Genomic DNA, 144,179 nt, shown 5'->3' with positions numbered 1-144,179 from the left:
AAGGTTAGCATAATATTTTGATGTGATTTCTTGGGATTATATATTATACAGCATGAGTGGTTAATAAATAAAACCTTAAAAAGTTTTGTTTAAAAATTGGGAAGGAATAGCTCAAGAAACACAATTCAGGGGAAAAAAAGGAAGGTATATTTAAATACTTCTCTCTATACCATATGTGCTTTAATTTTTAAAAGTAAAATATATTTTAATTAAGTATAAATCAGTACAATAAGCATTTTCTGTATTATGCTTTTGGAGCAATGCATTTGACCGTCATTTGACTTTTCCTTTTGTGAAAGAAAGGAAAACATATTTGTCTCTCTGTCTATGGGAAATAAAAGGATAAAATATAAGTAATTGTTGATGGAAAAACAAAAAAAATTTAATGCCTTCAGCATCTCTTTTTCAGACAATTAAACTTAATGTGCTTAATGAATTCAGAATAAAAAGTGACATGAGAATGTCATAATTTAAGGGAAAACCTCTTAAATTTGATTGTTTTACAAATGTCATTAAAAAGTCACTAGCTCATATGTTAGAAATTACACTATCAATATAATTTCAACTATGACAGAAGTGCAAAATATAAATAATTTATTATAAAATACAGATATCGTTTATCATTTCTGATTAGTCACATTCTGGGTTTTTCCATTTTAGCCAAGTAATGCATATTATAGGATTTGTGATGTTTGTTAAAGATCATAATTAGTACAACTTTTAGGACATTCTTTGATATATATATTTATATATAGCCAGCCATCAAGTTACCAGTCAACATGAGCAATGTGGAATATTCTTTGGAGTATGACAGACAGGTCACAATTTTGGAAAGCAAATGATACTCTAAAACTTTGCTATTCAAAATGTCTTCTGTGAATCAGACCAGGAGCATCACCTGGAGGCATATTAGAAATGCAGAACCTTGGGCCCCTCCCCAGTCCTACTGAATCAGAATCAACATGTTAACAAGATCCTCAAATGATTCGTGTGCACGTTAAGGTTTGAGAAGCTATACTCTATGATAGTACAGGCTGAACCTCAGAATGATTTACATATGATTTAGCCCATTCTGTTTCCAATTGGTTTAAGTATGTAATTTGCAGTGGGAGGTGGTGTGGAAAGAATAAAGGGGAGTTTTCTAAGGATGGGCCAAGCGTGGTCTCTAAATACCTTCAAATGAGAATCTCAATCTCTCTTTTTCATTTTCAATTAGTTTTGGTATGCCCAATTGATATCCTAATAGGATTAGTATCAGTCTTGAAGAATTTACTCCACATATTTCTAGCCTTGTGGTTAAACTTTGTGTGCACTTGGCTGAATGGAAAAGAATTAGATTAGCAGAGGCCAAAAACAGGGAAGCTTTAGGGAATGATTTATGTTCTGATGATGCTGGCCTGTGGAGATCTTAGCACAGGGAGGTGTATATGAGGTTGGCAAACTGATCAAAGTTACATGAGATAAACAACTCTCATCTCGCCCTACTTCTCCTGTCCCGTGTTTTCTTTGGTTCCCCTGCAAAGCTTCTTAAAAGTCTCTTTAATTTACAAGCTTAGAAAAGGCAGTCTTGGAGGGCAGCTATAATTTAGTTTCAAGATATGACTTAGAGGGGAGGAGTCAAGATGGCGGTGTGGGAAGATGCGGAGTTAGCATCTCCCCACAACTAGGGTGCCTGCCGGCAGCTAGCGGGGAACTCTGACCCCCAAGGAGACAGGAGGAACCCCAGAGTGAATTGGTAGGATGTAGGGGGACAAAAGGGGGAGGAGCAGTGGAGGCCATACAAGATCCACACCCCTGAGGCCAGGGAGATCAGGAGAGACAGGTGGGAGGGACTCTCTAGGAACCGTGGGAGAGGAGTGGAGGGCAATCGCCTGGCCCACTCAGGCTGGGGAGTCTGCTGAGCTCCCAATCCACTTCCCACCCCTCCAAAGCCCCATCCAGGCTGTGTGGGTCATGGGGGCATAGGAGGGAGTCTGAGGGGAGAACAGGAGAGGCAGGCAGGAGGGGCCCTGTGGGAGGAGCAGGAGAAGAGGAGAGGGCGATTGCCCTGCCCACTCAGCCTGGGGAGACTGCTGAGCTCCCAGGCCAATCCCCTGCCCTCCAAAGCTGCCTTCAGGTCACATGGGTCCTTGGGGGCATAGGAGGGAGGCCCAGGGGAGAACGGGAGAGGCAGGCGGGAGGGGCCCTCCCAGACCCCAGACCGGAGGAGCAGAAGTGAGGATAGTGTTTGCCCCGCCCACTTGAGCTCAGGAAGCCTGCTGGGCTCCCAGGTGAGGTCCCCTGTCCTCTGAGACCAGGAGTGGGGCAAGCCTGGGCCCCTTCTGTTCCTTGAGCCTAAGCCCCACCCCCTATATCCCCTAGGGCATTTTCCAGCCCTGTGGGTCCTGAGCATTGGCTCTGCCCACTGCCCAAACCTCGCCCTTGTTTAGACCCCACTCTCCACAGCTGAGTCCTTCCCCCTCCCACTCCCTTACCCCCCAACCGTGCCCTTTTTTTTTCCTTCCTCCTCTTTTTTACTACTGTGGTACTGTTGTACATTCTGGCTATTGATTCATCTATATTTTTATTTTTACATTCTTTCTACCATATCTGTTAGTTCTTAGTCTAATTTAATTTTTTACTTTGCTATTCTCTTTTTTTTTTTTTTTGCTGCTCCACGTGGCTTGTGGGATCTTGATTCACGAGCCTGGGGTCGGGTGGAAGCTCCTGCAGTGGGAGCTCTGAGTCCAAAACACTGGATTAACAGAGAACCTCAGAATCTAGGGAATATTCATCAGAGTGTGGTCTCACAGAGTTCCTCATCTCAGCACCAAGACCTAGCTCTACCAATAGCCTACAAATTCCAGTGTTGGAAGCCTCAGGCCAAACAACCAGTAAAACAGGAACACAATCCCAAACATAAAAAAAAAAAAAGGGCTTCCCTGGTGGCGCAGTGGTTGAGAGTCCGCCTGCTGATGCAGAGGACATGGGTTCGTGCCCCGGTCTGGGAAGATCCCACATGCCGCGGAGCGGCTGGGTCCATGAGCCATGGCTGCTGAGCCTGTGCCTCCGGAGCCTGTGCTCCACAGCAGGAGAGACCACAACAGTGAGAGGCCTGCGTACCGCAAAAAAAAAAAAAAAAAGCAAAAAAATATGTCACAGATGAAGGAGCAAGTTAAAAACCTGCAAGATCAAATAAATGAAGAGGATATAGGTAATCTCCCTGAAAAAGAATTCAGAGTAATGATAGTAAAGATTATCCAGAATCTCAGAAATAGAATGGAAGCACAGATTGAGAAAATACAAGAAATGTTTAACAAGAATCTAGAAGAACTAAACAACAAACAAACAGAGATGAACAACACAATAACGGAAATGAAAAATACACTAGAAGGAATCAATAACAGAATTACAGAGGCAGAAGAACGAATAAGTGAGCTGGAAGATAAAATGGTGGAAATAACTGCCGAGGAGCAGAATAAAGAAAAAAGAATGAAAAGAATTGAAGACAATCTCAGAGACATCTGGGACAGCAGTAAATGCACCAACGTTCGAATTGTAGGGATCCGAGAAGAAGAAGAGAAAAAGAAAGGGTCTGAGAAAATACTTGAAGGGATTATAGTGGAAAACTTCCCTAACACGGGAAAGGAAATAGTCACCCAAGTCCAGGAAGCACAGAGAGTCCCATACAGGATAAACCCTAGGAAAAACACAACAAGACATGTATTAATCAAACTAACAAAAATTAAATTCAAAGAAAAAATATTAAAAGCAGCAAGGGAAAAACAAAAAATAACATACAAAGGAATCCCCATAAGGTTATCAGCTGATTTTTCAGCAGAAACTCTGCAGGTCAGAAGGGAGTGGTAGGATATACTTAAAGTGATGAAAGAGAAAAACCTACAACCAAGATTACTCTACCAAGCAACGATCTCATTCAGATTCTATGGAGAAGTCAAAAGCTTTTCAGACAAGCAAAAGCTAACAGGATTCAGCACCACCAAACCAGCTTTACAACAAATGCTAAAGAAACTTCTCTAAGCAGGAAACACAAGAGAAGAAAAAGACCCAAAAAAACAACCCAGAACAATTAAGAAAATGGTAATAGGATCATACATATCGATAATAACCCTGAATGTAAATGGATTAAATGCCCCAACCAAAAGACACAGACTGGTTGAATGGATACAAAAACAAGACCCATATATATGCTGTCTATAAGAGACCCACTTCAGATCCAGGGACACATACACACTGAAAGTGAAGGGATGGAAAAAGATATTCCATGCAAATTGAAATCAGAATAATGCTGGAGTAGCAATACCCGTATAAGATAAAATAGGCTTTAAAATAAAGATTATTACAAGAGATAAGGAGGGACAAGATATAATGATCAAAGGATCAATCCAAGGAGAAGATATAACAATTATAAATGTTTATGCACCCAACGTAGGAGCACATCAATACATAAGGAAAATGCTAACAACAATGAAAGGAGAAATCAACAGTAACACAATAATAGTAGGGGACTTTAACACCCCACTTACACCAATGGACAGATCATCCAAACAGAAAATAAATACGGAAACACAAGCTTTAAATGACACAATAGACCAGATGGATCTAATTGATATTTATAGAACAGTCCACCCAAAAGTGGCAGGATACACTTTCTTCTCAAGTGCACATAGATCATTCTCCAGGATACATCACATCTTGGGTCACAAGTCAAAACTTGGTAAATTTAAGAAAATTGAAATCGTATCATGCATCTTTTCTGACCAGAACACTATGAGATTGGAAATCAATTACAGCAAAAAAACAGTAAAAAAAACACAAATACATAGAGGCTAAACATATGCTACAAAATATCCAAGAGATCACTGAGAAATCAAAGAAGAAATTAAAAAATACATAGAAACAAATGACAGCAAAAACACAATTACCCAAAACCTATGGGATGCAGCTAAAGCAATTCTAAGAAGGAAGTTTATAGCAATTCAGTCTCATCTCAAGAAACAAGAAAAATCTCTAATAAACAATCTAACCCTACACTTAAAACAACTCGAGAAAGAAGAACAAAGAAAACCCAAAGTCAGTAGAAGGAAAGAAATCATAAAGATCAGAGCAGAAATAAATGAAATAGAAACGAAGAAAACAATAGCAAAGATCAATAAAACTAAAAGCTGGTTCTTTGAGAGGGTAAACAAAATTGATAAACTCTTAGCCAGACTCATCAAGAAACAAAGGGAGTGGACACAAATCAATAAAATTAGAAATGAAAAGGGAGAAATCACAACTGACACTGCAGAAATAAAAAGGATTATAAGAGACTACTACAAACAACTATATGCCAATAAAATGGATAACCATGAAGAAATGGACAAATTCTTGGAAAGGTACAATTTTCCAAGACTGAACCAGGAAGAATTAGAAAATATAATCAGACCTATCACAAGTAATGATATTGAAACCGTAATTAGAAATCTTCCAACAAACAAAACTCCAGGACCAGATGGCTTCACAGGTGAATTCTATCAAACATTTAGAGAAAAGATAACACCGATCCTTCTCAGACTCTTCCAAAAAATTGCAGAGGGAGAAACACTCCCAAATTCATTCTACAAAGCCACCACCACCCTGATACCAAAACCAGAAAAAGATATCACAAAAAAGAAAATTCTAGACCAATATCACTGATAAACATAGATGCTAAAATCCTGAACAAAATACTAGCAAACAAAATCCAACAGCACATTAAAAGAATCATACACCATGATCAAGTGAGATTTATCCCAGGGACACAAGGATTCACCAATATACGCAAATCAATCATTGTGATACACCACATTAATAAATTAAGGAATAAAAACCATATGATCATCTCAATAGATGTAGAAAAAGCTTTTGACAAAATTCCACACCAATTTATGATAAACACTCTCCAGAAAGTGGGCATAGAGGGAACCTACCTCAACATAATAAAGGCCATATATGACAAACCTGCAGCAAGCATTATACTCAATGGTGAAAAACTGAAAGCATTTCTACTAGGATCAGGAACAAGACAAGGATGTCCACTCTTGCCACTCTTATTCAACATAGTTTTGGAAGTCCTAGCCATGGAAATCAGAGAAGAAATATAAATAAAAGGAATACAAATTGGAAAAGAAGTAAAACTGTCACTTTTTGCAGATGACATGATACTTTACATAGAAAATCCTAAAGATTCCACCAGAAAACTACTAGAACTACTAGAAATCAATGAATTTGGTAAGATTGCAGAATACCAAATTAATGCACAGAAATCTCTGGCATTCCTATACACCCACAACGAAAAATCAGAAAGAAATTAAAGAAACACTCCCATTTACCATTGCAACAAAGGGATAAAATACCTAGGAATAAACCTGCCTAAGAAGGCAAAAAACTTGTACTCAGAAAACTATAGAACACTGATGAAAGAAATCAAAGATGACATAAACAGATGGAGAAATATTCCATGTTCCTGGATTGGAAGAATCAATATTGTGAATATGACTCTATTACCCAAAGCAATCTACAGATCCAATGCAATCCCTATCAAACTACCAATGGCATTCTTCACAGAATTAGAACAAAAAAATCTTACAATTCGTATGGAAACACAAAAGACCCTGAATAGCCAAAGTAATCTTGATAAAGAAAAACAGAGTTGGAGGAATCAGGCTCCCTGACTTCAAACTATACCACAAAGCTACAGTAATCAAAACAGTATGGTCCTGGCACAAAAAAAGAAATATAGATCAATGGTACAGGATAGAATGCCCAGTGGTAAACCCATACACATATGGACACCTAATTTACAACAAAGGTGGCAAGACCATACAATGGAGAAAAGACAGCCTCTTCAATAAATGGTGCTGGGAAAACTGGACAGCTACATGTAAAAGAATGAAATTAGAACACTACCTAACACCATACCCAAAAATAAACTCCAAATGGATTAAAGACTTAAATGTAAGACCAGACACTATAAAAGATCTTTTTTGACCCACCTCCTAGAGTAACAAAAATAAAAACAAAAATAACAAATGAGACCTAATGAAAATTAAAAGCTTCTGAACAACAAAGGGAACCATAAACAAGACAAAAAGACAACCCTCAGAATGGGAGATAATATTTGCAAATGAAACAACAGACAAAGGGTTAATCTCCAAAATATACAAACAGCTCATGGAGCTCAATATCAAATAAACAAACAATCCAGTTAAAAAATGGGTGGAAGACCTAAATAGACATTTCACCAAGGAAGACATACACATGGCCAAGAGGCACACGAAGAGATACTCAACATCACTAATTATTAGGGAAATGCTAATCAAAACTACAATGAGGTATCACCTCATACTGGTCAGAATGGCCATTATCAAAAAAGCTAGAAAAAATAAGTGCTGGAAAGGGTGTGGAGAAAAGGGAATCATCTTGCCCTGTTGGGAATGTAAATTGATACAAACACTATGGAGAACAGTATGGAGGTTCCTTAAAAAAATAAAAATAGAGCTACCATATGACCCAGCAATCCCACTCCTGGGCATATACCCTGAGAAAACCATAATTCAAAAAGAGACATGCACCACAATGTTCATTGAAGCATTATTTACAGTAGCCAGGACATGGAAGCAACTTAAATGTCCACTGACAGATGAATGGATAAAGAAAATGTGGCACACATATACAACGGAATATTACTGAGGCATTAAAAGAAATGGAATTGAGTTATTTGTAGTGAGGTGGATGGACCTAGAGTCTGTCATACAGAGTGAAGTAAGTCAGAAAGGGAAAAACCAATACTGTATGCTAACGCATATATATATGGAATTTAAAAAACAAAATTGAGGGCTTCCCTGGTGGCGCAGTGGTTGAGAGTCTGCCTGCCAATGCAGGTGACACGGGTTCGTGCCCCGGTCCGGGAAGATCCCACATGCCGCGGAGCGGCTGGGCCCGTGAGCCATGGCCGCTGAGCCTGCGCGTCCGGAGCCTGTGCTCCGCAACTGAAAAGGCCACAATAGTGAGAGGCCCGCGTACCGCAAAAAAAAAAAAAAAAAAAAAAAAAAAAATTGATACTGATGAACCTAGTTGCAGGACAGGAATAAAGAGGTAGACACAGAGAATGGACTTGATAGCACGGGGTGGGTCAGTGAAGCTGGGGCAAAGTGAGAGTAGCATCGGCGTATATACATTACCGAATGTAAAGTAGTTGGCTGGTGGGAAGCCGCAGAATAGCAAAGGGAGATCGGTGCTTTGCGATGACCTAGAGGGATGGGATAGGGAGGATGGGAGGGAGCCTCAAGAGGAAGGGGATATGGGGACATGTGTATGCATATGTCTGATTCTCTTTGTTGTGCAACAGAAACTAACACGGTATTGTGAAGCAATTATAATCCAATAAAGATGTATTTTTTAAAAGAGATATGACAAATTTAAGAGTGATCACAGATTTAAATTTCCAGGTATACTGAAAAAAAACATTATAGGGAAATTGCACTAAGGATGATGATAGCAACCAACTTCATTTTAATTTTATCTGCACATTGCCCAAGAACTTTAATCCCTATGCATCACTGGGTTTTGTTTTTGTTTGTTTGTTTGTTTTGCGGTACGCCGGTCTCTCACTGTTGTGGCCTCTCCCGTTGCGGAGAACAGGCTCTGGACGTGCAGGCTCAGCGGCCATGGCTCACGGGCCCAGCCGCTCCGCAGCATGTGGGATCTTCCCGGACCAGGGCACGAACCCGTGTCCCCTGCATCGGCAGGCGGACTCTCAACCACTGTGCCACCAGGGAAGTCCATCACTGCTTTTTAAAAGAGAAACTTCTTTTATTATAGGATACTTTTTTCTTTTTTATAAATGTATTTATTTTATTTATTTATTTTTGGCTGTGTTGGGTCTTTGTTGCTGCGTGCGGGCTTTCTCTAGTTTCAGCGAGCGGGGGCTACTCTTAGTTGCGGTGTGTGGGCTTCTCATTGCGGTGGCTTCTCTTGTTGCAGAGCACAGACTCTAGGCACGCAGTCTTCAGTAATTGTGACATGTGTGCTCTAGAGTGCAGGCTCAGTAGTTGTGGCACATGGGCTTAGTTGCTCTGAGGCATGTGGGATCTTCCCGGACCAGGGCTCAAACCCGTGTCCCCTGCATTGGCAGGCAGATTCTTAACCACTGTGCCACCAGGGAAGCCCCATTATGGGATCCTTTTACTTCTTCCATGGTGGCTAAAATTTTTCTCTCTGATGGAATGATCATAAGCCCTTTTAATACTTAGAGTTAATTTATAATCTTGACAAAACCTACACAACCAAAGAGTATATTGATGTTGTCATTCTGCTGCAGAGAATTTTTTCCAAGAAGATAAATACAAGTGACTAAATAAAATGTGGTAACTGAAAGATGTCAGAGTTTATACAATTATATGAGTGACTATAATGGCCTCGCATATTAGTTAAACCACTTAAGTAGCCTCAAGCATTTCATACTTGAAGGTATTATTTATTTATAGCTCTTTCATAAACAGTAGAATTTTTAAAATAAACTAACGATAGATCATTAAAATGTAGCTACCTAATGTCCTGCATTGTTAGAATTTAGTAAAATCAATGTAAATTGATAGTCCCATCTCAGGACTCAGGAAGAGAGATCCCTGATGGATTAGTTCAGGCCCCTTATCCTCAACTGCAGGTCCCAGGGAGCAGCACAGAAAGGCACTGGGATTTCCCCAGACTCCTTTCTATGTTTGATGAGCCATCTCAGGTTGTGTTTAATTGCTCTTACCACCCTTTTCTTAGGTTTGCTAAGATTTCCTCACTGATCTACGGGTGTCAAATAAAACACAGTACTGTGTGTACACATTAGTGCATTCCATTCACATTTTCTGTGGTATGTACTCTAGCAGTTAATTATTCCAAAGATTCTAGGAAGACATGGCTCATTTGAAATTAAATGTCAAGCGTGATAAATCCATAATTTGACAAATCTGGATGATGTGATAGTTATGAGAAAAAAATAAATTTATATAAATGGTTTTGATGGAAGTATCGTAGGGATATAAAAAATCTGATTTGTGGAATTTCCTTTAGAAATTTAAAAGCGGATAAGTTAGAAAGTGAATATTGAGAACCTTACGTACTGATTTACATGGTTTGATCTACTTAGGTTTGATCCACCTGTACATAGTGTAAAACATCTACTTTTTCTGCTGAAAAATTCTGGTCCAAGGGATGCTTCACATATCACAGGTGATTAGGTAATGTTTATCAAGTTTAAATTACTTGGGATTTTTTTATATGACAATTACCTGCTTTTCACTTTTATTCTCTAAACCATAATTTTAATATTAATTTTCTAAGTCATCAACATGTAAAATGCTAACAGATAAAGTATACATTCAAAGTCACTTTTTTTTTTTTTTTTTGCCGTATGCGGGCCTCTCACTGTTGTGGCCTCTCCCGTTGCGGAGCACAGGCTCCAGACGCGCAGGCTCAGCAGCCATGGCTCACGGGCCCAGCCGCTGCGCGGCATGTGGGATCTTCCCGGACCGGGGCACGAACCCGCGTCCCCTACATCGGCAGGCGGACACTCAACCACTGCACCACCAGGGAAGCCCCAAAGTCACTTTTTCAAGGCTTTTGTGATAAACCTTTACCTGCTGTATTTCTCTTTTTATTATGCTCCATTAAAGCTAAATTCATTCTTTATTCTTATAGTGGCCATTCATCTTCTCTGACAGATTTTACAAACAAACTGAGTGGTCTGTTTTTTCAAATTTTGTACTGCTCTTTAAGTGGTGGAATCCTTTCAATTATTAATGTTTCTACAATATTGATGTAGGTGCACTATATATATTTGTGTGTGAGTGATTATTATTTAAATATCTCATTTGTTGTTTAAAATTAGGCATTTTAGAGTAGTGATTTTTGTGATATAAAATTGATCCACATGTATGCTGTCCAATGTGATAACACTACTAGCCAATAACCACTAATGTCAATTAAGCACTTCAAAAGTAGCTGGTGAGACTGAGCAACTTATTGTGAATTTTATTGCACTTTAATTAACTTAAATACAAGTAGTCACTCTTTTGGACATTATAGTTTTAGTAGATGTCATTTCTCCAAGAAACTCATTGTCTACCTTTTGCACAGGAAGGGATCCCGATGATAGTTATTCATTTTGTTACCCTGTCTCCGCAAATTTATCCTTCTTAAAATATATGTGGATAAATGTAAAGAAAATTTGTGTCAGCAAAATAAGCAAGTAAGCAGCAATAATCCACATAGTAAAAAGATTGTCTTCGAGATCTAGTGACAGTCTCTTCTGTGCAGTATTTCCTGGTGAAAAAATTAAGAGAAACGTAGTTTCACCTGTGTTCCCTTCTCAATGCACTAAAAAACAATGGTTTTATAATAGAAACAGAAATATCTACTGTGAGGCTATGCGTTTTTCTATAACATTTCTAGACCTTAATTGTCTTGGGAATATGAATCCTCTCAGGTCAGGAAACAACCCATTCTCTAAATTCCTAAGGTCAACAAAGTTAAATGAAATGCCGTAACAGGATGCTTTAAAATTAACAGAACCATTCCTTTAATAAAAAAGGGCTTCATTTGGAAGCTTATAAATAAATCAGACATTTAGTCACAGAGCATCTCCTGTGACGGCTATCAGCACCATTTGTTCTGCTCTGACTGATGTGTTCTCTCTAATGAAACTCAGAGCACAGGTTTTCAGCTTAGTCTCTGGACACCCCATGGTGAACCCTAGACTCTCAACACCAACTTCTGCTTCCAGACTTGCTTCCTTCCCTGTTCGTACCTTCTTTCACGCCCCCAGACAATCTTCTGAAAAACAGCCATGTTATTTTGATTCACACAGGAGACATTTCATCAGTAAAAATATTGTTAGTGAATCACCATTTAAAATAATCCTGAGGTGGGTGACGTCCTTTCCAAAGTGAAGAATCCTTTTGTCACATCAAAAGGATTTGCTATGTTTGATCTGTTTACTCAGTTTGGAGTTGTTTTTTCTCTTTCTTAAAGTGGGTTTCATCTGCAGTTTTTCAATGACTCCCACATGGCCCTTTCAGTCCCTTTTATAGTCAGTGAGTCAAAACAAATTCCAGAGTTAAATCATGGGCTCTGCTGGATGGGGCAGCTGGGAGTTTGCTATTCTGAGGAAATTGTAATGAAAGGTCTATTCATTAAGTCTTTCACATGATAGCTATAAATCAGCACCTTGGAATGCTGGAAAATTTCCATTGATTAATAATCAAAATCCCAGGAAATCATTTTAAGCTGGGACATGGTCATACTTAATTTTAAAACATGATGCCATCAAAGAAAGAGAACAACAAATATAAATATCCCACTTGAAAACCATTCATTCATCTTACTCCCTTGCAATTGGAAAGAACTAAATATTATTTTTAAATATTCTGATTGTAGAATCAGAAAGGTATATCTGTTCCTAGAGAATATTTTTTATGCACTGTTTTCATTTGTCCATTCATTCATTCAGCAAATATTTTTTGAGTGTTTACTTGAGCCAGGTACTCGTCTAAGTGCTTGGGAACATCCATGAATAAAACAGACAAAGATGAGAAAAAAGAAAAAACTCTGCCTTTGTGCAGCTTGTATTCTAACAGGGAGAAACACACAATGCACAATAAAAAATAGTTAAAAAGTAGATTACATACCAGAAGGTAATAAGTACTATAGAAAATATAGACCAGGATAGAATGGATGGCTCTTGGTGAAGGACTGCAGTTTTAATTGGGGTGGTCAGGATCAGCACAACAAAAAGATGACATTTAAGCAAAGACTTGAATAAAATATTTTCTCTTTTTCTTCATCCCTAGGGGTATACAAAGTCATATTTTTAAATGTGTTTAAGACAAATATATCCATGAAGATTTGAGGCAGAATCCTCCCTGGGTGATGCCAAGCCCCATGATCTGAGTTGACTATATTGCTGGTTTCTATGCCGTTACTAGAAGCAGAGGAAAGATATATATGGCAGTAAAACCCTTACACCTTACCACTGTCACCAATGCAAAGTGTGTGACTATTCCTCCCTTTGTTCCTCAATACACATCTTATACATTTGGAGTATTTATTGCTCTCTTTTGATCTCCAGAGAACAGGCCCAGATAGGAGACAAAGAGTTCAGGCAGAATCACAGGGCTGGCTGAAGACTTGGAGCCCACACATGGGAGCCGAACTAGAAGTGGTTATTCTAGGGAAAGGGACATGAGAATTGTGTTACCTAATAGGTTTGAAATTAGAATGTCAGTACAAAAGTGAAACACAAGAACCCCACATCTTAACCTGAGTTCATGATTTCATGTGTCTCTCCAGGTTGGCATGGCTCAGATGACCGTCAGTGTTTCAAAATAAAGGCAACGTTAGAGGTTCATGAATGTGTTAGGTCCACATTGGAGAGGTTCGATGACCGGTGTTGAAGATGCAATCCTAGCTGTGTTTAAGCAAAAAACCTAGTCACTAAGGATTAGTGCATGACTAAGAAAACTCATTACTTTGAGCTGGTGATTTTGAGGGAAAGGGAAGAAGGAAAGAAGAAAGGAGGAGAGGGACAGAGGCAGAGAAAGGGACAGAGAGAAACACAAGTAAGAATGGAGGAAAAAAGGCAGGAAGATACAGAGAGGAAAAAGCAGTTCTAAAACACTTTTGAGAAGTAGCTAGAATCCAGTTATTAAAGAACTATTTTTGGTGTCAGAGACAAACACAGAGGGAGAGCAGTAGCAAAATCCATAAATTCAGCAGATGTTTACTGAACACGTACTATGGACCTGCTCCTGTGTTTGGTATTGGGGAGTATGTGAAGACCCACTCTGTCCCTGAGTGATTTTATTTTAAGAAAGGAAGCAGGTTCATAAACAAACATCATCTTTAAAGGATGAACAGTTCTGTCATGGAAGGACACAGAAGAAGCCATGTGTGCCTGAACCTGAGATGCTTTGTACAAGTGCTGATTTTCTTTTTCCTTTTCTCTTTTACTTTTTTTTTTTCCCGCTGATTGTGAAGTATGATTGGGATTTGATCAAGAAGAGAAAGAAGGGATGTTTGAGAGGGAGGAATAGGAGGAAGGGTGGAAATTCCAGGTAGATCTAGCAAAATCATGAAGGGTTATTGAAAGTAAGGAATTTGAGGGAAATAGGGACCCTCCGTATGTTTGATGCTTAGTAGGTCATTTCGATGAATGTCCTTATACCCCATGAGCTGGGGCCAGAGTGGGTTCTCAATTCTAAAATGAGGGTGAAACAATTCAGGTTGAGGTTAATTAGACTCAGTTGCCAGGTTAAGAGCTGGTTTGAATGAAAAAGGAAGACAATTTTTATGCTTTCAGAATTGATTAAAATGTTCATTGACATGTTTTAACAATGTTTACAAAAGTGAAGGAATGGAGTATTTGTCTATTTTTAACCGCAATAAAAAACTAGCATTCTAGGGGCAATGCTAAGCTCTAGACATCCTAGATATGGGGAGTGGGAAAAAAGCCACTAAGTATATTAGCTATTCTTTAAAATTCAATTTTCAAAGTATATAAAGTTTTTTATGTATTTGTAGTTTAAGGTTTTGAGCCACACACTTTTATTTAAAAATGTGTATTTTTTCCACACAATCTAATATTAGAAATACCTCATTTATTTAAAATCAAAATTAATTAGAAACATTTTACTTTTAAAGGTAATTTCTTATTATTTCTGCTTAATGCAGCTTCACATGGCCCTTTAAAATAAATAGTATCTATGATGAATTATAAGAATAATAACTTATTAATAATAAATATGAAAACATAGTAGCACATGAACTTTTCTCTTTCTGAAGTTACATTTACAAAGAGTTACACGTTTCTATATTTGGCTTTTTTTGAACATCTATAAATATGAGGATGGGGCTAAAATAATGTTCTATGAATAAGTTTTGCCTGTCACAGTTATGATTGCAGCTTCCAAAGTGATGAAATACTATATGAGGCCTCAATTAGAAGAGTACTCAAAGTCCCAGCCAGAGGGTCTCAGAATTCTTAAAGAATAACACATAACTTTGTATTGCCTAAGACAAAAAGCCAGTTGTTCAATTTTCTGAAGATCATCTATTTAAAAAAAGATAATCAATTCTTGCCAAACACAATTGGAAACTCATCCTGTTTCACAGTTTATTAGGTCTAATATTTCAGCATGTAACATTCTAGGTAATTCCAGATTTATTAGGAGTTATGTAATCATTCTCTAGTGATTGTTAAGACCATCGCTTTTCATAAACGTCAGGGAAGAATTTGATACACCACCTCCAAACCTATTTTACATCATCACGTCACAATACTTTTGACTCATTGCTTAAATATCTTCAGTCTCCATCCCTAGCAATGATGTACTGCTCTGCGGGAAGATAGTGTCAGAGCATGGAGCCCATTACTTTTAGTTATACTATAGATAGGAAACTATTAAGGAATTTTAATATTAATTTATAATGGACCCAGGTTGGTAAATAGCTGGTAGGACAAAATATAAATCCTCTCTGGAGGAACGTACTTTCAACTGGGGCCTCAATAAAGTCTAGGGATAGAGTTCCAGTGAACATGAGCTCACAATCAAAAATCACAACATAGGCAAGAAACGAAACTATATGAGTCAACATGTATAACAAAGCAGAACTATATCTACATAGACATCAGGTATGAATTAGAGATTTTAGAAAGGGAACTCTGTATACTATGGAATTTAGTTGTAAAACATCTAGCATTCAAGTTCATTGGAAATGGATAGACTAGTCTTAGATAACTGTCTGTCATTAAAAACAAACAAATAGGGTTTCCCTGGTGGTGCAGTGGTTGAGAGTCCACCTGCTGATGCAGGGGACGCGGGTTCGTGCCCCCGTCTGGGAAGATCCCACATGCCGCGGAGCATCTGGGCCCGTGAGCCATGGCCGCTGAGCCTGCGCATCTGGAGCCTGTGCTCCGCAACGGGAAAGGCCACAACAGTGAGAGGCCCACATACCGCAAAAAAAAAACAAATAAAAAGTAGTTCGTGTCTTTCATTATACACAAACTTTCTTCCAGATGGTTTAAAGAGTTACACATAAAACTCGAAACTCTAACAAGTTAGAAGAATTATAGAAGGATATATTTATGACTTCAGAGGGGAAAATAAACACTAAAAACAAGAACCAGAAAGAGAAAATATGAGACCCAACATCATAAAAGTATTTAAACTTATGTTGACTGAAAAACAATGCACAACCTAAAAGTTGAGAATTATGTTTTATTGGGGACATTACTGAGAAATTAAGCCCAGGACACAGCCTCTCAGATATCTCCAAGGGACTGTTCTAAGGAGGTAAGGGAAGAGCTGGGATATATAGGAGTTTTTGCAAAAAAACCCAAACAAACCCAGGAGGTAGTTGAACATCAAAAGATTACTGCTAATTAAGGAAAAAAGAGACATCTCAAGTTAATGAATTTAACACTGTTCTATGTAAGGGAAGATACAAGAGTATGGGCTTAATGAAATTATTCCTTTGATATGCACCTCAACTATCTAGGACCAGTGTCCTATTTTTATCCATCCTGAACCCCCTCAGGTCATACCATCAGGGTGGCTACAATAGCCAATGGCTTGGTGGCCCCAATGTCCTTTGTTTATTGATATGGAAGGTGACATTCTTTTCCCACAGTTCTATGAACAATATATTAACTAATTAAACGACTAGAAAAATTAAAAAATATTACTGCACATATAACCAACAAAACACTAATATCCAGGATATATATAGGAAACACCTACCAAAGAAGAGACAACCAGACTTAAAACTGGGCAGAGTATATGAACTAAAACAAAACTGTAATAGGTAATAATCATATGAAAATGTGAACAGCATTACTAATGATTGGGAAAAATAGAAATTAACATAATAATTAGGCATAATATTTTCCATCAGACCATTAGAATAAAAAAAAAAGTTGTGTAACAATTTGCATTTGTAGGATATATAAAGAAATAAACCCTCTCATACATTAGTGGTGGTAGTACAGAAATGGTATGATCTCTTGGAGAGACAATTTTAAAATGTTAATTAAAATTCAAAATCTCACCCCAAAATTTTTTATCAACTTTTATCTATTTATCTAAAAGAAACACTACAAATGAGTATAATCATCAATATTGGAGGATATATATTGCAGTATTGATTTTATTAGAGAATGATTGGAATACTTATATGCCTATCAATAGGGGGATGATTAAATAAATTATGGCTCACCAATACCAAGAAATACTATATAACTTTGATAAGAATAAGATAGTTCAGTTGGTATTGACATAGAAAGTTTTCTAAGATGTGTTGTTAGGTTTCTCTGCTGTTTTAATGTTCTACAGCAAGAAAGTATTTTCCATGTATTACTAGTATAATTTTGAAAATAGAAAAATCCCTAAATGTGTGGTAACTTTTTTGATTAAGTAAAATACTGAAATCTTCATAGTACTGTTGTCAAACCCAAGTTTGTGTGCCTGACTCACAGTGAGGCCAAACAAACAAAAATCTCGGCGTTTGGAGCAAAGGTTTATTGCAAGGGCCAATCAAGGAGAATGGGTGGCTCATGCTCAAAAAGCCCAGACTAGGGGCTTCCCTGGTGGCACAGTGGTTGAGAGTCTGCCTGCCGATGCAGGGGACATGGGTCCGAGCCCTGGTCTGGGAAGATCCCACATGCTGTGGAGCAGCTGGGCCCATGAGCCATGGCCGCTGAGCCTGCGCGTCTGGAGACTGTGCTCCACAATGGGAGACGCCACAACAGTGAGAGCCCCGCGTACTGCAAAAAAAAAAAAAAAAAGCCCAGACTCTTTGATGGTTTTCCTGGAAAAGTTTTTATAGGCAAAGTTTAGGGGGAGGTATGCAGGGCGTGTGGCCTTCATCTGATTGGTTGATGGTGAGGTAACAGGGTTTTGGTCCAGGAATCTCAATCATCAGTCTTCTGGTTTCAATCAGTCTGAAGTCTATGTCCTTGTGCTCAGCCTAAAGTTATCATTCTCCACCCGGGTGGGGACTTTAGTTCCTGTAGAAGAACTCAGAAATATATATCAGATTGTTATGTATATCCCTTGAAGAGGAACCAGGACCCTGCCCCATCACCGCACTATTGTTTCTTAACTGCCTTTCCTTTGTTTCTGCATTCCCTCACTCCTCTAATTAGTAACTGTTTGAATCTGCCCTTTGGAACTCAAGGAAGGTCTAGGAGGTTGAAACCTTTTCCTACAAACAAGAAATGGGGGACACGGAAAGGCTTTTGTATCTGGGAGGGCCCCACGGGGTCCTGCTTGGTTTCAGTACTGTGAGTGGCATATCTATGTGCTTAAGAATCATAAAAAGCTGTAAAAAGTTACATTTAAATTTTATAATAGAAATATAAGTGAAAAACTATTTTATTAAAATGTGGCTATTTGGACAGTGGAACTGGGCTTTTGTTGCTCATTTGATTCCACACTTTTTAAAAGACCACTGTTATTTCAATTTCTTTCCACCTTGGTGGAAGTTTTTTAGAGATTTTCAAGTTTAACAAATATTAGTGAATAAAGTATTTTAGAAGAGGTTAATATAAAATTTTATAACTTTAAGTAAAATCTATTTTAGGACATAGCTCAATCTATGATATTGCATCGTCTGAAGAACAAAGTCTAGATTCTTTTACAGGTTTACAAAGGAATAAATTCAATGTTTGTCATTTATCACCAAGCAATCTGGATTGGGTCCCAGTGACTATAAGACATCGCTTAAGTTATTTCCATTTCAACTGGCTCTTAATAAACAATTCAGTTATCTTAAGTGATATTGGAAATTGTTAATGGCATAAAGAAGGTTGTCATTAAATATAAACCAATAGGCTGAATTCCTATTGAGGCTAGGCCCTAACATAGGATAAGAAGTAATAGGAAATGAATTCGGGTACAGAGAAAAGGTTAACAAAAGAAGATAGATCATGAGAAAACCGATTCTCTAGGGAGCATAGGCATTTACATTTTAAGGGAGGACGTTAATACCAATTATGTGTCAGACATAGGCACTGACAATGCAAGGATACGTAAAGCATCCTCTCTGAATTCTCAGGTCTTATAATTTGAGTTTCTCAAATCACCCTGCTAGCATGATTATTAAAATGCAGATTTCTCAATGCAACCTATAGCTTAAAGTAAAATGTAGCTTATCTCTTTGATTTGGACTCTGACTATCAGTGCATTTTATAAACTTCCCAAGTGATTTCCTTGCATTCTGGTCTAGTTTGGTAAACTATATTATCTTGGATTTTTGTTTGCTAAGGGAAATACCACTGAATTCTAGCAGCTCATAAGTACTGAGATCCATCTTGTGTTTGCAGAGAGGCAGGAGTTAGGCTGGAGTGGGATCAAACTTTTGAGTTTTGGGTACAGGCCAGTCAACATGAAAATAGCTAACAAAGGCATAAGAACACAAATTTAAAGTACCATAAATTTTAGATCAGCAAAAATTCTCTTCAGACAGAGAGAAATAGGAAATATATTTTCAAATGGATCCTGGGATTCTCCCTCTCTCCCCATTAAAGTCATTCAAGGAAATTATATGTTGGAGTTGTTTGTGTGAGTGGAGCAGTCTTGCAATATCTGGGTTGAATCAATTCATTTAACAAATTATGGTTGAGCATCTCTTATAGACTAGGCTCAGAAGACACAAATATGAATTAAGACTATAATCTTGCTCTCACAGAGCTCACAGTTTAGAGAAGAAGATGGATATGGATACAAATATATTGAAATAAATGCTGATAGAGCTATAGAAATCACTATTCATTTATTCAAGCAACAAATTCATGGGGTGACTACTGGACACCAGGCGCTAGATATACCATGATGAACAAAAACGTGGTTCCTGCCCATATGGATCTTTCATTCTGGTGGAGAAGGTAGACAATAAGTACATAAACTAGTAACAAAATAGGTAATGACAAATTGTGAGAGTAAAGGAAGAAAACTGGGTGTATGGGATGGGGGTGGCTATGGAATTACTGGGGACAAAGGAACCATTTAAACATAATATTTAAAATTGAATTTCCAACTAGATTTCAAAAGAATTAGCTCTTAAGTCTGACAAGATATTTTCTGAGCTATTTATGTGTCAGTAGGCTGTCAAATGATTGTAGAGGTGATAGCAGCTCTTTTCCTGTTGTCGTATTTGTAAATCAGCTAACTCCTGAAGTAAGCATCTGTGGCTGACAGTTCTGTGAGAGGAATGTCCTGACCATGTACTTTCATTTCATTCAGGTTAAGCTTACTTTTTTTTTAGACCAGCTGGGTATTATTGCTTATGTTTTTTTAAAGTCTTCATTTATACATACATAATCATTTATGTCCTCACAGCAATGGACTTGATATGTCTTCATGCCCAACACAACCTGGGCTTGAAGAGCAAGAAGGTAAGTCAAATCTTAGTTAATTAGGGCTAGAAAAACAATATAACAGAAACCTCAGCTCTAGATATGTGAATAGATATTTCAATAAGAAAAAACGGCACAGATGTAGAGAACAAACATGGATACCCAGGGGGAAAGCGGGGGTGGGATGAATTGGGAGATTGGGATTGACATAAATGCACTACTGGTACTATGTGTAAAATAGATAACTAATGAGAACCTACTGTATAGCACAGGGACCTCTACTGCATGCTCTGTGATGACCTAAATGGGAAGGAAATCCAAAAAATAAGAGATATATGTATAGCTGATTCTCTTTGCTGTACAGTAGAAACTAACACAACATTGTAAAGCAACTATACTCCAATAAAAAATTTAAAAGAAGAAAAAATGGGCCCATGGAGAAATTGTTTACCATGTTGATGCCCCCGCTTCCATGAAATCACTTTGAGAAGTACAACATTCTACAAAATAGAAAATACCTAGATAGCTTAAAGGGAAGTTGGTGTTTTGAGCCACTGACATTAGAATAACAGATAAAATGATCCCAGGACATCTTCTTCAGATGCTCCCTCAAATGCAACCCCTCCCCCAATTGCACATGCAACCTCTACATATATCTATATGATGATTCTGTCATGTTCTACACTGTGTTATGATTTATTTGTCTATGTTATTCACAAGTACATAGCAATATGTGCCCGGTGTGAAGTGTATGTTCAAAATACTTGTTGAATGAATAAATTAATTTTGAAACACTAAGAATCATTGAACATAGTTATAATTTTGTGCATATGGGAATATGCTTTTTCATATACAGACTCGTGATAAAATAGTTGAAAATGCCCTTTGGTGGCAGGCAAGTCCAAGTTAAATCCTGTTTTGGGTGCTTATAAACAGTGCAACCTTGAGAAAGTTACCTAAATGATCTAAGCTTTAATTTCCTACTCTTTAAAATAGTGAAGTTAATAATAGCTATCTCTTAGGCCTGTTGTTGGTATTACCTTGAATATTACATAAAAATAACTTATTATACGGCATAGCACTCAAAATGGCACAGATTTTGTTTGTCAGCTAGGGAAAGTGCATTCTATAAAACATCTATAAGATATATTTATAGAGTGAATCATTTTAAAGCATATCTCTAAGATGTTTCCAAGTTCTTTGCATCAATAAACAAGTGTAAGTTCATCAATACAAGGCAAGTTGTACTTGCCTACTCAGTACCTAGTAGACATTCAAGGAATGTTTTTTATGTGAATACGTGATTTTCCAGGTCTTGACCAGGTGGTTGCCTATGGATTGCACTTCTGAGGCATAAATTTAAATGATAAGTTTTGAAAAAACGTTGTATCAGGTAAAGTCTGCTGTATTCATGTTTTTATGACCTGTCAACAGAAAAATATTTTTTTAAATAAGTAAGGCTTGAAGCGTAAGAAAAACTGACCTATCAATGTAAAATGACAATTGAAGCAAAACATAAATGGCCCTTTGGTTAGTCAATAAAAATAGATGAGGAAACAGACAAGTGTCTAAAACTTCAAAGATAATGAAACTGTTCCTGACTCCCCTTCCAAGCTCCACTGCATCATTTTTAGATTTTTATTTTCATCTTGCTTATGTTTTTTCAATTCACAGCCTAAAAATGCCCATATTAAATCATCCCTACATATTTTCCCAATTCCCAACATAAACAAATCAAATGTTGCTTAGAAACGTTTACTATGCTTTGTTATTTACAACAACGACAAGCGCATTGAGTGCAATAAAGGCATGGAAACAAGCCTCCTTAATGGACACATGAAGCAGTTTATGACATTCAAATGGCATTCTTGAAAAAGGTGATAAGTTCATGAGAAAGCCCAGTGAACCTAGTTTTGTACTGCTAAATCCTTCCCTCAAATCTTCTTGACTTTCATTGATTAATTTATTCATTTACTTATCTATCTATTTATTCTGTATTTCATAAAACAAACAGATGTTTTGGATGTGCTTTTGACTTAATTCATTATTTTTGCTTGGGATAACATTTGATCCTAGTATGTTCAACAGAATGTTCCTATGTCAAAAGTCAGTATCTACTTTGTATGGATATTGCTCTTCATTTATGTGAAGCAAAGGAAAGAAGCTTACACAGATACTAAATACATATACATGTATAACAGCTCAGAGGCTATCCTTCATCTCCAATTGTTTTTTGTGTGTGTGTTTTTTTAGAAACACCAGACGCAGACACAGAGAAGGAAGTCCACTAAAAAATAAGTGATTTTTCATTACTTTTAGAAAAAGTTTTGGGAACCCAGAACCCTTGCCTTTCTTCCCCCACCCACGCCCCACCCATGATCAGAGCAGCTTGTGAAATGTTACTAATTCCATACTCTTAGAAAAAAAAGTAATAAACTTCCTTGACAAGACTGCTGGAGATCATTATGAAAAATGTTGCAGAAGGAGGAACAAACAGTATGTGTACACAAGCCTGAGTATTGATGTAAGAAGAAAAAATTGTACAGCTTCATCTTGGTCATTGTGACATAGTTTAACTTGATATCTGTCAAGGCTTTTGGTTAAAATATTGTAGGAGAGACTACTAAGAGTGAAAAAAATCTATGAAAGCTGTTTCTTTTCTCCCTGAAAATAAAGGGCATCAAGTGTGAAGTTATTTATCGACATAATAAAATGCCTTAAAACGGTGCTGTAGTTATGCAGAAACATAAACAGTTTGCCATCAGAACCTATAATTTGCTTAAAGATAACAAAAGAAAAATCGTAGTCAATTATATGTCTTATCAGGTTACAAACAGTAAATATCCTTACAAAATGCACCTGAAAATCACTAATTAAACAGAGCATCACAGTTTTAGTCTCTGAGGCTACATCGTTTTCTCCATATTTTCTATCTCATTTATAACTACAAATGTATTGGAGGCAAGAATCTACAGTAGAAGATTGTGACATGCAGTTGAAGGATACAAAGTTTTTTTTAATTGTATAGTATTTACCTTTTGCAAAGTTAAAAACACTAGATTTATCTAACATTTTTGAAATTCAGTTCAAATGGACTTAAACATGAAATGGAGTAATAGAGATGTGTCCAAGTATCTGTTCACCAAACCAGCATTTATGGAGCACCCACAGTGTACCAAGCCTTGTGAAAGGCCCTGGGTATCCAGGAACAGCAGGACAGAAATAGACCTGCCCTCACAGAGTTTACCATGTGGTAATAATAGCTTACATTTCTATTGTGCTTCAACAATATATAAGGCATTTTTACAAACATTTGTCTTATCTACTTCTTATCCCTTGAGATAAGTGTTATTATTCCCAGCATATAAATGAGATTATTGAAACTTGGACATTTTAAGCCTGGGAGATTCAGAGAAAACTACAAATATGTGTAGAGGATATTCAATCACAAAAATAGCCATTTATATTTTATTTCACTTAATGGTTCTTTCAATAAGATTTCAATCAGGAGACAAGAAGCCTACAGTAATTTCAACAGGGAAAGTTTAAAATAAGGAATCGTCAGCTATAGCAGGAAATAGGAGCAAAAGGTGTTCAATATAAAGGATTAAAGAAAACTCTAAGGAATACAGAAATAGCAGATATAGAGAGCAGCCACGACCTCTAGGGATAACACAGAGCACCCAAGAAAGAAACAAATATGGAAAGGGGCCTCTGCCCTAATGAAGCTGGGATCCAGACCTCAGGGCACTACTGTGGCCCACTGGATGGCAGAAGAGTTCATCGAGGCTCTGCACTGGGAAAGTGGGAAATCACCTTCTGGGTTGCTGAGGGAGGTACCATGGAGAGATGCCATATGCTGCTGGCCACAGAGCATTACAGGAGCCTGCCAGGAGAGAGGATGCGCAGAAACCAAGAACTGTTTCTCTTCCAGATCCCTCCAGGGTTCTCTACTGATGAAGCTTACCATCTTGCGAACTGGCAAGGGAGAAACGTTCCAGTATCACAAACAGAGCCACAGAGGGTAGATTTGGAGCTTAGAGGAATAAAATGATAAGTGACACGTTGGTATATCAAGAACATTTAGATGAGTTATATCATATCATTTATTTGTCACAATTCACTAAGGGGAGACATATTTTATTCTTATGTCATGGATGAAGTCATTTAAAAATATCTTTCCTGTATTTGTTTTAAAAGATAAAGAACTATGAGATTAAATATTTTGCCCATTATTATAAGGAGTAAAACTTACAACCTGGTAATCGAAAGCATTGAATTTGGCACCAGCCTGGTCCAATTTCTGACTGTTAGACTTTGGGGAAAATATGTTGGGAAAAATATTTAACGTCTCTGTGTTTCTGTTTCTTCATTTAAAAAACAAACAAAACACAGAACTTACTTCATATATTTCTTATGAAGATTATGTTGGATGATGTTTGCAATGTGTTTGGAATGTAGCTGGCACATACATAATGCTCATTTGTAGACTACTGTTGTTATTATCATATATTATTGAGTTACTTCTTCCATTAAAAAATCTTAAATATGTAGGATAAAGAATAAAAATCTATAAGCATCCCGGGAAGAAAATCCATCATATACAAAGCAACATTGTCAAGCTGCACTGAATTTTTCTCCAACCTGTGCAATGCTAGAAAACAGTAGAATGGCATGTGCAGGTCTTGGGGAGAGGTGATTATTAATAAATAATTCTCTAAGCAATCTAGTTGTTTCTAACATATATAGGCAACAGAAAAATAAGATATTAAAAAATTAGATTTAAAAAATCTGGCTACAAAAGTTCTTCCACTTGTAAATGTATATTGTCCAATGGCAAATGACAGCACGTTTCTTATTTTTAAAAAAATTTAATGGGGTTTATTGTTTTGTTCTTGTTGTAAATATAATATGGATTTCCCATTACAAGATAGAGAAAGTTTAAAATAAAATAAAATAAATATAAAATAAAATAAAAATAAAAATTACTGATATTCCTACCCAGCGAGAAACAGGTGTATTTCCTCCTAGTTTTTTCCTCAATGGATTACATGTAAATAAGCATATATAAATATACATTTTTAGGAATTAGCATTCTACTAGCTGTGTAGTGGTATTCTATATTCTACAAGATGTGTGATGGTATTTGATTGTGTTTTTATTAGTTATAGTAATTTCTGAAGGTTTTTAAATATATAGTAATGCTATTTGAATAATGATAGTTGTACTTCTTCCTTTCTAATCATTTTGTCGCATATTTCTTTTTCTTGTCCTATTACACTGGCAAGACATTCCAGCATGATGCCAAGTGGAAGGGATGAGAGTAGACATCTTCATCTAATTTTTAATAAAAACAAAGCATTCACTTTTTATCATTAAGTGTGATGTTGGCTATAGCATTTTATATACATGCTGTTTTTGAAGTTTAAAAAAATTTCTTTTTGTTCTTAATTTGTTGAAAGTTTTTAATCATGAAAGGATATTGAATGTTGTCAAGTATGGTTCTTCAGTTACTGGAATGATAAATTACTTAAAAGTTTTTTAATCTACAATTATGGTGAATGACATTATCTACTTTGGAGATGGAAATGGATTTGCATCATTGCTCACGAAAAAATAAAGCAAATGCAGACCATTGGGTATATAATTCTCCTATTCATATAAAAAAGGAAAGTATGGAGATATATATATATATATATACACACACACACACACACACACACACACACACAGACATATTTTATGCATATATTATCACTCACATACGTGTCCTGTTATGTACAGAGAACATTTCAGGATAATGAAAAACTTAACAACAATCTGTTGCCCATATGCAAAAGGTCTGGGTATCTAGGCTAGGAGAAAGGTTTTATTTTATGCCTACTCTCTTGTGCTATGTGAAATGTTGACCATATATGACTTTGAAAAAAATACATGCCTCTATTTATTATGGTTATTTATTGCATTTAGGCTTAAGTATTTTATTAGCTTAGAATATATTTTGAAGTAAAGTATAAGGTGAGACTTTGAAATATTTTTTTTCCAATTATTTAGTTGAGTTTATTCTGGAGAATTAGTTCCATTTTGTTATGCTTGATTCAGAATAGTTATTTTTATTCCACTAAAAGGAATATTGATTTCAACAACAAATTCACTGTATTTGAATTAATGTAGCTTTGTAAATTGAAATTTGTTTTGGGGCTAGTGTGCCATATTGATTTATCATGTTTTTTACCTCTTTTATTAAATTTTTGTGTACATTTTTCTGATGAAATTTGAAATTTGGTCACCACCTTAAGGTGTGTACCTTGACCACTCAAATTAAAGTGTTTTCTTTTTCATACCACTGATTTCTTCTTTTTCATAAACTTATCCCTCTTTATGTAGTATATATATTTGTGTATTTACTAGGGCCCATGGATTTTTGTTCATCCTATAAACACTATATCTAGACAGCACTTGATACACACCTGCTCTATAAATATTTGATGACTGGCCTACTCAATGAATGAATGCATGTGTGAGTGATTGAATAAATTCATCAAACTCCAAAAAAAACACTCGATTTTATTTCCCCTGCTTTTCTCTACTCTTGACATTTAATGTGACATAATTTATTTTAATCTATGATTAGAGCTCTGAATTATTACATTATTAAGATAAGCTGTCATGAATACTAAAAATATATTATTTTCCACATACATTTTTCAAAGATTTTGGGGGAGTTTACATTCAATTTTGTAACTGCATTTACAATATTTGTTTACTTTTAATTCAAATAATAAGTCTTTTATACAATAAATTTCTCATTCTTTTATTCTTGATGTTGAATCACCTTTTGTAGGCTTGCAGATATATTTTAGTTGCTTCCCTACTGAGGATATAGTAACCATTTTCTTTGAGAAGTTTTTTATATATTGAAAAATATATCTCTATGTGCCTCATACGTGAATAACAGGCACTTGTCTATAATGAGAATTCTTCATTCAAATCTATGTCCATCATAAAAACAAACAAAGCAAAACACCTCATATACAACATTCCACTCTATCATAATACATAATGTCTCAGTGAAGAACTCTGAGAACAGCTTGTCTTTTTCCTTATTCATTATTTTTTATCTTTAAAATTCAAAAATTTATAAGGGCATATCCAGGTATCTTGATGAGCCTTTGGTTTTTTTCCTCTCAGATCTTCAGCTTGAAAACTTTTTCTTTTCTTTTAAATTTAATTATTTATGTACTTGCTATTTTTCTCTTTCTTCCCCTGAAACAGTTGTTTCTTTGATCATATCTCTACCATTCGTATCCATGATTATCTAGGCCATCATTTTCATCTCTTTGATTTTGCTCCTGCATTACAGAAAAATTTCTCAAATCTTTCCCCACTTCATTGATTCAATTAATTTTTTTCATATGTGCTCTTTACTATCTCAAATGCTACTTTAATTTTCTATTGAATTTTGCATTTTCTTACAAACAGTTTTAGTCTTCACTTTTTCCATTCTTTTCATTCCATCCCATTCTCTCCTTAATAGCACCTATTATGGTTTTGTAGAGGCTTCTCCTCCTGAATATTTTTGAGAACATCAAGAATATAAGTGTAAATTTTTCAGCTATTTCAAAAATCAACTAATTTTAAAAAACTATGTTATCAACTGGCCTCATCAAGTCAGTGCCCTTTGCCTTCTTCTAGCAGTGCCTCCTTATGACATCTTGACTTATTTACTTTACTTGCACTGTGTTGAGATTGATTCAGGCTTGCCATTTCCTTCAGGTAGGGTAGGTGAATTTTTTCCTTTTCTGCCATCACAGAACACTTGGCTCTTATAATTTCTCCCATAATTTTTCCTTTTTGTCTCTGAACCACATCTAAAATCTTTAATTTTGGGTCCTATCCAAATTTGCTGAATAGAGGTTGAAACTTTTACCCCATACCTTACAAAATTAACTTAGGTTATCAGATACAGTGTGTAAATTTGCTTTTGCATGGTGCAAAGCATGAAAAATTGTACAAAGTTCCATCATCTACTCTCTAAAGTGCTTCTTTAGGAGCCTAAAATCCACCCCATTTCTCCCTTCTGAGAGATGTAGTGCATGTATTGACATATATACAGAGAGGGGTAGGAGTGGAGATGAGTCAGGGCTATAGCTCAGGTTGGCCCAGAAGTATTTCACATGGTACTGAGGGAAGACCTCCTAGTTTTGGTCAGAGCAACATGAGGCTGTGGACTGAGTCAGTCTTTCCCTCTTACTTGAGAAAATTGTGTCCACTTCTGATTCAGAGAGTTTACTATGCAATGTGTCATCCAAAATTGTGATTCATGTTTGTCGCTCTCAATCATAACCATTATTGGAAATTCTGTACAAATGTCAGAGTATTTTCTCTTCTTCCTCCTTTTCTCTTACTTTTTTTTTTTTAATTTTTTTTTTTTTTTTTTTTTTTTTTTTTTTTTTTTTTTTTTTTTTTGCGGTACGCGGGCCTCTCACTGTTGTGGCCTCTCCCGTTGCGGAGCACAGGCTCCGGACGCGCAGGCTCAGCGGCCATGGCTCACGGGCCCCGCTGCTCAGCGGCATGTGGGATCTTCCCGGACCGGGGCACGAACCCGTGTCCCCTGCATCGGCAGGCGGACTCTCAACCACTGCGCCACCAGGGAAGCCCTTCTCTTATTTTTTTAATCTCCTTCATCTTCTCTCTTACACAAACATAAAATCACATTAATACTCTCTCTCTTTCATTACTGTATTAGCAATTCATGCTATTTTGTGCTGCTTTTTATTTTTTCTTTTTTACCATTTTACTTGACAGTTAATAAAAATCCTATTAGGAATGTCTAGTCCTCTGTCATTTTTTAACCAGGTAGCACCCTAATTTTAACTTACCCTTTTCTGGTTCAAATCTCATAGATTCCCTAGAGTTCTTTAATTCATCCCTGTCTTTGTTATAAGGAGCATGTTTTATACAAATTATATTTAAAGAGTAGGGATGATTCACATACTGAAGTACCTAGTAATGAACGTTTTTCTTTTTCTTTTTTATATTGGGAGCCAGGTCACTAGACATCCCCCTGTATGCAGACCCTGGTGGTGAGTCAAGAAGGTCCACATTTGGCCTATTAGGTGATTCCACATCCCTGTTTGCCCTGGACTGTTTCAGATTGTGCTGTTGTGTTAGCATAATTATTTATAGTGTTCCTTTCACTCTCTAAAGCATCCTGGTTTGCATCATCGTACATAAGACTATGAGATACAATTAAAATGTGAGTCATATATGCCTGAAAGACTTACTCATGCTTCCTTAATATTGTGATGTAATTTTTTAAATTTTATTTATTTTATTTATTTATTATTTTTGGCTGTGTTGGGTCTTTGTTGCTGCATGTGGGCTTTCTCTGGTTGCACAAGTGGGGGCTACTCTTTGTTGTGGTGCACGGGCTTCTCATTGTGGTGGCTTCTCTTCTTGCGGAGCACTGGCTCTAGGCTCACGGGCTTCAGTAGTTGTGGCGCATGGGCTCAGTAATTGTGGCACGTGGGCTCTATAGCGCAGGCTCAGTAGTTGTGGCACATGGGCTTAGTTGCTCTGCGGCACGTAGGATTTTCCTAGACCAGGGCTCAAACCCATGTCCCCTGCATTGGCAGGCAGACTCCTAAACCACTGCACCACCAGGGAAGCCCCTTGTGATGTAATTTTTTTTTTTTTTTTTTTTTTTGCGGTATGTGGGCCTCTCACTGTTGTGGCCTCTCCCATTGTGGAGCACAGGCTCCGGACGCGCAGGCTCAGCGGCCATGGCTCACGGGCCCAGCCGCTCCGCGGCATGTGGGATCCGCGGCATGTGGGATCTTCCCGGACCGGGGCACGAACCCGTGTCCCCTGCATCGGCAGGCGGACTCTCTTCCCTGTGCCACCAGGGAAGCCCCCTTGTGATGTAATTTTAATGGAATTGAGCAAGTGAAAATTACAGTCAATTAAATTCAGCCATAATTTAGTTACTAATACCCTAATCCTGCTTGCATGACAACTGAATGGGTCATGCCATCAACAATGTTCAAAGCAGATTGTTAAACTCTAATTGGTGGATTAGTACTTCATGTATGCTAGATAATAATGTAGAATTTGAGACTATATAATAATTCAAGTTCTTTAATTCTAAAAATTTTAGACTTTTTGTTCTTTAATTCTAGAAATCTTAGATTGGCCCCATTGGTCCAGGGACTATATAGCAGGTAACTGAAGTACAATTGTCCCAGCTTTAAAGTTCTCACTCATCCACTCTTTTTGTCTTTGGAATGTCCACTGATTGATCGTTCACTTTGCTTGCTGCCATGTACAAAAGGCCTTGCCAGAGCCTACGTAATTTGAAGGCCTACACTGTGCCTTAGCCACAGTATTTATCAATAGGTGAAAGAGGTGACCCCTCTCAAAGCATATCATTCAGGATATGTAATAGCGATTGGATAGAATTTTTAGATTAAGGTCAGGATAAATAATATATCCCAAATAATCCAAACATATGAAATCAACAGAATTGAGTCTAATTCCCAATAATGCTGATTAACTTTTGTCTTTGAAGAAGTTACTTAACTTTACTCACCCTCAGTTTCCTTCTATGAAATGGTGATAATACCAAAATCTTGGGGTTGTTGTAAGAATAAAAGAAAATAAATGTAAATCACCCTGGCACAATTCTCTTATAAAGTATAGATTTATTATTAAGGGAAAATTAAAGGAAGAAGAGAGATTCACTGCTTTTCTTGGAAATTTTTAATATTAATGAACAAGAAAAGAAAGTGAACCAAATGAATTCCTAGATGGTATCTTTCTTGTTAAGGAGAATAGGCTTCAACCTACAAATGGTACCAGCAAAAGTAGAAAAGGGAATAAATTCAAGATTACTGATGACCTAGTAAAGAAGCACAGAGAATTTTGAAATCCCCTAATCAGATACATTTTATTTCAAGTCATCAAGAATATCTACAAATGTAGATACACAAATGGATCTAAACTCATATATCAGTTTCCCTTCAGAGGGAGATCTTTAGCAGGAGTATGACTTTATATATGTTAGTGGCTCCATTCTGTTAAATATCCTTTATCATTGACTTAGATAACACATATATTGCCTTGTGAAGAGAACAACTATGCTTGATGGCACAAGCGAGCTGGAATAATGGAATGGAATCATTGCCATTCGCTTAGGCATAAACTAAACAATTATAGGAGAATGTGATGTGGCTTGTCAGTAATATATGCAAAAAAGACAGATTTTAATGGACGATAGTTATATGATTCAACAATGTCCTATTGCTGCAGAAAACCCTGTGAGCACTTTTTGATATTCAATATAAAATATCCAAACCAAAGCTTTCTATTTTCTATTCACCTGTCTTCCAGATTAGTAATCTTGTCTTTTGGTATCTCCCATTTGCTATTAAACTATCCCTTGAGTTCTTAATGTCTGATATTGTATTTTTCAATACTGGAATGTCCATTTCATTATTATTTTGTAAGTTTAATTTTATTGTGAAATTCTCCATCTTTTATATACTTTTTATGTTATTTCTTGTATTTTCTTAAATATATAAATCATGATTATTTTGAAGTCCTTATCTGCTAATTCAAACATCTATACCATCTGCTTTTTCTCCCTTTTTTTTTTTTTACTTGTAACTAGCAACAGTGTTCTGTCTCCTTGCGTGCCAGGTATTTTGTTTTAATTGAAAGTCAAGCATTGTGTTTCCAAAAAGCAAAGGTGGAAAAGCTCCAGATGATATACTTTCATCAGAGAGGTTCAGCCTGTCCTCTGCTAGGCAGATAGAGTAGAGGGGGTAGTGGGGCTGACCACTTTAAGTTTTCTTTGAGAATCTGTCAGATTGTATCTCTGCTCTACTTTTCAGAGGTCTTCAGCTTGGATATATAGCCTCACACCCCATGAAGCTGCCGAATTTGGCAAATGTCTTGAGGGGGAGACTGGCTATGGCTGAGTCTACTCAAGTCACCACTTTTATCACTCCAAGCCTGATCAGGTCCCCAACTTTGCTGTTTCACCTCTCTCCCACCTTCTAGGGGCTGAAACAGGATCCTCACTCAGCCTCCAGCTCAGCCCACACTATCAAGCACCACTAGGAACAAAGTTATCTCAGATTATTTTAGAGTCAATTTCCCTTTCCTTTGAGGACTTTCAGCTGTCACCTGTCCTCCCAGTAGACCTTTGTCTCCTAAGTATTATGAAAATGCAGGCTATTCCACTTTAATTCTCTGTGTTTGGGCTTATATGACTGTAGCCTGCTTTGCTGTGAAATTTTGAAACTTAGCAAATATCTTGGGGAGAAAAACGAATTTGAGGTCCTGCTACTCTCCAATTTTGTTACTCCAGTCCCATGTAACTGCCAAAACTGTCCCCCGGCAGCAGTTCTCTTCCTGAGTTGAGCCTGGATTCTCAGCCTCTATCTGCATCCGGAAATGAAAAATAACCTCCAGGGACAGCTTCAGATTCTTAGCTCTTAGTCTTGCATTTCCTGAATTGTGCTCTCTCTGGTGCTTATTGTTTGGCTGATCCTTGATACCTTACATATATTACTTTTGTAACTGATTCAGTTTTTCTAATTTTTCTCAGTGGGATCATTGGCCTGATGCTAATGACTCCATCTCACTAAAAGCAACAGTCTTATGTAGGTTCCAATTGAGTACAATACAGGCTTTAATAGGTAGAGGTATCTAGGCTCTGTGAAGATAAAGTATGTTTATGGATTGGATAGGGAACAAAATTTTCCACTTAAATTTTCTAAGATTTTTGATAGAAGGAATAACCTTCTGGATCTTTCTACCTATTTAGCTAGCTGTCATCCATCTACCCATTCATCCATCCATCTATCCACTCCTCCATCCATCTTTCTTTCAGAGTAATTTCATAGCAATTAGTTAGATTGTTACAAAATGAAGAATGAAAATCAGTGTCTGAAACAACTGAAATAACAAATGGTAAGAATCTAGGTGCTGACATTTTCATTGTCTTCATGACTAAAATGAATAAACCAAATTGTATGATAGCTAGCTAATTCTATAACTGAAAAACTTTGCTTGATCTTACGTTAGTTAATTTATGCATACTACCTCAGATCTAACATTTATTGCTCTTAATCCATTACCACCTATTTTATAATGTTTCAACAAGGATTCTTTTCCTATCCATTTTTTTTTTCTTTTAACAATGCATAGGGCTTCCCTGGTGGTGCAGTGGTTGAGAGTCCGCCTGCCGATGCAGGGGACACGGGTTCGTGCCCCGGTCCAGGAAGATCCCACATGCCGCGGAGCGGCTGAGCCCGTGAGCCATGGCCGCTGAGCCTCTGCGTCCAGAGCCTGTGCTCTGCAATGGGAAAGGCCACAACAGTGAGAGGCCCGCGTAACGCAAAAAATAACCAACAACAACAATGCATAATCATTGAGTTTTGGGATGATTATAAACATTAGAAAATATGAAAAAATAATTTTATTTATGTATGTATTTAAATCAAATATATTTCTTTCCTGAAAGGGCAGAAAACAGAAAGTTTGAAGAAAGGTTATCTTGAATGAAACTTAGAGAAGCAAGTGAAGAAACCTATCACTACAATGGAAGGAGAAGGCAGGCAGTTTTAAGTAAGAAGAGAAAATAAGAAAGCTACAAGTCATATTCTTGAGTAATTATCAATATTTTGAAAGACTAAAACCATGATAAGCATCATTAGCACCTATATGCAAATACCAGATTAAATTTAACTATATTTACATTGTGGGTCGATCTCCTCATGACTTAAATCGAACTATTGTGATCTTAGATCAGCCTAATGTCATTTTCTTATCCATATAGCAGGATAAAGTCATAATAATAATTATTATTATTTTAAAATAAATATTTTGTCCTAGATTTAGACTTTCATGAGTATTACCTATATATTATGACATTTAATCCTCACAACCACCATTTAAAGTAGGTAAACTTAGTCCTGTTTAGTTATAGAGAAGTAAAATGAAGCATAGACAACATATGAAATTTGCCAGGTCATAGGGTTTAGTTAGTGTCAAAGCTGTGTTAAAATCCTGTGATCTAAAACAACACCGTCCTATAGAATTTTCTGCAATAATGGAAATGTTCTATCACTGCACTGTCTAATACCTAGCCACCAGGCACATATAGAAATTGAGTACTTGAAATGTGCCTTGTACAACTGAAGAAATGAACTCTTAATTTTATTTAATTTAATCAAGTAAAATTTAAGTGGTCACATGTGTCTAGTAGCTACCACACTGGACAGCACAACTCTAAACTAATTAGATTATATTGGCTGCTGGCCCTGAAAAATCTTGTGAAGTGTACAAGAACACTATTTTAGGAGCTTTTTCTTAATCAGCTGGAACATCACTCCTTGACCTACTTTTAATAGAAATCAATATTGTATATGGAAAAAAATGTAATGTATATACTGGTCTTTATTAGTAAATAATATGGTAAATAGCTTACTTGTAAGCATTTGTATGAAATAAACAGTATGTAAGTCAGGTGCTCTCTTTAAGTCAAAGGGCAATTTTCTCTTTCTTTATTTGGGCTTGCTGTGAGGGCATTAGTATACATACTTAAGCCCACATGAGGAAAATAATAGAAGAGAGGAAAGATAGGGGAAGCTGGTTGTTTTATATTTACTTAGAATGTATTAGATGTTGGCATTATGGAGCTAAATGGCGAGCTCTCCTACTTCCTTCCGGGTCAGGTCTGCAGGGTGTGCTGAATAAGCAGGGTGGCAGCAAAGGACACTTAATATGATTCTTTCAGGAGCATGTGAGGTGACTCCCGTCCCTTGCCTGCTGTTCCTCCTGCCAAGTGATTTTAAGCTAATATTAATGGGCAGGAATCACACAGTAGGTATGCCCTTTATTCTCTCTAGAATGCCTTATCACTCCTTCCTCCTTCACTTTTTGTCCAAAAGAGCACTTTCTTTACTTATATAAACATCACAATAGTGTTTTGCTTTATATGTGAAGTCTCAAAAAGCAAACTAATATTTTCCATGCCTAAGAACATTCTGTAAATAAAAACAGCGTTTCCACTTCCTGAGAACCCAAATTCCACCAGAATAAATTGGAACATTCTCTCTGTGCTTTATTTTCAGATTCTTGACTCTTAAAGATTGAAATTATTAAAACAAATGCAAGTAATTAAAGAGCTTTCATTCCTCTTTTTCCTCATCAGTGCTGGTTATATTTTAGGCTTTGTTCAGAAGGTCAGAGTTGGCTCGATGGTCATAGCTGTGGAAGGGAGTTTGATTGACTGCACATGTGCTAATACTATGCATACATTATTGAGGGCACTACGAGGCAGAGTGCCCTCAGAGAACACTTCTGAAAAGAGTAGTTGACTCAGGCCCCACCTATACAGAGCTCAGTTCCTAAAAATAGGTGCTAAGTTGCATCCTTTAGATGCAGGGCTGAAATAAATTCAGCCGTCCCATCTACTCTCTTGATAGACCCTTCAGTGGAGCTGGCCTCCACTCCACCGACTGCTTTCAGGGGACTGGGAAATTTTCTGTACCAAGGAGGAAACTAGTCTGTGAAGAACTGTAAAGATATATGACATTTCCACGAACTTGGGGTTAAGTCTAAATATTACAAAAGGTATGTGTTATATAGTCATTGATACTCTACTTCCAGAGTTGTGATATGTTCTTGCTGATTGCTTAAGATCAATGAAGACCACAGGTCAAATTGTAATTGTCATCACAGCAAATATTCAATTGGATTTTGTAGAATTGTTAGCATTTTTTATTTTTAGTATTGAAGAGATATGAACCAAACTTGATAAACAGACATCAATGAAAATTATACTTCAATTTATAGCTAAAAGGGAAAACTGACAAAATTAGTTTATCTTTTATGAGCATAAATTGATAATGTACACAATGAATATGTTTGAAACTCTAATCTATATTTCCTTTTTTTTTTTTAACTATACTTCTTAAAATTTGCTGAGGGAAAGAAAAAGTTGAAAATATGCTCAACTGTTGCAGCTTGCTCAGAGAAATGTATAAAATGTATTCTTTCTCCAGCCTTAGTTTGATTTTGTGCTTCTTGCCCCAGCCAGTCTCATCTCCTCTGGGAGTATTACTGGAATAAGGATTAAAGAATCAGGTTCTTACATGTTTTGCAGAATTAAGAAAAGCACTGCCGGTTGGATCTGCCGGGCCTAATTATAGTAACTACAAACTTAAAGAGAGAAGCCTGAGATTTTACTTTTAAAATAACATGGCCTGTATACTGTTTCAAATGAATTTATTCTATCTTCAGTTGCCTATGAACACCTTAATTTGGTCCTGTTGTGCCTTAAATGTCTAGATGTTAGAGACTGAAGTGATTTGGAAGAGGCATTATAACAGAATCTCTTACGACACCAACTAAAAGCAAGGACACTTTAAGATTACATAATACAGGGTTTAAATTTAGCCAGCTGGTGCTGAACTGAAAGATGTTTTATTTTTACCAGAACTCTATTTGGTCACTGAGGAGCTGGAGTTTGTTTGAATTATTTAAAAATTTTATGTGCAGGGTGCCAAAGGACGAGTAAAATATTTACCTCAGCTACATTCAGAGCCCTGAATTTTAATATGAGCACCAGTTTTGAGTTTTAGAAGCTATTACCATTGAGTGGCAAAAATATTGGCTAAAAAAATGGGAAAGTGTTGAATTCTGTGCTTAAATATTTCTCTACCTCTCTGCCTAATCTTTGAATCTTTTACCTTTTTTACTGTTAACATGTAAATGAACAGCTAGATCCATTTTTTAAAGTCATTCAGCATTTCAGATGCCTACAATGTGGCAAAGTGCCAGCTGTTTGGGGAAAATGTAGTCTGGAGTTTGGAGTAAATATTTCTGCATGCAGTGTTGTGCATCTTTTAGATACAACTTCCCTCAACCACCTGAAAAATAAAAGTAGATATTCTAATGATCACAGAGAGCTTTACTTCAGAAAATGTCAGGCGGGCCTCAAGTCTTCAGTGATTACAAAGGAAGAGAGGGTTGGTTGTCTTTCCTCAAGTTTACTTTTGGGTAAAAAACTCCACAAAGTTCATAGATAGTTTACTATTGTTTACCATTGGTAGCTGTCTACTATTCAGCCACTTCCAGTATTTTGCCTCTCACTTACATTTACCACAATTGAAAAACTTCTGCATATCAGTATTCGTTTTATTCGTTTGGTAAAATATTACTTATGATGAGACAATTTGGGGTTGGGCCCCCATGGTAACCTTGGAACTGGAAACTGATACTTCCTCTCTTCTCTCTCTCTCATGCATACACATAAGTCTGGGCAGTAAGAGACCATTTTGTAACGCTTGTTTGTTAGCTTGGAGTCACCTCTAGATTCAGTAATTTACAGACTAGGCCAGAAACTTAATCAGTACTTGGCAGTGTAATTCCCAGATTTCTGATTGAACAATATGTGAGGGATAGAACTTAAATGACATTATGTTGTCCTTTTTATTTGCTTCCCACCCCCTCTTTTAAAAGCGTTCAAGTTACACTTTGAAATTTAATTAAATTGTAATTTTTTTTTCCCTGCTACTGAGACAAACCCTTGCTCATTCAAATTATAGGTTCATCCTTTGCAGAATGTGGGTAACATCAGACTTTTCTGATTCAGGAATAACTTTTTTTAGAACACTGATTGATTCAATATAAGTACATGGTTTTTATGTGACTGCATGATATGTTGTATTGTTGTTGTTTTTTCCCTGACACCAAATGCATGGTATTTTCTGACACCAACCAATTCTCCAATTCTCTGACACCAGCGGGGTGTACAACAATTCAGTTCCATTCTCACATTAACTTCCAGAGTTAGAGCAGAACCCACCGATTGCCCGCACTTCAGACACTAACTCAGGAACGGCCAAGTGGAAGAGATTCATAGAGTAATGGGCAGGGGGGGCACAGAGCTTCCATGCACTCTCTGGGCTCACCACTCGCCAACATGTTCACCAACCGGAAGCTCACTAAATCCTGTTGTTTAGAATTTTTATTGAGGTTTCATGATGTGGGATGATTGGCTGAATCATTGGCCATCGTTAAGTAGGTTCAATCTCTAACCCCTCTCCCCATTTCCAAGGTGGGAAGTGGGGCTGAATATTCAGACTCTAATCGCTTGGGTGTTTTTTCTGGCAACCAGGCCCCATCCTGAAGCTATCTCTATTTCTCCCCCCACCCCACATAAGGCCAGGAATTAGCTCATTCGCTAGCATACCAAAGACAACATCACTCAGGAGTTTTGAAGGGTTTTAGGAGCTCTGTGCCAGGAACCAGGGACAAAACCCAAATACTTATTGTATTATATCACATATATCCACAATGTTACTTCTCCGTCTATGAAACGCTACCTATAAACTCCAGAGTAAAAGTTTCATCCAATTTATTTTCCTAATCATTGGAATCCTTCTTTTGCAAATTTAACTAAGCTGAGTACTTCTCCATTTGTACAATATAATCAGGAAAAGCACAACGAACAATGATAATCAGCCAGTGTAAAGAATAAAGGTTTTTTTTTTCTTAAGAATTGAGAATCAGCAAATTCAATGAGTTATTTGTATCAGTTTGGAGACAAGAAATGAGAGTATTGCTATATTTAATGACTCTTGGGACTTTGTGGGCATACATGATGGCATAAAAATAATCTGGCAGTGAGCAGTGCAATAGGTAATCCAAATTCCTGGTAGAGTGGCTGTACTTCTTAAAATATCACAAAGGATAAAAGGAATTTATTACATAGATAACACAAAGAACCTCAGTGACTATTTGATTTAACACCTTTAAGTTCTAGATAAGAAGACTGAGCCACAGAACATTAACTAGTAACTTACAAGATTTAGACAGAGAGAACTAGAAACCAACTCTCTTGACTTATATTTCAGTGCTATATGTCATTCTGCAAAGCTTTGTGCCGTATCACCCCAACCTTGCTCCACCCCCATGACTTGGAACACATTTAGAGGTAAACCTTCATAAAGCCTTTTTTCTTCCAGGTTTTTATTGCTTTTTATTTTGCATTTCCTGTTTCTCTTTAATTTAGGATAAATTATGGAAAAGGAGAACTGATCCAGATATTCATTTAAAACTCAAAAAAATGGTGATTGGTTTATTTTTTAACTTGACTAAGCGTTTAAGTTTGCTCATCTTCTGTGCTAGATGAGCTGTTTCTGCCCCCACCCCCAGCGCAGACCCCCACCATCACCTTGTCATTGGAGACATCATTTTTCACTGCTCTTTTTGGCAGACCTTCAAGTAGGTTTTAGTCTTCTACCTTTTTCTAATTGTATGCGGGATATATCTCCTGTTGCCCGGCGAGGTGAATGCTTTAGGTATGTCTGACTGTTCAAAAGTAAATAATGGCCAAATTGCTCCAGGCACACATACGACTTAAAATAAATATAATACTGAAAGAATTTATTTTAGGAAATTTTTGTTGGTCAAAGATCCAATAACACATTCCCCCCAAATCTGAATATATCAGCATGTGTGTTTCTAAATGCATTAACTTGGTAGTTATCAACATAGAAAAGCTAAAAAGAAAAAATTGTACCACCATTAATTTTTCTAAATAAATTTATTTATTTATTATTTTTATTTATTTATTTTTGGCTGCGTTGGGTCTTCGTTGCTGCACACGGGCTTTCCCTAGTTGTGGCGAGCGGGGGCTACTCTTCGTTGCGGTGGCTTCTCTTGTCGCAGAGCATGAGCTCTAGGCACGCGGGCTCAGTAGTTGTGGCTCGTGGGCTCTGAGCGCAGGCTCAATAGTTGTGACGCACGGGCCTAGTTGCTCCACGGCATGTGGGATCTTCCCGGACCAGGGCTCGAACCGTGTCCCCTGCATTGGCAGGCGGATTCTTAACCACTGCACCACCAAGGAAGCCTTCACCATTAATTTTAAAAGCAAAGTCCAGCATTATAAATGATTTCAAAACATGTCAATGGTTTTCATGTTAAGTTTCATAAATATGAACTGAATAGAAAATAATGTTCAAATAATAATTTTATTTTATTTTTTAATTCATAGGAAGTTAATTGCATTGAAATAAGATGTAGGCAGAACTCACATTATAAAGTGGCTAGGTTTGTTTAAACTATGTATATTAAATTTTGATGAGTACAGTCATAGTTCCCCATTGAATTGCTTTAAAATTGAAGGGTGCTTTATCACTATCTCTGTTGTTGTTGATTATTTTATTTTTAGTCAGTACCATCATAATAAGAATTCAGTTTTATCTTATCTAACCACTAAGCCTTTTTGTCAAGTAATTAGACTCCATAAGTAACTATAGTAAATAAGTGCTCCAGGGAAACAGTGAAAAATCTTTTTTTAAAGCCAAGGATCACCTTTTAATTTATCTGTCTTATAAGTTAGAAGTTTTTCTTGTTGACACAAGGGTCCTATTGTCAAGTTGGAATATTCTGGGAAAGAGATAGAATAAAGTGAGTTTGGTCACATTATTTAAGGGTGGTCAATTCCAGCTACAAGCTTTGTTTAAAGTTCACTGTCTCTGCTTCTGTTGGATTTCGACCGATTCTCCTGAGTATTATATAGGGTAAAAGTCTGCTATTTGGCTACTAAGGTGAAGCCCAGCCCAGTTTCCAGTTGGAACACAGGGGCCAGAGCTAGAGGTGCCAAAGAAAGAGCGACGGGCAGCAGTCAGACGCTTGGTCAGCTCTTTCTGTCCTCTGTGCCATTCGAGGATGCTCAGAGTGGGAATAGAACCTCGTTACAGCCCTGACTTCTTTAGTAGAAACTATGCTAGCCCTCTGGGTCCCCGAGGACTCAAAAACATTTATTTTTAGGAATGTAACTGTATTACTGCATGTGTGCTTCAGTCACTGACTCATTCTGGAATGGGAATAATTTCAGCATTCATCATCCATTCATTCATCCAGAGCTGAACAATAACCTCAAGTTTAACTCTGTAAAATATCAGAGAAATGAAATTTGAAAGGAAGGCATATGTTTGTATTAAAGTTGCAATATTTTTTTCCCTACAAAGATCTAGTCCAGCTATTGCAATTGTCAGCTCAAAACTACGATTTATAGTTTCTAAGAGTCCACCCTTTAAATAGAAGCAACAAATTACTGCAAACTTCAATTTTCACTGCTTTTCATTTAATTCACCATTTCAGCCCCACTGGCCCCAGCTTCTCGACTATGTCATTATGTTATACTATAACCATCTCTTTCAATTTGTGCTCCATTATGCTCATATATACATATATGTGTGTATGTATGTGTCTGTGTTATGTGTATGTTATTTTCTATAAAGCACAGTGTTACCTATGCCTCCATATTGTTCTCCATTTCTTTCATATTTTAAAAGTCCATTTAGATGTTCAAAGAAAGATGAGTCTTCAAACAACATTCGATAACCATAATATCATCCATAATGACACCTCTTTTTACCTTTTGTGTAACATTGCGTTAAGAGCCTGACAGAGTTTTGTAAACATTTGTATTGAGAAAGTGCGAAGCTACATCTTTATAATAACGATGACAATAATGAACATTTTCTACAGGATTATTCTCCCATAGATAGCTATGTAAAAGGAGTTCCAGGAGGTGACATATAAAATTTCATTATTGATATCATTTTTGCATTTTGAAATTAGAAAGTTTTTTGAATACTTTTTGAAATTAGAAAGATTTCACAAATGATGTGCTATGTTCTCTCTCTCTCTCCCTTTCTCCTTCCTTCTTTTTTATTTCATTTCTAGTAAAGACCTCTGGAATATATTACTTAACTCTAGAGCTATCACTATCCTTAAGACGTATGAAGCGTCCTCAGTTTATCAGAATCACAGAAACATCATCTCCCAGGGCCAGAAGAAATTCCAAAGGAAACCCACATAACACTTTACTAGGAAACCAGAAAATGCTGTCAGGTAAACCCTTATTAGTTGAACACAGACTTTGCAGCCAGACTACCTGGGTTTGAATTCTAGCTCTGACACTTAACCAGCTGGTTGAATCTGGGCAAATTATTTAATCCATCTCTGTGCCTATTTCCTCATCTGAAAATCGAGATAATAATAAAATCTATCCCACAGGGTTGTTTTGAGGATTAAATAAATTCATATTTGTAAAATGACAAAAACAATAGGGCCTGGTACATAGTAAGTTCTACATAAGCTTTTGCTGTATTATCATTATTATTATTGTTCAATATATGAGACTAATACAATAACCTTTACATCTTCCCCAGAGAGCAAGATAAGAATATAAAGTACCAAGTTATCCTAGATGCTGAACATTCAAAATAACAGCACACTAAATGAGAACCGTTTGAGAGAAAATTATCTACCTGATTTAATAGGTTGTTCTCTTGTTAAAGGCATCCTTCCCTTTCAGAGGTTCACTCTTGAGCTCAAATTAAATTTCTGTCCTCTCTGGAGTTGTAGAAAGCTATTAAATACCCTTTTTCTATTATAATCTTTCCAACACTTGAAACTAAGAACTTTTCGGTTATCCTTACTGATGTCAGCATCACATTACTTCAAGAAAGTGAACTCTTCAACCACTTCAACCATAATGACTCTGTCTCCTTTCTGATGGAGCTGCTCAGAGCCATACAATGGACCTTGTCATTACTTTGAGTTAGTTCTTGGACTCTCAGAATACTCTTTTAGATCACAGTTTTCTTTCTTTTCAACTACAACTGGTCTTGACCCACAGCGTAGTCTTCCCATCCTCAACACATCCTGCCCCTCAGCTCTCTGCCTCTTTTGCCTCATCTCTCTGTATTTTGGATCCACTCACAGTGTCTGAGTAAAGATGGAAGGAGGACTCTTGCTGGGGAGGGAGGCACTGAAAGATGGGGCTGTGGGTGCCAGACTGTTTATCAGGAGAATCTAAAGCAGAAAAGGCAAAGAAGAATCCAATAATGGAAGAGAAAGCAAAAGCTTATGAGCCAGTGAAATGGTACAATGCATCAGGTTTGACGGATGAAGCTAAGCGGGAAAATAAATCACAAGGTCAGAAGTAAGGAGAGCTAGGAACACGACAGGATGGAGCCTAGGATGGACTAGGGCACCCATTTCAACCAAGGCCAAGAACAGTTCAGAAGTGTTGGTGGCCTGGTGTTAAGGGCTCCTGACTCCAGGCTTCAGGGATGGGTCTAAAGCTTAAAGGAACCATGAGACATCCAATGCCCACTCCGCCTGGGCCCCATTGTCAGCTGCAAGAGAAGAGCTTTCACTGACCTCCCATCTCATTTGTCCCCACGTTCTTGAGCTAAATCTACCTCATCAAAAGCCAGTTCAGGGCTTCCCTGGTGGCACAGTGGTTGAGAGTCTGCCTGCCGATTCAGGGGACACGGGTTCGTGCCCCAGTCCGGGAAGATCCCACATGCCGCGGAGCGGCTGGGCCCTTGAGCCATGGCCGCTGAGCCTGTGCGTCCGGAGCCTGTGCTCCGCAACGGGAGAGGCCACAGCAGTGAGAGGCCCCCATACTGCAAAAAAATAATAATAATAAAAAATTAAAATAAATTAAAAAATAAAATAAAAATGCTAACCATAAAAAAAAAAAAAGCCAGTTCAACATTTTCCTCATAATCTGATATATTTGCTCCCATTCCCAGGCTGCCTAGGTGTATATATTTTTATATATATATTTAAATATGTATATTTAAAGGTCTGTTGTTTTGCATATATGCTAATACCCAACAATCATTTTGTTCACTTTTAATTGACTGCATATCACATTCACCATTATTCCTGACAATCCCAGATGTTCTCTATTCTAATATACCACTGGAAAAGTTGAAAATGGAAATAAATTTGTGGGTAATATGTTTTTTAAAAAGCCACGTTGAATTTTAAAAGGTTTGTCAAGGTTAAGGTTAAGACTTAGTTACTAGACATATACATTGATGTAATATGGATGAAGCTGAGAACTGATGGAGTGTGTGTGGTAAGGCAGAAACAGAAGACTGGGGATGGAGCCCTGAAAAACATACATGATTGGGTGTCAAGAATTGTGTGTTTGTGTGTGTGTGTGTGTGTGTGTGTTTCAGGAGACATAGATAGATGAGTGTTACTTTTTCCTGGTCTAAGCTACTCACCAACTCCACACTCGGTTTTGAGAGTTTATAAAGAACAATGCAGAGAATGCTGCAAAGCCTCAGCATTTTTAATTCCTCCTTCTGAGATATTTCTTATAATGGCAAGTGTTAGGCTCCATGAGTTTTATGACATTTTCCTCAGGCCCCGCACTGCTGGTGAATGGGACCTGGGGCTTTCTGTCACATCTGCTTTCCTTTGCAGACTTTCAACTCAGAGCTGCACTGGGACACTCTGAAAACTTACTGAGGTCTTCCTCCTAGATCTCATAAAACAAATAGGATACTACTTGTGATTAAATGGTCCTCCAAAGAAAAGTGTGTGTGTGTGTGTGTGTGTGTGTGTGTGTGTATTAGTGTTTCCATGTTCTAGCCGTAGTCCTGTACTTGCCCACTGGCCTGGGGAAGCTAGTTATTTTTTCTGGGCCAAACTGTGATAGAGATATGAATGTATCTGAAATTTTTTAGCTATAACACTTTTCTAATTTCTTTCTGCAAATATGTAATAACAGGAGAATTTCTGGCAGAAATTAAACTGGGCAAAAAGCCCAAAGTTGACTAGTTTCACTTTCCAAACACACATTTTTGTGCAGTTCTAATTTTCACCTGCTCATGTGGTGTCCCGCTGAGCATTTTGGGGGATGAGCTGGATTTCATTGTGGCAGACTCACAGGTTCACAGGCAAGAAGTTTATTTTTGCTCCCTCCAGGAAGCTCTAATCCCAAATTTCACATTGCTGCTCTGCTTAAATAACTTCTGTTACAGAATTTGGAACTTGTTTTCTACTCTTTAAAAAGAAGTACGAGAGAGAAATTAAAATCTGTCAACAGGAACCATGAAAAGATGGGCGTTGAATTTTGCAGTATTTTTGCAAGGCAGTTTCATTCAATAAATGCTTATTGGGCATACACTGTGTACAAGTCATGAGGTTATATGTTAAATAGCTGTGAAGTTGGCCATATTCATTTCTACTGTTGGTTTGCTTCTTGGCAATCTAGGAATTTTAGGTAATAATAAAAATTGAATAACCAGTTCTGCAAAAATGTTAGGAAAGTCTCTGGCACTCATTGTTAGGGAAAACACAAGCATGTCATGCTTAGAGGTGCATTATATTTCTTCTACCTCCACATAAGGGCCCACAAGGAGCATTTCTGGCCACTGTGTGATGGCCAGCCTTGCATATTCACAATGTGGGTGTTGCCATTTTGTAAACTGATGAAACTAAGAGATTCTTCGACTGAAATCATGGTGGACACGGTTATGCAGGCTACTAGAAGATTCAAGAGATGGAGACTATGCTGAGTTCCTGGCTAGTGGTTGATAACCTGTAGTTGTAGTTAGGTGTCTAAATTTTTAAAATAATCTTTAAAAACAAACAAGGAGATGCTTAACTTTAGAGTCTGATTTCCCTTTTAGGTAAGTTGTCCTAAAACAGTAGGAGGTCACACTAAAATGAAGTGATTTGTCCATCTGCCTAAGGCTTTTGGTACCTAAAGGGAGTAGTCTTGGAAAGTGATTCTATTTTAAAGCTGTGAAAGCCTAGCTTCATATGGAATTTTACAAAGAAGCCCAATATATAGTTTTAATTGCTTCTTACATTTCACTCCCCACAACTTTCCTCTTCTCACCTTCCACTACACTTGAGTTTAAATACCATTGGTCTAGGAAAATTTTGTTTGCAAGTTTTAATTAAATTCTCTGTTGTTCACAGATGTTCCTGTCTTAATGTGCATGGAAAAGAGCAAGTTTCAATCTGAATAACATTTAAAGACTGATTTTTACACTACACCCTCTAAAAACAGGAGTGAAATAAGCAGCATAAACTCAGTTCCTCCACTTACGGGGCACTTACAGGATTAGGTTTTGAATCTAAGGGAAAAGAAACAAATGCCAATGCCAAATTTTTTAAGATAAGTAACTATAAATAAATTAAGGGATGATGAGACTAACTATGTATCCCATGTGTATCTTAAGCAGGGAAGACTATTAAATTACTTCCACTCTTTGGACAGTTCTTAGGACCAGCATATCATTAGGAAACTGACATCATCTCTTTCTTTTGAAATTACAGTCTGTGTTGCTATGCAGAGGATATTTAGGTCATGTTAATGGTGACAGGGAGAGTAACCCAGCACCTGGCTGATTCAAAGTTTTGATATATTAAAATCATTATAGCTTTAATTTATAAACATCCTTGTACAAAATTTAAAAGACTTAAATTCAAAATGTATACAACACTATCTAGTGTTCCCTGCAATTACGGGGGACAATAATCAGAAAGGAGTTGTGACAGTACAAACATTTGACAAGTGTTGATTACCTTTCATTTTAGAGCATGTTAGAAGAACCAGAGCTTTGGTAAGAAAAACAGATTCTTACCATTTTTGCTTAACATTCACAGTTTTATCTTCCTACCCAGGAAACATTTAAATGATTGAAGATCACATCGTTTGCCCAGTGTTTATTTCTTTAGGTAGAATTTTTCTAAGTACATCACTGCTCTGAAAGAGTGAATTTACTTCCAAAGGCGTCTTTTATTCGCAAGCAAAATGTTGCATTATTTAAGCATTTTCACTTTTCTCCTTGATTGCTCAGCTTTTCCAAATAATGTTCAGTAAAGAAAGTATATGGAATTCGTGTGCTTTCCTTTCTTTGATCAAGTCTATCAGCCATTAAGTTCAAAAGAAAACCATAGCAAAGTATGCTGTTATTTGTGGACTTAGGCAGAGAAAGCATTGTAAACAAAGACTTACTTAAGGTCATTGAAAAGAGTTTGTGTAAATTTGAAGACCGAATTTCTCTAAGACAAAAGGTGGACTGAATTAAATGCATTTTATTATTCAAAGGAAAAGAATGATTAGTAAGAGAGAAGCTGGCACAGCATTAATTGTCTAAGTCATTGAGAGTCAGAGTTTAGTGATTTGCTTTCTTTTAATATCCTTTGTCAGAATAAATCTCAGATGCTAACCTTAATGGAGAGGTGAAAGTCGGAAAGAGGATGAAGAATTGAGGAATTCCTAAAAATGGATCTGGAAACGTCTGGCTTTTCCAGACTGCAGCTAGCATAGAACTTATTTAAGGTAATAGTAACTAAGTAACTTTCCTACCCTGCCCACGCTCAAACAATTTAAAGGTAGGCATGCTGGGAAGATGTTTTTCAAAGCTGCAAATTATTAAATGTTCATCTGCATTTTATTACTGTTGCTTATTTTTGATCTGTTGAGTGACGACAGCATACTTGGAACTAAACGAAACAGTTCAGTACACATGAACTAACTTCGTATGGATTTTTTTAAAAGCCTATGAGAAGCAAAAGTCGATTATTTTAGGGAAAGACAAATTCTAAACTGGTAATCAGTAGGAATAAAAAAAGAGTATATTAGGAAATAATGAGTGAGAAAAAGAAGTTATATCAAAGAGGTAACAACTTAGGGAGAGGTGAATAATGTAGAATGATACCAACTTTGAAGATTTTCTAGAACAGAGACTTTAGGAAAAAAGGGATGGAAATCAATTTAAACAGAAGGAATACACAGATTAAATAGAAAGAATACCTATATTCAAACTAACCAAATATTAAAACACCTCTTCCTTTAGCTGTTATCAAACACCTAAATAAGGTTCTTAGTAGGGGTACAGAGGTGCCTAGCAATGCAGAGGTACTTAGTAGAGCAACCGTGGAATGGATCATAAGTGAGGGATCCAGGATCCTTCTCTTCTTTGCCTTTGGTGGGTGGTGACAAGGGCAGCAGAGACTTAGGGAGCGGCCCAGTCATCCCCGCCTGACCGGTTCAGGCCAGGGTTCATTGTGCCAAGCCCACTGTTCAGAGACCCTATAGGAAAATGAAAAATGTGAATAACTTTGAGTCATGGTGTCATGATTTTACCTAAAAAACAGAGAGCAGGGGAAAACATGAGGAACCATCGCAGGGAGAAAAGGAGCAGATCTGTCCCTATAGTGGGCCATACTAGGGTGATTTTCATGAACTTTACATTTTCAGGGGACTGCCCTCTTCTTTGCTGGTGAAAAATTAGTAGCTCATTGGCTAGTGCCAAAAACACAGATAGACTAACACTTTGATATTATATACATTGACATTCTTCTCTTTTACATATATTTTCTCCATTCCTATGGCCATATGAGCAGGACTGTGCCAACTTCCTTGCCCTAATCTCTTACTGTAATTATCTATTCTTTCACAATCTATTGCATTCTCCTTGTTTCAAGCAACATGGTAGATACTTGGCTTATAAAGAGGAATGGAATATCATTACAGCCTTTAGATTCATATGGACCAGAGTCAAGTCCTATCCTTTCTACTTACTAGCTTTGAGATTTGGGAAAATTTCATAACTTTTATTATCTCAGACTTGTATCATGTCAGATTATCTGGAAAATAATATCTAGGATATATAATAACACCTAAGGTGACTGGAAGTTACTGAGCGTATATTATTTACTATGTGCAAGATACTATGTAAAACCCCTTACTTTAATAAGATCTCCTTCAGTCCTCACAGGCAATCAGATTCTGGTATCATTCTCATGTTATAGCTAAGAAGAAGGAGACTTCGAGAGGTTAAGAAATTTGCTTAAAGTCAAAAGTAAGTGTCAGAGATAGAATAAATATTGGGCTTTCTGGGTCCAGAGTAGATGGTCAATCCCCCTGTGGGTCTGCCTGCTGTGGGATGAAACCAAGACAGAACCCAGCGTAAAACAGGTTTCCTAAATGAACTTAACCCTGTGCTGGAGGAGCACGCATGTGGGTGGAAGGTGAGAGAAGAAGGGAAGACAGAGAGATTCAATGATACACTAAAAAGTAACAAGTAATACAGACAGAAGTGTAATTTTTAAATGTTGGGAAAGCACAGCAGAGGGAGCTACTCACTGCCTAGATTAAGTGGGGAAAAATCTGAAGAGAAATTGAGCCACTGTGAGGATACATGTGAGGGACTTTTCAACCCCATCAAATCTGATTGGTCTTGATCTATTCTAATTCAGTTTCATCTCAGTATAAATAAATGTGATTTTGGGGATGGGGTTGTGGAGTGTGTGCTACCAAGTTCCTCAGGATTCCCCACCTAAGGAGGACTCCATTTGGTATGTTTTCAGAAAAGGTAACTTCCTTAGCAGGGCCAGCCATCTGGGAAATTTTTTATTCCTAAATCAGCATGTCGAAATGGTGCAACCTGTTGTATTTCTGTTTTTAGAGATAAGGCCAGATTAACACGTAGAATACTGTATTTCTTGAGGATCTCTCTGGTGTTTTTCCTTTCCTCTCTTTTCAGGTAGAGCAGGACTAAATACAATGGTGAGTAATTTGTGCCCTGCCCTGAGCACTGTGCTTGGTCAACAGCAGATGAGTAGTAGATGTTTACTGAATGTATGCCTAAAGCCTTAAGAGGAGAATTTATCAGATACTCTTATTGTATACCTGGGATGCAGATTTAAACAAGAGGAAACTTTGATGGAAGCATGCCACCACCTCCCATGCCTTGAGGCAAAACAAATCAATAGAAATGAGAGCAGTGGACCTTGCTTCACATTTTCCTTCCCTTGTAGTAAAGTTTGTCTCTCTCCCTGCTGGCTTGGATCAATACCTAACCCCATCTCAAGTTTGATCTCTATAGTGACCAAAGAAATATAACTGAAAAATTTGCTTTGATTTTTAATTCTAAACTCAAGCTTATAAGGACAAAAAAGGATTCACTTAGAGACATAGAAATTCAACTTATTGGTTTCCCTTTGATTTATCCCTATATACACTGAAATAAAGGATTTGTGTGTAGATATTTAGGAAACAGAAAGGAGAATTCATACCCTTAATTTAAAATTTACTTTATAATGTTATATTTTAATGAAAAATACTTACATAAGAGACTGTGTAGAGTTAAATAGCCTTGTACTCAGAAATACCTGAACTTGGGGCTTCCCTGGTGGCACAGTGGTTGAGAGTCCGCCTACCAATGCAGGGGACGCGGGTTCGTGCCCCTGTCCGGGAGGATCCTACATGCCGCGGAGCGGCTGGGCCCGTGGGCCATGGCGTCCGGAGCCTGTGCTCCGCAACGGGAGAGGTCACAACAGTGAGAGGCCCGCGTACTGCAAAAAAAAAAAAGAAATACCTGAACTTAATTCCAAGCTGAGCCACTTACTATATGATTTTTACCTTTTTAAATGTTGCTTTCACCGCAGTAAACTGGAAATAATACCACCCATCAGATACAGTTGTTATAAGAATTAGATGTAAAATGTAGATGTGTAAAGAATACATGTAAAATGATTAATGCGTAATTGATACTCATTAACAGATGGTTATCATTGTTATAATGCAACATAAGTCTGATTGTGCTAGGGAAGTGTCTAACAAGAGACATATTGTAAAAATATGCATCATCTATAAGCATTTAATAGTTTTAATTTATTTGACTATTTCAAAGGAATTTAAGTCATTTTATTGAATTATTGATTTTTTAACTGGCCAATTCCTTAACTAAACTAAGCAATTAATTAATCTAATAGCAATATGATTGAATTTTCAAATATGCCCAAACCAGCAATATTAACCTACTAATGATTATTTAATCTCTGTCTAACTTCTGTACATTTATAACTGCTCTCGTAACAGAAGCACTTCTTGTGAGATAATAGGGGCTGCAGAAAACAGAAGACAAGTCTATATAAGAAAAACTTACTACAATTAGAAATGGCAGTTCTGTTACTCAAAGAGATTACTATCTAAATGGACATTTATGCTGAGTCTTATCTGTAAGCAGGTGGACATTTATTCTTTGGGGTGTAAAGAAATTCAAAGATGTTTCCATCACAGGGTAGTTTGTGTATATGAATCTGTGAGATTAGGGGGAGCTAGAACTGAAATATGCCTTAAGAAGAATTTACTGTGTAGTGATTTCTGACTTGGTCAGGTGTACGTGTATGTACAGTGGATGTTTGTATTATTTTCCTGTTGCTGTTGTAACAAATTACTGCAAACAATTTTAAGCACAAACAATTGGGCTTATAACAGCACAAATCCATTATATTATAGTTCTGGAGATCCAAAATCCAAAATGAGTTTTGCTGGGTCAAAATCAAGGTGTTGGCTGGGGCCCCACTCCTCCTAAAAGCTCTATGAGGGAGGTTGCCTGTTTCCTTCCTTGCCTTTTCCAGCTTTTAGAATCCACCTACATTCCTAGACTCATGGGACCTTTCCTCCACTTTCAAAGCCAGTAGTTTAGATTCTGCAATGCATCTCTCTCTCTCTCTCTCTCTCTCTTTCTTTTTCTTCCTCTCCCTCTTCTTCTCCCTCCCCCCTTCTCCTTCTCCTTCTTCTTTTTCTTCTTCTTCTTCTTCCCTCTCTCTCTCCTTCTGTCATTACCTCTCCTTTCTGATTCTGACTCTCCTGCCCCTCTTTCACTTATAAGAACCCTTGTGACTACATTGAACCCACCTGGACAATCCAGGATAAACTCCCCATCTCAAAATCCTTAACTTAATCACATCTGCAAAGTCCCTTTTGCCATGTAATGTAGCGTATTCACAAATTCTGGGAATAAGGGTGTGCACATCTTTGGAGGACCAATATTTGGTTTACCACATTGCTAAATCTTGTCGTTTTCCTCTGTCAGGCAACTGGATGTATAGGATCTCTTCCAGTACCCGGTGAATTAGGAGAATAGTGGTTATGGAAGATGTAGTAAGGCGGCAAGAACTAATCCTTTTTATTACCCTGAGAGATGATCTGTTTTTGTTAATGTATAAATCATGCTAATCAGATGAATGGATGGATTTTGGGGAAGGTGACAATAGTACACACAACACAATGCATTTTGGGGGAGTGGGACCATAGGGAAGTTAGTTTAAAAGATGGAATCTGATTCACTGGGTTCGTATGCTGGAGGGACGGCACAGTATAGCTTTCGTGCCATCATGGCATACACTTTACTCTTTGCCCTTCCTCTCCATGTTTTTTAAAAACAGTAAATTAATGGAATATTGTGCTATACACTTGCTCTTTCATTTTATTCTCCGTTTCTTGGCTTCATAATATTCAAATGAGGGTAAAATATATAAAACTCAAATTGATTACAAATTTGACTTGGCAGCAGCATTCTGAATGTTTAAAAGACATGAATTTTATTATTAGCTGAGGGATATGCAAATATTATAAATTATAGAAAATTTATTCATGCTAATGGCTCTGAGTCTATGGTATGTCCATCGGTATGATATGCTGTACACAAATCCGAGCTGGGGTATAGATCATATATTTAGATTTGATAGAATTTAGCTCGTCATTCTCCCAATTTAGTTCTCAATCAATTTTCTGAGTTCAAAGCAGTTGACTTCTTTATAATGCATCCAGATTATAATAGCAAGGCTATTGATATGTCACCAAAAGTACGCTTGCCTCCTTGAAGCTGGCATCTATATTTGCCTCAGCTTTGTGGGCTTCCATGTGACACCCCAGCGCATTCTCTGCCTGGCTTTTAGTTTGGACTAAATAAAGGCTTCTCAAATTGATTTTAGAAAATTTCCAAGAAAAAAATCATTAAATTCTCATTTTTCTGCTCGAGAGTTCAAATTACTATTGAACCTTACAATTTCTTTTGAGTCATACTTATACATCGGATTATCCAGGACTATTCGTTTATTGTATATATGTTATTGCACAGGCAATGAGTCAGTTAACAACAAAAAAGGCATCTTTTTGTTGTTTGAATTTCCCTTCATCTGTTTCCTTGAGCAAGTGATTGTTTGGGTTTGTCTTTTGGTTTCTGGACTCTTGGACTTCTTGAGATGTAGCATAGAATTGTACTTAAGTCACAGAACCTGGAGCCAGACTGTCTAGCTCCCCTTCCAGCTCTGAAACTCACCAGCCACATGATCTTGAGCAAGTTTTACAATCTTTTCTATGTCTCTGTTTCCTTATCTGTAAAATGGAGATTAAAAATAAATATAGTCTCTACCTCATAGGGTGGTTGAGACCATTAAAAAGACTAACTAGTCTGACACATAGAATGCACTTTATACATATTTGCTATTATTTTTTTACTTGTGAATCATTCTTTTAAGTCCTTTATCTGTCTTTTCAATAACGTTAGTTTTTTTTTCAACCAATATTCTTTACAGAAAATTAACACTTCAACCTCTTTATTATAATTGTCCCTTTTCCATTTTCCTTTGGCCGTATAAATTTTTTGAAAGATTTTTTCACTTTGAATTTTCATGCTTTGAAAGTCCAACTAAAATCATTTTATGAATTACTTATATCTCTCTAAGAATTGTTCATCATTTTAAAAAGCATTTAAGTCCTTATCTAATACTCCATGTGTAATATGCAGTGTGGTGAGGAACTCTGAATGTTTTCCTCAAAATCATTACCTACTTTTCCCAACATGATTTGTTGGTAATTCTGCTGTTTCCTCCCACTTTTGCATTGTTCCCTCTTCCACATAGTCACATGGCCAACTCCTTCATGTTTCAGTGCAAATGTTCCACTTCTCAGGATGCCTTCCAGACACCTAGCTCACTGACACACCCAGGTGGATTAGGTTCTCCCCCGTAGGCTCCCAACCCACCTGGTGCAAAACCATAAACTCCTTGGGCTATAATTGCCTGTTTCTCTTGCCAACTAGACTGAAATCTCTGGAGCATAGTGAATGTGTCTTATGCTTATTGTAGATAATCAATATTTATTTAATAATAATGAATAAGTATATTAAAATAAACCTTATTAATTATATAATTCAAATAATTTATTTTTGAAGTTTCATATGGCAAAGATGGAAGAAAGTTAGAGTCATCCACAGCGATTACAGTCCCATAAAATTCTTCTTCTTGTTACAGATGCTCTTTATGTTTCTGTACTATGCTAGTCAGCATGTAGAGTCACATCGTTGTTACAGCTTCATAGTGGGGCAGCATCTTCTATCTACAGAATAGCTCTCTATTTCATTTAACATATTTTGTCTTTAATGCTACTTTGCATGAAAGGAATATAGTCATGATAACTTCTCTTCATTTATTTTTGCCTCACAATTTCTTGACCAATATTTTCTTTTTAAATTTTGTGTCTTGCAGGTGGCATATGGTTGGATTTATTTGTCTTTGTCTTTTAGGGTGAAGTTTGACCCGTGTTTATTTACATTTGGTTTTACACTATTATATTTGGTTTTCTTTGTTAAGGATCTTTGTTTTCTTTTTTGGCTGACTTTTGTTAAATGGTCTGTGTTTGGCTTTTTGTTGACTTCTCACATGAGTAACAGCTTGAATTCACATAGAGTAGTCCTCAAAACTAAAATTTCAGTAACAAGTAATCAGTTCTCTAACTGCTTTTCGTGTTCAATGTTATAAAGAAGATACCTCAGGATTTCTGAATTTTGTTTCTTCATCACAGAAACTCTTCATGTGTCTGGGTAATTGTAGAACTTTTCTTTTTCCTTGATTCTGAAATGTTTTACTAGGATCTGCTGATATATTGGTGTTTTAAAATTAATTTTATTCCTATATTATGGTAAATACTTTAAATCTATGCCCAAATTTTATCTTCAGCAAAAATTTCTTCTATTGTATTTCATTTGTTCTGCCCACTCTCCCTCCCTCCCACGGAAATACTGTTATCTTCTAGTTTGAATTTTGCTGTCTGTTCTCTATCTTTGTCATCTTCTTTCACATTGTTGTTAGTATGTTATTGGTTTTTCTCTTCTGCAGCATGTATTACTCTATTAGCTGCCTTCAATGTGTATTTTAATTCTTCTAAGAAACCTTCAATACTCTTAGTTCTCTTCTCACCTTTGATAACTTTCCTTTCTTCTGATTTCACCATGGTTAGGAAATCAGACACACCTCTGCTTACACCTGTACTGTAAGTCAGACAGAGCAAGTATCAGCTTCACAACTCAGATATTAGCAAGTGTTCTCTTAGTGAAATAAAGAGGTCAAAGTACTTTTTACTTTATTCTATAGACTTATTTATTGATGACAGTAGCATCATTATTTTCAGTCAATTATTTGCTTTTTAAATTTTTTTATATAAATTTTAAATGTTACTTTCCATTTACAGTTATTACAAAATATTGGCTATATTCCCCATGTTGTACAATGTATCCTTGATTCCGTCTTACACCCAACTTGTTCTTCTGTGTTACCTTTCTCTTTAAAGTTACCCTAAACATTAAACACTGTTTGCAATCTCAGTTGCATCCAAGTCTTCTGAAATAGCACATTGTGAGGTCAGGCGACCAATGTTCCTATCTTCTTCCCCACACATCCCTAAGTCCCTAAGTAAGGGACTGTCTTATCAACCCTACAAATTTACATCAGGTGTCATCAGCATCAAGATAGGAACAGATAGGTGCACTGCCTTATAGTATACTAGTCAGGAAACATCACCTTGCTTTTCAGATGAGGAAATTGAAAGACACTGACTTAGGAGGTTAAGAACCAACATGGACACAGTTTGTTAGCTGAAGGTTGGTTTTCTATTCCACGACCCTACCTGCGTAGGCAAAGTTACTGATGGGAAAGAGAGAAGGAGAGAGAGTGAGAAAAAGAGAGACAGAGAGAGAGAGATTAAAATGTAATGTTTTTTCTGTGATCAGAATAAAAGGCTACAAGGCAATGGAATCCAAATCTCTTAATACTCAGGCAACTGATTTCCTGACCATTAATCTTAGGCATTTCCCGACCATTAATCTTAGGCATTTCCCAGTAGGATGAAAATGATAAAAATCATTTGGAAATATTTCAGAAGTAAATACTCGCTGTAAATTTTTGCAAAAATAAACTGCTGACTTTCTGTTAAGATTAATAAAATAATAACATCTTTAATTAATAATGTGCAAAATGAAATTTATATCTTAATGTGGAAAAACTTTAGTGGTTCATGTTCAATAAAATTTATATAGTGACCATTTACAACAAAGTAAGAAGAGTACAGCTGAACATAAACGGAATTCATCTGTGCAAATAGATAATCCAGAGAGGAAAATAAAGATATATTTTCTTCAGCATGTGAAAGACTTTCAGTAGTTGGTGGGAATCTCTTTTTATCAGGATCAACTGGAGGAGTGTACCTTTGTGTAGGTAGATATGAGGTTTTGGAAGACAGTTGAATTTTAAAAACTAACTGACATTTATTGTGAACATATCAGTTTCTACAATCACAGTATTCATATGATACAATGTCTTATTCCTTTATATTTTTTTCCTTTAATACTGTGTGAAATAAAATATAAAAAATAAATATTAAAATTTTAAAAATATATTTACAAATTTTATTAAAATAAATGAAAATTTTAACTGAATAAGAAGTCCTTAAGAAAAAGCAAATACTCAAGGAGTCAAAAAACAAATGATTTTTAATTTTTCCTGGGTCGCAGTAGTTGTTCTCAACTGCTGTTGTGTACAGAAATCTTGGAGAAGCTAATAGAAAGAACAAACAATGTAATAAGATGGTTCAATGTGGGGACTGGGTAAGAAGGTAGGGAGAACAGGGCAGGGAACAGCTTGGTGGTGGTCTGTTACCTGGGGTTGTCTGGGACTTGGTTCACTGTAATTAAATCAAACCGATTCAAATAACAAAGTATACCAAAGACCGCTAACCCTGTGAGTACAAAAGACTACCAGCCCTAAGGTGAAAGGCAGGGGGTGTATGAATGAGTGATAAACATATCAGAACTCACACATACACAGATATACACAGACACACCATATACTGGTTGGTTCCAGAAGGAGCCCTTGAAATGATTTTGTAATTACAATTCTTTAAGAGTGAATAGTAAACCAACAAGCAGAGTCATAACAGCAAAGAACACTGGATAAAATAAGAAAAACTAGTTTTGGAACCAACTCTGGCACCTATATCTAAATAACCATCACATTAACCAGGGAGAATCCTTAGGTTTCTTTCACATAAGGAAATATTTAGACATGTTTCCTTATGCCTAAAAGGAGTTGGTTAGACTAGGTGAGACTGTATCAGCTCTAAGACATTTCTGTTTCTAACAACTGTTATTCTGTGATCATGCAATCAGTCTTTTGCTCTGTTTGCAAGTATGTAATTCCTAATACCCTGTATTTTTGTCAGGTCGATGGCTTACATGGGAAAATATAAGATGCTCTGGAACAACTGACACAGCTTTTTTTTAATGGGACTATTATTTCTTTCTTATGTTACACATGCCTCTATGGAATAAAAGGAAAAAAATCCATAGTCTATAATTCTCATAGCATTCACATATTTTAGATTTATCTCCTTGAGGGTTGAAGGGTAGGGAGAGAAGCAAAGAGCAATTTTTAGACTTGCCAAAGATTTAGTCAAACCACCAAATCTGACACTTACTAATTGTGTGATCATGGGAAAGTTTTTTAACTACTCTGACTCTCCATTTTCTTTATCTAAAAATTTTAGAAAATAATAGAACCTACCTCATGAGGATGTTAGAGAAGTAAATGAGATGATGCTTTTATAGCATTTAGCATAACTCCAACACAATGCTTCAGGAAATGTTCATTAACATTATGTATCTCTTAATAAATACCTATTGTTCATCAGAATAATTGCAGGAGTAGGAGTGGGGACAATATTTTAATTTGCTGTTTGCATAAGCATATGCTTCTGTGTAGGCATTTTGTAGCTTTGCTTGAAAGCTTGAAAAAAAGAGGCTGACCATGAAACTTGGAAAATACCATGGAATGTTACAGTCTGTTTTCCGAGACCAGATGTTTTAAGTGCCTTCACTGTTCCTAAGATGATGCTATTTTCTTTTCAAAACCTGAAACGATGCTACATTTGTTTTCAGTGACTGCTGGCCCTAGTAAGCCAGCGAGTGGATTTGCAGAAGACAGTGCTGCGCAGAGAGAGGGTGTGTCAGACCTCCAGGAGGTGGTGTCCTTGAAGGAGCGGATGGCGAGGTACCAGGCAGCTGTTTCCAAGGGTGACTGCCGCAGCTTCTCCACCAACGTAAGCTGCTTCTAGTGCTTCTGCATTAGGCAGGCTGCTTGTCTGCCTTTCATATGCCTCCTTTACATTGCAATATAAGAATACTACTGGACAATGGGATAAAGTAGAAAAAACACAGAAATAGTGTGTATCAAATCCAGAGTATCTGAAATTAAGCTTCAGCTCTGCCACTTATTAGTTGTGTGAACTTGAGCTACTATCTTAACCCTTCTCTGAACTTCAGTTTCCTTAACTGAAAAATGGGAAAAAAACCATCTACTGCAGAGCGTCTCCGTGAAGAGTAAAAGAGATCATTTACGTGTAAGCCATAAGGCACTGTATAAATGTGTTACTACTGCCATAATTATCATTTAACCTATAGCTATTCTCCTTGGGAAGGTTGGGAATTAATTTCAGATCTTAATAATGTGGATCTGCATGCTGCCCTCCTTGGTCTCACGTATAGTTCATTTAAATTCACTGGCAGTATAATTTCTTTTGCTGTTCTCGTTTCTCTGTATGCCCTAAATCCATTAGAAGTAGCTTAATCAACATAGAAATGAGGGAGATTAGCAATGTAGAGAGTCTGCTAAACCAGTTATGATTACAGGAAACAGCAGGATTCAGTAAGACCACCAGTTTTTAGAGCGAATGCATAATAAAGTCATATTCAAAAGAATTTGTTGGGTTCCATATTCTGTGTCCTTCAATCCACAGGATTTGATAAGTCATTTTATCAGTAGCAGCTTTATAGCTTAATGGAATATAAGGATATTCTTTTATAATTATAATCTCCAAATTAGCAAAGTTGTTCATTTAACCAAAAGAGAAAGAGAGAGAGAGAATAGCCAAGAAGCCTGGTATTCTAAAATAGCTACTCTGAACATTTTTCTTTACAAATCATTCAGAGACAAGAATGACTGTGCCAAACTCATTAACAATGTTGCAATTCTAGATGACATTTGAGTTTTTAGATAGTTATTGAAATACATTTCAGGCGCACCATAGATTTTGAATGAATGTACAGAAATGACATAAGTTAACTTCATCACTTCCAAAACAAATAGTATCCCTCCAGCGCCTCCTGCCAGTCTTCTTACATAGCACCCCCTGCTGGATCATTAAGGAACTTTACTACCAATTAGTATTCTAAATTGGAAACATGATCCTTGGTGAAACAAGCTGACTTTGAAAATACCTAGTTAAAGACTGGTTGTTTAGTAAGCAATCTTTTATCTAGGAAGACTTTTATCTTGCTAAACACTAGGAGAATATACCATAAAACAAATTTGTATAAGGCATGATTCGTATTTATTGTGTACTAAAAAGAGAATATTTAAATTGGGCACATAAGGAAACTAAATTATCTCACTATTTAATATAAAAATTTTAAATTTTAATGCTATTCTGAAGAAATTCTACATATAAGGAATTTAATAATCCTTCTCTTTCCTGCGCATTTACAGACAAAACAAATTGAGGGGCAGTGATTTATGGTAGATATGCAATTAGACAGGGACAAAGCCAGACTAGATTCCAGTCTCTTGACTCTAGTACTCTTTCAACTATATTCAACTGCCTCCTCTTATATAAGAAAGCATCTTTGGTCCAGAAAAAGTGCCCTACTGTTTGGTTTGGCCCTAAGCTAATAAATATTTTGAGAAAAATGATCACACATATTGTCTCAGAGAAATCCTGATAAATATCTAAAGTAAAGCAAAATAACTGCCTTATTTGGTCAGTTGCATCAAATGTTTGTTCAATCAAAAAATCATGGAAATTGCTTATAACCAAATTTCTGTCTATACAAATAAACCAAATATTTTATGTGCAAAATTTGGAAGTCACTGATTTGGCCCCAAACTGAATCCATTATATTTCAGTCACATTGAAGTAGTTACTCTTTGTCCTAGATCAGTTTCTCTTTGTCCTAGACTCAGGCAGATGGCATTTTGTTGAACCTAAAGGAAAAGGCCTGCCTGTGAAAAGGCATCGGTCCTCAGAAGCCCCCTAGAGGAGAAAGGAGAAGTAACATTTGTTAGGCAACAAAATAACAGGTTCTGTACTGTGCAGTTTTATTTCCTTTATCTTTTTTAACACTTGCAAGAAATCTGTGAGAAATATATTGCTATTCCCAGTTTATAGGAAAGAAAACTGAGGTTCAGGAACTCTAGCCCAAGGTTTTAAGTGTCACAACTGGGATTAGAATTACTGTCTGTCCAACTCCCCAGATTGTTATTTCTATTATGCCCTACAAACCAAGAACAGTTCTTTGTAAAGGAAATTGCTGATTCTGTATGGAATATACTTACCTAGGTTTCAGTGTTATGTATTTAAGTTAACTTATTATTAAAATAACATTAGGTAGGTTCTGTATTAAGTATTTAAATTAACTCGTTAATAGAATAATTATCGGCATATCCATTAAATTTCAAATCTTGTTTCTGTGTCCAAGAATAAGAAACATAGAATAAGGATAAACATTTTTTAAAAGGTTCGACACAAAGCAATCTAAGTTATGTGGTCATTTACAATTACATAGATTAGTTGGGGTGTTAGCACATGGTGGTAAACAAGGCAAAGTGAACTCAGTCTGAGCAAAGAAACATCACTCCAGCTCATGGCCATAGGCTTCTCCTTGAGTAAGTCCTGCCATCTTACATATGTAAACTTTCCAAGCTGAGCTGAACAAGAAGACCTCATCGCCACTACTAAATAAACTATAGCTCAAAGGACTTTCTCCCTTAGGCTGGAGAGAAGCATCAGGAAGGCTGGGGTCATGGTTGTACTACTAGTAAAAATAATCAACTGTATGCATTTTTGCCTGTGTAACATGATCTGATTCCAAAGCACAGTGCTAAAGTAAATGAATGGATATATCTGTTTTTTAATTCATTTAGTAGATAAGAGGCAACCTGATCAGTATAGGAACTGATATTTTTGTGTAAACGCACACACTAGTAAAGTACCCACTCGTTAGCATAATTAATGAGGCTTACCAGATTAATTTGCACATCATTTAGACACTGTTTATAGTTGGAAAAAGTAAGTTTCTTCTTAACAAAATTTGCCTTAATTTCTGTAATTTAATATTTATATATTATCTGCATATGATCAATTGAAGAAGGCCATTTATGTAAATTAAATGGCAGGGGGGGTAAAAGAAATATTGTAGCCTTAATTCACCCTTCCCTTTCTTTATCTTAAATTTCAAAAGAGATGCCATAATTTCTAATGACTTTAACATGTATCAAGTGACAGTAATTGACCAGGATTTACATGTGAAGTTTGTTGCAGAATTTGATAGAATGTATCCCTTCTTTCCATAGAGTCAATGTGCATATTCTTAAATATTTGGCAGTCCCTGTAACTAGGGAAAGGTTATGAACTTGACAAAGCAATCACTTGAGTGTTTGCTAGTAATTCGGATAATCCTGAATATTAATTTCACCTCCAGTATTTTGGAGTATGGAAAACCCCAATTTAGTAGCTGTATTTTTAGTATTTGTTTGAGGAACTACATATTTGGGTGAAGATTGCAGGATCCCAAGAGTCCACAGTCCAAGGTATGGGAACCTCAGCTCACAGGCATTCCGTTACTCTCAGGTCTCAAGGCTTCCAGGGTTATGTCAGGACTAGGCCAGACCTCAGGAGATCTCCTGTGCAAGAAGTGTCACTGAGTCTCCTCCCAGTTTCAGGTGGACCTGGATGTATCTTAGAGGAAAGTGGGCTGGCCTGGGGCCTGTTTGCTTGACAGTTGTCATCCCATCTGGGCTTGAGTGCCCACTAGGCTGGGGCATGTGCTGAATCATCAAAACCAAAGCCTTCGAATTACTGCACTTCCCACAGGGGCATAATATCTGACAAGACTCCTCAGTGATTCAGGTTGTTCTAAATGACACCTACTGGAATAGGCTTTCTCATTTGTAAAATGCCAATGATAGACCTGAATCCTTCTAAACTTAGACATCCCCACCATAAATGACCGTATCTCACAGAACGTGAGAAGCATCAAGTGACAAAATATATGTAAATACATAGAAAATCACTCAGCACTACGTATTAAGTAGTTGTTATTTTTACTAATATTAATGTATAGTAATAAAAATATGCTCCCCAAAATAGCTTCAAAGCTATTTTGTTCATCCTTAATGATTTAAATACATTTTAGAATAAGTCAAATGTTTTTAATATCCTTATTAATGTATTACCTATATAGACATTTGGAATTTTAATGACAACTTTATTGTGGATTAAAATTGAATCAATTACTCTAATTTCTGCTAGTCTGTGTATTATGAGAGAAATCCATTCTAACAGACCTAATCTCCAGACATAAAAATCTATCTGAGATAAGGAAAATTAACTCAATATTTTAAAGATCCTTCTGACTTTATATCAAAAGACTGATACAGGAAAAAACAACATGGAGAACTTATTTTTATTAAGGTTTTCTGTAATAAGATCCTCCTGAAATAATTGTGTATGTTAATATCTTTTTAATATACCACTCAATAATTATCAACCATTTTTTTAAAAAATAGCTTGAGAATCCCATCCTGAGAAGATGTCAAGCTGAAATTTCCTTTTTCTTTCCTTTTTCTTGTCTTAGATGCTGGAAGAATCAGAAATGTGCACAGTGCCTGGCGGTTTGGCCAGAGTGAAGAAACAATTTGAGAAGGACAAAATTGCTTCTTCCTGTAATACCTTTACTCAGTACCAATACCAGCACCAGGACAGATCTGAGCAGGTAGTACTACTATTGGTAAAGGATAAATCGTGTCTGGTTGAAATGCTTTCATTTCAGTGCTAATATAAAACACACATCCCTGCCCTCTTTGGTGGTATATTTATTTTCATTACTCATTAACAAGAATTGTAATTTTAAAATGTTTTAGAAAAATCACGGTTAATTCATATCAATGTATTGATTTATTTACTTGGAGCATTTTGCCATGTTTCTAGGGAATCATACTGGAATATTTGTTCTCTTGGCTTCTAATGTCTCAAACAAAAATGAAAATTAAATAGCCTAGGTTAGTCAACAGGTAAATAGAAATGTTGAGCACAATATTTACATTGAGCCTCTGCCTTTAGGTTATAATTCATGATAAACTATCTGTTATTTGTTTGCATAGATTAAATATGAAGCATTATTCAGCTGCGTATTGTGATGAGTTTTCTGCTTTCTTCAAAAATCACCAAAAATTGAGTAGTGGAAACCAGATGTTATATAAAACTGCATAATACAACTTCTAAATGCTATCTTATATAAAAGATTCTTTCCCATTTCATTACTCCATTGTCCTATATTACCGAATATTGTCATGGGTGATGATTTTTGCATGTGAAAATCTAAGTAATAAAACTCATTAGAGTAAGCCTGGCACTTTGGAAAATAGTAATTGCACTGTAAACAGCTGGACTTAGGCCCAGGTTTTCCAGGAGGAAGAAAGTAACTGGGGTATTTCTGAAATGTTGTAGTCAGAGATAAACGTGGGGGTTGTTTTTGTTTTTTGGTTTTGTTTGTTTGTTTGTTTGCTTGTTTTTTCAGAAAACTCCCTAGGGTATTTAGAGTTGCCTAAGTTGTGGCTATTAAGGCAGTTGGGTTTGTAAGGTTGCGTCAGGGGCAGTATATCAGATAGATTGATTAAAAGTCTGGTATGTGGAATATTAGTTGTTTTCTTTTTCTGGCTTTGAAAAGTAAACAAGAAAAAAAAATGTGCAATGTAAGTTGCTCACAATAAGTTTACGGTAAGATTTCTTTTAATTTTGCCTAAAGGAAATGTAATATAAATAAATTAAGATTGGATATACTTGTGACCTAATGTATAGCTCTTGCAACATAGGATTCTAAGTGAATCAAGTATATGTGTTTACTTGAAACTGATCAACCACATGCTATATAGTCATCATTAATAATTTAAATAAATCCTACGTAGAAGATAGGTAAAGTATTTCCATATCCTTTATTTTGCAGGAAAGCGGTGTGATAGAGTGTAAGGGCTATGGGACTTGTAGATCTGAGTTCACACACCACCCCTGACATTTATCAGCTGAGTCCCATAGACCCAGGGCCATCTTCATTGTGGGCAGTTAAACAGGGCTCCATACTTAGAGGGGCCTTGCACTTAGTTTCATGCTCTGCTGTCATCTTGAAATTCTTAAGATTTTTGAATAATGGACCGTACATTTTCATTTTGCACTGGGTGTAGCAAATTATGTAGCCAGTACTACATAGTCCAAATTCATAAGCCCCTCAAAGTCTCAGTTTCTGTTGAGTTATGATGGAGAAACTGATGAGTGTTTTGTCTATCTCATGAGGTGATTGTGGCAGTCAAAGATGACAAAGAGCAGTTTCCATGAAAGCATTTCATCATCTGTGAAACTTGGTATCAGTTAGGATGCTTTATATTGCAAAAGACCAAAAACTCAACCACAAGAGTCTTAAACCAAAAGGAACATTACAGATTCATAAAAGTGCAGTCTTGTGGAAGGAAGGCTTGATGTAAGTTCCAGGGGTGTACTAGAGCAACTGGCTTGTACCAACTCTTTGATTATTAAATTTTCAGGAATTTTGTAAACCAGATAATATTGTGTTAATAGCTTGAAATCAGCCATGTTGATAATATTTATACCAAGGGAATTGTCAAATGCAAAAAATCAGGGATGTCCCTTCCCTTCCCTTCTTCCTTCCTTCCCTCTTTCCTTCTTTTCTTTGAGAACCCATTGTGAAGCATATATTACCTTACCATTGATGTAATTAAGGACTCACAGTATGTCTCTAGCATAGTAGCTAAGAGCACTGGGATGGAGCATGATCACCTGGGTCCAAATCCCTGCTCCTTCATTTATTTATTTATTTATTTAATTTATTTTATGTATTTATTTTTGGTTGCATTGGGTCTTCGTTGCTGCGGCAGGCTTCCTCTAGTTGCAGCAAGCAGGGGCTACTCTTCGTTGCAGTGTGCGGGCTTCTCATTTTCTTGTTGCGGAGCACGGGCTCTAGGCACACGGGCTTCAGTAGTTGTAGCACAAGAGCTCAGTAGTTGTGGCTCGCGGGCTCTAGAGCACAGGCTCAGCAGTTGTGGCGCATGGGCTTAGCTGCTCCCCAGCATGAGGGATCTTCCCAGACCAGGGCTCGAACCCGTGTCCCCTGCATTGGTAGGCAGATTCCTAACCACTCTGCCACCAGGGAAGCCCTCCTTCATTTATTAACTGAATGACATTAGGCAAGTTTCTTAACTTCTCTGTGTCTCAATTTCCTCAATTATAAAGTCAAGATTATAATAGTACCCACCTCATAGGTTTGTTAAGAGGATTAATTAAGCTGTTTTTGTAAAGTACTTAAGACTGTGCCTGGCCCTTTATAAGCACTTCACAAGTGTTTGTTTAAAAAACTGAGTATCTCCTTGATCATATTTCTTCTTTTTTACCTCTCAGCTTCACTTCCTCTGAGCTGGCCCCATTCTCTCCCAGGTTTTCCCCAGAAAGGAGTAAAAACAATGCAGAGAAAGAGTGAGAATCCTTTTCCCAGAAGCCCCAGGGAAAGAAACCTTACAGGATCTAATTGGTTCTAAGTGGAATACACATGCTCCCCCTAGAACTAAATTGCTGTAGCTAGAGGTTGCTGATTGGCTGAGGCCTCTGTACCTGTTTAGCTACGTGGAAGATCTCAGCATACCCTTATGAACAAAGAATAAATGAATACTGGGCAAAAACAAAAACAACCAAACCAGCAAATATATATATATATATATATATATATCCACTATAAGCTCCTTGCAAGTATAGTTTATTATTATAAGCTGTAGTTCCTTCTCTGTGACCATGACATACTAAAGTGTGTGAGAGTAATAAAAAAACATGTGCTAAAAATCTGAATATCTGCATGACTCTGGGCCTGTAGGGACCTCTCTGAACTTCAGTTTCATTATCTACGTTTAGATACACTAATAATACCCCATAATTCCATGAGGAATAACTAAATCTAAGTCACAGTGCAATGCAATATAAATAAAATATAAAGGGAATATATGGAAGGATAAACTAGTAAATACCATTTATTGAACTGTATGCAGAAGTCTGTAGGAAAATGAAAGAAAAAAGTCATCTGTATCTTAGAAAATCAAATGACTAACTTATACTCCTTAATGGAAATTTGAGATACATATCAGATTTGGTTATAGAGAGGAAAACACAGAAAAATCATGTCTTAGATATTCACTTAAACTTTTAAAGCTATCTGAATGCATTCTAAAAATCACTTCTTTTATCAGCAGGGATTGAGAACAAAACATTTACTGGTAGACAGACAGTTAATTCTGTCTTACCCAAGTTATTGTCGGCTCTGAGGGTGTTTTCAGTCTTTATTGAAAGTACTTGAGATTTAGCTCTCTGCTAAGTCTGCCACTGGTCAGAAAAATATTTATTTTGCTGACATATAAAAATTAATATTAGCTTGGAAATCAAGTTTAATTAGAGTTAAAAGAAAGAACATTTGTTTTGGATTTCTGACAATATTTAATATCACAATTAGTAATAATTTCATAAGGTGTAATAATTCAGTCCAGTCTGCCTCTTTCCTTCCTAATGTATTGAAGTGAGCTATTTCAGGGTAATTAGCTATTTGGAAACAGTTTGTCTGGGAGATCAGCAATGGGACTAAACAAGTTTTGAAAATTAAGCTATCTCTGAGGTTAAAGGTCCCTCTGTTTTTTTATTGATTATTTCATACGTATTGAAAAAGAGGTTATGAAATGGGGGGAAAAATGGAGGTACAAGATATAGGAACATTCGTTTATGCCAGACATTTTAAACTTGGAATGATGTCCTATTTATGTGTTCTAAACTTATGCTTTATGGTTCTGCCTGTTTAACAGTTACCAGCATCACTGCTAGCCTGTGGAGTATCCTTATGTAAATTAGAAAAAGGAGCTACTCTCAACAGTCAGGGCCCCTGGGTGAAGGATGTTTGGGGTGAGGGTTCAGCTTCTTAGAAGAATGTGTTGGAGAAAACTTTACTAGGTGACTCTGGTAGTTACTACTACCCATTTTTAATATCACCCATTTAGATTCTGTTTTTCAAAACAGCCATTACTGATTCCTGTAGATAGGAATGAAATCCAACCCTCCTTAAGGGATTATGAGCCATTCAGCATGTGTCCTGTTGATATTTAGGTTAGAAATATCACATTAGCATTGTTTCTGACTTTGTCTTAGGATTGATTTCTCAGAATTCTATGCCAGTGAAAATCAGTAGGTTCTTAATGCTAGAATGGAAAGGACCATTTAAGAGAGATATTTTTAATCCACTCAGTACAGCAGGCTCCATTTGGGAAAAAAAAGAAAAATAACCCATCCCCTCATCCTTAAAAGTGTGTCTTGAAGTATGCTGGAGCAGATGTTGTTGGTATGAAATGGCCATTGTCTCCTTTCAGAGTTGATTTTCACTCACCCTTTCCATGGTTTCTGGGTTGTTGTTTTTTTTTAAAGATTTTCTTCCTCTCTTTCTTCCTTTTTAACAGCTTTATTGAGATAATTTGCATACCATAGAACTCACCCATTTTAAGTGTACAATTCAATGTCTGTTTAATATATTCACAAAGTTGTACAGTGTCACCACAATCTAATTTTAGAACATTTCCATTCCTCCAAAAAACAAACCTTGGACCCATTAGCAGTCTTAAGATGTTCCTTCTTTGTGCCATAGTCTCACATTCAGGATTTGATTTTCATTCTCTCATGCTTATTTCCTCTTCGTTTTCTTTCTCTTTTATTTACACAGTACTGAGTAGCTCCTTGCGTATTAATTGTGAAGTCCTACAAGCATCTTCTTTTCTGGAGTTGTTTTTTTTTGTTAGTTTTGTTTTGTTTTCATTTTAAGTGGCTTAAGTAGGGAAGAGCAGATGGGGCTCCAAAAGTCTGGTAAGTAATCAGTGCGATACAGTGCTTAGGTAATTGCTTTCATGTGAAAATGGCTGCACTGAATCTATGTCAAGAGTCTAAAGTATTCCTGACCTTCACTCCCTGCCGCCAAGTCTGATGGGGACCGGTAGGGAGCTGCAAGACAGTATGTATCTTTCCACATACATCTGCTGTTGCAAAAATCCTCATGTAAACATTAGCACTCTGTAGGATTATGTAGATTTGGAACAACCTCTGGACAATTTTAGGCTGATAGAAAATATTTTTGACAGGTTGTGACAGATATAATCTGACATCTGTGTGTTTTAGACTCTTTAAAGGTGACCCGTAATTATTTTCTAGCAAACTAAACATATTTTTATCAGCTAAATGTCCACATTGCAAAGCATGTCTCACGTAAATGTTTTAAACCTATCTTTAGCTTTCTGCCCCATGCACGGTTTTTCAAGGGCCTAGATTGCTATTAACAACCCCAATCTAACCTAGATCTCTATCAGCACACAAGGTTGTGACCAAAAGTGTGTCTTGAAAAGTTTTCTAGTTGTGCGCACGGTTTTAAAATGACTATTATAACTAAAGTAACCCCACTCAAAATGAGGCAGTTTACACTCATGGTTAGGCCTATTGGCTCCAGAGTCATACAGCCCAGGTTAGAATTCCCTGAGTTAACCACGTAACCTATTCTGTGAAATGAGGATGAAGTAACAGGTGTGTTAAAAATAAAATGAGACCGTTCATGTAAAATTCTTACTAGAATGCCTAGCAGATATTAAATGTTCAGTAAACACCAGCTATTATCATTAGTAGTGTTGCCAGTGAAGCATAATCCAGTGGTAATTATTCTCAAAGTAGAATGCGGTTCATAAACATTTTATGTATAGGTAAGAGGACAAAGGATGGCATTGTTCTGTGCCTCACACCTTAACTGTTTTTTCAGTTTTTTAGCCTGGGGAGACAGAATCGTTTCCTAGAAGCTCATTAGGTAATTAAAGATTAGTTTATAATTAACATCCCTGTACATGCTTTGCAACCGGTGACCTCCTGCTACCCAGTCTCCATCTGTCTCCTCCCTTCCTACCCGTGTCCACCTTCCTATAGCTCTGTAGGTCTTGGTGGAATCCCACATTTTTTCCGACAGAAGGTGAATGGAAAAGAATTATATTTGGTAAAAAAAAAATGTCCTTGCTCAAGATGTGAAGCCAATTAACTGCATTTAGTACTGCTTTTCCCAACTATGAGGAAAGCAAAAACACAAACTAAACTCTGTGAAAATGTGTATTTCTCAGGATGAAAGGCTTTTTCTACCAGCCCCAACAAACCACTAATTCTTCTCCTGCTTCCAAAAAGCCCATATGTGCCTGGTTTGTCTAGAAATGGGGCTTCCGGTACTTATGGAGCACCTATTACGGGCTTCTACCCCAGGCCTCCCTGGGTTGGGGTACAGGAATGTAGTAGGAGTGGTTTTCAGTAAGTCCTCTGTCTGCTGGTTTCTACATCACTCTGGACCCGAAGCAAGACCTCTTCAGAGCTCCTGACATGTCTCCTCCTACCTTTTCTCTGACTGGATAAGGATTTAGAATTGACATGAAATCTCAGTGGGAGCTCTTGTCCTCTAAGTCTCCTAGGCTCTCAGTAAGGTGGTCCTCAACTCTGGTCATGCACTGGAACTCCTAGGGCAGCCCAGGTAATTCTGGTTTAATTGTCCTGGCATGGGGTCAGGGATCAGGGAATTTTATAGCCCTCCAGGGGATTCTAATGTGCAGCAATGAGCATGGCAGTTCAGGGTTGAGCCAGGATTTGTTATCCCAGAGATGACCACTCCCCTCTTAGTTTCTCATCTGAGGCTTCTCCACTGCCCACCTCATTCTTCACTCTGATACCAAGGCCCTTCTATTTCTATTGAGATTTCTCTTGAGATGCCTACTGCAAAGAATACAACAGGGGCTGTTGAGAACAGAGAAATCAAGGGCTTAAAAGAATCATGGTGAATATAATAAATGCCAGTCAGCCAAACGACCAATTTACTGGTACCTCCAAGCCCAGTTAACTCCCATGTTAATGGCAGACTGTATTAAAATTGTGAGGATTTTTTTTGCATATATACAAAGATAGATTCAAATATTTTTTAAAAGCTAGATAATGGAGTGATATAAGTGAACTAAAGAAATACATATCAAAGCATTTAAAATAAACCAATTAGAATAAAAATAAACTAAAAATAATGAATTTATTAGCTTAAGCTACACTGATATGCCAATAATTAATTAAAACTGAGATTTAACTCATTAATATTGCCATCTTTCATTAAAAAACTTTAATTTCATAGGATTATACAATCTGGTTACCTAATGTCTCTTGAGTTTGTACCTTTGATATTTCTATAAAAATAATATTAATTTCTGAAAGACATAAGATGATTATAAAGTGATAAACCTTATTAAATCATATAGTAACATGGTCATAGACATTTGGCTCCTTTCACAGCTAAACTAATATGTGGACTCCCCCTGGGATACAAGGTGTGCCTATAAAGCACTATAAGACTATCTTATGTGATCTACTGGCATTAATCACATTACTTTAGAGCCACACACTATAACTCTCAACTTCTGCTGTCCCCAAATGAAGTTGATGGTAATTGCTAACTGTCAACTGAGGTGTGACCATAAAGTCTCAGTCATGGTTCCTTTGCAACTTCCAACTTCAGCTTCTTTTGCAGAATCTGTTGGTAGATGCTAGTGCACAGAGGGATTCACACCTCCCTCCCCTGGGACAGCACTGCAGGCCATTCCAGTGCATCATTATAAAGGGAAACACATTCCAACCCCGCACTGTGAAGATACCCGCAAAGCATTTGCCTGGGTCTTGTGTGGAAACTCTATCTTCTTGATGAAACAGTGTAGTCCATCCAATGTGTGCATTCTGCCTGGGTTCCTTTACTGTGCTGAAAATGAGCAAACAAACTAATCTGCCTGGTGGCTTGGAGGGGTTTAGAAACATTACCAGAGGAAGGGGGGCCCCCAGTACAGTTTCTCAGGCAGTCAGGGCCTCAGTGAATGGTACAAATACTCATAAGTAAAACTGAGTTGCAAGATTCAATGCTTTCAAAAAACCTTGAATTGGTTGCTTTTCTATGATTCATCTTATTCTCCAAAATAAAAGTTGTAGTAGTAACATTTACCCAATTATTGGAGTATTACTATCAAAGTTTCTCTTTCTCTTAATGGTACTTTTAATGGTGAGTTTTCTGTTTCTGAAACCTATTTGTTCTTATAGAATCCATTTTCAGTTTCATTTACAGAAGAAAAGTATACTTACAGATATACCCTTCACTCCTTTAAAGTGAAAGGAATTGGGATTGCTTTAGGAGAAAAGGAGTGGTATTGTTCTTATCACAGGGCCTATGGTTATTGAGAGAGTGTCACCTAGACCCTTTCCTCAAAGACACAAAGTGAGAGCACAGAGTTTCATGTTCTTAGAGGTTCAGCAGGTGATCTGAAAAAGTTTTTGATGTTGATAAAGATGTAAAGCACAGATGTTTTGACATAATCAAATTTTATGTCTTCTTTTATGGGAGGGAGTGGATATTTAGGGAAAGTTGGAATAGAAAAAAAATACATTTGTATAGCCCCTTCTTCAATCTGGTCTCCTATTAGTTTAGAATTGTAACTGTGCTCTTTGTATAATTACGCTTAATAGAATTCTCAAGTATATAGACAATATCTTATAATATACTAATTAAATTTACTTTCTTTTTAAATTTTATAATAGAATGGCAAGACATAGAATTTTAAGTTCTGAGATTTTTGCTAGTTTGTGAGGAGCAAGGAAAATTATAACAACAAAAGAAACCCTTAAGATTACTCAGTCATTTTGTTTGCAGAACTTAGTAAAATCTGCAAAATGTTTTTTCCACATGATTACTTTTATAAAACGGGTGTTTTCTGTAAGCACTTGACATAAGAGGATATTATTAGCTCTTTCTGCTGCTTCTGGGTCTCATATTTCTCAGAATAAACCTGTCTTCATGGATCTCTGAAAATGACTGGATCGAGTCAAGCTTGTCTATTCTTTTGGATGTTCGTTTATTTATTAGTTTGCATAATTACAGATGAATTATCATGCTAAAAAAAACTGGAAGAACACAAGGTCCGAGAAAAGGAAGAGGCATTAAGAGATTCTGTCCTTAGCACCATGCCCTTACAGAGATATGTTTAAGAAATTCTTCATTTTTTCCAGCTTCTTTGCAAATCTCAACATCACAGAAGCCAGAGTAAGATTACATCTCCTTCTAACAGCCTTTTCTTGTCCTTGTTCTTTATCCCTATCTATCCTGAGTGATCTACCCAGCATGGTCCAAGAAACAGCTTTTTAGGAGACTACTTCATTTCTAACCCCATCAGGAGGACAGGGCACATCATATACCAGCCACTACATGGACCCCAATAGGGGGAGCCAAGTGCTCAATTCATCTTCCTTATCCTTGGGTAAATACCAGCGTCTTCTAGAGACATCATCCTGCTATGGCATTTGAAATTCCTCCCTTGGATCCTGCAATTCATCATATTGCACAGTGTATGGGGATACTGTTTGGGGAGGTTTAGGGTGCTTCGATGAAGTCAGTACTTTAGGCTGGGGTTCAGTTTGTGAGCCTTTTATCAGAAGCATTTTGTATCATTATTCTAAAAATATCAACAAATTCCCCCCAATCATATTTTCTGTGTTTTGTTTTTCTTTTAGAGGATCAAAAAAAAGTTTTCCTTTTTTTCCTCAGTTCCTTTTCTTCCCTGTCTTTATGGTTTCCAGGCCTTTCGTTACTAGAGAGGGGATTATGATAATGAGAAAGTGTACCATCAAGTCTGGGTACCAAAAATAGAGAAAGAAAAGCAATAATTTGTGGGGAGGAGGGAGTGTGAAAAAAAATACTGATGAGAGAATTATAGATACTTACATACAGAGCTACTTTTTCTGTATCAGAATCAGATGCAAATATGTTGATTTCCTCCTGTAAAAATAGTGGTGAGACAGACAATATCATGTCACACAAAATACAGGTTAAATTACTTAAATATAATGATCATAGGCTCTGTGTTTGGCACCTATGCTCAGTATTATTTCTCTTCTTATAATTTTGAGATACGTGATCAAGTATTTATCTTTGACTGTTTCATAGACCACTATACTTGAAATAAGCTTTAAAGACTATCACTCCTTAGCAAAGCCTGTTTGAATCTCATCCGCTCTGATGCATCCTTATAGAACCAACTTGATCTTCAGTCATGAGTCTTCAGCAAGTGGGTGGGTGCCCTGGAACTGATAAGTGTAACTGGGAGAAAATCCAGTACAGATCAAAGGGTATGTCCTTAAATTTCATTTCATCTGATTTGTTTCTACAAATCTATAGGAGTTAAATGGCTCAATTTTTATAAGCTGGAGATGTATATTTTTAGGCAAAATGAAACTATTTAAGCATCTACTTAAAGCAAATCGTTCTTTATCCTTTTTTGTAAGAACCTTGTTTCCATTTTGAGACCCTTCTAACCTCTGACATTGATTTTTATATTTCTTGAAACCTTTGCACTTGATGACCGATATTACACTGATAAAAAAGATGGTTCACTGAATCAACAACCCTAAAAGAAATAAAGCAAATTGTGTGGTTACCTGATATACTGGTGAAAAGCATATTAGGATAAAAGACTCAGTGATTTTTTTCAAAAAAATTAATATACAATAAAAATTACAGCACATGATTATTCATTTTTAGATTCTTTGAAGGCATTTCAGTGCAGTTCTTCAGCATACTTAGCTAGTTGAGAATAACTCTCCTTTCTTGTCCCTACTTTAAATGCACTTTAGGTACATCACAAGTGCATGTTGAGCACATCACTTATTGCTTTAAGGTGTTAAAAGCATTGACTCAAAACAACTGGTTGACTGAATTCTTGTTCATCTCTATATTCATGGTATATGTTTGGAATTTTCAAATCTTGCACAGCATTTTCCCTTCAACTCCTTTTACTGGTTAAGTCCATGGGTAATCAACATGTAGAATTTAAAAATGGTAAAATTCTTAAGAAATTAGATGTTATAAAGTGTGAAGGGCATTGTATATTTCCTGATACATAACAGCACTCAATCAGTGGTAGCTCCTTCTATCTCCTTCAATGCTTCCCTACTCTCTACCCCAGCAGATTACAAATGAGGATTCTAAGTGAGACTGAAATTAGCTGTGATTTACTTACCTGATTTCTCACTTGAATTGATGACAAACTCCAGCCCATAACCCAACATTCCTGTCTCTACTTCAATCTCTTTCCATTCCCCGTTTTACTAGTAGATACATTCACCAGTGATTGCAACTAATTACCCTTTTATTTTTCCTGATTTTTCCTCATTATGAAGAAAACTCAAATGATCAGAGTAATTAATTTGTAGTCATAATGAATAATTATCCTGAAATGCTTTGTTTGCATGGATTATCTTGGAATGCTTACATCAGAGCCAAATCTGTTTTATGGTGCTTTTTCCTTCCTCTTGGATTTTATATAAGGATTTAAAATGTATTCCTCCCAGTGACCAAGACTGTTGACCATAAAGGCTCAGAGGGACAGTGAATGAAGGAGGCAGGTTTGTATAACAGGAACTCTTCATGACCCTATTAGCAGGCAAACTGTACTGTCTCAGTCTTCCTAAAGGAAGTTGTAATGTCACATGGAGCATATATTGCCAAGAAATAAGCCCAAATCAATTTCATCATAGGACATTTCTAGAAAACATAGTTTTCTACTATGTTATCTGTTGTCAAAAATGAGTGGCATTCCTTTTCTTGTGTTTTTAACTGGTTTCTGTTTGATTAATAAGACCTCTGTGTTGGCAAATAATACTTTCTTAGGAAAGGTAATGTGCACTTTTCATTCTTTTGGACATCTGAACCTCCTGTACTTGGGGACTCCACCACCCCATTAGGCAAAACCAGCCTCCACTAGAAGAAGCTGCAAATATCATACACGCACTCTCCTGGCCCTGCTCGTATCTAGGACCCAAGCTTGTGAACTAGACTGCACCAATCAGACACCTCCAACTCAGTCTTTGCATTAAGAAGTAATGAAATGGCATGAGAAGCAGGGACTATGAAGAATCAGTTTTGGTGATGGCTGGTGGCGGAGATTAGCTACATCAATTTTCAAGAAAGAACCATTCTAGAAGCAATATCTGTTATATAATATCAATGGCTTTGGCAATGAGTGTGTCCAATGTCAGCAGCAAGGGTGCCTTCTCCAGAAGGTTCTGCAGCATTTTTCGGCAGTGTTCCTGGCTACAAAACCTCCAAGTCTTATTCTGTGAGAATAAGTATATTTCTGGAGTCTTATTCCTGGAGACTCTGTGGAATACACTTCTGCTATGAAATGTCTCTTTAACAAAGTACCTGTCCTATTTAAATCAGTTAGACTCTGATGCTTGACACTGGGAGCTGTGACTGATAAAACTATATATAAATTACAAATCTTAACATTCTTATTTTATCGTCTAGATGAGAGGCACACAACAGGACCTTTTAGGAAAGAGTTAAGTGTGAGAAGAATTGTATAATAGTAGATTAAATCACTGTGAACTGACTCTCCACTGGGTACCAGTTCATGAACAATGAACCAAAGAAGAACTGGATAGGTGATCAGAAAGCCACTCTCTGGCCATGCCTCTATAGAAATGTCCATGTCCTAGGGGCCAGAATGACTTAGAAGAGTTATAATATGCATAGGCACCTTTTTGCTTCTCTTTGAAAAATCCCCCAAATCCACTACTTCTCTGGTTGAAAACAATGTACATATTGAAATTTGTTTTTTCTTTCGTTTCTGGGCTTAATTCTACAATGAAAAAATTCATGGCAAAATGTATTGACATAACCACAGACGATCTACTTTCCTTCAATCTTTTTTTTTTTTCCCTTGTTTACTATGTATCCCAAGTTACTAGGAAAATAGCTGATGCAGAGTAAGTGTGCAATGAATATGTTAAGCAAAGATAGCAAATACTAATGTAGCACTTATGAGCCAGGTTTTCACATATGTTAACTGACTTTCTCCTCACAATAACCTTCTGAGATAGGCATTATTTTTAGCTGCCCGCCCCCTACTTTTTTTTGACAAGAAATGAACTCATGAAAGATCTAAGTAACTTGGCCAAGAAAGTGAGCAAATGTGATCCTAACTCAGGAAGGCTGACTCCAGAGTCTGTGCCTTATTTTTTTTTTTATTCAGCTAATAGTCATTAACCACTCACCATATGTCAAGCACAAAAGATTCAATGATGAGTATGATATTATTTTGCCCTCAAGACGCTCACTCTATCAGAGAGAAACACATATAACAAATAATTACAAGTGCAATATGGTAGATTCTGTCATGGAAAATATAAATGAGGTTTGTTGGGACACAAGGAGGTTGTGATAAACTTTACTCTGGATGAAGGATGGTCAAGGAGGGGAATCTGAGGGTGGAGGATGCTTCAGCTGAGACTTAAAGTAATTTTTTATAAATACAGAATTACATTCTAAGTGAAAGGAACAACTTATGCAAAAGGTAAAATAGTATATTTGTGAATATAATGAGGCACAATTGAGTCATGATGCTGGAGATGTAGCCAAAGGCTGGATAAGAGAAAAACTTATATGCTATAATAAAGATTTTTTACTTTATTCTAAGGCAATCAAAAACCATTGAAGAAACAAACAGGGGAGTAAGATGAATAGATATGCATTTAAGAAACATTTTTTCTAGTTGTATAGGATTGATATAAATGGTGTCGAGGTTAGACTGAAGAAGATAAGTTAGGAGACTACTGAAATAGCAGATTAAATACATGAGGACTTAAACGGGTCAGAAGTTCTAGGGTAAAGAGGGCATTGACTCAAAAGATAATTAAAGATAGAATTGGAAGAGCTTATAAATCAATTGGATATTGGTGAAGAGGGGTAATAATAAAAAGGTAGAATTCTTCTCTTTCTCTCTTTTGGTTTGCATTAATTAATGTAAGATATATGTTACCCCTGGTTTTCTTTTTCTTTAAAATGTTTTCATTCTTTTTGCAAGCTTTTTTTTGGTAATTTCACTGCTCCTTGAGACTAAGTTTTAGCCTCTTTTATTGTACTTTTATGTTTATTTATATCCAAGTGCCTTTTTTGTTTTAAGATGCCTTACGTCTATGTTAGATTGAAATCCTGTATACACGTATGTGTGTGTGTGTGCGCGTATGTGTGTGTATAAAAAACATACATCTACATAAAACTTCTAGAAGGTGTCCTTTACTGAAAATTGAATGTTTTTATGTATCCTGTTCTTTTTAGTTTGTCACATAAGTATTGTTGTTTATATTACTAATATGTTTGATGGCCCAGTTGAGAGTACATCTTTTACATGTTCTTTTAATGAATCTTCAGCATTTTTGGACACTGGGATATGGCTCTATAAATAACACTTTGGGGAAAGTAGAGGACAAAGTTTTAGTAGTGAAAGCTGGCATTACTTATTTATAAACCTCCCTCTTTGAAGTCAAATATTCCTACTTTCAAATTAATTATTTTTATTAAAAAATTATAAGTTTTGCTCTTTATAGCTAAATATGACCAAAGCATAATTGTTTTGAGCCCAGAAAGAGCTGAAAATAATTGAATGATAGTGCTTCTCTCAGAGATTTATACAACAAACCTGCATAATTCATGCATGTGTATATATTACAGATCTTGTCTCAAGAGAATTTCAAGCTAAGTGAGCCATTTTTATTCCGTTAGATATGTATGTACAGTTTTTTAAATTAATTAATTAATTAATTTAGCTGCACCGGGTCTTTGCTGTGGCGTGTAGGATCTTTTCAGCTGTGGAATGCAGGCTCTTAGTTGCAGCATGCGGGATCTAGTTCCAGGGATCTAACCCAGACACTGGGAGCGCAGAGTCTTAACCGCTGGACCACCAGGGAAATCCTGTACGTATTTTTATATATTGCACAGATATAGAGATAGATGAATAGACAGATGATTGATATGTAGATAGATTGGTAGATAAAACTTTTACTAAAACAGTACTGACAACGCCTAGCAAAATGCTATAGAGATAGTTGGTGCTCAGTAGCTATTGGCTGAATAAATAAAGGTATAAGTTAAGCTATATACGATCACTCACATTTAGGGATGCAGTGATTTCAAAGGAAAAAGTTACTATCTTAATTTTTTTTCTGAACGTTTTGCATCATCAGTCTCTTAGGTCCAACAGTCTAACTAGGACACACTCATAGCTTCAGGGAGCATTACTACTGAACCAAGTAAAATTGTAGTCTTCACTTCCAAATATATTGAGTTATATGAAGAATCACGACTTACATTTGCCTTGATTCTTCTTTTCCCTTGATATTAAAAATAAGGATAAAGTATTGTCTTTTCCTGTCATCATAAATACCTCAACTTAATTTTTTGATGTCATAGTAATTCTGCTCAACACACGTCTACTGCACTTCTTGGCAATACATCAGATTCACAAACTCAGTGAATAATAACAATTCACTAAAAAAAGAACATACAGACTAGTTTAGTTTTTTTTAGCACCATGAAGATCTTTTTATAAAAAGGCCACCTGAAAATAAATTTTCCTATTTTTCAATGTTCTTTACCTTTTTGTATGTGTTTGTTACCTTTGTGTATTTTTTGGTTTCTTGGTACAGGCTTCTCCTCCCTCTAATGATGTCAGCTGCTCTTCACAGCATCACAGCACTGCCCATATTCTTCCATAAATGTTCTGATCACTTGCAATGTTATCAAGAGAACTCTTCTTCATATACTTTGTCAGTGATGGACATGTTATTGTTATATGCATCAGCTTCAGTAACTCCACCTACCAATCATAAAATGTTCAGTGTCAAAGATTGTCAGCCAAAATACAAAAAAATAAAATCATAGGATTATGTGGGGAAAAAATAGAATTTTAATTTTTAAATTAGATTTTTATAAAATCATAAAATTTTCACACTCCTGAGAAAAAAGTGACTATTTGCTCATGATATTACTATTGACTATTTGCTCATAATATTACTATTCACTCCTTGATATTCTGGGGGGCATCTACTCTCTACCAGGAAGCTAAACATTGGGATTTGAGGATGCATGAATTCAGTTAAAGGAAAGGGTCGTATTATCAAATCATGCATGTGAAATGGATAGGTAGATAACAGAGGTGTGTACTGACCATACAGGAATACAATAAAAGAAGCAGTAATAGGGAACTCTGTATAGAAAAGTCAGGAAAGGTTTCAAATAGAAAATAATTTTGAGCCAAGTCTCAGAAGTGTATAGTGAATGAGGAAAAGCCCTAACCTGAAGCTCCAATGCTAGGGACGTCAAATTTGATACTGTAAAATTTTAAAGTAAATTTTTGAAACGTAAAGAGAAAATTCAGGGCAAAAAGAAAACATGTTTGAATTCAAACATATCAAAATCTAGACAAACACAATATATCAACCACAAATTTTTATGCTCATCACTTAAAAGAAAGAACTGATTATTCTTTCAAACCTTGAATCAACTGACATCTTTGCTAACATAAATAGCACATTTTTGGTATTGTTTCTGTCAGTTTGACAACGATGCATATAACATTAATACATCATAACCCTTCCTAGTTTTATTAAGAATGAGGTTAGTGATGGGTAAAATTGCTGAATTACTGGTATTGAGCATGAGCTGTTTTTTCCATTCTAGTGAGGCAGTAATCATCTACTTTTCTGCCAGTCTTTCATCACACTTTTTTCTACTGGGTATACTTCTAAGAGTCACAATAATAGTGAGTCACCATAAAAAGTCTGTCCTTTTCTTTCCTTACTCATTATGCTAGCATGAGTTTGCATTTTTATCAGTGGAAATGTACAATGTCTTTTCCTGTAACGATAATAACAGTGGCAAGTTGGGTAGGCAGAGTGTGAACTCTTTCCTGTGCTGGAGAAATCTCCTTAGAAGTGTACATCCATGAGAGACTTTTGTAATATACTTGACTAATCTATGAGCTGATATCAGATTGACGTGAGCTATGCAAATATTATAACATTTTGTGATCATGCCACATTTTCTCCTTTAGATTCCAAAATTAGACCACGTATATCATCTGTGTTTCTTTTCATGGATGAATGATATTTAAAAAAAGAGTTTAAGTGTGATTTAGTAACTTACCTAAGATTATAGCATATCTAATATAAAGGAGGGAGTGAGTACTATCCCCATTCCTGACTTTGGTTAATCCACCTGTGAACAAAACTGCATTTTTCTTCTTGCAGCCCGATCTATATTTGAATTTAATTTTTAAGTACCAATTTCATGAACTATTTTATGTGAGTTTGCATATGGTATTCTGGCCGGAATTCTTTTTTACATTTTATTTGTGTAATTTGATTTCTTCCCGAGCATTATGATGATCCATCCTTTTATCTAACCCTTCACTCTATAGACACCAGCAATCGGGAAGAATGAAAGTCAGATTTAAAATCCAACTCTACTAGTTGCATAATATGAAACACAGTAAATGATGGAAACAAAATCTTGGAATATTTTAAGACAGACGTTATGTAAACTGCAGAAAACAGGGGGCAGTAAAATTGATGCATTGACACTGACATACCAAACTAGTGTAGCAATTACAGTAGTATTTAGTAATAGCACATAATGCTGAAGTAGAAACTTATACCTTTAAACTAAATTTATGTATCCTTCCACTGTTTATGTTGTGTCATCTCCTACAAGAAAATATATTTAAAGATGATAGGCAGGTTTTTTTTTTTAAATGTCAGCTTGGTGTTAAATACTCTATTAGTGAGTGATGGGAACAGTGACCAACTGAAAAGTATATGCCCCAACTAAGACAGGTGGCCACTACTTTGTTCCAGCAAGCCACTGCCATGTTGGAATATGGCGTATTGCCAGATCTTCAAAATTTTCAAACATAAGCAGAAATCTTGATTTTTTTGTAGGTTTTAATTACTTCAAAACTTTAAAAAACATTGAGTGGGTCAAATAAGCTTGTCTCTGGGCCACAGCTTGTCATCTGGGCCTCTAGGCAGAGACGTGATTCTATAGTAATGATCATTGTGCCTTTCAATAAGGATCTTGGTACTGGTCAGTTCCCATGTCCTTTGCTCTTTCACTTTCTGTTTAATCAGTACTTCCTATTTCTCAGTGTGTCATAAGAAAGCCATAGAATATCCCCATTATATTCCTATAGATGGAAAGACTTGCCATAGTTGTAAACAGTTATTATACAAAGAGTTGTTATTTGTGCCCATGCATTTTTTTCTATCTGTGGTCTTCAATGACAGTTATTGTTCCCTCCAGCCTAATGTTATTAATACCCTTAAATAAAACTTGATTATGCAAAACTTTTTATTATATAGAATTATGATTTTTTGAACTTAAAGGAAAGAATATGAATTGTTTATTTCCTACACTCCCTCTTGAAAAAGTAAAGTACACATTTTGTTCATTGTTCTAACCCCAGGTTCTAGGACATTCTCAGGCAAATAGAAGGTTGAATGAAATTCATTTATTAATGGAAATTTGCTGTTTTATTCATTCATTCGTTAAGTAAACTTTTCCTTAGCATAAACTATGTGTCAAGCATGTTAATAAATATCTATTGATATATGTGGATCATTAACTAGGGCTAGAAACCCATTCTGCTTAGGAAAAGATTACACTGGCCTTTAATTTAATGAGATATAATTTATATTTTTTCAGCTTTATTGAGGTATAATTGAAAAAATTATAAGATAATTTAAAGTGTACATAGTGATAATTTGATATACATACACACTGTGAAAGGATTCCTCCCATCTAGTTAATTAACACACCCAATGAAATGTAATCTACATTTTAAAGTGCAAACCTACATTTTGGCTTCAATTCTCTGAAGGACTTTTGGGAGGGTATCAAGTTTTTGTCATAACTCTCCTTCCTAGATAGTGTAATAAGATCAGATAATACTGTATATCTCTAAGCAAATGTCTGACTGCCATCTGGTTAATCGGAACTTTAACCCTGTATACCAGATACCCCTGGGGGTAAGCCAGACACTAGAAGTCCACCAGCAAGAAAAAAAAATCACAAGTCAAGATCTCATGAGTTAACTTTAAACTTATTCTTGGTTTAAAGTTTAGAATTTGATCCCTTAGAACTATTTAACTCCATGTTTTTTTTTTTTTAAAAAGTTAGTGCTCCTATTTGATTAATAGTAATAATGCCCCTTTGATCACTTGACTATTCTCTACTAAGACAAAAATTTTTAAATCCCATCTCAAAAACAGTATTTGTTAGTCATGTAGATATCAAGGGTAAAGTGAAATCCCAACCTCAAAGGCAATCAAATAGGTGTGTTCTTGGAGAGTCATCTGTCTATGGCCTTATTTTTTGATGTTAAGATTTTTAGCAGTATGCCAGCTGCTTCACCATATCAGTCAATCAATCAATCATATACTTGTGTCAGATCACATTCTGTAGTAACAGCAGGGCTGGATCACCAAAATTAATAGGAGTTTCAACCCTCCAATTCAGCCAGGATCACTGTGCTAACTTAACCAAAATCAAAAGTAGCGCCATGTGTGAAGATAGAGACACACTAGCATAATATGGCCTATTTATATTGGTTATATTTAATGGTTATAGTCTTCGATTGAACTCTGGATGTGTCATCAAACCAGAAGGCCACCTTGAAGATGGGAATGTCTTTCTGTAGAATGAAACTCTGGCTTATAAACAACAAAATATATTTCTTTTTCATCAAGGGTTTTCATTTTCTTTTTGAGATTCATCTTTGTCATATTGGGTATGAGTTGCCTCATTAACATTTGTTGCTTTCTAAGGGTAGTAGGCAGAATAATGGCTCCTGAAGATATCTATGTCTTAATCCTCAGGATTCGTGAATATGTTAAGTTACATGGCAAAGAAGAATTAAGGTTGCAGATGAAATTAGAGCTGCTAAGTAACTGACCTTTTGACAGGGAGATAATCCTGAATACTCTGGATTAGTCCAGTGTAATCACAGTGGTCCTTAAAAGTGAAAGAGGGGATCCCAAGAGAAAATCAGAGAGGTCGCAGAGTGAGAAAAAGTTCAACTTGATAGAGGAGGGGGGCCATAAGCCAATGAAAGTGGGCAGTCTCTAGAACTGCAAGAGGCAAGAGAATGGATTCTCTCCTAGAGCCTGCAGAAAGAAATGCATGCCTTCTTACATCTGCCAACACCCAGTAAGACCCATTCAGGGCTTCTGACCTACAGAAGTGTAAGATATTAACTTTGTGGTAATTGCTACAACAGCCAAGTAAACTAATATACTGAGGAAACAGGTTTTTTTTCAGAAGCGTCTGTCACTGAAATTGCATTAATAAAATAAAAGTTAAAATTCTCAGAATTTTCTTAAAGCATTGTCCCTTCATTCATTCATCCATTCATTTTCAGGAGGTAATCCATAGCAGCCAGGTCGACATTGCAGGACACAGCCAGGAAATGGAAAGAAATGAACAAGAAACTTCCAAAGCACACAAAATTGATGTTCTTGGAACAGAAACGGTAACTATTTAGAAAGACAATACTTTCCACACAGTTTGCAGAACTGTGTGGAAATTCTGACCTTGTTATAAACAGTTGATTTTATTGTCCTTTTATATATTTAATATCAATACACATCAGTGTCTCTTTCCGTACTTTGGGGTTGATATTCTTTGAAAAATAAAATGAGCACCCTAAAAATATAAGTGCACTTTAGGTGTCAATTCATATTTGTTCTGTTATAGCATGAACCCATGCATTAAAATAAATGACCAACGTGTAATCAATGTGCACTGAAGTCTTGGAAGAAAATCATGGTGCAATGAAGAATATGTGTGCAATACTGAAATAATTGACTTCTTAAAAACAATTATTTATTTAAAATTATCTTTAAACACAGGTCTCTCATCTTGAAAAACACACTGTGGAAATAAATCAAGCTTCTCCACTCCATCAATATGTTCAAGAAACAGGTAAGAATCTGGTATTATTTCACCCCAGTATATCTTTTTCCTATTGATGTTTCTGTGTTTGAATGGAGGACTTCCAAAGCACAAACCTTCCCACTAAATAAAGTTAGTAACTATGACTTATGATCCCAAAGGGGACAGAATAGTATTTCTATATATAATTGGGTTCTGCCTGTGGTATGAGATGCAATAAGCTTCTAAAATAGTTCATTGCCCTTCAACCCTATGATGTATTCATCCAAAACGCCTAGAAGGTGATAAGCCAGCCACCTCTGAATTGCATTTTGCTCAGGGATCCAGAATGAAACTTGATGTTATCAAGCTCCCTGGGAACAGAAAAGTTATCTAGATTGTATTACTTTTAATAACAAATTTAAGCACGTTTAAGTCTAATTCTCCAACCCACAGATATGAGATTAGACTACAGACAAACCTGCGCAAGTTTGCATAAGACAGGTACAGGGTGTCTTGCCTGTAAAAGTGGAATGAGAAGTTTTGCTGTCCCAAAGTGCTAAAAGGGTAGATTTAAGCCAACTGTGACCCAAATGTTATTTGACTATATCTGAGTTTGGTTTTATTTTAGTTTTGCTTAAAGAAGTAGATCTTCCTTTCCTGTTCTTCTACTGTTCTTTTCTTGTTTTATAACTTTTATTATTATTTTTGAGCATAACAGCATAACATGCTTGTAGAAAATTTGGAAACTACATACAATTAAAATAAACAGCACTTTCATTACTTATGACTTTCCATCCAGAGATAATCACCACCATTTTTCCTCCTATATTTCTTGACATATACTAACTTACATAATGAAATACTGCCATATGTATACATTTATATCCTGAATATTTTTACTTAACTTACATTATGAGAAGTTTTCCATAGCATTATAATGTCTTCTCAAACATCATGTTTATTAGTTACATAATATCCCTGGTGTTGTTTTCTGTTTGTAGTCATAGATACACCTGAGGATGAAGAGATTCCAAAGGTTTCAACTAAGTTTTTAAAAGAACAATTTGAAAAGTCTGCCCAGGAAAAGGTCCTTTATTCTGACAAAGAGACAACTCCAACCAAGCAGATTAAGGTAAGATAATTTCTCTGCACAGAGACATATTAAGTGTAAAACCAGATGTAAATACATAACATTTTCAAATTATTGAATTTTTGAGGTGGCTTTTCAACAACAACAAAAAATATTCAGAGCCAGTGCTTATTCTGTTCCGTAAGAAGAATATTATTCTATATGAGAAAAGCAGTAGAAAGAAAACTTTTCTCACTAGAGGAAATTAGGGAAGAAAAAATTATGTATGCACTAAAGTTTAATAACTAACATTAAAGTAATAAAGCCAATTTAAAAATGTCAGCTACTTACTCTGTTCTGTTTAAAATTCCAAGGAAAACAAAACAACCCTCAAAAGTTCTTTAAGACTTTTATTGTTTCCCTCTAGATTACTCTGCATAGCACATTACGTAAAGGAGGAAAAATAATCAAGATTACGTGTAAATGTTAAAATACTGAGTCGTTGATGTATTGAATAGGGAATATAACTCTAAAAAGTGCAAATAGATTATAGGGCAGATAGTAACAAATACTGACTGTTGCTCCTAAGTAGGTCTCTAAATGGAGTATACCACCTGTTGTTCCCAGTGCAGATGTCATAGCAGGTGGACAGGTGAATGGCAGTGCCTAAAAAGTCTCTACCACTACACTCATCTTTATAAGATTTGATTTTCTCTCCCTTAAAGATTGAAAATGAATATGAAGAGACTTTAAAGCCATCATCAATTGTGGGTACCTCTTCCACTTCTTCCACTTCAACCAGCCAGAGGAAGGAAACATCAACCACAAGATACAGTGACCACAGTGCCACTTCCTCGACTCTGGCACAAGTTAATGCCACTTCTTCGGAAAAGGCAGAAGAATTTCCTCCTCCCCCACCTGACATACTTCAAACTCCAATAGATGTGACAGCATTTTCCCAGTCCCCTGAACTCCCCAGCCCTCCTAGAATACCACCAGTCCCCAAAGAATTATATTCCAAGCAAAGAAATTTGTATGAATTAAACCGTTTATATAAACACATCCATCCTGAGTTAAGAAAAAACTTAGAAAAAGATTATATCAGTGAGGTTTCTGAGATTGTTTCTCGTCAAGTGAACCTGGGGAGCTCAGTTTCAGCAGATGTGCAGCAAGCCCGGTATGTTTTTGAAAATACGAATGACAGTTCTCAAAAATGTCTGAACTCGGAAAGAGAACACTTGGAGTGGGATGAAATTCTGAAGGGGGAAGTGCAGTCCATGAGATGGATCTTTGAGAATCAGCCATTAGATTCCATTAACAATGGCTCTCCAGATGAAGATAACATCTCCAAGGGCATCACTGATCGAGAAATCATTGCTGGTGGTGATGTGAGATACACAACATGGATGTTTGAAACCCAACCCATCGATACTCTGGGGGATCATTCTTCTGTCACTGAAGAAAATGCTGAGCAAATTCCTGAGCTAGCCAGAGGAGATGTCTGCACAGCGCGGTGGATGTTTGAAACAAAGCCATTAGACTCAATGCATAAAATGCATCAAAGTCAAGAAGAATCAGTAGTAACTGCCATAAAGGACATAACCAGGGGGGATGTCAAGACTGTGAGATACATGTTTGAAACTCAACATCTGGATCAACTTAGACACCTTCACTCAGTAGATGAGGTGCACCTACTGCAACTCAGGTCTGAGCTCAAAGAAATTAAGGGAAATGTTAAGAGAAGTATAAAGTGTTTTGAAACTCAACCATTATATGTTATTAGAGATGGTTCAGGTCAAATGCTAGAAATTAAAACCGTTCACAGAGAAGATGTTGAAAAGGGGGATGTGAGAAGAGCACGTTGGATGTTTGAAACACAGCCCTTAGACACAATTAACAAGGATATAACAGAAATTAAAGTCATCAGAGGAATATCCATGGAAGAAAATATCAAAGGTGGGGTGAGTAGGGCAAAGTGGTTATTTGAAACCCAACCTTTGGAGAAAATCAAAGAAGAGTCAGAAGAGGTCATCATTGAAAAGGAAACAGTAATAGGTACAGATGTCTCTAGAAAGTGTTGGATGTTTGAAACACAGCCATTAGATATTCTAAAAGAAGTTCCTGATGCAGACCCTCTAAGGTCTGAAGAGATAATAGGGGGTGATGTACAAACTACTAAGCATTTATTTGAAACACTTCCAATAAAGGCTTTAAAAGATAGCCCTGATGTTGGAAAACTTCAAAAAATTACTACTTCTGAAGAAGAAAAGGGGGATGTTAGGCACCAGAAATGGATTTTTGAAACCCAACCTCTGGAAGAGATTAGAGAAGATAAAAAAGAGTACGTACGAACAGTGAAACTTGAAGAGGTTGACAGAGGAGATGTAAGGAATTACACACGTATCTTTGAATCAAACAACTTAATTAAATTTGATGCATCGGATAAAATAGAGGTGGAAGGAGTCACAAGAGGTGCTGTGGAGTTAAATAAATCACTCTTTGAAACAACACCATTGTATGCCATTCAAGATCACCTTGGAAAATATCATCAAGTAAAGACAGTCCAGCAAGAAGAAATCCTAAGAGGGGATGTAAGAAGCTGTAGGTGGCTTTTTGAAACAAGGCCCATTGACCAGTTTGATGAAAGCATTAATAAATTTCAGATAATTAGAGGAATATCTGCTCAAGAAATACAGACTGGGAACGTGAAATCTGCTAAATGGCTGTTTGAAACCCAACCTCTTGATGCGATTAAATATTTTAGTAATATGGAAGAAGTAGAAAGTAAAACTGAACAAGCTACAGATATTATTAAAGGGGATGTCAAAACCTGTAGATGGCTTTTTGAAACCCAGCCAATGGAGTCTCTTTATGAAAAAGTTTCATTAATGACTGGCAGTGAAGAAATTCATAAGGGAGATGTCAAAGCCTGTACTTGGCTCTTTGAAACTCAGTCACTTGATTCCATAAAAGATGACTCTGAAGCAACAGTCAAATTGCAAACTGTAAAACAGGAGGAAATCCATGGTGGGGATGTTCGTACAGCATGCTTTCTTTTTGAGACAGAAAATTTGGACAGCATAAAAGGAGAAGAGGGAAAGGAAATCAAGGCCGTGGAAATGGATATCCAAGCTGGGGATGTCTCCAGCCTGCGGCATAAATTTGAAAGTCAGTCCTTAGATTCTATAAGTTCTAGTTCAGAGGAAGTTTTGAAAAAGATCAAAACCCTAAAGACTGAAGATATTCAGAAAGGCAGTGTTTTAAACTGCAGGTGGCTTTTTGAAAACCAACCAATTGATATGATAAAAGAAAGCCAAGAAGGTGATAAATTAGTTAAGACAGTGACAGACATACAAGGTGGAGATGTAAGAAAGGGGTGCTTTATTTTTGAGACCTTTTCTTTAGACGAGATTAAAGAAGAATCTGACTGTATTAGCACCAAGAAAACAATTACTGAAGAAGCAATAAAGGGTGACGTAAAAAGCTACAGAATGCTCTTTGAAACCCATCCACTCTATGCAATTCAAGATGGAGAAGGGTGTTATCATGAAGTGACAACAGTTAAAAAGGAAGAGGTAATTCATGGAGATGTACGAGGGACAAGGTGGCTTTTTGAAACGAAACCATTAGACTCCATCAATGAATCAGAGACTGTGTATGTTATTAAATCTGTCACACAAGAAGACATTCAGAAGGGAGATGTTAGTTCTGTCAGATACAGATTTGAAACCCAGCCACTGGATCAGATTGCAAAAGAGCCACATGGTATTGTGCCCACTGTAGACTATATTCAAGGTGGGGATGTAAAGACAAGTAAACAATTCTTTGAGTCTGAAAATTTGGATAAGAAGACTTATATAAGAACAGTAAGTGTCAATGAAATACAAAAGGGCAATGTTAAAACATCTACTTGGCTATTTGAGACCCACACTCTAGATGAGCTGAGAGGAGAAGGGTCAGGATATGAAAATATCAAAACAGTCACCCAGGAAGATATGCAGAAAGGTGATGTGAAGCAGGCAGTATGGCTTTTTGAAAACCAAACTTTAGATTCTATTAAGGAAGCAGATGAAAGCATCACAAAAATCACCAAGGAAGAAATCCCTCCTTCTGATGTCAAGACAACTACATGGCTCTTTGAAACTACACCCCTTCATGAATTTACTGAAAGTAGGGTAGAAAAGGTGGAAGTTATTGGCAAGAGCATTAAAGAAACCTTAGAAGAACTCTACTCTCAAAAAGTTATTGAGGCTCCTGGAATCATCATTGAAGCTGATGAAGTTGGGGATGTTCGAATGGCAAAATACAAGCTCCTGAATCAAGCCTCTCCTGAGATACAGAAAGAAGAAATCGTCAGGGTTGACCTCAGAAGTATAATGGTGAAGCTACTTTCCAAAAGAGACTGTAAGAAAAGAGAGATTTTGGTTAGTGAAGAAGAGAAGGGAAACGTTAATTTGACCAAAACTCAATTATTAAACAGATCAACAGAATTTCATGCTGAAAAAGAAGAGATAGTGAGTGGTGATGTCCAACAAGCAATAAAAAACCTGTTCTCCGAGGAAGGATCTGTAAAGAAAGGCATTTTGATTCAGGAAGATGAAAGAGGTGATGTTCACATGACTATCTATTGTCTTCTTCATGAAAATGCTGGTGACACAATTAAGCGTGAAGAAGTAATAGGGGGTGATGTAAAACGTACCATTCATAATTTGCTATCTTCCATATCAAACAATAAAATATCTGAAAGGGTTAAAATCGATGCCTCTGAGAGGGGAAATGTTCAGTTTTTTACAACATGCATAGAAACTGGAGCTTTGGATTATCTCAGACAGCTCCAGACATGGTCAGATGAAACACTAACAGCTAGGAAACAAGAAAAAGAGGAAGATGTAATTGGTGGCGATGTAGAAGGTACAAAACTGTTATTAAAGAAAAGGCAATCTCAGGTTGAACGTACTGTTAATGAAACTGACATCATCCCAGGAGATGTGCATAATACAGTTAAGGTTTTTCTGACAGAGCCTCAGAGTACATCTTGTAAGTCACCCAAAGAAGAAATCATAAAAGGTGATTTGAAGTCAACCCTAAATTCCCTGAGCCAGGCCATAAGTCAGAAAACAGTGGCTAAAACAGAAGAAATTATAAAAGGTGACATGCTGGCCACACTCAAGTCACTGAAGGAATCAAACCAAAAATGGAAAGAATCTAAACAGCCTGATGTCGTCCCTGGGGATATAGAGAAAGCTACTGAATGCCTTGAAAAGACTGCAAACACAAGGATGGAAATCCTGAAAAAGGAGCTTATCCGAGATGACCTTGAAGCATCATTAAGGAACCTAAAAGAAGCACAAAGAGCTTTCAAAGAGGTAAATAAAAAAAGTGTAATCAAAGAAGATGTGCAATCTGTGATGGTAGGATCTGAGGAAGAGCAGAAAATCGAGAATCATCAGGTGGCTGTCCAGAGGGACAAAACAAGCGTTCTTCAGCCAAGACCAGGACCATTTGAGCCAGCAGCCAGGTGGCAGGGGGGAGCAGACATTCTTAATCAAACTAGAGGCAAATCTTGTCATGGGGATTTAAGAGAAGAAAGAACTGAGGTTCATCTTCCAAAAGCCCCCAAGGGCACCGTAAAGATTGTCATAGATCGTGAACAAAACAATGATGCTCTTGAGAAAAACCTTAGAAGGTTATCTAATTCACAGCACAAAGCTATTAAAAATGTGTTGGGATCAGGAGACAGAATGGGTATCTGGACTGATAACACAACAGAGCAACATCTTAGAGATGAACATGTGAGTGGACAACTGACTTCAACTGTGTCAGTTAGGGAACATCTAAAAACCAAGGAATCAGAGACAGTGAGAGAACAGAAGAAGGATGCTGTCTTTACCCAATCTATTGATAAAACAATTGGAAAGCAACAGACTGAAACTTGTGAAGTGAGGAATGACCACCAGAAGATTGAGGCTTTACCTGACAAGAGTCCTAAACATACCAAAAACACTAAAACATCAACAGATACACAAAGCTCTAAGCCCAGTTTAACCCAGGGTCCAGTCAACAAGATGGCTGGAGAAACATGTGAAGTTTCAGAGGACTTTCAGAAGCAGACTCTGTTAAAGCAAGAAATGCAATATTCTAATAAAGATATAAAGAAAAAGAACATGACCCCTCAACCAGTGTGGCAGACTTTGCCTGTGGATCAAGACATGTCAAGTGTAACAGAAGTGAAAGTCGCCCAAAAAAGCCACAATAAATTTAAGGCAACTGACAAAAAGCAGACTGATATTCATCTGAAAAGCCAGGACTTTCTAACGAAGACAAATACTTCCAAAGACTTAAAAATGGCAATGGAAATGTCCTTTAATCCAATCAACTGTAACCTTGAAAATAATGCAAAAGAAAGTGAGTTCCCTCTTCCACCTCCATCTCCACCTTCTCCTCTACCTTCCAATTCATCAGCTGAAATTGAATTTCCTCTTCCTCCTCCACCTCCTTTCATGATGTTGCCTGAAAAAAATGTGTTTCTTCCCTCACTGTCCACAGAGAAAATAAAGGCTGAATTTGAGAATTTCCCAGGCCTCCCTCTTCCTCCACCACCAGAAGATGAGAAGTTTGAAAGAGAATGTCTAGCAATGTTTCCACCACCTCCCCCTCCGCCAGCTCCATCTCTAAAACCAGCACATCTCCTCTCCTCTTCTGTTCAAGAAAAGCACAGTGGAGCATTCATACAATATTCCCAAGAAGAAGCCTCAAGCTCTCAGGCTAAAATCATAACAGGAAAATCTGGAGGACGTTTGCCACCTCCCACACTCCCCAAACCCAAATTTCCCAAGCAGATAGCAGATAAGAAGAATCATAGTTCCCCAAAAGTTGAATTGGAAAATTCACCACCAGATATGGAATGTAAAATTACTCCCTCAAAGGATCAGAAAAGAGTAATAATGGCAAGTAGCAGTGAACACATAGAGACAAAGCAGAACGTATCTAGAAAAAGTCTTGATAAAAGAAAACAATTATCTATGGACTCTACAAGGTCTCTCTCACAGACAGTTCCAGAAACTTCACCACCCAAGGAAAAACTGATAGCACCTCTTGTAAAATCCCATTCATTTCCAGCAAGTTCAGGACAGCAAAGTCCAAAACCTTATATGAGAAAATTTAAGACGCCTTTAATGATAGCTGAAGAAAAATACAGACAACAAAGAGAAGAACTTGAAAAACAGAAAAAACAGGAGAGTTCTTGCTACAACCTAGTCAAAACAGAAAGCCAAAATCAAAACGTATCAGAGTTGAAAAAGGAAGTGCTGTTACAAAAAACAAAGGAGGAGGTCCCCCTAGCTGGAATGGATTCAGGGGTCACTGTGGCTCAAACCAACCCAGTCTCTCAAAGTCTTTCTCAAGTACTAGGAGTGTGTACCGATAACCAGCTTTCCACAACACCAGCAGTGACATTCACTGCCAAGAGGCTCCAGCGTGTTCCAACAGCCTCAGAAGACAAAGATACCGTGAAAAAGGAAGTTTTGCAGAGCTCAAGGGACATGATCCAATCTAAATCAGCTCGTGAAATTAAACAGAGTCACCAAGAATGTAGGACACAGCAAACACAACAGAAGAAGTATCTGGAGCAGTTGCACTTGCCCCAAAGCAAACCAGTTTCCCCCAGTTTCAAAGTTAAAACCATCAAGCTTCCAACTCTAGACCGTAAGTTAAATGAAACAAGCCACAGCTCTGAAAGCCATGAAAAGCAAGCTGAAGTTGATGTTCAAACCATTACCAAACAACAGTACCAGGAAACCGAGAAAACAGAAGCAAGGACTGAATGTAGCAATAAGCAATTGGTGGCTGAAAAATATTATCAGTTACCGACGAAGGAGAAGACAGTAACGGTAAAACTGCCTACAGAATCCACAGAGAAAAGCCATGAAAGTAAGCTCAATATATTTCATGAGAAGCAAAAAGAATTTAGAGAATCTGAGAGTGGGAAACTTCCAGGAAGTGCAGAAACAATTCAGGGACCACCAATGATTGGTCCAAAGAAAGAAAAACTAGTAGTTGAAAGAAAACAAGAACATTTGAATAAATCAGCCCAGAAGGTAGTCAAACAAAAGGTTACTGGTGCACATCTTGATTCACAGACTCAGAATTTTCACCAAACATATATACAGACTTCTGAAAGTCAAGGTGAACATAAAAAGTTGCCCCAGCCATGTAATAATCTGCAAGAAGAAAAATGTCTTGGCGTCAAGGGCCTACAACAGAAACAAGTCTTTTCTAACACTAAAGATTCAAAGCAAGAGATGACACAGGACAAATCTTTATTTTCCTCTGTGAGAGAATCCCAGCAGGAAGATGGAAAATGTGCGGTAAATATATTGGAATTCTTGAGAAAACGTGAAGAACTACAACAGATTTTGTCTAGGGTAAAAGAGTTTGAAGCAGAGCCAGATAAAAATGGCATTAAAACATTTCAGATGCTCTTAAATATTATTCCAGTATGGCTATTAAGTGAAGAAAAAAGAGAATATGGACTTCGCATTGCTATGGAGAATAACATAGAAAAAATCAAAGAAGAAATAATGCACATTAAAACTCAGGCAGAGGATAGGCTTGTGTCCTGTGAAAATATAATTCAAACAGCCATGATATCCTCTAAAGCAGGAAAGCAGAGAAATAAAGCTACTAGTGTTAATGAAACATTATCTAAAGTGTCTAATGCTGATGTCAGCTATAATAAAAACACTGAGCAGAAAGAAAATACAATTGTAGAAAAAACAGAGCACCACCAAGTAGCAACTCATCAAGAAGCAACTGCTCAGCATCATGTGAAAACCCATCAGGAAATTAAACTAGTTGATGCCAAGACTTCTCCTCCCTCTTTAAAAACACGCCCGCCATCACCAACTTTCATAACAATCGAGTCTACTGCACGGCCAACAGAAACCTCTGCTAAGGAGAAGCTTTCCCAGTCCCCTGAAAAGGACAGTTTTGCTGAACCATCACCAAGACCTGTGTCACAACCACCTAGAATTCTCAGAGCAAATACCTCCCCGTCTCCACCCAAGAGTCACTCTGAACAGCTTGTCAAACTCAAAGACACCACTGCGAAGTTATCCAGGGGGACCGTCCCAGGTTCATCCGTAACCCCGGTGCCCATTGTAGAGAAGAGGACTGAGATCATCACATCTCCTGCAACACTTCGTCGTCAAATTAAGATAGAGGCTCGTGGTAGGGACTCTCCACCTACAATCACAATACCTATAAGTGTAAATCACGCTGATAGTGGTTCCTTCAGAGAATCCATGGAAGCTCAAGAGGAAGAAAGGAAAGTAGGGAAAAGGGCGACTTACGTTCACAAAGATGGAGTAAATTCCACTAAGCGCAGAGTGCCAGATACTGTGAGTTTTGACGCAGTCGAAATCATCCGCCAAGTCGAAAAACCTCACCTATCAGAGCACGTGCAGAGGTATGAAGCCGCCAACCGGACTGCTCAAGTGGCTGAAAATGTCATGAATGACCATGAAAATGAAATAAACAGATGGTTCAGGGGATTTGAGGATGGCCTAGGTTTTGACGCAAAGTCAAATAGAAGAGTTTATGCAAATGGAGAAGCAAACCATAATATAAAACAAGAAAGTCGTACATTTTGTAAGGAGGAATTTGGATTATCATCTTTAGAAAGCGCTAGCTTTACCGGCTTTTCTCACAGTCATCCTAGAGAGCTGCAAGAAACGATGCCTGTTAAGCCGCCCAGCATCTGCTCTGAAACAAGATCTCTAAGTGAACTTTTCTCAGGTGTGGATGCATTTGAGAGTCAAGCTGTTGGGTCGAGGATGATGGTCTCTTCATCACAAGGCTCAGAAGCTGGCAGATCCGGCTTTGACTTCAAGCACGCCCCACCAACCTATGAGGATGTCATCGCTGGCCATATTTTAGATGTTTCTGATTCACCTACAGAACTCAGGAGGAATTTTCAACAGACGTGGCAGGAGAGTGAAAGAGTTTTTAAAAACCTGGGATATGCAACCTCAGATGCTTCTGCAACTGAGATGAAAACCACCTTCCAAGAGGAATCTGCATTTATGAGTGGTAAATGAGCTTGCAAAGAGTGAAGTAAGATTAACCCATTTAAAGGCACCTGTTCCATAACTAAGACGATTTGCAGATAAAAGAGTACCTGGAAAGTACTAAACAACATAACCTAAAACTAACAGCTTTCCCTGGTTGTTGATATCCTTCCCTTTACAATGCTTGCTTTTACTACTTTCTCTTTACAAAGGAATTTAATATGATTCACCAGCACTTTGTGAGAGTAACAAGTACTACTATATAGATTATTGGGACCTGTGTTTGTCAACGTAAATAAGGCTTTGGATAAAGCAGCAGGTATAATAATAATTGTTATTGTGATAGTATTAACTATTATATGGAACTATATATTTATTAATCATTGTATACCATTAGCACATTATGAATATGTCTTATGAAAAGTTATTATTTCAACCACTTGTTACAGACAATATTAAATAATATTCCTTGACCTACTGTTGACAGATTTTTAACTGTCAGACGTAAGTGGTGTTTGAGCTTGAATTCAACACAGCCTGTTAATAATCCAAGAAACAATTTACACTCTTCATATGTGTTTTAAGGATTTTTATTGATTGGGATCTCTGACAAAAGTGTAGGTATGGAATTAGACCTTTTGTATATAAATTATTGTTACTGAGTTGGATGGAATTAGCTCTCTCTACTGCCACTGTTTTTTTTTTCTATAAATGATTTTTTCACCTTTTTTAAACCCCAAATTATAGCTCAGTTGGCCTCATTCACAGATGAACATGGACAATAATTTTAAAATATGATTATATTTGGAAGGAGGGAGATTTAAAACATATGAACTTAGTACAAATTTTTTAACGTCAGAGAACAGCTCATTTCTTTATATTTTCCTGCTTTTTACAATTAATGAAACTTCACAATAAAAAGACTTGACATAATTAATGTAGTGCATTCTTTTGGACAGACTGAAGTAGCAAGTTTAAAAATAAAAACTGCTGAAACTAATAATTCTGCCTCTATCATATTTGCAACATATGTGTCTAGTTTATCAGGTTAATATGATTTCTTAATGTACTTGCTTCTGGCATAATTAAGCAAAGCTGTCTAATTAATTTCAAATGCTCAGTTTCTAAGATAACTACAAACAAAAAACACAAGGAAAATGGTATTAAATATAGAAGTGTGTCTCCTAGTAGAACAAAATCAACCAAGGGGATTTCTCAGTAGCCAAAATTGAGCATCAAAGCATTAAAGTGTATGTATTTTTTTTTATATAAAGAACATTGAGCCTATATGCTCTTGTATATAACTACTATGAAAGCTTACTTATTCTCACAGGATTGTTGTGAAGATCAAAACAATACTCCGGTGAAAGTTCTGTGTCAGTTTTGAACCATTATACAAACACTGGTTAGTAATATAACTACTATTATTCATAGGAGCTGGCATTCACATGCGAGCAGCAGCATGTGACTGTAGGTACAGGGAGGAAAATCATAAGAGGCAGATATAAGAATCCCCAGAGGCATAAAATCTTAAGCCGTTTAGATTGAGGACAAATGGTCCTGAACATTTCAGTGTATTTAGGAGGCTCATCTGAAAGTTAAGAACTGGGGTTAGGGCTTCCCTGGTGGCGCGGTGGTTGCGAGTCCACCTGCCAATGCAGGGGACGTGGGTTCGTGCCGCGGTCTGGGAAGATCCCACATGCCGCGGAGCGGCTGGGCTCGTGAGCCATGGCCGCTGAGCCTGCGCGTCCGGAGCCTGTGCTCCGCAACAGGAGAGGCCCGCGTACCGCAAAAAAAAAAAAAAAAAGAACTGGTGTTAGAGAGTCAACACTAAGCCATCAAGAAAATATCTAAACAAACACAGTATCAGCTGAAAAAGATATGTATATGTTTCGGGAAAATCTCTTCAGAATGCTTTAAAAACAAACACTTTGGACCAAGTTAGGTGTAAACCTTTATATATATGGAAAGCCGAGTTATTTAGAATGATAAGTGCTCTCAGGGCTCCTCATGGCTGAGTTCCCTATATATTTTCTTTTGAATGTATTAAAGTTAATGAACACGTTATACTCATGTATTGTTTCCTTAAATAATAAAATCCACTTTTACGATGTATAAATAATAGAGACACTAGAATAAGGTTGATTGTACCAGGACCTTAAACCTGTTGGTGGGATGTCCTGCATCCGGAGGAGCCAGGGCAGTAGTGTTAGCGCTTTCTACTCTAACTGCATGGCCAGTTAATATGCTGTTGCTGTTTGTTTTGTTTTAACGATGTGACTGAAGACAATATTACATAAGCTTTTATAAATTTTTATTTTTAGAAACTGCAACTCCAAGACAAGGAAATATGTATACTTTGTCAGAAGACGGTTTATCCAATGGAGTGCCTAGTAGCAGACAGGCAGAGTTTTCATAAATCCTGTTTCCGCTGCCACCATTGCAACAGTAAACTGAGGTAAAATGTTTTGTGGTCTGGGGCACAAATATTTGAACAGTCTGCAGTATACTTATAACATCATGTCTCTAGAAAGATGTCAACTTTTCCAGATCCTGTTGCCATCAGTTAAAACAACACCAAACAGGAATGTGATCATGTTCTGTTATGTGTTGCTCAGGATGGCTGTGACCTTTTTCCTTTTGACATTTTGCTTTCTTAATCAAATCCAGAAGGGTCCCTTTTGTCCCAGCATGGAGATCACATAAATAAGAAAAATCAAGTGTTACTCTCACCACCACCAACCTGCCCCAGTGGCATGCTCCATAGTGCAGGGGGAATGATCTTTCTAAAATGCAAATCTGAGAGCCCTTCTCAGTTTAAAACATATAATGGCTTCCTCTCTCCCCAAAATTAACATCTAAATATGAATTAAAAGGCACGTCAAGATCTTGTCCTTTCTCATCTCCCAACACCCCTTCCTCCTGTTGCATGTTACTTTTCATGAATTTCTTTCAGTTCCTCAAAATCATTATTTTTCTCTCTCACATCTAGCTGTCCAAATGTTATTGCTGCTCCTTGGAGGAGTTTTCCCATGCCTCTCTCCCAGCTCTCCACCCAGCTAATAACCACTCATTCTTCAGATCTCAACTGAGACTTTATGTCTTTGACGAAACCTGCTTTAACTCCCCTGTGTGGATCACAGCATCCCCTGTGCTTGCCCCGTTCTTAACACAATCTAATGTAGTTGTCACTGGCTGTAGGAAATGTATTAATGTTTGTCTTGCCAACACCTAGTGAACACAGATATACAATAAGGACTCAAAAATATTTATTCAATGACTGCTGTTTTAAAAAATCATGATATAAAACCCCACAAATACAAAAAAAAACAAACAAAGCAAGTATGTGGCTCACTAAATTATTATAAAGTAAACATATTGTAACCACTGTCAAGGTCAAGAAATACGACATTGCTAGTCATTCCAGAAGCTCTTTCCTCCCTGGGCCCCACCCAAACACAACCTCTCTTGCGTGTGAGTAAATGGTATCCTTTGTAGTAATTGTTTCCTTGCATTTTTATAGTTTTATTTATCCAAATGTGCTTTCCGAGATTCTATACTCTAGTTTTGTCCGTTTTTAAAACTCTGATATGTCTTTCACGTCTTTTTAATCTATAGACTTTCCATCCATTCCTTTCATTTCTTACAATCTATTTGTGAAGGACCCAGGATATTTGACTGGTAGAGTTTTCCACAGTCTGGAATTGCTGATTGCACACTCACAGTGCAGTTCACATGCTCCTTTATCCTTTGTATTTTCAACAGACTGTCAGCTGAATCTAGGTTCTAGTTTAAACTAAGATTAGATTCCTTTTGAAAGAACATAGGGAGTCTGCTTTTCCCATTTTGTGATCATAGCAGGTATTGAAGCTTAATACCTATATCCATTAATTGATGTTTGCAAAATGCTGATACTCTAATTTTGTTCTTCCTTTTTCATGATGAGAATACTTTTATGGAAGATGCTTCCCCTCATTTGCTATTTGGTTACACAGGGGTACAACTGATAAAGGAAAGGCAGAATAAGTACATAATTCTTTCCCTTTATTTACCAGTTTTGTGAATGTATCAGTTATTTATTTAACAATTTAATGTAATGGTTTCTTACCACCTAGAGATAACCACTTTTAAAATATTTTAATGTCTTTATAAACTCACAGAGTTACACATATTCGACTGGTTTCAATCAGATGCAATTATCATCATTACTGAAACTCCAGTTATCCTATCCCTGGCCAGTGGAAGCCACTTCAAGTTGTATCCTGAATCCTTTTGACAGGACCTTAGTAATCTGTGATAACTTCCTCATTATCTGATAGGACTAGATGTCCCATGTTCCTCTTGTGCATTTACTGTTCCATTTACTGGAACCAGTTATTTCTCCAAGCCTTGATTTCCTTTAGTGAGAAATGATATTTCAAGACTACAATCTTGATGCTCTTTCTACTGGGTTGATCACTATTTCTAAGCTTTTTTAATGTTAAGAGCTAGTAAATATTTATGTATAAAGAAAAAATATATCATGAATTCATAGTGATATTTCCAAATTGAATTCAAAATTGCATTCCTTTTGCTTAACCTCTTCTCTGTTACATCTGTACCTCCTTTCTTCCACTTCAGGGCTTCCAGTTCTCAAAGGAAAAGGAGATAACAGAATTAGACTCTCCCATATTCATTTGGACAACAAGTTTTGGAATCACAAAACTATCAGCACCACTGATTTGATTATCAAAGCATTAAAAAATTGCATTTGCCCCTCTGATCACCCACACCCCATTTTTTAAAATTGTCCTACTATGTCTTTGGTGTCATAGTATGTAGCCAATGCATGTCATATTATCTCCCTCTTTGCCCTCATCTCATCTCAGTTTATAGATAACAATTTATTTAATGCTTGTGAACTGTCCTTATGTTGACATTTCCATAGTCATTCTGGTTATTCAAGCTTATTTTCAAGTAGAGTCCTCTGAAAAGGCTCATAGAAACTTTATTCCTTGAGTTCTTACATATTGATAACAATTTGTGATCATTACAATGGAAGGTAAGTTTTGCAGAAAGTAAAATTTTTGGCTTACATTTTCTTTCATTGAGTATCTTATATGCATTATTTCTTTTTTTTTCTGGCATGAAGTGTTGGAAAGGTCTGATAATAATCTAATTTTCTTGCCCTTATAAGTAATACGGTCTTTTCTTCTTTTTAGATACACAAAGGATTTTTTTCTTAAACCTAGTCATTTTATTAGAATACTTCGTGGTATTGGTCATTCTGGATCAATAGTGTCAGTTATTTAGTGTGCTCTTTCAATATGTAGTTTCATACTTTTTTATATTGGGAAAGTTCCTTAAATTATAGCTTTTTAATATTTAACTTGTTTCATTATTTTCTTCTTCAGGAGCTCCTATTATCTCTCAAATCCTTATCTCCTTTTTCATTTATGATTATAAATTTTCAGCTTTTGATTTTCCTGTTTTTCTTAAGACACTTTCTATGGATTTGCTCTTGTATATCTTTTAATTTAGTTTTAATTGCTGACATACTTGATTTTTTTCCTTTTACTTCTATTTTCTTCCTGGTATCTGATACCTTGTTTCTGACTTTTTCTAATTACAATTCATGCTGTTCTTTCAGGTTTTTTATCATTTTCTTAATGTCTTTTAGCTCATTTTGAAATATTAGGTTAAATTTTTGATGTTTTGAGAACACATTTTTCTAGCATGTTTTCATTGTCTGCAATGATATTATAACGCTCTTTATTCTTTCATTTCTTATAATAACTTCATATACTATTTGGCCTTGATACTTTCCTGTTGCTCATTTTTATATGGAATTAGTTTATACAAATCTTGGAAGGAAGCAAAATTCAGGATGGTTTTCCCACCTTCACAGAACTGCCTCTCCTAGTTTTCATATACTGTTCAAAAAAGTATGGTGGCTTGACTTCTTGGATTTCCTGCCTTGGATCCTCTCCCCCATGTTGATTGGGACCTTCTTTTCATTTCTGTCATCATTGTCCAACTCAATTTTGATTCCACTCCCATAATTTTTTTTCTCAGGGTAGAGTCTTGTTCTAAGAGGGGATCTCAGTGGGTCAGTTTTGAGTTTGATTTCACTAGCCTCTTCAGTCTTTCCTACCACAGGGCCTTTGCACTCACTGGCTATTGAAACGGGCAAAACCCCTCCCAATTTCAGCTGCTGCTCTCTGATTGGCATGTGACACTTTCCAGGAAATATTGATTGCCTATTTTGTGGTCTCATATTGTCAAGTCCATTAGACACCTTCATTTCTCCCTCTACTGTCACCCATACAGATGTAACTATTATGCTAGTCTTGTAGCTATTGTTGGTTTGTCCTTGCCTCCTTGTATTTTGAGGTTGGTGAGGATACCTTGTCACTTAGTTCTGTTGTAATTTTATCCATGGGTTTTAAGTTTTGCTTTCTGTTTTTATGTGGAGGTTCAGAAATATTCAAAAAATGCTGCTGCTGCCTTTGACTAAATTTGATTTTAATTTTAACAGGCATTCTATTTGTTAATCTCTCCAAAGAGACAAGATAAAAAATTGCATAGGCAAGCTTTCCAATTCATTCAAAATCCAGTTAACAAGGAAGCTCAAATAGTTGATTTTTGCATGTATGCTATTCAGGATTTATTGAAAACTGAAACCCCTCACACAATTCACTGAGTTAGCAAAGACTTAGTCCTATCATTTTACACCATCTATAACTACATATGCATTACACTAGAATACCTATTATACCAATACCTGACATACAGCATGAAATTCTAAATACTCCGAGACAAGTATCATGTAGGGCATTAGTGATGACTATTATCTAACAGGAATGTTCAATTAATAAGCACATTCCTATTGCCATTAAGTTAATTGTGCTGAATCTCTGACTCATTCTTGAAATAATCAATTCCCTAATTCCTTATGAATTTGCAGTGTATATTTAGAATGTTAAAATTTTTTTTTCTTTTTGGCAGTTTGGGAAATTATGCATCGCTTCATGGACAAATATATTGTAAACCTCACTTTAAACAACTTTTCAAATCTAAAGGAAATTATGATGAAGGTTTTGGACACAAACAGCATAAAGATCGATGGAATTGCAAAAATCAAAGCAGCTCAGTTGACTTTACTCCCAATGAAGAACCAAATATGTGTAAAAACAATGCAGAAAATACCCCCATGCTTGGAGAGCTTAATAAACATTTAGATGCTGGTAACAGTGAAGGGCAAAGGGATGACTTGAGAAAATGTGGGGAGAGGGGAAAATTAAAAATCATTTGGCCCCCTTCCAGGGAGATGCCTAAGAAAACCTTCCCCCTTGAGGAGGAGCTCAAAATGAGTAAACCTAAATGGCCACCGGAAATGACAACCTCTACATCTGCTGAATTTAAAAGTGAGTCGCAGATAGAACACATGAAAACTGTGGAAAATAAAGGACAAGAACAAGATAACATTCCTTTCCTGCAACAGTGTCTGCAGCCCATCCACATGTGTCAGAAAGTGGATGTTACAGGAATCAAAGAAATGGAAATGTATGAAGCAAGAAAAGATGAGAAGAAGGAGGGGAATAAGAATGTGCAAGATAAGCTGAATGAGCCCAAAGATACAAAGAATAAGAGGAAAAGTGAAATGGATCTTCATGACAACAGTAATGTGGTTGTGCAGAGTGCTGAGAAGGAGAAAAATGAAAAAACTAATGAACCTGATGGTACAGAAGTTTCACAGGTTACTAACACTGATGATGAGGTGGTGCCAGAAAGTCGTAAAGAGAATTTGAATAAGAATAATAATAACAATTATGTAGCAGCGTCATATCTGAATAATTGCAGGCAGAAGACATCTATTTTAGAATTTCCTAATCTATTGCCACTGTCAAGTGAAGCGCACTACACTGCAAATGAATATCAAACTGAAAACTTAGAAAATGCTTCTAGAATCTCAGAGTTACTTGGTGTATTTGAATCTGAAAAGACTTACTCGGGGAATGTACTGGCTATGGCTCTTGATAAACAGACTGACAGAGCTACTGCTGGCAGTCCTATGCAGTCTGTCCCCAAGTCAGGCCTCAATGACAGGATCATAGTAAAGGGGAAAAGGTCAATGCCCTCTTCTGATACAAATATCTTAAATATCAAAGGAAACCACTCAAATAACAAAAACCTACAGTTCTTCTTGTCTAACACTGTGAAAATTGCTGCTTTTTCCACGAAGAATGAGAACATTTTTAAGAGTAATTTAATAGATTCTGTAGATCATATTAAAAATATGCCATGTTTATATCTAAGAGAATTGGAGAAGGACATCAGACATTGGCATGGTGAAACAATAGGAGCAGCACGTATTAATGGAAACACAAGTTTTGATGCTTCAAGCAGTGAATTTACAGCTGAGCCTCCATTTCCCACAGTGGAGGTCCAGTTTGAACAACTCACGGTGGAAGAGCAAATTAAAAGGAACAGGTGCTACAGTGACACTGAGTGAAACATCTCTGGCCACTTGCAGTCTGCACTCAGGCATCGAGAAATATCAATGCCCTGAAATAGGACTTTGGGGATTCTGATAACCTTTTGTTGAACTTGTAAACGTTCAGAAATCTCATGTCTATCACAATGGAATATTCCTTGTATTACACTATACGTTGTTTTTCATAATTGGTTTGAATCTGAATGGAACGAAGAGATGAAACAACATGGCTCTGTTTTCCTGTCAAACGGCACTTAAGTATATTGCTCTGTTTTTCAACATGCCAGATAACATCACTGGTGACATTCTATACTGCTGACATTTATCACTGTTTTTAAACTTCCTCTATAATTTCTGCTGAAATAAAGTTAAACCACCTAGGGTGCAAACCAAAACACTTGTGTTTCTTTTTTCCATACATATTGTCATTCTAAGTATGTATGTTTTCCATGATTTAGGAAGTATTTGTCTTGGGCCAAATATTTAATACCCACGCACGCACACACACACACACACACACATGCTCCTGGAAAAATTAAATACTAAACCAAAGCCACAGTATTGTTAGAAAATATAAAATATTCTTTCTCCTTTTTGCTCTTTCTGTAAAGATACAAACGGTACTGTGGTTCTTTAATTAATTACCTACATTAAACTATCATGGAACATGTCTATAAACATGTAATGAAAAATATCAGTTTTCTTCAAATTAATGTGGAGTCCATACTCAGAAATCAAATGAACTGGAAAGGTTTTAGAAGTTACTTAAATGAATTATGCCAATTGCATTTTTAATTGCTTACTATATGCAATTGATAAACATACAAGCGATATCACTACATTTTGTCAGATTTTTTTCTTATCCTAATTAATGGATATTAATTTTTTCTGTTAGGAAAACAGAAGATTTGGCTTCTGAATTTTCTGCTGAATTTGCCTTTCCTCAAATACATTTGATGATTCTAAGAAGAAAACTAACATGAATATAAATGAGCTGCTTCCTGGTGATATAGAATGTACGTATCTGAAACAGGCCTTATCCCATATTTTCCTACATAAGCACAGACTGTTGCCTGTCCAAACCAAAATGCAGTGTTGAAACGTCGCTCTTTTTAGAAATTATAATGATTCTCTCTTGTTAGTATGTTCTCAACAGATACCTGAGACATTATTAGTTTGCTAGGGCTACCATACAAAGTACCACATAGTGGATGGCTTAAACAAGAGAAATTTACTCTCATAGTTCTAGAGGTTGGATGTTCAAGACCAAGGTGTCAGCAGGATTGGTTTCTCCTAAGGCGTCTCTCCTTGACTTACAGATGGCTGCCCTCTCACTCTGTCCTCATATGGCCTCTCCTCTGTGCAGGTGCACTGCTGATGTCTCTTCCTCTTTCTGTAAAGACACTAGTCCTATTGGGTTAGGGCCCCTCTCCGAGCACCTCATTTAACCTTAATTACCTCTATAACAGCCCTACCTCTAAATACAGTCACATTGGGGGATAGGGCTTCAACATATACCTTTTGTGGGGACATTTTTACTCAATTTAATTGAATACTGTGAGAGTCTGCCAAGAAAATAGTAAGCTGTGGGGCTACAGTAGCAAAATTATTGTTTAAATTGAATTAGTGCACTTTTGCACTGCTCTTCATATATTCTTAAAGACACAGCATTATACCTACAATCATATTGCTGAAATTACACAAATGTTTCCATAGAGAAAAAATAATTTATGAATGATCATGACATAGTATCTTAAGATATAGTTTCTTAATGTCAGCTGTGCTTTTACAAAAGTGCCTTTCTTTATAAAAATTCTACCTTGGGACTCTGCCCACTTAATCTTTGTAGCCCAGTCCACTGTTCAGTTATGTTAAAACTTGGGATTAAAATAAGCTAAGGTACATATCAGGGAAAACAATAGAAAAATATGAACTGTTCTTCTGTTTACCCTTCATTCAATCAACAACATATTGTTTTAAAATCTTCTTTATCAGAAATATCTTAATTATTGACTTCATCACCTTCCTTAGATGACATGTAAGACTTTTTAAAAATTCAGATATACGTAGAAGTCCAAATATTGTTTTATTTAGTAATGAGTATTGTTTCACTCTATGACAAAATCTTTCAGCTAAATAAATAGCAGGCTTTAGGAACTAAAGTACAGATAAACACACAAATCCAAAATACAGCAAGTTTTCTTATTGTTGCAGACAGGGTATCAGTTTGCTGGGGCTGCCATAGCTGAGTACTACAGACTGAATAGCTTAAACAGCCAGAAATTTATTTTCACACAATTCTGGAGGCTGAAGTCCAAGATCAAGTTGGCAAGTTGGTTTCTTCCGATGCCTCTCTACTTGGCTTACAAATGGTCATCTTCTTTCTGTCATGGTCTTTCTTTTGTATGGGTCTGTGTCCAGATTTCTTCCTCTTATAATGACACCAGTTATATTGGATTAGGGCCTACCTTAATGACCTCATTTTACATTAATTATCACTTCAAAGACCCAACCTCCAAATGTAGTCACTTTTCCAGATACTGGGCGTTAGGACTTCAACATATTAATTTTAGGGGGACACAGTTCAGTCCATAACAGCAGTAATCCCCTTTCACCTTGAGTCTTTTTAAACTACATCTATTAATATTATGAAACAACTTCCCCAATAATTTTTCACTTGGGATTTATATCACAGAACTATGTCATATATAGATTTATGCTATAAAAATTAATATTTCCAGGAAAATAATTCTCTTTCAAAGGAATCAAAATGGGCTCATGATAGACCAAGTGCTTTACCAGAGGAGGCTGTATGATGGCAGAGCTTAGCATGTAAGGGGTTTTGCATTATTTTTTCAAGACTGGACCTTCCAATGAATCTTATAAAAATGTCCTGTTACCCAGAAAACTGTGCTGAATTATCTTTTTCAGCTTCCACACAATCAACCCTTGTGAGAGATTTGGAACTCTAGGCAGCACATTCTTTGGTTTAGGACAATGGTTTTCCCACAGTGCAATAATACTGCAGAATGCACACCTACTACCCAGTCCCTAATATGCAACCAACATGTGCAGCTGCCATATTTTTCCCCAGACTAACAATACTCTATAAACATCTCTAGAGTAATTTCTAAAGGCACATTAATTTTTTAAGGAACTGGAAGATAGAAAAATAATACTTTCTCTGCTATGTTTTAGTAACTGGCTACTAATTACTATCCAACTGAGGAGGAGAAAAGTTTTCCCATTGCTAAGAAAATGAACTTATAGAAAGACAATCACAGATGTTGCAGTGAAAGAGAAGTGCAATACATTTTCTCCTCTCTGGAAATGCTATTGAGAACCAAGGGTGATTTCCATATCTAATGTAAAAGTTTAAAAATCTGCAGGTATTAACAGTAATATAAAATCTTACTTTAGAAAAATTGAATTTACATGGAGTTCAGAAATAGGCAATGAACGTAATACTCAGATTCAAAATAAGAGCCATGAGAGCATATGAGAGGTACTGAAGAATTTGGAGTCTCAGTCCCATGGAAATTCTCTCTAATAGAAGACAAGAAATATTTTTGGATAAATATGATCTAAAAGTAATTTAATCTCAGATTTGATGGAGTCTTTTGGAAAGGCTAATTTAAGCTACCTAACAAGGTTCATTTACCATGGATATTTCCCCCCTAAAATATTATGAGAAATTTTAAAACTTTAGGTATTTGTATGCAAATGAAGTGATAGAGGGAAAGTAATAGCTGTAGATTGTCTACAATAGGATCATTATCTTTTAATATAGTATCTCTTTGTAGAAAGTAAACTGATGGATAGAAAGCCTGACAACTATAGACTGTGGTGCCCTAGTCAACAGCCATTCCACAAATATGGAACCCTTGGTATGTGTTAGCACAGTGATTTTTCTTTTTAAGAATAAATCATGGTACCTTCCATATAAGCTCTCAGACTGGAATAAAAAACATTAAAAAAAACCATTAATTACAGCTGATGCTTATGGATATAGAGGGAACCAACCCAGGAAAACGTATAACCACGAAGAGTTCTCTTAAACTGAAAGACTTCAAAGTAGTAGTAAATAAACAGGTGGGAAATTTGGGGATTTGGAAGCTAAACTGTCTTCATTTTGCCATAATCATAATTTACTTTGATGTAATTATGTGGTTGTGGATTCTACTATGCACAGCCAAGATTCCCCTGCAGGAATGAAGGATTTACTTCCCCAGATGCTGGAAGTACTGCCCACAGAAACCTCTTCTCTTTCAGACCCCTGCCAGGATTGGTCTAGCAAAAGAGAGCCACTTCCCTCAACATGGACTGTATTCAGTAATAATCAATGAAAGGACAACCCGGCACAAATCTGAAGGGTCACTCCAATGTCAATCTCCCTGTAAGTTTGGCTGAGGTCTCTACTGAGCCTACAACACAGCTCAACTTCTCCTTCTGCCCAATCTGCCTTCTTCCCCATCCCTTCCCTGCCCTTGGAACCAAGAGCACACCCTGATAAAACATCCCCAACATTAATCTCTGTCTCAGAATCAATGTCTTTGAGAACACAACCTGGACCAGCTGATGCTAGGAGTGGCCCAAGAAAGCAGACTCTGGCATGATATTTTGGAGCTAAAATATTTGCTGCCTGACACTGGGCACAAGATGGCAGTGCAATTGTTAAAAATCCCAGCATTGTTGAACTAGAATGGCTATACTGATTGAAGCAAATCCCTAGCTGGTACCATATGTCAGATATTTCAGATGTGTAGGAGAAATAGCAATTACTGCAATGAAAATGGAACTGAGTGGCCATTGTTAAGCCCTGTCACTCTGTGGGGAAAAATTAACAGAACACTGAAAGTAGTAATCAACAATAAAAGGCTAAATGTGGTTTAATTGTAAGAGTAGCTGAGCCCCATGGAAGGTTAAAGTTTTTGCCAAGGTCAGGGACTTGTTTGGAAAAGAATGGGATCCAGAACATGGATGGAGATAAGTTGGCTGATGCAACCAAAACTGTTGAAACCCCAGATTCCTCTGAACGACCTGAGCCTATGGAAGTGGCCCATTCCCCCCTATTATAGGTTAACACTTAAACTCTTACTCAAAGATGATGCGGGTGCCTCTCCCCAATCAACTGGGTGCTTCTGCTGGTCTTGGCTGACCTCACTCAAGTAACAGCAAGTCTTCTGGGAGCTGTATTCTAGGTTGTGCTTAGCTGGGACAGCTCTGTAGTAGGTGATTCATCCTTCTCCTGTGACCTGAGCATGTGATTCTGAGCATGCCCTTCTCATGGTGATGGCAGAAGTAAAAGAGAAGAAGGAGAAACACTGGCACACCATTTACTTCTGCCTCATTCTAATGGCCGAAGCAAGTCTTATATTCAGAGTCAGAGTGAGAGCACTGCAAGCCTCTAGTTGTATAGTGTTTACTTACAGCAAGAGGGGAGAGAGTGTGTGCAAGATCCAGCCCCTTACAATGTGTTGGTCCCCCATGGCTGGTGGATCCACTCCATAGCCAACATGGGCAGTGTCAACTCACTTCATGCTACAGTAGAAGGACCCTGACCCTTGCCCCATGGAGTCTGAAATACAGGAAGCTGAGGGTGTTCCCAAGAGCCATTGACACACCAAAGCTAAGCAATTCCAACAAAAGTTTGCATGTACCCTGATACGGAGGGAACAGGCTTGTAGGTACAGGCTGTGCTCTGAGCATTGCGTGCAGTGTGATTTGTGACCTTTCCAGCATGTCCTTTAGGAGCGCAGGGTTCTTTGGGGTAAAAAAGAGGAGGTGTCCTGCTGCACTTGGACCCATCCCACACATGATTTCTGATGAATGAAGATTTAAAAGTTTCATAGAGACAATAATTGGTAACGACAACTACAGTATCCACCCTCTCATTTGCCACATGTTTTGTAAGATGGTGGCACATGTTTATTTATTAATTCTCATGGTGTTCCTTTCATCTCCATTAACTCTTTCTTTTAGGAGCAGGACAAACTGGTTAATGGATATTTCTGGTAAACAAACCTTTCTATATTTCCTATATAGAAATTTCCTCAAACAAATTAGTTAAAAAGCCAATTCCAAAATAATTCGTTATTTCCTGAACTCTATCTAACCTAAAATATTTCTCGTTTGATAAAAGTTTCAGGGATTTTGTAACTGAGATGATACATAAAACACAATTAAGCTGGCAATGTCTAAGAACAAATAATGGAAAAAAAAAATTATTAAACGCCATACCCCAGTTCTTTTTAAAGTCTTAAAAAAATCTTAATCCCTGAATTTCATACTGTAAGTGTACATGTTTGTATGTGTGAATGTGAGTGTATGTGTTTAGTAGCTAATATCCAAATTATTAAAAATAATATCAATATCAGCACTTTTCAATGCTGTTCAGCCTGTTTTTAGCAAGCCAACACATTTAATCTTACTGTTGTCAAAATCAGCAACACTGAATACGTACTTGTTATAAGTTAATAACAACATTATTTGAATATTTATTATCAAATGGATAACATTTATGTTACCAACTGTAATATTCAGGTTATGCATTTTACTCTCTTTTTTGTTAACACTTTCATTGGTTTGTTGTTGACAACGTAGATATAGTACTTGTAAGCAAATGCACGTCCATTAACGTAATTCTTGTAACCATATTATAGCTACTCAAAACATTATACTAATCTCTTTTATTTCCTCATCTATATGATTCCTAGCATTTTTACCCATGCCCAAGGCTTCAATTATCTCTTTAATATCGGTAACTCCCAAATTTATGTCACCTTCCCTGAGCTCTCCTCTGAACACTAGAATCACATAGACAACTGCCTGTTTGACAGTTTCTCTTGGATGTTTCAATGGCACCTTAAATCCAGCATGTCCAAATCAGAGCATCACCCACTCCCTACCTCCAGCCTCAAACTTGGGTCTCTTCCTCTATTTCCTATCTCAGACTCCATTAGCCATCCAGTTGCTAAAAAACTAGGACTCATATTTTATACTCTTACTTTTTCATCCTTTCACAATTAAAATCTTTCACCATATCCAATTGATTTTTACTGCTTAAATAACTCTCTTATCTTTTCTTCCTAGCACAAATCACGTTTGTAGTTTTATGTGTTTTTAATAAATTATTTGTTGAGTGCAGTTAGCACTCAACCCCATCCCTCCCATACTGACTGAAAGCTTTATAAAGACAGGACTGGGTCTGATTTTACTCTCCACATTTCCTCAAGTCCCAGCAAAAAGTTTGGCATATGGTAGGCATTTAATTAATTTTGAAAAAATTGAAAGAGCCAATCACTATTTAAATCTAAAACTTGAGCCACTGTACACACTGTATTAGAATTACATATGGAAATGGGTAAGGATATCTACTGGAATGGTTTTTGCATTATACACAAAGTTTCAACCACAGACCATGTTGATAATATTTAAAAGCAATACTGCCAAGAGAACTGCAGTTGTACTCCCAGACTGCCAATCTAAATGTCAATGGCACCATTGGGCATTTTTCTAGACCAATGGCTGAATGGGTAGACTTCATTATTACAAATAGTGCTAGACAGATTTTTACAGGAAAACATGTTTATTTTCTTAAAGACTGACAAAATTAATCCAGTACCTAAGGATAGACAAATTCATTCATACAAATATACTCATACATATATGTGAAATCTGTATTAATATACATTACAATAGCTTTAAAGTGTATATTTTCCCATGTATTAGTAGTTACCTTTTTCTGTACAATAACTTGTATAGAACATATTGGTTGGATAGTTAAAGGCTGGAATGATGATAAGTCTTTGATTTGGAGGTCACATTTCAAAAAGTATACCCACATATAAATAAAATGATGTTAAATATGGAATTTTAAAGGAACTTATTTAAAGTATAAGAATTCATATGGTAATACGTCTATTATTTTTATTAGCTATGGAAGTTTATGTGGTTCTCTTGTAATTTATAAAGCATGTCAATATGATTTATCTCAGTCTTCACAAAAACCCTATACTGTATGTAAATCTTTACTTCACCTGACATATAAAGAAACTGGGGCTCAGAGAGGATACATATTTATCCCAAGATAACCCAGTAAATTAGAAATGAAAGAGATCTTAGAATTCCTAGTTTATATTTGAGGAAAACAAGATTTAGAGCTTTTGAGTTGCCCAAGATCACGTATTTAATACTGTGACACAAAGACATGAAAAAGTTATTATTTGAAGTCCCATACCCTTTCCTCCATCCAAACAGTCTCTGTGAAAGGTTTGTTGTGATTTTGCTACCAAGAATTTAAATTTCATTTTCTGACTTTATTTTTTGCTCCTGCATTTATCATTGTATATAATTGTGATATATATATATATATGTGTATGTGTGTATATATCACTTATGCGTACATGTACATCTATGTGTGCATATACATGTGTATGCACACACACTAATGTTCTAATGTTCTAGCACTACATGAAACATCTATTGCTCAATCAAGGTCCGACACATGATTTGGCTGAAAAAACAATTTATTAGTTTTTACATAAACACATAATTTCAATATGTTTAGAAATTTAGTGTGTTGATGATTTTAATGAACTTAGATAACCTATGGAGTCCATTGTTTTTGGAAGATTTTAACAAGAATTGAAAAGAAAAAAAAAGCTCTGGATTAACCATTATGTTTTTTTCTTTTTTTATTTAACATCTTTATTGCGGTATAATTGCTTTACAATGGTGTGTTAGTTTGTGCTTTATAACAAAGTGAATCAGTTATACATATACATATGTTCCCATACCTCTTCCCTCTTGCGTCTCCCTCCCTCCCACCCTCCCTATCCCACCCCTCCAGGCGGTCACAAAGCACGGAGCTGATATCCCTGTGCTATGCGGCTGCTTCCCACTAGCTATCTACCTTACGTCTGGTAGTGTATATATGTCCATGCCTCTCTCTCGCTTTGTCACAGCTCACCCTTCCCCCTCCCCATATCCTCAAGTCCGTTCTCCAGTAGGTCTGTGTCTTTATTCCTGTCTTACCCCTAGGTTCTTCATGACATTTTTTCCCTTAAATTCCATATATATGTGTTAGCATACGGTATTTGTCTTTCTCTTTCTGACTTACTTCACTCTGTATGACAGACTCTAGATCTATCCACCTCATTACAAATAGCTGAATTTCGTTTCCTTTTATGGTTGAGTAATATTCCATTGTATATATGTGCCACATCTTTATCCATTCATCCGATGATGGGCACTTAGGTTGTCTCCATCTCCGGGCTATCGTAAATAGAGCTGCAATGAACATTTTGGTACATGACTCTTTTTGAATTATGGTTTTCTCAGGATATATGCCCAGTAGTGGGATTGCTGGGTCATATGGTAGTTCTATTTGTAGTTTGTTAAGGAACCTCCATACTGTTCTCCATAGTGGCTGAACCAATTCACATTCCCACCAGCAGTGCAAGAGTGTTCCCTTTTCTCCACACCCTCTCCAGCATTTATTGTTTCTAGATTTTTTGATGATGGCCATTCTGACTAGTGTGAGATGATATCTCATTGTAGTTTTGATTTGCATTTCTCTAATGATTAATGATGTTGAGCATTCTTTCATGTGTTTGTTGGCAGTCTGTGTATCTTCTTTGGAGAAATGTCTGTTTAGGTCTTCTGCCCATTTTTAGATTGGGTTGTTTGTTTTTTTGTTATTGAGCTGCATGAGCTGCTTGTAAATTTTGGGGATTAATCTTTTGTCAGTTGCTTCATTTGCAAATATTTTCTCCCATTCTGAGGGTTGTCTTTTGGTCTTGTTTATGGTTTCCTTTGCTGTGCAAATGCTTTGAAGTTTCATTAGGTCCCATTTGTTTCTTTTTGTTTTTATTTCCATTTCTCTAGGGGGTGGGTCAAAAAGGATCTTGCTGTGATTTATGTCATAGAGTGTTCCGCCTATGTTTTCCTCTAAGAGTTTGATAGTTTCTGGCCTTACTTTTAGGTCTTTAATCCATTTTGAGCTTATTTTTGTGTATGGTGTTAGGGATTGCTCTAATCTCATACTTTTACATGTACCTGTCCAGTTTTCCCAGCACCACTTATTGAAGAGGCTGTCCTTTCTCCACTATACATTCCTGCGGATTAACCATTATTTAACCAGAAATTACAGATAGGCAGGGAACTAATTGCCCTTTATTAGAGAAAACTGCTATGCATGTCCACACAAAAATAATATAAATTAGTAGCAGGTAGCATTCATCTTTTGCTGTGTTGCAAGCTCACAGGAAGGACAGCACTGTGGTTCCTGATCTCATTTACTCCTCATAAGTGTTCCATGGGTATGACATGAGATAAAGTTTCATTATTCCTGGTGAAGGGCCTGTCGATTAGGGAGGTTAAGTTTCTTGACTGAGTTTAACCAAGTTATCCAGCTTGTGAGTGCTGAAGCACAGGCTGAAATTAGACCTAACTGACTAAAAAGTCCATTAACTATGGCTTTTCCACCTCCATCTGGCCTCTCAACCCTTCATTGTGTGTGTAAAAATATATACATGAAATGATCACATATATAAATATGAACACAAGTATGCACCAGTAATGTGCCTATAACTATATAAATTTATATATTACAAAGAATATACACATGTACAATGTATATGCACATCACATTCTGTGTGTGTTTCTATGTGCATTTGTGCGTCTGTATACACACATACACACACGTATATTATTACATGACTACAACCAGGTACTTAGGCCTGTACATTCCAAAGACACATTTATAATGCAAAGTAGAGAAAAAAAATAAGATTACTTATCGAAAATGTCATCAACCTCGGAATGGAAGTGAAGGAAATATATCAATCCTCCCGCCTACCTTAAAGGCAAGCAGCAGGCAGAACTGCTCTTTTTAAATCGATGAAATTAACAAAAGCAATTGAATGTGGCAGAGAGGAGATATCAGGTAGGAATCAGCACATGTGGGACCTGAAGACTGTGAATAACTTAGAGAAAGACATCAACGCCTCTGCTGCTAGTAATTACCTCACTCTCCGTGTGACTGTAAAACATGGCAGCATTTGTCCCTGTGCCTGGAAATGTCAGGACATGAAATGTTCAGCCTTGGTTATGTGAAACAGGACAAGAACTATTTGCCCTAAATACCAAACCTTTTAAGTTTCAAAGTTCTGAAATATTTAAGCTAGAAATACTTCCAACACTGGAAGATGTGTAAATGGCTACGTTATAAAGAAGAAAGGAAGAGCACCTGCCTATTTTTTAATTCATAAGAAAGTTATTAAATCACTAGCATTTCAAAGAGCCCACTTTCAATTACCCACGAAGAGACTGTCTACAGAAAATGTTCAGTTCCAGGCTTGGCGTCTCCAACCTACCCAGACCACTAGCTCCCTTCCACCTTCACTTGTGTCCTCGGGGAATAAGAACGAACTTCAGTATCAGTAGAAGTAGAACATAGTGGCCGCGTTTACAGAGTAATTTCCTCTGATATTTTTATTCCAAGGCAGAAGGAAGGGAATTGTGAGCATAAATGACATAGCCTGGATTTCTGCTGCTTCCGCTTTAAATGGCAATCTTCTACAAGAGCCCGCTAAAGACATTCCCCGTGGTCTTCCTTTTCGTCTCTCTCCTGCCCTCTGGGTAGGCAGCCACTTATTCCCACACCACCGCCTTTTCCAGCCTTTTTCATTAGCTGTGGCATCCTGCCTCTGTCCCCCTTAATGCCAGCACACGATGAGTGCTCAGTTAATTCTTGATAGATGAACGAATGAATAAATGGACCAATGAATGGCATAGGTTCCCGTGGACAGCGAATGGTAGCACGTTGCAGAAGCACCTTCAGATCTTTGTCTCCAAATATAGCTGATAATAGAGAGTAAGGAGAGCACGAAGAAGGAAAGGAGGGAAGAAACTTATGGGGATGCCTATATTTTGCCAAAGTAAATAGATCTTTCAAAATAAAGATCTATTAATATCCATTTGATACTTAAAATATAGGGCATATATTTAAGTATCATGCTTTTATAATTGAGGTAGCTGATTGAGGTTCATTTAGTTTTAATAACATACTTCTGAGATAAGGTATTATTATCTCTATGTAAAGAACTTAAGTCTTGAAGAAGTTAAACTACTTTCCCAAGGCCACCCATCTAGAAAGTGGCAGATCACAATAAATTATGAGAGACCATGGGAACACTGGCCAAAAATTAGTATGCTTAAACCTAATCTGGAAGATCTGAGAAGTAGAGGTATGTGGGAAATAGTAAGAGAGAAAATTATCCAGGGAAACAGCTTAGAAGGATGTTTTTGTTTTTTGTTTTTATTGATGCTCTTCATTTAAACGTGAGTGATAATGAGCAGATGAAGGAAAAGCAAAGGGTTTAGCAGTATAACTGGGGTTCGTTCCATCCGTGAAAACAGACTGGTTCAGATTCTAGGACTGAAACCCCAGAAGCCAAGAGGCAGTTAGCGGAATATATCGGTTACCAACAGTAACTCCAGGTGTAACAGACAGACCCTGAAATCTCAGTGGTTTAAGATTGGTTTAATCCTTGCTCGTATCACAAGCCACTTTGAGTTGGCGAGGAAGAAACTCTGCTCCAAAAAGGCCGTCAGGAACTCAGTCTTCCCACGTTGTGGCTCTATGCTCCTCTGAGGCCCTGGAGTGTCCTGAGTTGGCAGACAGAGAGGTAAAGGGGAGCGAGGCTCACCAGTGGTTTTTGCCTGCATTTCATTGTCCAGAACTCAATGATATAGCCACACCTACCTAAGGGAGCCTGGGAAATGTAGGAAACTTTGGGCCCAGGAAGAAAATAAAAACATGCATATATCTGAACCTTTGCCGTAATGAAATAAAATGAAGTCCAGACTTTCAGACACCCAACCGCATCGATTTTTCAGTACCTTTGTACTAAGTATTACTCTTTAATATTTGTACCTGTATGCTACGAGGATATGTGAGTTTCCTATTGCTGCTATAACAGATAACTGCAAACTTAGTGACTTCAAACAACACAAACTTATAATCTTTTCTTTCTGGAGGTCAGAAGTCCCCAGATCAAGATATCAACAGGATCGTGTTCCTTCCAGTGGCTCTAGGGGAAAATCAGTTTCCTATCCTTTTCCAGCTTCTGGAGCCCTCCTGCAATTCTTGGCTCATGTATGCCAGCATAGTAGCAATCCAGGAGAAGCACACCATTGCAATACCTTTAACTTCATCTCACTTGCAAAGTCCCTTTAGCCATGTAAATAATGTATTCAAAGGGTCGGAGGATGAAGATGTGTATGTCTTTGTGGGAATATTATTCTGTCTAACATAGATAGTTGCCGGGGACCAGCCCCAGCTGGACAGGATTCACCCAAAGGGGAGGACGGAGTCGGCGTGGACAGAGCACAAGACACCTCAGAGGATGCAAGGCTCTGACAAATTTATTTTCAAGATTCCAAAAGCTTTTATACTATAAAGTGATCTCATTTTCAAATTCAACATCCTCATTCCCATGCCAAAAACTCCCCCACATAGGCCACAAAACAAAGGTGGTTTACATCAGCAAATTAATCAAAACAAATTAGGTAATTTTCCCATCGCCCAGAGTCTCTTTCATCTTCTGTGGTTAGGTACATCTTGGTCACATCTACGTCAGGAACACAGTCTGCGGTTTTCTCATTCTTCTCAGAAGATTAAGGTGTTCTTGTACCTGTACATTCTGCTTGATCAAGCCATAAACTTAAACATATAATTCTATTAGTGATTAACAATATTCAAACAACATTTCTTCTACAAATTTCCCAACCCTACCATAATAATCAAAACAATACACATTATTTTTATGCTTCTAAAAAACTATGGGAGCGGGCATTGTACCATAAACTCATTGATTAAACTCACTGTTGCATAAAAACTCGCCACCATACCCAGGTATTTTCCAACATGTTTATAACTCTACTGGGAGGCCATGACTCTCACAATTAAAATCAAAAACTACTGCAAAAATATTCCCACCATTGTATTTCCCCAACAAATATAATCATTAAAGGAGTCGAAGTAGCTACAATTCTTCTCTTGGTTTTTACCCTAACTTGGGGTTTTTCTTAAACCCCTGCATTAAAACTATACATTTTTCCCAACACCAATAACAATCCTACAAAAATCATCTTAGGCAAAGGCAGGGGAAAACAAGGGGAACCACACAGAGGAAAGCTTTGCTTCCACACAAAAAAGCTGTGGTTCACGGAGGAAATGGGAAACAAAGTCCTGCTGCGGCGGGAGAGCAGCTGCTATTGGCCAGGTCTCTTGTCTGCTACCTGGGTTCCCATCTGAGCTGGGCGTGGGAATCGAAGCAGCCATGGGGACAGGAGACCTCCCTCAAAACAGGTGAGGGTTCAGGCCCCTGCAAAGTTGGGGGGGTGAGGGTCTGTGCCCCACCTCTGTTGGCCCCCAAGTTCTCTCCTGATGGCCCCTCTGCGACTGTGCCTGTCTTAGGTTGTTCCTTCCCTGAGGAATCTTACCCGTCTCTGGCTAACCAGCCATCCTCCGGGGCCAAGCAGGGAGATGTGAGGTGTGTGAGTGGGCGAGGTGCAGCGCCCCCAGAGAAGGTCAGTTCTCTGTCACCTTGGTAGCCTATGCCCCCGTGGCCTCCACGCCCAGCACCTGCCCTGGGATTCCCTCGCCAACTGGCGGGGCCCCGGCTCTGGTCACATGTCTTCGGGAACCCAGGTTTCTCCTCCAGGGAGAGCCCAGCTTACAGCACTGGGCAAGAGAGACCGATTGCACGGCACCAGCTACCAGGAGGCCTCAACCTCAGTGTGGGCAGGAAAGCCCAGGCACCAGCCTTGGGCAAGGAGATTGTGAAAAGAGAGCGCCTCTTGGCAAAAGGGCAAGAGGGGCCGTTGCAGGACAGAGGAAGGAAGAACTTCCATCAGCAGGAAGTCCCAGGGAGGGAGAGCTTTCTCTGCCCAGGGATACCAGGCTCTTGGCTCAAAGCAACTCCATGTATGGGGCATGATATAAAGATATGCCCCCTAGCCACGGTAAAAAAGGGAGCTGCTCTTCATGGAACAACAGGGTAGGGGGAATGTAAAAAACCCTGTGTTCAGGAAGCTTTGCAACCGAGAGCTTTGCTTTTCCAATTTTATGTCTGACAGCATCAGCTTTGCAGAGGAGAACTTTGCCTCTCCATATTTGTGCCTGATAGCATCAACTTTGCTTGACACTACGGGTCTCGTCTGTGCTGTAACTCAAAGGCACTTCCTATACGGCTCCCAGCAGATAGTCAAAAGAATATAAAAATTAGGCAAATATCTGAATTTCATTCCATTATTAACGTATGAGAGTCTATTTTCCATTTAAAAACAATCCCTTATATTAACAGTTTCATGCTCTTTAAAGCATTTCATATTCATAATCATACTTGAGCCTTAAAATAGTCCTGTGAAAGAGATAGGGGAGATATTATATCCATTTTATAGATAAGTTTATACATGTGTTCATAAGAGTTTAGTGGCTTGCCCCAAGGTACGCAGCTAGTGAATTCCAGATTTAAAATACAATACCATGTCTTCTAATTATAAATCTTTCTCTCCACTGCTCTATAACTTTTCCTTGTGAGTAAAAAAACAAAGAAAAATTCCTGGATTCACCAGACATTTCACAGCAGAAAGAAACAAACGAAAGGACAATTGAGATGTTGATCCATCATTATCATCTTTCCTAAATACATTCATCATTTTGAATGACAGTGAAGAAGTCGAACACATTTCTACCCCTTTCAAATTTTGGATTTAAGACTGAAGCACAAAGTGGTCTAGAGGCACAGGACATAGAAACCGTACAGATTTAGTCCACTGCTTGTCTCTCTCTTCCAGGTCTAAGGACACGAAGTAAAGGGTAGCATGCACAAATGCCCATGGAGCCAAGCAGGACTTCTAAATATGACAAGCACATTGGGTACAGAAAGCGAGCTCAGTCATGAACAGTAACTATCACTCACCTCCCATGGCAGGGACAAAGGGGAGCAGTAGGGCCTGTGGCAAACTGGGGTCAGCTTGAAGTCATTCATTATTTCTTGGCCTGAGTGAATGAACGTTACTGTGGGCATTAAGCTTCTCATAAAGGCATATGAGATCACGTTTTTTACACAAAATGTGTACAGGTTGCTTTTGTAGGTGTCAAAGGTAGTTATTAGAATTGGCAAAATTAGTCTGAACAGTGTAATGAGTGTAGATTTGTTACTTTTATTTGGAGTTGCACCAGTTTTTTGGTTCCTAAGACCAAAGGATTATTCCTATCCTTAAAAGTTTGAAAAAGCCACATTGCTGTGTATGGAGGCAGGAATTAGCAGTTCTTACCTACTTTTTCGGTAAGGAAGAAGTTTTGTTGAGCTTCTGTCATTAAATTCACAACTGAATGTTTTTATTAAACTGTATTTACAATATACAGGTCCCCAGATAACTTGGGGGTTAAGTGTAGAAGTAGAAGATGTGTAGGTGGAGGGTTATGAAGGTGTTTTCTCATGTGAATGATGGTGTCATGTTATTGATATGATCCATATACTTACCTCATCACGTTATGATTAACATACGGAGGGAGTATAAGGCAGTAAGAACTATATTGATTCTGTAATGCAGGGTCATGAGAATGATGATAACACTTTAAATAATTCTTTAAGTTATTTGTTGGAGGTAAAACTAGCTTTGTGAGGCTTGCTAGCAATCATCATGCTGCTCTTGGTGGGAAAACTGTTTGTTGGCCACGGGCTAAAAACTCACATTCACTCATTGGAAAGGACAGCTTCTTCTCAGGACTAGGCCATTGTTGCTTTGGAGAATGTGGACACAGTGCGGAGAGATAATCCCCTTTACAAAAGGGATAAGCCAGAAATTTGAATTTTTATATTAAATCTCCCAAACTGTAAGGGCTAGCATTTTAAATTGTTTGAAGACACTGAGTGGCCAGAGAAAACAAGTGTGAAGACCAGAAAGAGACCATAATGGGGTTGACTGTTCATGATTTCTTGCCTAAGGACATCGATAAGACTAGAATTATCTGTCCAGGAAATGTTTGGAAATAAAGGGATGAGAGGTTTTGAGAGGTTGCCAAGGAGAGGGAGAGAATAGAATAGTATCTAGATTGCCCTTTGCATGTTCCAGAAAATGACATCTGCTCCTTCATATCTCCTTTGAAAAAATTTATTGATGGAAACCTTGATGGTAGCATTAATAATTCTTTCAAAACAAAACAAATAAAAGAACGAGGAGGTAGATGCAGCAATGAGACATATTTTTTTTTCCTTGATAGTTTTCTAAAAGTACACTCATAAAAAATGACAGGTCACCAAAAAAGGTTTTAGTCTTAAAGATGTGGTGAGTGATTCTGGAGCTACAGAGCCCTCAGCAATAGTGGGAGTGTATTCTAACATTTCAACCCGAAAATCTCCATCATTTTTAAGAGCTAAGAGTAAACTAGAAGAAAAATCAAGTGAATCCTATATACTCTGAGTTAAGGGGACATGTCGGATGAAGTGAGGACCTCCCTGACAAAAGCAGCTGGGCAGTCAGGACGGATCAGAGCAGGGAGACGCCCAGCAGCTCAGGAGCCAAGGAAAGCATGGATGGCCTTGACATCCGCTGTTTGCTGCTATGCAGCAGAAGCAAACTGGCAGCCTAGAAAGAACTTCCTTGCTAGATAGGTGACCATGGCCCCAGGTGGTAAGAGTTAGCAACATATAGGAGGAAGAGCATTTCCTGTTTAGCAATTTTTGGGGACGTGGACAGAAATGAGTGTGGTGTGCAGTGGCTCTGGTTGCAGGAACTCAACTTGGAGAGGGTGAGGAAGGTGTAAAACGTGTTATACTTGCGTGATGATGTCTCCACAAGCCTGCATTTTGAGTGGTAGAAGTTGTGTAAGCCCAGAAATGCCTCACGCAAGATTTGGAAATTTTATAATGGCGTCCATTCCTTCCATGTTGATATAATTAAAATAACTTTCTTTAAAAAGTCAATGTAATTTCATAATCAAGAGATAATCATTGCTATTTCTAGGTATATATTTATATACCTTTCATCCTGGGATCTGCCAACCCCCAAAGTGATTTTTGGTTTTTAGTTTAGTATATTCACTCTTTCTGCTATAAAGTGCTATGAGTTTTGAGAAATACATCGTGTCTTGTATCCACCGTTATAATATCACACAGAATAGTTTCACCACCCAAAAAATTCCCCTGTGCCTCACCTATTCAGCACTCTCCACCTTGAACCCCTGGCAACCACTCATCTGTCTACTATCTCTATAGTTTTGTCTTTTCTATAATGTCCCACAAATGGAATAACACAGTATATAGTCTTTGCAGACTGGCTGTTTTCACCTAGCATTATGCATTTGTCTTTGTGTATCTTGATAGTTCATTACTTTTACTTTTCCCCTCTGAATAATATTCTATTGTACGGATTACTACATTTTGTTTAGCCACTTACCTATTGCAGGACATCTTGGTTGCTTTCAGTTTTTGTGATTATGAATAAAGTTACTATCAACATTTGTATGTAGCCATAAACATTTCGTGTGGGGTTACCATGCCATCTAACAAAGCATAGCGATGTTTAGCTTTGTAAGAAACTGACAAACTGTCTTCCAAAGTGGCTGCACCGTTTTATGTTCCCATCAGCAATGAATGAGAGTTCCTGTTGCTCCACATCTTCACCAGCAGTTGATTTTTGGAGTTTAGCTCTTTGTAATATGTATGTATTGGCATCTCATTATTGTTTTAATTTACAATTCCTTAGTGACAAATGATTTGAGCATATTTCCATATGCTTATTTACCATTTGTATATCTTATTTGGTGAGATATCTGTTCAGACCTTTTGTCCTTTTTAAAATGGGGTTATTACTTTATTGTTGAGGTTTAAGAGTTCTTTGTATATCTTGCATACAAGTCTTTTATCAGATATGGGTTTGACAGATATTTTCTCCCAGCGTACGGCTTTGTCTTTTCATTCTCTTTACTGGGTCTTTCACAGAGCAGAGTTTTTAATTTTAATGAAGTCCAACATCAATTTTTCTCTTTCATGGATCAAGCTTGTTGTTTTTGACCTGCTGTTCCCACTTAACGATATGTTTTGAGCATATTCCTTGCTAATAAATATACCCTTATAGTTTCAAAAAGCAGACAACACTTTAGACAGAGAAGAGTATGAAAGAAATGTTTTTTAAGTTCATTAAGTGGAAAATTAGCACAAAAACTGTTTTTGGTTTTATGAATAAATGAATGTGTTATCTGAAACACAACTTTTATATTCTCTGTATTTTTCTGTTTTTTCTTCTTAATTTAATTTCTGTTTTGCTGCTACCACTGTGGCACTGTCAGGGTGGATGCTTAAAGATAATCAGAATGTCAACATGCCTTTGGTTGTGCTACTAAGAGTATAACCTAGTTTTTTGTGATATAAAAGGTTTTAAAATCTAAGAATAGGACTTCAGAGAGAAAAAACTTGGAGGTGAATTTGAATCATAGAATCACTGAATCATTTTTATCTTTAAAAGATAAAATTTACAAGCAAGATCAAGGTTAGGGGTCTTTTGAGTCCCTTGAATCACACTTGATTGATAATAATCAGGACAAAAATAAACTATGAATTAAAGGCTTGCATTTATTATTCCATTATAGATCGGGTACACAAACTCCCTTCCAATTGTCATAATGTTAATCAAGTAAATTAGTACTTAATCTGTACCTAGGAGAAGAGACACCTTATCTTTTACCACTGTATCCTTTAATCTTCCCAATTTCCCTACAAAGTAGCTATTATTATTCCTATTTTATAAATGAGAAAACTGGTTCTCTGAGAAGTGCAGTAACCCAGTGGCCCACAACTAATTTGTGGTGGAGCTGGATTCTGAACCCAGGACTGACTGATTCAAAAGCCTAAGCTCTCTCAACTACCAATACAGAAATAAGAACCAAGTGTGTGTTTTACGTTTGTATATATACTTCTCATTTGGATGGAGATGAGGAAGAATTGACCTAAATATAGCTCCTGGTGAAAAATAATTTCCTATGGTGTCACAGTTAGTATAAGGAAAGATCAGTAAGAACTGAAGTAAATAGGTGAGGAACTAGTAAGCTGTTCAACAAACCCATCTCCCTTTCCTTCCAGACAGACTACGTTTCTCAGCCTACTTTACAGTTAGTCTGGCCATGACTGTATATATCACTTCCAGGCCTCGCCTATAAACGTCACCTGTGTAATCTTCCTCTCTTTCTTTCCCTGGACTTCCCTCAGCCTGAATTCTTGAATGGATTCCGTACTACCCACCCCTAGTTGGACTTTATGTGAGCAAGAAATGAACATCCACTAATTTAAGCCAATAATATTTCCAGATTTATCTGTCATAGCAACTAGTGCTACATCTACTAACACATAAATTGGTATTAGAAGTGGGATGCTACAAAACTAAACCTTAAAATACGTGGCGCTGGCTTAGTAGTTGGGCAGTAGGCTACAAGAAAATTAATATTATGAGTTTGAAGATGTAGAACGATGCCACGTGCAAGCAAAATGTTTGTTTGGAAAAATTGTTGTCGGCAGTAAAGTGAATAATACCAAGTATCCACTGAGCCTTTCTTTAGAACTAGGAGAAGTTGGAAAATGCAGTTGTAACAGTGTGTATCATTTGCTAATAGCTAAACTTAGCAAAATACTAAAAATAAAGACATATGAGGTAAATCAAGAATTGATTGTTTTACAAGTAGAAATGAAAAGGAATAGTGAAAGACCCAAAAGTTGGTGACTTAAAGTTTTGACAAATTTGATTCTGGTCCTCACATATTAGGAAAGACAATTTAGAAATAGATTGAGCAACTTGGTCCATTAAGTTGGTTTAAGAGTGTATCCACCCCACCCATTTCTGTTGATTGATCTCAAAGAAGCTTTCACTGAGTTGAAGGGCAAGAGACAGAAGAGCAAGGATAAAAACAAATAAATTAGGCTTGAGAATTATGTCTAAGAAGGAACTTGTGAATATGTGAATACTAGCATACAGTACTATCCGGAAACAAGTAGGATGGGAGCCTATTAAGTCTTTGATGTATTATCAAAGACATAGGAAGTCCGGGCTTTAAAAACAACAACAAAACTTGGATTCTTCAGGGTATAAAAAAACCATTGAGCTTCCAAGCTTGAACCAGCAAGAAGCAGGCTGCAAAAAGAGAGCATATGCCCATCACTGCTTCAAATGTGATCATGAAGAATAATGTACGAGAGAAAATCCTTCCTGCAGGTAAAAGCGGGGCCAGAGAGAAACATGCACAAGAGTCTTCCTCCTGGAAATTAGAATCAGGGCCTCACTAAGGAACTTTCCCTCACCCAGACTGGGGGGCTTTAAGAAAGCCCACAGTAAAATTTTCTTGATTGTTGTGGACCAGTGTCTCCTTGACATGTCCCACTACTCTCATTCCTAAGAAGATGGTTTTTAATTGCTCCTCTATTCTCTATTTACCGTTGTTCATTGGGGCAGTGGCGGGGTGAGGTAAGATAACTAGTCTTTTAGTTTATAGTTTATGAGGAAGCATGCCAGATGGAGAAGAAGGTACAGCACACAAATATCTTAGTATTGAGCCAGATGCAGTAGCTAGTTGGGAATTGGTTTATCTTTCTAACCATAGTGGAGGTCAAGAGAAAATTTAAAAGGGTAGCCTGTGGTAGAAGCAGGTGAACTGTTCACTAAAAGCATTTCTCTTTCCTCCTGGTAAACAGTTAGACTGGCATTCCCAGACCCCTTGCCGTTGATGTGGCCATGTCATTAAGTTTTGGCCAATAACATGTCAGCAGAAATGACATGTCGCACCTGAACAGTGCTTCTTGTCTCATATGCCATCTTCATCTGGATGTTGATTCCCAGAATCATTTTGAAAGCTATATGTTGACGATGAAGGAGCCTGAATGACCCTGTGGAGCAAATCCCTTTGCTTCTCCTCCTCACTATACCAATAGAACAAGAATAAGTAAGAAAGAAATGTCTATCGTGTTAAACCATTGATATATTGGGGTTTATCTGTTGCAGGGTAGCTATCCCAACAACTACTTTAGGAAAGATTTCCCAGAAAAAAAAAAAAAAATGAAATAGCCCCTGAAATTTACGTGTAATGAAGAAACATATCTCTTTAGTGGGAAAAGCATGAGCAAAAACTATAAGACTAGACGGATCTTTAAAAGAAAGGTTGAAAGTTGAAACAAGTCAACCACCCCAACTTTGATTACTCCTGCTCTAATCTATTGATCAATAATAATGAAAATTCTCTACATAGCTAATATATATTGAGCAGTTACCTTCCAGGTACTAAACTAAGCACTTAGAGCATATTATCTCATTTAAATTTCAAAGTCCTTCTGAGAACTAAGTATTATTATTATTATTCCTATTTTACACCAGTGAGGAAACTGAGGCACTGAGTTATAAACTCAGTGGGCCTGGTCACACATCTCATAAAAGGTAGACCTAGAATTTTAGCTCAGATTGGTCTGTCCCCACACTCCCCATTCTTAATCACTTCACTTTATTGCTTAGAAAGCAAAGCACTTTAAAATGTTCCTGCTTTACCCATTCCATGTAAATGAAAATGTGCCTGGGATGATTGAGGTTTTGTGGTGGGGTTTTCCAAAATGAATCAAACCACGCTTCTCTTAAACATTTTTCAGTTGATCACCAAAACCAGCACCCATCTTATTGTACCACTGTCACTCAGTTAATGTCCAGAAAATCCCATAAAATATATACCTTACTTGTGTTTATGTCACTGAATACTAGCCACTCAATTCCAATGAAAATAGACATTACACATTAATGACTTAGTGGTTAATTTTCATTACTTTCTCATTAAAAGTCAAGCAAAGAAGAATACTTGTACATTTTTGGGTCTTTCATTTATTTTCTTCTCGTGGCTGATTTGCAATTGTGCTTCACGCAATTATCTTATTACTCTTCGGAAAACAATGATGTTCTTGCCCCCAGAGGCTAGAGCCCCACAAAGAGGATCTATGTTCTAGTGCCAATACCAGCTGCTGGAAATCATCTTCCTGCTCAAATTCGATCTATTGCTTTTAGATTCTAGGGTCTCCTGTTCAATCCCCAGAAACAACAAGTTTTTCAAAGACTAAAAAGACGCTAATTAGTTACATTAAAGCACCTGATTTAAATGTTCTGTTAAGGGATTTCCAAGTTGCTACAACAGCTTGAGACTTTATATAATGTCTAATGGGTTGTACTGTTAGAACATTTTTGGTATACTGGACTAGGGGTTGTAACCCTGGGGTGCTGTTAGAAGGGCTGGAGATGGCATGTGGCTGAGGACTGGATTAATTCAGGAAGATTTACACCAAAGACTTAAAATCCACAGGGCAGTGGCTTTATGAGAGCTGACCATCCAAGAGGCCATAGGGGAGATAAACACCAGCAAGGTAAAATACCTTGTCATCTATCTTTCTTACACAAATTAACATTAATTCTAATATAACATATTTATAGAGTACCTAAAACCTGGTAGAGATGTTACAAAATGTATCATGTTGGGACTCTGACAACATGTGCAGCTATGTTTTGCAATGTCCTTGTTAAAAATATTTATAATTAATGTCTCAATTGAAAAGTGCTTGATAATAATCAGAATTGCTTCTCTAAGAATTTTATCCTGTGCAGCTATGTTTTGCAATGTCCTTGTTAAAAATATTTATAATTAATGTCTCAATTGAAAAGTGCTTGATAATAATCAGAATTGCTTCTCTAAGAATGAACTACTCAGTCAGGTACTGTATAGGTCTAACCAGTGAGTATAATTAAGAAAAAAAAAAAAATCCTGAATGCAGTATATACAAGTAAAATCTCAAAACACTGAAGGATATAAAAAATGGAAGCCATTAGTACTGCAAGCTTTAAAAATTCAAATAATGAGGTTTTTTCTTTCAGAGACATTCACATAAACTGTCAGGAATTCACATCTTTTGGGAGAGAAAAATCATCAGTACAGGAATAGAGTTGTAAGATTTTAGAAAGGATTGTAAGCCAGGGATGTAAAGATGTAGACTATAAGATTTCTAATATTCTAGTTTACATACGCTGCGTTTTAAGAAAATTCTGAAATGTGAAACCAGATTTTCACTTTGTGATTAAAATAATGCTAATAAGAAAGGTAGGTCTTTCTACCTCTTTAAAAACATTTACTTCCACTTTCTCTCTCTAACCACATCTAAAAGTCCTGTCCACTAGCAGCTAAATGCAAGTGGGCATGACTGAGTCTACGTGCAAGGTAACTCACATGCTATGGTATTAAGGTCATAAACAACTCTCAGGTCCCTGGTTTATGTTAAAGCTTTAAAAATTCTTGACATTGCAAGGGCATAAAATATTTTGTTGGCTCTTTCTGTTTAAGGCCTTCGACACTGAGATGTGCAAGTCTATTATATTTTTCCCTGTGAATGTAAAAGCATTTCATGGTGCTCACTGGGTCTCTGTGCAGTCAATATGCAATAAAACAGAAGCAGCAATGGCTTGCACACTTCACTTACCAACTAAACAACATAACCCACCTACCCCTAACATTGCCAGGTCAACAGCCAGAACCCTAGCCCATTACAAACCAAGGACTGAATATGTTTGTGACTTGGTGTTGTAGACGTTTGGAAAAGTGGATTTTTAAAAATCAATCCTGTTATGAAGTATCAGGCCACTGTTAAATAGACACCAAAGGTTACTGAATATAAAGGCAGCATCCAGCCAACCTCCAAAGTAATGCAACATCAAAGAAGAATTTTTTAAAAAGGTTGCTAAAGAAAAATACTACAGGTTTATCTATAGGTACAGAAACTAAGGCAGGATCTCAGAACAGAAAACAACTTTTTTTTAAGGAAGAAAAAAGCTTTACAAACGTAATTTCTCGAAAGTAATTATCAAGCTGCATGGTACCATAAAGCCCTATTGATCCAAATTTCTCTTTCTGTATGAACTCCGCAGACTTGCAAGACTTGGCATCAGTGAAAGCTAATGATGATTCATGCTATTAGCTTCAGCAGCCCCAGTCCCTAGGAACTCAGCTTCGACCTTTTATTAGCACTTTTCTCCCAAGTAGGTAGGATCATTCTCCAGGCATACTTCCTAATCACCTAAAAACACCAGGAGAATGAGTTAAAAGCCTGACAGGGAGAGGGACTGGGAAGCTAAGGGAAAAGATTTAGTCTGAGGAGAGAAGGCAACCCATGGCATGTGTGATCTGCCCAGCAATCTGGGGAAAACCTGGGAAGTAAAATTACATGTTAAGATTTCGTTTATGTAAACTTAAAATAATCCTAATTGCAGGACACATGTTAAATGTTATCAGTTGATTTCAACTTTCAGCAGTAGCCCTCTCCTTCCCCCCCAAAAAAACTCCATACAATATTTATAAATTCATGTTTTCTTGATCAAACATTTCTTGAACTCCTAGCACTATGCTAGGCACTTAAACAACATTCCGTTGTGGTAATACAGAAGTCATTAATTTTTTTAAATTAATTTTTTAGTGTCCTCTGCTTTACGTGGCTTCTGAAAGAAGTATTGATTAATGAAGCCATGGAAAACTGCTTCGCAAATTACTAAAAAGGCTCTACTCCTCCCTTTCCTACCCTTCCCATCCCTCACTGCTTCTCCTTCACCTGCCTAGCCTCCCCGCAACGCCGCAACCCCACAAGTACACACACACACACACACACACACACATTTCCTTTCCACTTTCCTACTTCATGCTGGACCAATGCAATATGCAGCTCTCTTTAGTGATTAAAGCTACAGGGGAAAAAAAACCATTATTAAAACAGATTGGATTTTCTTATTCAAGCAAATAACCTAATTCTAGATTATAAAAATTGAAGATAATCTATAGGATAAAGAAAGATTTTTTTCTACAATGTTGATAATAGTTTGATTTCTATAACATACACACTCATTGAAGGACTGCATATCTTTGCAAATGATTTTGCTTCAATAATAACCATAAAGATTGTCAATACTTTAAGACTTTGTGAGAGCTTGTCTCAAAGTTCTTTATACAGCCTTCTGCATAAATCATAATTCCACCTTTATTTCAAAATACTGAACCCAGAATAACATAACTCTTTTCTAATATAATAGAAACATACCCACTTGAACTATCTTTTTCCCATTCTGTGTGGATCAAATGATTTTCACTCTCATCAGCGTACCATAACTGTCCTTTCAAGAGAAACCAAAGATCTCACTTAATCCACAATCTCTCATCAACACTTAGAGTTAAGAGTTGGTATATTTCCCCTTCCAGTCCTTTAACAACCTTATCCTTCCTTGGATCCCACAGTACCCAATTACTTTTCAATTTCTTCCCAGGTTTCAGATTAAATCTCCTCCTCCGAAAAATGACCCCACCATCCTTATTTTCTCTTAACTGCAGGTGATCTCCTAGGCTTGTTGCTCTGTCTACATTTTGTCCTTGGATATCTTTTACATTCTCTTAGTTTCAGTGATTCCCTCTCTACTGACAACTCCTCAGGAGACAAGTGTGATGAGGGGGGAATAGTATAAGGCTAGGAGTTGGAACATTTGCTTAGTCTGGAGTCCTGTCCCCTTATAAAATTTTGATGAGTGGGCTTCCCTGGTGGTGCGGTGGTTGGGAGTCTGCCTGCCGATGCAGGGTACGTGGGTTCGTGCCCCGGTCCTGGAGGATCCCGCGTGCCGCGGAGCGGCTGGGCCCCTGGGCCATGGTTGTTGAGCCTGCGCGTCTGGAGCCTGTGTTCTGCGGTGGGAGGGGCCACGGCGGTGAGGGGCCCACGTACCGCAAAAAAAAAAAAAAAAAAAAATTTGATGAGTGACTTTATTGTGTTCCTGTGTATGCTGGGGTGGGGGAAGATCATTGGTCCTGGTATAAACTGTATTAAAAAAAAATACTAGTTATGATGACCTGAATAGAATACAATTCCCTTCTGGTGGTTTTGTTTTCTCGTCGATTTTTCTTTAATCTTTTAACACAAGAAACTTACATAGTAATCTTTTATCATGAGCATGACATCATCCTTACAGATGTCTCAGAGTTTTAAATATGGAAATAGAAGCTTTATGTATTTGAAAGTATCTAATTAATTACATATTGGGGGCAATAGCTTTATTCCAGGTGCAACTTACATCCAATATTAAACAAAATGGGTTGAGCTTCAATTAAATTAAGGAGCCAGCCTTTAAACTTGTATATTTCAACCATATTGGAAATGGCAAAGTGAAGGAACCATGGGAAAAACACTCTCTCTGGATTACATCAACAAATAAAATGTACCTGATAGTCAATTTAACAAAAAATTGGTAAGAGAGCCTCTTTGGAACTTAATATATTCATCTGTAGAAATAAGTATGACATATCCACAGTGAACAGGGCTGTTGTGAGAATTAACCTAAGTTACACTCAAAAGAGGGTAATATTATCATTAAATTCCAGTGCTCTACCTTTCTGGAAAGTCTTTTCTGCAAAAAGACCATTGTAGCTTGCAGTTCCAATTATAAGTTAATCCTCACACCTGAGAAAGGCAGCTACAGGTTTACTTTGGCTTTAATCTCTATTTTACAGATAAGGAATGCTGGGCAAGTTTAAGTGACTCACCTGCAATTACTTACCCAGTCATAAACAGAGCTGGAACCAGACCGATTTCTTTCCTTTTTACTCAGTTTTCCGTCGGCTTGATGTAGCTTTTCTCAGAACTGACTCCAGTGAAGTATTCAGTTTCTATTCTTGATACAGATTTTTTGCATCAATTAATATACAATGAGTTTATATATTTTCAAGGTTAGACAAGTGGTTATTGATTTAAGTAGTGCCTAAGCAAACTTCTTCCTCCACTAACAAGTTGAGTGACTTCTCTCATTGCATGGGGAGAAAAACAGACATACTCAAGAAGGCAGGAAGAATAAAAAAAGGAAACATCAGTTATTTAATTAAATATAATTAGCTCATTAAATAGTCATATATTTAAATAACACTGGACTTTCTGCCCAATACATCCCATGAAATTCACAGCAATGCATAAAACTTAGCATCAGCATGCAATCTTTTCAGCTACTTAAAAAAATTTTTTCTTACTTTTCCATCTTCTTTGATGTTAAATATTTCATGGTTTTCATTCTTAGTAGGTTGTTAATTGTGCAGGTTTCTTTTGCTCAAAGCTGTTTATGCATAGCACTAGTGATGGGAGATATTACTGTTATAGCTGTATGTCTGCTGTTAATGTTAACTTTTTTGCTTGTCAGACAGTCATTTGATTATCTTAATCACTAACAACCCATGGAACATAGGACCTATATATTTTCAGGATTAACTGTTGCAAAATACCAGATATCATGAAAAAATATTACATGATACTGGAAAAGAGTATGTTTGGCAGGGCATGGAGGGGTGGTTAGAAAAATTATGTAGATATTTGTGTGCACATCTCTGAAAGTTTTTAGTATGCTGAAGTTTCGTAACATTTTCATATTTTATACGCTTTCTTTAGTCAGGATTACTCTTTTGATTGAAGGTCATTCAAAACATCTTTTATCAGAGATATTTCTAAATTGTCATTGCAATTAAATTTTCCAATTTTAGGATATAGTTTTTAATATTTCTACTTATTGCAAATAACTACTCCCCTTTCCCCCCATGAAGTTTGAATAAGACACCAATTTTTTTCTCTCTCAGACTGAAACTCCATTCCTCTACTGATCACCTCATGTAGTTAATCAGGCTGTTGATTTTCAGCTACACAATAATCACAAAAAATAATGAACAATAAATAATTTAAAAAACTAAACAAACCATAGCAACAGAAACCTTCTCTAGATTAAAAATTCAAAGTGATGTGGTACATGTCTGTTTTTAGACTTAAAAGTAAATAACATCTGTTTCATTTGCACAGTTGTCTCTTTAATCAGAGATGGTCTACCTCCCAAACTAGATTGGTCAAATGACTGATGAGGGGAGAAAGGAGTACAAGAAAATTGGGAAGAATGGTACTGATATGCATACATTTCCTATAGTACTAGAAGATGGCAACAACACAGGTCTACTGTGCACTTAAATTTTCCTTAGAGTGCTCATAAAATTTCGGCAGGGTTTATTTTGGTTGTCATAGGGAATTATCTTGGAAGGAAGGTAAACGAAGGAAGGGGTGATTACTGCAAAAATAAAAAGATTACTTAAATATAATGAGAAATAGAAGCGGCAGCACAGCTAACACTTACCGAATTCCAACTATTTGTCAGACAACTATGTAGCTAATTTATACCCTTAATTTTTGACCTTCACAACAAAGTTGTAAGATAGAGAAGGTTGCTTGAAGAATGACCCACAAGTTAAATTCTTCACGTAGAATTTACTTTTTTTTTTTTTTTTTTACTGCAAGATGGATTACAGACTTATTAGAATTCTAGACCTTTCAAACGTATTTGCACTGAAGGGACTTAAAATGCTGCACAAGGAAAGATCATCACAAGTTTTGGGGAGAGAATGATGAGGGGAAAGAGTTTGCCATTTTCGCTTTTTCTTTCCTTGTTAAATAACATAACTTCTCTGGTGTTTGTGTCAAGCACACACACACACACACACACACACACGAAAACCAAACAAAAACCTATTTTATCATTCAGAAGTGATTCTCCAAAGGGAAAAAAAAGACAAACCAGCCAGGTTGCCTGTTTAAACTTTCTTATTGCTACTTGAGGTGTTTTGTTGTGTTTTGTTTTGTTTTGTTGAGACGGGGTGAAGGTGGGGAAGTTTATTTGGAAGGAAGGTCTGGAAGGTCCCTCCACCTACAACTCTGAGAACATTTCTCCAGGTGCCTCTTTCATAGCTCGGGCACACTTCTGGGCTGATTGCTAGGAGATGGAGTGGTTCGGAGGCTGAGAAGTACCACTCTTCTCAAATGCCAAAGCTGCCAAAGGGAGAAGGACGGGGGCGCTGTCTAGTGGCTGTTCGCGTGATGCCTTCCAGGCGGCCACCACCTCCAGGGATACGCTCTCCTGCAATGCCGTTCGTACTAAGGTCCCACGACCGCTACATAGGAATGCCAAGACGCTGAACCTCCGGGCCGAGGCTCTGGGGACAGAGTCACCCCGGGGGGCCCTTTTCTGCCAAGCTCCGAACCGTCACAAAACGCCCCAGGCCCACCTCGGTGGGCCCGGCCGTCCGGCCACACCTAAGGCTCCGGAGCCAGGAGTCCCCCACCGCGAAGCCCTCCCCCACCTCCCCCCATCCCAAACGCCAGCAGCCTCGCCGCTTCTCCCGGAAACGAGCTTGCTGAGCAAAGGCGGAGGAAAACCTTGGGCCTTCCGCTGATTGGTCTCCCCCCGCCTCGCAGGGCGAGGCAGCGATTGGCTGCCGGGGGTTGTCAGTCGCCGAGGCCAGAGCCTTCGCCGGGGAAGCGCAGCCGGGCTCGGGTTCTTCGGCTGCCGCCGCGGCCGCTCAAGACGGTGCAGCTGGGCGAGCTCGAGCGGGCGTCGCTGCCTCCGCGGCTGCCCACCCTGCCGCGCCGCCGGCGCTGCCGGTCCTGCAGGCGGACGCCGTGGAGGGGCGGCCGAGAGAACGGAGCACGAGGAGGTGGAGGCGGCGGAGAAGTGATGCTGGCGCCGGGGATGGGGCAGCGGCAGCGGAGCAGCAGCATCTGCGCGACCCAGGCTGCAGCGTCCCTGTGGCCCGAGGGCCAGCCGAGCGGCGGGAGACCACGCGCCCCACGGGTAAGGTCCGGCCCGGCGGTACGCGCACCGGCTCGGGGACCACCGGGGTTATCCTTAGTAGTTACGAGGCTTATTGTGCCCGGGCATTCAGACCAGGGTGTTTGGGACCCGGACAGAGAGTCCGGACGCACGGTTAGGCTGCTGCTCGCTCCAGTGCCACTCCTGCTCGTGCGTTCTCCCCTCCGCGCTGACAGACTTTGATAGCGCGGGGATGGCATTGTGTGTGCATCTGCGTGTGTGGGTGCGCGGTTTGGGGCACTTTGCGGGGAGCGTGGTGGGTCCCCTCTTGCGTGAACCGACGTCCTTCAGGGATCCAGGCTGGGATGGAGTGAATAGGATGCACTTGGCTCAGCGGGAGGGAGAGCGCACGCAACGCACGTGAAAGTCCTCCGTGGCTCGTTAAGAGCCGGGAAAATTGAACTTTATTGCCTTAATGAAAAGAGGGAGCTGTGGATACAGCGCGCCAGGGGACGGGCGCATTCACCGAGGCTCCCCAAAGTCCCACTTCGCGCCGGGGACTTTGGAGGGGAGGGTATGGGAGAGGAAAGTAACGGTTGGTCCGCCTCGCTGGAGAAAAGGAGGACAGAGGGCGGGGAGTGGAACTAGGCTTGGGGAATGGAACTAGGCTTGGAGAGTGGCGGCTTTTTTGTGTGTCTGACGTCCCACGTAGGAAGCTCGCTACACTTTTCGGGAACGCAGATTTGGGGATGGAGAGAGTCCCGCTTTGAGGGGCTGATGGAGGTTGTTCCTGGCCCACGCCAGCGTGGGGCACGGGTGTCAGAGACTTGGCGGCTGAAACGGGGCGGGGCTCGAGTGCACGTTCAGATGTAGCCCCTGCCTCATCGGGCTACCTTGGCCGGTACCTTCGGGGTCGGGACTCGGCCGGGCGCGCCAGCGGCGGCTGCGTTCTGCCGGGTGGCCCCGCCCTCCGAGAAAGTTCCGGCCCACTGGGGTCTGGGCAGTCAGACCAAGAGCACGTTAACCGCTAAGGTTTAGCACCCAGGTTTAGTACCCAGCTTCTTCCAGTACCTACACTGTTTTTATTTTATATTTAATTAGTTTATTTTGTAAAGCCACTGGGAGTTCCACCCGCGCTGCAAACCTTTCCGCAGAAGGCGGATTTTTGCGCTGCTGCAAATGGATGGTGCCGCCGGGCTAAGTCCGAGTCTCCGTAGCTCAGTGCAGTGGTTTCTCCACCCTTCTTCAGGACGCACAAACTTATTCTTGTCGATTGCTTTGTATGTGGTCCTTTGTCTCCTAGGAGTCTTTGCTTGGAAAGTTTTTGAAATACCTCGGCAGTAACAAACTGCCCCTGCCCTGGCACAGATGGAGAGGCTGTGGTCCTTTACAGAGGCGCTGGAATTGCAGCGGGGAATGGGACTGGAGAGGGCAGCTCCCTTCTTACCAGCTAGAATCTTTGGAAAAATGTTAAAAATTGGCTCAATACTGGGAGCCGGCTCTTGAGCTGAGAACAGCACTTTCCCAGTTACGTAGATCTTTAATCCCTTTCACTGGAGGAATCTTTGGCCCCCAAACGCAACGCAACACAACAAACAAAACCCAAACCCAAGCGGCAGAAACGACTTTGGCTGGACTCATTTCTGATTTGGCAAAGCTGAAAAAAAATGAAAGTAAGACACCTAATAGAAATACTGTAGAAAAACCAGGAGGGAGCTGTCCAAAATGTCAGCATTTTTTGTAAGTTTTTTTTTTAATTGTAAAGGTAGTATTTACCCCCAATTTAGTAATATAAAATAATTCTGAAGCAGATGAGTAACTTACTGATGAACTAGGAGTGATGTTAGTTTTATGTCCGAGAATGGTTGCACATTTTATCATTTCATGAACTGTAAATGGAATTTTTCATACCATTTTAGTTGAACACATACATTGCATTTGGGGTAGTACGAAATTGGTAGCAAGTATTTTCCCTATAGTAGTCATCGCATCTTGTTTAAAAGGATAGTTTTCTGATATCATTAAAGAGTATGGCTTGTGGTTGTTACATTTCAATACACAATTTACCTGTTGCCAGGTGATTATTGTAATGTTGCAATATTTAGTTGTAACTTTTAGGACTTTATTAAGATGATTAAACACATTAGGCAGTTGATTTTCGTTTTGTGTTTCATTTATGCAGTGCTATGAGCTGATAAAATTGTTTTCCCCTATTAGCGGATATGGGAGAAATAGGCTTACGTTATATTATGCATTACTAATCAATACTTTTAAAATAAGCTTAAATTAAAACCAAGTTACCAATAACATCCAGTAATCAAAGTGGAATTTTTAAGGAAATTTTCAACTACTTGGCTAAGAATGTGCTTTTCACATTGCTAACAAGTAATATCTTGTAAATCCACTGCATTATATATTGGGGTAAGTCACAAGTTTTTAAACAGAGCTTTTGTATTCATTTTCAGGTGTTTTGAGGTTTTTTTTCTGGAGGGGGACTTTTACTTTGGGATTATTTTTCAGATTAAATACATTTTCAAAGCCACCGGACCAAAATATAGTAAAGTGCGGAGAAATGTGTCAATGAGCAGAAATGTTAGGATAAAGCAGCAGTGTGTGTGTGTGACAGAGAGCAGAAACGTCGCAGGGTTGGGTGGGAGGGGGAGTGCTCAGGCTTAGGGGCTGTAATAGTGCTAGCCACTTAGCTTATACAAGCAATTCAAGTTCTGCCAGTTCTGCAGATCCACTTCAGTTTTGACTTGTTTTGCTGCAGGGCAATCCATGAGCTCAGACTGCCATATTTTCTAGATGGATTTTAGTAACTCAAGTAAATGTCAACTTGTCAAGACTCTAGGCTACTAAATTCACTTTTTGACATATACTGGATTTTAATTTTAATACTGCATAACTTTTATAAAAAGATCACATTTACTGTGAATAGCAATGCAATAAATACCATGATCTCATTAAATAAAACATATTTGTTTTGTCAAAGAGTCATGACTAGAGTTTCTACATTAAGACAGTGAAGTTTATTTTATTTTATTTAATAATAATTTGTATTTATTTAATTAATGATGAGATCGTTTTGGTTTTTGAAAACTAACATGTTTCAGAGAATTAAAATCCTCAGCCAGTTCAGTAAATCAGAAATTCATTTGCATTTTCTTGAAGTCTCTGTCCCTGTCTCTTTCTCTCGGACACACACACACACACACACACACACACACACACACACACACACACACACACACACACACACACACACACACACACACACACACACACACACACACACACACACACACACACGAAAGCTTCTCAGGAAGAATATAACCACTCCTGCATTTGAAACAAGTTCACCAACCCATCCTAAATGATCAGTATACTTCATAAGGCAAAATTCTCATCCTCTTAGGTAATCTGTTACTAATTAATTATGGTACTGGTTTATTCAAGTAAAATTTAACAAGTTGAACTGTGTTCCAACTGTGTGCAGAACACTGTTCTAGTTGCTTTGACCATATCAGAGAATAAATCAAAGACCCTTGCCCTCATAAGGCTTATATTTTCTTGAGGTAAAATAGATCATAAACAAAATAAGTAGGTAACTTATATAGAAGATTTATCTCCTGCCAACCTACCCTGTATCCCATGGCTCAGTCTCTTTCCATCTCATTTTCTCTCCAGTTAATACACATCTACCCACACACCCACACAAATATACTCAAATTAATCTAAGAACTGGAAAGTAATCACGATAAATATCTCATACATGTTACTTCTGAAGCTATGTATCCAAAAACAGCAGTGCATATGATGAAGGTTAAAGGTAAGAGAGGGATTCAAAGATGATTAAGCAATAAAATGACAGGACATCTGCCCTTTAGAAATTCTTTAAAATCAAGTAATAATATTTTTCAGAGGAACTAGAGTGGGAAACATTATCTTTAACATATTGCATTCAAACTAGCAACATCTTAAAAGGCATTTATGACTATCCAAGGTCAAATCTACATAACCTCATTTAAAGGGGATGAGTGAATTGAAGTGGTAATAGAGGACCCAAAAGCGTAATCCTAATGCGAAACATTCTACTTCTTCCATATTGAGAGTGACGTATTCATGTAACTCTGTGAAAGTCGATCAAAAACCCTGGAGTTTGATGTTAAGGTTTTCCTTTTTTTTTAACATCTTTATTGGGGTATAATTGCTTTACAATGGTGTGTTAGTTTCTGCTTGATAACAAAATGAATCAGTTATACACATACATATGTTCCCATATCTCTTCCCTCTTGCGTCTCCCTCCCTCCCACCCTCCCTATCCCACCCCTCCAGGCGGTCACAAAGCACCAAGCCGATATCCCTGTGCCACGCGGCTGCTTCCCACTAGCTATCTACCTTACGTTTGTTAGTGTGTATATGTCCATGACTCTCTCTCGCCCTGTCACAGCTCACCCTTCCCCCTCCCCATATCCTCAAGTCCGTTCTCCAGTAACTCTGTGTCTTTATTCCTGTCTTACCCCTAGGTTCTTCATGACATTTTTTTTCTTCTTAAATTCCATATATATGTGTTAGCATACGGTATTTGTCTTTTTCTTTCTGACTTACTTCACTCTGTATGACAGACTCTAGGTCTATCCACCTCATTACAAATAGCTCAATTTCGTTTCTTTTTATGGCTGGGTAATATTCCATTGTATATACGTGCCACATCTTCTTTATCCATTCATCCGATGATGGGCACTTAGGTTGGTTCCATCTCCGGGCTATTGTGAATAGAGCTGCAATGAACATTTTGGTACATGACTCTTTTTGAATTTTGGTTTTCTCAGGATATATGCCCAGTAGTGGGATTGCTGGGTCATAACGTTTTCCTAAATTTTATTCATCAAAAAAAAAAAAGACTCAGCATCTGATCGTCTAATAAGAAATGCCAAAACACTTCAAAAATTTCAAAATAAGTTTGTCCTTAATTCAGAACTGATTTGGCTATCCTGTCCAATTACAGATAAAACCTTGCAGTATTTTCCCAGATTCTGTTCTCTTGGGCGTAAAACAGTGTGCAATTATGATTCCAGTTTCACTTTCTGTGCTTTCCATTTTGTTATTTTCTTTAGGGTCTTTAGCTTAAGTCCCAAAATAGGGGTGTGTGTGTGTGTGTGTGTGTGTGTGTGTGTTTTACCTTCGTGTAAAGAATGGAACCTAGCTTGGCTTTCAAAAAGTTGGTTTGTGAACAGTATTTTCATATTAGAGGAAAACTGAAGTTGTACTCCCAAGAAGCCAGATCACATAATGAATTAATGCCAACTTACCAGTTCTGTTATGACAAGGTATTAGTGCAGGGCACACAATGCTAATAGTAATTTCTGAATGGATTTCCATCATTCAAGAAAAATCTTCAAGATTGCTGCTCTACAATCCAGTTTTAGGAGATGAGGAAAAGTCTTCTGATAATGCTGTTTCAATATTTATCTAGATTCAGACATGTGTATACCACCCACTTAAGCCTTTACCTTTTTTTGCCCTGGGTTTTCTCCTTTCTGCCCAAAATATAAAACTTTAGGAAAACAGTGTTTTTAAAAAAGCAAGTAAACCAACCAACAGTTACCATACCTGGCACACAAAGTCAGCTTCGGCTGATTATTAAATAGTTAGATGAAAGCTAAGCAGAAATCAGATATTTGGACCTGGGAAAAACCCAGGTCATTAGTCTAACCTCTCCTGTGTATGAGGAAGAACTTCACTCCAGGAAGTTAATAATACCCAAAGTCAATTGAAAGTAGAACCGGGTCTAGAAACATTGTTTGTCAACTACTATTTGTATAAGTTAACTCCATACCAATTGCCCATTATACAGCCCTACATTTTGTAAAATGGAGGTATAAGAAGAAATGACAACATCCACCAATTTGTGCATCTAAATATTTTAATACCTGAAATAATAATACATCACATTAATATTATGTTGGGATCAAGAAAATGATAAATTGAGAGGCATTCAGAGATGTCGTCTAAGATTTATAGGGCTAGAGGTGTGTTTGCATGTAAAATATTTGTGTTTAATTCAGTCATTTTGTCTATAATATCCCTTTAAAATATTTACTAGTATCTCTAAAAAAGGGATTTCTTACTTCCAGAGGTCTACGGGCTTCAAAGTGATCAATAGGTGAATTCAGGGACTCCAGGATATACCAATTGTTTCCAAATTTTTTCGTTCTTCAACGTTTCATAGCAAGGGAAAATGGTTAAGAAAACCTTAAAAGCTACTGCTTTAAGTTAGCATAAAACAAAAACAAAATACAGCAGAGTGAGGGGACATGTGGGGATAAGGAGAGGATTGTAAAGAACTAGGAGCTCTCTTATTACTCAAGGAAAGGAAAAAGAAAAAGAAAACAAACAAACCTATTGCTAGATTCTATCAGACAATGGTTTGAAGAGACACTTCGTTGTCCTAAGACGCAAATTTGCAACTGAAGAGATGGTTTATAGCTGATATACTGCACTTCGTTCTGAGTTTCTGCAGTTAGCATTTTTTTGGTCTTTGACTATGAAATGTTTTCATGACATATATAGGTGACATCAGGGCTGAATCAATTCCTCACTGAACAACAAAATTTGTGGGTGACTTCCCCAGGGCCCTAGCACTCAATCAAAGACAATTGCCAGAGGTATACTTTGGTTGTATACAATTGGTTATAAATTTAAATGCTATTAGACAAGAAAAACTGCAGTAAATGTGCACACACGCACTGTGGCTGCATGAATAGGGCACATGAACTAATAGTTAGACTCCTTCCGTTGCTGGTGAGTTCCCACCACAGTCTATCATTACTTTAGTTTCTATGTCTATTAAATGAAAGCAGCATTACTGATTACTTGAATTCCCATTTTTGAGGGGTTGGATGAATTGAATGTGAGTAATACATATTGATTTCTCTGAGTGAACACAGCCATCCAGTTAGAGACAGGAGAGTGGCTATATTTGATAAGCAAAAACTAAAAAATAATGAATTATACTGATAAAGTTATTTTAGTGATTATGTTGGCCTAATTCCCTTTATTCAAATAAATAAGAGATAATCTTTAGTTTCTAACCATGCTGACTAAAATAAAAAGTAGGCCAGGGGCTTCCCTGGTGGCGCAGTGGTTGGGAGTCCGCCTGCCAATGCAGGGGACACGGGTTCGTGCCCCGCTCTGGGAAGATCCCACATGCCGCGGAGCGGCTGGGCCCGTGAGCCATGGCCGCTGAGCCTGCGCGTCCCGAACCTGTGCTCCGCGATGGGAGGGGCCACAATAGTGAGAGGCCCGCGTACCGCAAAAACAAACAAACAAACAAAAATAGGCCAATCCTGAAATTTCTTGAAGGCAGCTAAAGTAGTCATTTTTTTCTCCATCTTTATTGGTTCCTTCTCCCTCTCTTTCTGTCTCTCTGTCCCTTTGTCTGTCTGTCTCTCGATAGATAGGCAGATAGATAAATAGATAGATAGATATTTTATACTTTAAGTGTTATAAGGAGTTATTTCAGAGCTGCCTGAAGTTTCTCCTGACTTTTTTTTAAAGTAACTCAAACTCAGAGGATATAAAACGCAAACTTTTACTAATGGATATTGACAATAAATGTGAAAAAGTAGAGACTTTTTCAAAATAGAAACACTGAATGTTTATGTATGTATATACATACATCATATATATAGATAATCCAAATAAAAATCCAAAGAGATTGTTGCAAAATTTAGAGATTCTGAAGTTCATATGGAATAGCAAATAAGCTATGATAGCAAGAGAATGTTTAAATAAAAAAAGCATTGAGACAGAGTTGTACTATCAACTAAAGATATTAAAAATGGTGGTAATTAATACAGTATATTAACATGCAGACAAACATGAAGAAGAAATTTAAAAAACCTCAGACACGAACTCTGAAATATGGAAAATAAAGCATGATATGCAGTAATCACAAACCTGTGTGAAAACAAAAAATGATCAATATATTGTGCTGGGAAAATTGAGTAATTATTTGCAAAAAAGGGACACTCCCTATCTCACATTACATTTCAAAAATAAATGTCAGATGATATGAAGAGTTACTATAAAGAAACTCTAAATCAAGTTAGAAGAAAATAGAGACTTCATAAACACAAATATAAAAGGAAAATATAAAGGTTTGACCTCATAAACTTTAACAGTCTTAAGTCAAAAATCCCATAAGTAAATCAATAAAATATTTTCAATACAAATTGTGAATAACAGTTTAATATTACTCTTACAAAAACCTTTCAGCGTTTTCTCCTATTAGAGAACTTATCCCAAAATATTGTGATTCACAGCTTATATCAGTCCTCTTCACTAGATTGAAAACCTCTTAAAGAGAGAAACTGATCATCATTTTATCCCTAGTGCCTTGAACATAATTGGAGACAATAGGCATTGTCATTGGCTACCAAAAAATTTCCAAGTATACCAATAGAAAAATGGGCTAAGAAATAAACTGATAATCTATGAAAGCTGGAAATATATAAGGCCAATAAGCAGCTAAAATTTTAACTTAATGATAAAATGTAAAGGAAAAAATTAAACGATAGCCCTTTTTCGCTTATCAAAGTAGTTAAGACTGTCAGTAAAGGTTGATTCATTTACAAAAGGTGATGGAGATGGTGAAGATGGGGCAAACTGCAGATTCCCCTAAACTTCTGGCAAGGCTTTTCATTGGTGTTTACAGAATTCCTTTGTTGCATGCTACAGGTATTAATTTTGACTAACTCAAAGAATAAGATCCACAACAGAAGAAAGGTAGTTTGTAGCTTACAGAATCAAAAGACAAGGAGAGGGGCTTCCCTGGTGGTTCAGTGGTTAAGAGTCCGCCTGCTGATGCAGGGGACATGGGTTCGTGCCCCGGTCCGGGAAGATCCCACATGCCGCAGAGCGGCTGGGCCCGTGAGCCATGGCCGCTGAGCCTGCGCGTCCGGAGCCTGTGCTCGCAACGGGAGAGGCCACAACAGTGAGAGGCCCGCGTACCAAAAAAAAAAAAAAAAGGCAAGGAGAGGAAATAGAATAGCTACAGAGATCATGGGAGAAACTGATAAAATCTTTGCCAGGTACCATCACTGGGATGAATCAGTATCAGCCCTTTTCTATGTGTCAATTTCCTGCAGGCCCAGATTCCTAGAATGAGAAGTATTACTGACCTAGCTCAAGTTTCATGCCTAGGCTTTGGTCAGTGGATCACTAGGCACCTTGATTTCTGGTCCTATCAAGGCCACATTCCAAGGAAAATCAAGGGACTGTTACTGAGGAGGGAAAATGGATGCTGGACAGGTAAAAACAACAGACATCCACTGTGTGTATCAAAAGTCTTAAAAGTATTGCCTTTGTTTCAGTAATTCCACTTCTAGAAATTAATTCCATGTAATTAGTCAGAAATAACACACAGTTTCATTAAAATGGC

At 37.4% G+C, this 144,179-nt stretch overlaps 1 protein-coding gene across 1 annotated transcript; it reads left to right on the top strand.

The window, feature by feature from the left end:
• The first annotated feature begins 35,866 nt into the window (after nt 1-35,866).
• Nucleotides 35,867-102,668, top strand: XIRP2 (xin actin binding repeat containing 2). Its single transcript, XM_082659035.1, has 9 exons — nt 35,867-36,070; nt 58,345-58,505; nt 63,097-63,234; nt 83,894-84,004; nt 84,384-84,456; nt 85,410-85,540; nt 86,203-95,566; nt 97,869-98,002; nt 102,532-102,668. Exons 2-8 carry the CDS (start codon nt 58,449-58,451, stop codon nt 97,961-97,963), a joined length of 9,969 nt encoding a protein of 3,322 aa, XP_082515161.1. The 5' UTR covers nt 35,867-36,070; nt 58,345-58,448; the 3' UTR covers nt 97,964-98,002; nt 102,532-102,668.
• The last annotated feature ends 41,511 nt before the right edge of the window (nt 102,669-144,179 follow it).

Source organism: Grampus griseus (genome assembly GCF_964374135.1).
Source record: "Grampus griseus genome assembly, chromosome: 7".
Lineage (NCBI taxonomy): Eukaryota > Metazoa > Chordata > Mammalia > Artiodactyla > Delphinidae > Grampus > Grampus griseus.
The sequence above is the reverse complement of the archived record's forward strand: the minus strand, read 5'-3'. Positions and strand labels throughout refer to the sequence as shown.

What these genes read in the sequence shown, in the direction of transcription:
- XIRP2 (XM_082659035.1), top strand. Translation starts at nt 58,449, where the DNA reads ATGGCGAGGTACCAGGCAGCTGTTTCCAAGGGTGACTGCCGCAGCTTC. An exon ending in ACCAGGACAGATCTGAGCAG is followed by an intron (nt 63,235 to 83,893) that starts GTAGTACTACTA and finishes ATTCATTTTCAG; the next exon opens with GAGGTAATCCATAGCAGCCA. An exon ending in GGAATCTGCATTTATGAGTG is followed by an intron (nt 95,567 to 97,868) that starts GTAAATGAGCTT and finishes TTTTATTTTTAG; the next exon opens with AAACTGCAACTCCAAGACAA.